This window comes from Lichenostomus cassidix, chromosome 17 (genome assembly GCF_008360975.1).
Source record: "Lichenostomus cassidix isolate B80296 chromosome 17, HeHo_3.0, whole genome shotgun sequence".
Lineage (NCBI taxonomy): Eukaryota > Metazoa > Chordata > Aves > Passeriformes > Meliphagidae > Lichenostomus > Lichenostomus cassidix.
Window position 1 is genome coordinate 6,645,610 of NC_139497.1, and position 143,621 is coordinate 6,789,230.

The 143,621-nt window shown below is 46.2% G+C and overlaps 1 protein-coding gene and 1 long non-coding RNA gene across 2 annotated transcripts; both read left to right on the forward strand.

Annotated features, from left to right (window-relative positions):
• Positions 1-689: 689 nt before the first annotated feature.
• LOC146429965 (uncharacterized) lies at positions 690-7,981 on the forward strand. Its single transcript, XR_014855508.1, has 3 exons — positions 690-785; positions 2,991-3,090; positions 5,350-7,981. It is a non-coding gene; the product is annotated as an uncharacterized LOC146429965 (long non-coding RNA).
• A 12,384-nt stretch (positions 7,982-20,365) lies between these two features.
• Positions 20,366-104,506, forward strand: BRINP1 (BMP/retinoic acid inducible neural specific 1). The gene is made up of 8 exons (XM_085077203.1): positions 20,366-20,763; positions 47,774-48,041; positions 78,820-79,010; positions 84,286-84,455; positions 85,714-85,819; positions 92,004-92,240; positions 97,495-97,717; positions 102,762-104,506. The coding sequence occupies exons 2-8, from the start codon at positions 47,824-47,826 to the stop codon at positions 103,900-103,902; spliced, it is 2,286 nt and encodes a 761-aa protein (XP_084933329.1). The 5' UTR covers positions 20,366-20,763; positions 47,774-47,823; the 3' UTR covers positions 103,903-104,506.
• The last annotated feature ends 39,115 nt before the right edge of the window (positions 104,507-143,621 follow it).

Sequence of the window (143,621 nt, forward strand, 5' to 3'; positions counted from 1 at the left end):
ATCAGACCTCTTTCTGGTCTCCCTGAGGCTGGAGAGAACACTTGGAGGAAGAGAGAGCACAGAACACCCTGGGAAGAGGACAGAAGGTAGGTAGGATGTCAAAATTGGTTGTTCTACTTTCTGTGAACCATCAGGGCTCTTTGGGAAGCAGAGACAAAACTGAATTGCTGCTTATAGCCCAGAGGTGAAGAAACATCCCTGGCTGCTCTAGACCACATAGCAAAGACATTTTCTGCTGCCTTATGGCCATTGCTGTCTTCCAATCCGTCCTCAGCCAGGCACAGGCAACCAAGACATGGCCTTGGCTTGCCATCAGGACACAGCTAAGGTTTGGAAGGTTCCCATCTCAGTGAGCAGCAGCCAGAAATTATCAGTGCTCAGAGAGAACAGAGACTTCTGTCACCCATCCATTCCCTGGGAGCCTCAGCCCCAAACCTCAGCCACCCCAGCAGCAGAGGCACCTCTGTGACCTCCCTCACCCTAAGCATGCTTGTCCCACCTCCCCAGCACAGGAGCTGAAGGACTTTCAGAGCCTGCTGCTAACGAGATCATTAAGGCAAACACATGAACCTTTCCAGTCAGAAGGATGAGGTGGGGTTTTAATTAAGGTAATTATACTCAGCTGGAAGGGCTATTTGCCGAGGCATTTAGAGTCTCTAGGAGGGTTTAAAGACAGTAATACTGATAGAGCACAGGAAGCTGCTGCCTGTGAGGACCACTGGCTTGGGGCTGGCAGCACTGCTGGTGTCTTGCTGGAGGAAGCTGAGGCTGCACTGAAGAGTCAGGTGAGGCTTTGCCAGGGGCAAAGTCAAGGATGTCCATCCTGGAGAGGACAAGGCTCTGCCAGGTCAGGGCAGGGAGTTTTTAGAGCATCAGCACCTTTTTCCTCTCAAAAGAGGACAGAAACTTTTAACTTCAGAAATGTGAGGGCAATAATTTGTGGGGAGTGGCTGGTATCTTTGTCAGGTCAGTGGGCATTTTGTGTTTGAAATGGAATGATTTGGGTTGGTTTTTTTGGTTTGTTTTTTTTTTTCCCTTTAAACTCTTCTAGTGCAGTGATTTACAATTTCTATATGAAAAATCATTACAACTTGAAATTGGGAACTTGGCACTTTGACAGTGTCACACTTCTGACTTATGAATTGTGGAAGATGGGTCAGAGTTGACCCTGACCTGCAAGAAGCTGGGACTTTGATAAACTAATGCTTTCCTCTACAGGCTTCTATAAGAATTTTAGAAACAGCCCTGATTGTGTCCACTTAATTTTTATATTTTTTTCATTCTTTCTGATTAAAAGTCCCACTTATCACCCCTTGCTGGAGGCCTGTCCTGCTCTTCCTTGGCAATGTTTTGGGAGCACTGTGGGTCCCCAGTGAGGACATCTCACTGTTTCCTTCTCCTCACTGAGACAGAGCAGATCAATGTGACTTCCACTTCACCCCTTCCCATTCGGTGCTGCCTCTCATTTTGTTCTCCTTTTAATATCATCTTTATTGCGAGGCTGTGCTAATGCTGCTGTTTATTTATGGCTATTACTGAGATGATGCTTTAATTGTCGGATCAGCGCCTCCAGTCCATCAGCCAAAGGAGCAGCTCTTTACAAACATCATTTTTTCCTTTAGCTCTGCCACATGCACTCACCACACACACACACACAATTAGGAACAACAATGGTGCTATTCCAAATGAACCTTTGTGCAGCTCTTTGTGATTTTACCCCGTCTCAGAAAGGACAGCCTTTGAGTCTGTTTACTGTTCTTTGTGCACTGAGCATTTTGCTTTGTAGATCTGGAAAGAGGAAATTCAATTAGAGTAGTATTCAGGATGGTTTTTATATATATTTTCTACCAATTAGCATTTCATTAAGGCAGTTAAATTGCATTTGCCAGAGACAGACACAACCCATTGCAGAGCATTATTTTAAGATCCCATTTCTTTTTTTTTTTTCATCTTGCAGGCTGAAAATGAAATCAGGGCGTGATTGATTAATTATTAATTCATTACTGGTGATTGGGTTGAAGCTGGTCAGAAGGGGAAAGTGCTAAGACACAATCTTGGTTTATGGCTTCAGACAACTCTGCAGGAGCTACCTGTGGTGGACAGATGTCCTCAGGCCGAGTGGAGATGCTGGGATGCCTTGCACCATCTGTTTTTGAGGATTTTAAAGATCATCCATCTCCAACCTCCCTGCCACAGGCAGGGGGAACCTTTCACTAACAACCTGTTTTAGTGGGAGGTGCCCCTGCCCATGGCAGGGCTTTGCAGTGAGCTGATCCCTAAGGTTCCTACCAACCCAGGCCATTCCATGATTCTCTGATTTCCTCATCCCAATCTCCCTGCAGAATGGAGACAGTGGCTAGGGAATAGTTATATCGATTAGTGCCACTCCAGAAATCTTTTGGGCAAGAACCATTCTGCTCCTTGGTCAATCTCCCTCCTCCTGGTGATGCAGCTGGTCAGGGGATGAACGACTGCAGCTCCTCCTGGCAGGCTGATGGCACAAAGCACGTGTGGCACAGGCTGCTGGCTGTCCCCAGCTGGCCAGGCTCTAGAAGAGGGTTAAGCCCAACTTTCCCTTTCATTCCCGCCTGTTCCAGAGGCTCCTCTCTATCCCTCCCCCTGTTTGCAGTGTGGCTTTGTCTCTTCATTGCTCTCAAGGTCACCATTGATCAGATTGTGAGCACTTTACATCTGCAGCCTTGGACGGGCAGAGAGAGGAATTGATTGCAGTCAATTCAGCTGCAGATTGAGCTGTATTGACTTGTCCCCTATTCATGCAGACGAGGAGCTTTGCTACCTTTTAATTACCACGGCCAGCCCTGCCCGGCATCAGTGGGATGGCTGGGGGTGTGAATGGGACTATGGGGGGATTGTAGGGCTTTGAGAGCCTTTGGGGTGGGATGTTGGGATTTTTTTGTCAGTCAGGACCATAGGAGGACCAGCGCTGAGGGAATCCCAGGGACAGAAACTCATCTTTCCTCTGCCCACAGTGTCTCTTCCTGAAGGATTGTGTTGGGAAGTGATTTATTTTCCATGCTGGAAGCCAACCATTTCCAAGAGAGGGTATTGCTGGAGGAACAGCAGCCCCAGGTGAGGTGAAGGTGCTGCTCCTTTGAGACAGACACCCTTGGCCAGGCTGGCAGAGGTGACCTTTTACCATTCCTGAGCACACAGAGAAGGAGGGTGCTGCTGTAAACTCCCCTTAATCCCTGGATGAGCTCCTCTCCTGATTAGCAAAGCCCTTTGCCCAAACCCTGAGTCCTCTCTTGGAGGAGGAAGAGCTGTTTTTGTGTTCCTTGCTCAAATCTCGGGATCAGGAGAGACTGGGATGTGCTCAGCTGGCCCTTGTGGACAACAAGAAGTCCATGATTGATTTCCATGGAGCAGCCCAGGCTCCCCAGCCTGGATTTTGCTGCTGACTCTGTCCATGGGCTCCAGGCTCTGCCTGCAGCAGCACAGCAATGCCCAGAAAGTGCAGTTGGCATTTCTGAAAGGTGTGGGGTTGACATCTCGAGAAGACTGAAATCCTCTGTTCATCTGCTGAATGGATGCCAGGAGAGCCAGCACTGGGAGTGAGGGAAGAGAAGCAATTCCAGCAGGGCTGGTGAATAACAGCTTTCTTAGCAAATTGCAAAGTTAAAAAAAAATGCAACCAGAACAACAAAATTACTTCCATTTAGGGTCGGGGAAACTGTTTTGAGTAAGACAACAACATTAAAGGAGATGTCAAAAGAAAGTAATTTTCAAACAACAGCTAAAATCAACATTTTAAAGAAAAATGGGGAACAACATTAAATTTTTTTATTATTTTTTTACCTCTTGCTCCCCTTTCCCAGTGTTTCTACACAAAGATCAGAAATTCTCTGCAATGTTCTGATGTGACCAAATACTTCATTTTACTCTTTCCCTGGGACTGATGTCCAACACACTTCTCCCATCTCCAGGATTAAAGCCTGGGCATGGCTATTTTTGCAAGGATGCTGAACCCAGGCTGGGTTTGTGCAATTCCTACCCAGTCCTGGGAAGCTAAGACAAGCAATTAATTTTTACATGAGCTATGAAAACACCATCAGCTGGTGGTAAACACAGGCCACAGCTTCCCTCAGAAGCCAGACTGATGATCTGCAGCACCCTTTTCTAGCCCTCTCCATGAAATGTGGAGGTTTTTTTTCACTAGATGGGGTAGGCAATGGTCTAGGTATCATACACTGACTGGCTCAGGTGAAATAGGGAAAGGGGCTTCACCTCTTCAATTATCTGACAAGAATAAAAGTCTACGGTTTTAAATTTTTGGAAATTTAAATTTTAAATTTTATTTATTTTATTTTGTGGCAGGCAAAGGTACTGAAATGAGATATTGAATGTGTATGAGTATGGTTTTAGTCACTGCTTTCCAAATGGCCTTTGTGTGGGAGCCATCCCTTAAAAAAAAATCCCAAATCCTCTGAGCTAAATATAAATAAAAAAGAAGATTTCCAACTTCCATGGGGCAGAGCTGGTGGTCATAGTCTTCAGACCAAGGATATCTCTTGACTATTGCAATCCAGATTTCAAGCTAACACAGACTTTCAACCATAAAGCCCTTGCTCCTGTCCTTGCAGAGAGACCCTTCCTCTCCTCCTTGCAGCATCCCAAAGGGGAGAAGTGAATTCCAGCAGTTTACAACTCCCAGGGAGAGAATGTGCTGTGCTAACCTCCCCCGGTCTCTTAGCTGTTAAAATAAATTCTTCCCATGTTAGTAAGGCTCCCCCGAGGCCTCGGCAGAACAGGTGCTCACTTGACCCGAGTGTCACCTGCACCTCATATATCACTGCAGCCCCAGGCGGGGAAAATGCAGCCAAGATCTCTCCCCACAGCCGCCTGGCTCAGCACAACCCCAGCTGGAGCCCTGGGTGTGTGCTGGGAGCTGCTGCTCTCTGGAGAGATGGGATTTGCTTTTTTTGGGCTGCCTCTCTGCAGTGATGGATGGCTCCAGGGGATGGCCAAGGCTCCTGCTTGTCCAGGGTGGTGTTTGAGGTACCAAATGTCCTTCTGCCAGGTGGCTGTGCGCTGATTTTTGGAGAAGACCTCTGGATTCTCATGGCCTAGGAGGCATGACTAATGCTGCTGGTCTTGGCCATGGGGATGAGCAGCTTCCTCTGGCTTTGGTAAATCAGTGTTTTCTTGTGGAGTTGTCTCAGAAGTGGAAGGAATTAAAAAATTGAACATTTCCACGCCTGGCAGTGTCCAAGGCCAGGTTGGACTGGCTTGGAGCAACCTGGGATAGTGGAAGGTGTCTCTGCCATGGCAGGGGTGGGATGGGATGAGATTTGGAGATCCCTTCCAACCCAAACAATTCTGTGATTCTAGATTCAAAACATTTTCTTCAGGGAAAGAAAATGCAGTTCCTTCCTGCAAAACTCCCTCTGCCTTGTCCCACAGGAGCTGTAAGGTCTAAAGTGTCACTGGAAGCAGCCTGAATGGTGATGCACTCAGAGAAAGACAACTCAGCCAGGGAAAGCTGGGATGTGATTCTGGAGGTGTGAGGGGCAATATTTGATGAAAACTATGGGGAATTTCTCCTGTCCATGTGGTCCTGGCTGTCTACCACTGGTTACTGGAGCTGGGTTTAAAGAAAAGTGAATCCTGCCTCTTGCACAGCAGTTCTTTGGGACAGAGGTGCCATAAGGAGTTAGAGGAGATTGCCCCAGTACTAATCAAAAGGGAAGGGTAGAAGTGACAGAGATGTGATTTTATCTGAATAGTATCGAGACCCACATTGCATCAGTCCAACAGTTTTCCCAAAGTCTCCCAGCCAGGCTGCGCCACGATGGCTGAAAGTTTAGTTGACATTCCAAGTTTGTTCACCATGACCCAAACTCCAGGAGAACACGTATTGGGCACGTTTTCGTCCATACCTAATTATGTGTGCTAATTATTTGGCAGGTTATTAATTATTTTGCTAATTATTTAGACTCTGCATGCCACTGGTCATTCCAAATGATGTACAACATGGGTTGATTTCACACTTCATGCCGTGTTTGTCCCAAAGTCAAAAGGGTTTTTATTCTTTTTTCATGATCAGAGAGGCAGTTGTGGAACTGTTGTTCAAAACAAGGATCCTGGGAACTTCAGCTGGAATTTTTAAGAATCCAGCTCTTTTTGTGTTCCCTTCCAGTCTTCATGAGGCTGAATGGCCCTGCTTTGCTGAATGCAATGTTGCATGAAGACTTGCATAAACTTTTTATGAGCCCCTAATTGCCAGCGTTTGTGAGCCATCATCTCACAATGAAAACAGGTTCAACTTATGGTTTAAGTGACCAATTCTGCCCAGTGATGATCAGCTCAGGAACATTCCCAAGGATCTGCTGGAATGGGAGGCTGGATTGTGATCCTGATGGATTCGCACAGCAGAGATGCTTCAGAAAATTAAAATCTATTCATGGAATACTCTGGCAGCAGCAAGAAGAGTTTATATATGGCTTGTAAATTCTTCACCAAGCTCTGAGAATAACTGAGTGATTGCAGGGAAAAGGAGTGGGGTTGGTCATGTAGGAACATGGGTGAAGAGGAATGGCTGCATTTATTTGGGATGAAATGAAAAAAATTACCATTAACTGCAGGAGAAGAGGAATTCAGAATTTTTTATTTGGGATGAAATGGTGAGCATAGGAAGCAGATAAGAAATACACCTAGAGTTTCAAAAGGCTTTAGGATGGCTTTTCTGAGTGGCTGTTGGCAATTTCCTTCTCTGCCTCACTTCCCATGTCTTGGCTAACATGGATACTTAATTCAAGGATGGATGTCCAGTGGGATGGGATGGGAAAAGAGGAAGGATAGAAAAGGGAAATAGATTTTTATCTGTGCCATGTCAGAGTGCACACCGAGGCACTGGAGAAGGGAGGACAGCCAGCTCGAGTATGGGTTAAAAAGGTATGGAAAAATGATTTTCCATGATTCTCATTTCACTCCCATTCCTAAGGCACAGAAAAAAAACACCTTCCTCTGTTGTGGCGCTAAAAACCTGTGTGGTTTTTTCCTCTTAGAGCAGCCTTGCAAACTTTTCCTGAGTGCCACCTGTCTCTGCAGCCACCGGGGGCAGCCTCAGTATTGATATTATTTATTTCTCCCTTTGCTGTAACCAATTAAACAAAAGCTTACTCAGACCATAAAGAGCAACAGCCTGGGGAGAGTGGGAGGGAGAGGCTTTGCAAACAGGCGTTTTATCTCTGACACACACTCCTGGGCAGGGGATTGAAGGTCAATGCATGCACATCATCCCAGGCTGATTGCAGTGCTGACAGCCACTCGCTTGGTTTTATGAAATTATCAATTGATCTGCGATTGCAGAATCTAATCAAGGCTTGGGAAACACGGCGGGTGGAGGAGCCAGTTGGGCTGGATTGTTCTCCTAGCCCTGGTTCCTTGGGAGGAGGATCTCCAGGAATCCTGGGACAGAGGTTAATGGACAACCTTTGCTATCAGCTGCCTTGTTTACAGGTCAGCCTGGCCTTTTGAGGTGGTTTTTTTGCTCACTTGCTACTGAAATGACATAAAATCATGACAATATTCATGTTGTGAAGACACCCACTGGGGTTTGGCTCTGGGTGAAAAGTTTGTATATCACAAAAGAAGTCTCTGGCAACATTTTGGAGTAATTAAAGCTCACTGGATATTGGTAATTCCTGTCCCCAAGAAAATAGTGTTTGCAGAGGCCTGGGAAGGGATTTAGAGAGGAGGACAGAACATCTGCAAGGGAAAACCTGAGGATTTGTATTACTCAAGAAAGGGATGAAAAGTGCAAGGTTTATTACGAGTCATCCTGACAAAATATGGAAAGAAGGACTTCATCAGTGATGTGCCCTGATATAATTTTGAGTTATTATAAATCTGATAAAATCAATTGCTTTCAGAAAGATGACGCAGATCCAGGTGCCATATTATAATTTGGGTAGTTCATCTTCTAGCTTCCAACCTTAAGAATCAAGTTTTCAGTTTTCATAGCAGGAAAAAAAAAAATTAGAAAATATCTTTTGTGATCATTCCAAGGGATCGGAAAATAGAAGTCAAAATATTCCTTTTTGTTGAATGTAATTTTATATTGTTTGTAAAATACCTTATACAGAATCTAGAGAAAAATGCTGTATTTTTTTAGTGCTTTAAGTTAGAAGAACTGAGCAACATGTGTGGTACAAATTCATGGATTTTCTTGTGGATCTTTCCCTTCTCAAGGCTGGACAGACCTGCTGTATTACCACCCTCATTTTAGCAGAATATAGTAATTTCTAGCTATCCATACTATTTTCTCTATACTATTTTCTAATCTAAGTACACAGAATTTTCCTTTTACCTCCTTTGCTCCACCCCTGAAAGTGCAGTGGTCAGAGAAATTAGGCAGAAAGTTGGTATCCAGCATTATTCAACCATGAATTAAAAGAATAACGGCAAGGATGTTATTTCTACATTTCTGTAAACATTCCTGCATGCCTCAGCCCTCCAGAGCTGGGGAGCTAAAAAGGACCCAGGACTCCAGGTGGGGAGATATTGATATTTTTTCCTGCTTTGAATAACCTTCAGAAGGCAGAAAGAACATCCATTAAAGCCTTAGGAACATTCTCCATGTTTCATGCAGCAACCAATGAAATTACTCAGGTGAAAAATCAGGAAAAAATTACCATTAACTGCTATAGAAGAGAAATTCAGAATTCTTGAAATGAACAGACATATAAGTAGAGATATTTCTGGTCTGAGGAGCTTCATGTCTGAAAGGCAGGAAGAGCTTTTGGAATCCAGAACGTCCTGAAATGAAGAGTCTGTTCTTAAAAGTATAAAGTGACAATAATGACTGAAGAGTACAGGGCTTTTACAGTCAATAACACAGGAATTTGGAGCAGTGGAGTGTGCTGTTCTCTCTCTTTTGCTAAATAACTTAGATTTTTTTTTTTTTTCTACTGGTGGAAGGAGCTCTGAATGGATTATTTCTCCTTTCCCCCCCTATTTTTTTTTCTTTTTTTTTTTTCCCTCCCCAAATGAAGGAAGCAAGAAACCAGCTGTACTGCTTAAATCCCACCACTTTGTTTCCAGCACCATGGATCTGCTCAGGAGGCAGCAGAGACATGGGAGAGGTGAGCCCTGATCTGGTTGAGGTGGCTCCAGCAAGCACATGCATTTCCTTCCCATGCTGCTTTTAAAATGCTTTACTGTTTAATAAAACAAAGTCAAACTGCAAGGGAACAAAATGATTTTCATAAACATTGCTGCGGGCAAAGGGGCCCTTTGGATAATAGAACTTTTATCTCTGTTTTTGAATCTTCAGGCTGCCCTAAATGCATGCAATAACAGTAAGTCATTCCCAACATGCACATTCTCCCAGAATTACTGTATTAAACAACTGTGTTAAACAGGTGGGGAGGGAAGGTATATCTTGTTTTATTATCCCTGCACACAGAGCTGACTGGGAGGAGCTGGCCTTGCTGCCAGGGATAGATAAGATCTGAGCCCATGGAGGTCACTTTGGACACTCATCATTTACACTCCAAGGCTTCATCCTGTGCTCACATAAAACTGCAGGTGCAGGGATGGGAATAAATGGGGATTTTTGGAAGGCATGGTGGGGGAAGGGGCTTTGGTTTTAATGGTGGGGATTTATTCTTATAGAGAACAAGTCAGACTGGGGAGTCATGGGGATGAGGTTTCACTCTTAATCAGAAGTGTTAAAAGAAATTCTCCATCAACAGTCTCTGCACAGCCCATGCTGTTAAAAACTAAGGGCAGGCTCTGGCTGAAGCTGAAATGGCTTTTTATCATCACAGCTGAGTCACAGAACTGGAGAGCACTGTGTGAGCTGGTGAGGATGGGGTGGGACAATTGTCCCCAGAGCCTCTCCTTGTCCTGTGTGAGTTACTTCTGTAATAAGTTGTGTGCCAAGGGAGGGGCTGTGCTTGGAGATGTGGGTGTGATCCAGAGGTGAAACACAGCCCTTCCTCAGTGCCAGCCCCCCTGGAGGGGACAGAAATGACACTGCAGTCCCATATCTGCACCAAACATCCCACGGGAATCACCCAAGAACTAAGGAAGACCCAAGTTGGAGTCCCAGCCTTTGATCTCCTGCACATCCCATGGGGCCCAGACTGAAAGTTTCATTCTCTTTGTTTTCAGTGTAAGCAGAATCCTGTGATTGAGAAATGTTGTTGAAACAAAAGCCTTTTCCACGCAAAGTTTGGTGTCAAAACATTGATATTTTTTAATAAAATTCCATTCCATCAGGGAATGTATGTCCATCCCTACCCTGTAGATGTTAGTCTGTGTGCTTATAAATACTCCTGAGAAGGAACATCACATGGTGGAAATACTTCCTGCCACACCGAGAACTCTTCAGTAAAATTTTGGTGGAAAATAATTTTCAATTCTTCCTTTTCCCTTCAACTGTAAAACCTTTGCTGTCAGACCCTCAAAAGAAACACTGGCAGAGCTGAGGTGAGAAAAACAGAACAAGCAGTTATCTCCAGGGCCTCCTCCAGACTCCCTTTATACACAAAGCCACGGTAGGTAATTCTTCACTTATTTCTGGTGATATGAACTCAGGGGGCTTGAGGCACTATGGGCTGCAAGCTTCCATTAGAAGAAGGTTGATCCAAGAAGGTTAGGAAGCAGGGTTGATATTTTGGAAGCAACACTTAAATTTGCTGTCTGGACACATCTTTTCTATGTTACATTACAGATAAGTGCCCTCAGTCTGTCAGGTTCTCATCTATAAAAACGATAAGAATATTTCCACCTTATCCTAAATGTGCTAGGAAGTAAATCTGGAAGATTGAGGCTTTCTGTCTCCCTGTGAGCACAGACATCTACCTGCAGTTCCTCCTCCCTTTCCATGGAGACATTACTTCATTCTTACAGCAGATTCCCAGATTACAAGAGGCAAAAGTGTTGGCTTTTCCCTGAACCTCCTTTTCACTTTGCTGTGCAAAGTAATGTTCTAAAGATGACACAAAATTCTGCCAGCAGACATCAATTTCGGGGTGCTCTCTCTGGCTGAGGCACTGCCTGGGTGAATCTGACTGTGAATAAGCTCAAAAGAGGAGTTTGTCTGTCCACATTGTTTGGATCAAGTGGTGCACAGTGTAGCATTGTGGCTCACACACCCTTTGACTGTATTTCCTAATTGTGGTTATATGTAATAATAATATATTTTATTTAATACATAATTTGATTAAAATTTGAGCATTATCTGTGTATTATTATCAATAGCAATTATAATCGGGTCTGAGAAACAATACTATATTTTGCCCTAAACACAGGTGCTTTCTTCTCTTCTTTTATTCTAGAGCAAGCTGATGTTTCTTTCTGCGTGGAGAACACAGAGCCTGAGATTGCAGAACTGGGGAAAGTTAAAATCTATTCCACTGGTCCATGGGGCAATTCTGATTAATTCTCTCACAGGTCTTGCTTGAGTTTCCCTACCTGCTGAAGCGATGTAGAAACCACGTCTCATTAGGGTGCAGCTAAATTTATGTTTAATTGCCTCCAGAGCAGAGGAGTTTGGAGGTGCACAAAGCAAGGTGTGCATCTCTGCACATCCTGGGAGCCTCGGGGAGGCTCTGATAGGATACTCTGCCCAGGCAGAGGATTCCAAACCATCTCACCTTCAGCATCAGGGGCAGAACAACCCCTTGTCCTACCTTGAGCTCTTGACCAAGGCTTGGGAGCATCTCAGCCTGGCACCCCAGGGACCCTCAGGGTGCTGTGGAGATAGCAGGATCAGACCATGTTTAGAGTTCTCTTGCTCACAGTTAACCCCTTCTCATGGTGAATTCTCAATTAGGAATTCTGTCTGTGATTAGAAACCCACTTGAGATCAATGGGAGTTTTTCCTTTCAGTGAGTGGGATTTGAATGGAGGAGTTTGTGAGGCTGCCCAGGCCTGGCTGGATGAAAGGAGCTGCACTGAAATGCGATACAAAAAAAAAAGTTCCTTCTTCCACACATTCCTATTCACAGGAATATAGGTGCCTCCACCTACTTCAGCACACTGAAAGGAATATCTCTGCCACAAGAATAAAGCTTATCAAAGCCTAAACACAGCACAATCAGCCTTCTGTGGAGATGCAAAACCTCACCGAGCGGCAGCAAAACGAATTAAACCCAGCAGAGGAAGACAGAGGCTCATTAAAGGGAGTTACAACAAATCGGTTCTCAAGCGTTTAAAGAATAAACTTGTTAGAATAAACCTGTTAAAGAAATCCTCAGCAAAGCTAATTAGGTCGGTGTTACAGTGGCACAATGGCTCCCTTCTTCCACACAAGACTTAATGGCAGCATAAGCCTGTTAAAGGCATACACTAAATATACAATAAGCCAGCTATTTAAAGGATGCCTCAGTCAGTTCATCCTCTAAACCTGACCTACCTACAAACTGCCCCTGGTGAGAGAGCTCTCCTGGGCTCCAAAGGCCTATTGAAAACCCAGGAGCAGCAGTGCCTTGTTGTTTGAGAAAGAGAGTCCATGGATGTGCCCCTCATCCCAAACAGAGGGAATGGTGATGGCTGTGGAAGAGTGACATGATTGAGGGGTTTTTGTTTTCCTTTCTCTCCGTGTTGTACTCAAGGCGCAGATTAACCAACAGAACCTATTCTCAGAGCTTTAATGACAATATTGATCGAGTATTGGTGAAGCAGCAAGGAAAGAAAGAGAATAAAAATAATTACTTTGCCCCTATAGAGTGGTTTTTGTCAACACATGTGTAGAGATGGATGATTTGGAGATTAAAGACATTTAACCGAGGTCTGGCACTGTGTTTTTTCCAAGTTCTGCCTCTGGTTTTGTGTAAAACAGGCTCCTTCTGCATCCCTCCCATGAACACCAGTACTGCCTCCTTTTCATTCCACCTGTTGCCATTGTGAGGTTTGTGAGGCAAACCTTGGAACTTCCCTCAGGATGATCTGCAGAGCCCAAAGAGGCTTTGGTGGAGTATTAAAATTAGAATTATTTAGATTTATTATTATGTATTATATATTATATATTGTATATTATATATTATATATTAATATTATATATTTTATATATTATATATTAATTAGAATTATTATTAAACCATTATAGATGGTTTAACCCTTCTAGTGTAGAAAACTGCAAACCATGGTGCTCTCAGTTGTCAAATTGCCCCTAAATACCTCAATATATGGCTGCATTTGTGTCTTTGTGTTCTGTAGAATAAAATTTTGTGGGAAACTGCAGTCAGCTCAGTTCTGGCATATAGGTGAAAGTTCTACAAACACAATAATCCTGACAAGAGGATGAGATCTGTGTTATCACTTGTGTTACGTGGTGCAAGGAGAAATGAGGAGGAGTAAAATGATCCCCTCAAGATTATGTGGCTGTCAGCACTGGCAGAGCTAAAAACAGATCCCAGGTGTCCGAGCTGGTCCTACACATTTCATACAATAGATCACTCCCTCCAGAGGTGAACTGGGTGATTTTCCTCAGGAAACACTGGAAGAGTTAAATGCTGAGTGGCTGGGAGGGAACTGATCTATAACTAACAGGGAAAGAAATGTTTATTCCTGGAGAAGGTGTCACCAGCGAAAGGAAAGCTTGAAAACAAGAATTGAGCATGACATAAAGAAACACTTGACAGCCACAGCCCTTTTGTTTGCCTTGAGTGTCTGTGTGCAGAATTCACTGCTGGCATCCAAAAAATAGTGTCAGCTCTGAAGATTGAGCTCAGGGGATGGATCTGCAGCAGCACTGGGACTCTGGGGATGGCAGGGCTCTAGAGGGGACACCTGGCTGGTGCAGAGCTGCCATGGGCAAACAGGGAAAACAGAGGAAATAAGAACCTCTAGGATTCCCCAGACTGAATTTCTGCCTAACCCACAGAGAATTAAATTATTGGTAAGGAAAACTGAAAGCTGCTGGTACCAGGGCAGCAGGAGGTGAGGGATGGAGGCAAAGTTCCTTGTTAGGAATATCCCCATTTCCGTGGAAAGGCAGCAGCTGAGCTCAGGAGTGCTCAGGGAGAGGTGTGCACACACTGGGTGAGGAGCAGTCTTTGCTTTGGGAAGCATCCAAATAAAATAAACAAAGTGGAGTTTTTATGCTCGCTCTTTAACATGCTACTTGGGAAATGGTGCCATAAAAGCTGCATCTAAACAGCTGTTTTTCACAAAGATCTTGGTCCTAGACGCTTGGGTAGAGTACACACACCACGGCTCCTTCTTGCTTCACCTGACCATGTTTCTGTGAATAGATTCCTGAATATTCTGATTTGTCCTTTCCTGCTCTGACCACTAACCAGAATAGCCCAAGAGGCTGCGTTTATGCAGAGAATTTTTGTGAAGCACTTCCAGCACAGTTCCTGAAAATCGATGGCATCACGTTTGTCCTACCGAGATAAAAAGTCCCTGTTGTAGGTGAGAAATAACATTGCTCAAGGCATGTGGTTACTGTGAGGTAACAACAGCTCCACTTCTCAGGGCTCTGGAATGCACCAGCCATCAACCTGGTGACTCACTGCATACCTGAGGCAAAGTGCAGTTATCTCAGAGTACAGCACACTCCAGAACATGGCATTCCTCACTGATTCAGATTTTCTCCCAAATAAATAATAAATAATACCCAACGGTGAAAAAAAAATATTTTTTATTCTTTCTCCTGTATTTGATACTTGCTGAGTATATTGATTTTGTCAAAAGATATGGTGATGGTCCACTCTGACCTGGACTTGACCTGATCTTTTTCTGTTGCTGAAAAAGCACATTTAGGTTGGAACATGCTGGACTCCCTGTCCTGGAGGTTTGGACCCTTAGGCTCCAGAAAACAGAGTTTCTCTGCTGTGCTGTGTGGCAGATAACCAGGTGGTTTGGCCATTATTTATAATCCAGGGAGAAAAAGAGAAAGCAACCCCTTCCAGAGGCTGGAGACAATGGCCCAGACAATTCCAGTGGATCAGCATCAACTGAACATTGATGCAGAGGGAATTGTGTGCATGGCATGGCTTGCTTTTCTGCAGGGAGTGATGACATTTTTCTGTGCTAACATCCAGTGCAGGACCTCAGCACAGCCCTGCTCCATGGCCTTTGGCTTCTCTAGGGTAAATAAGAACAGAATCACTGCCTCTGATCAGAATTAGCTTGGACTCTGGATGACAGTGGCTCTCCAGCAACTCTTCAAATCAAGCTAAGGCCTCTCTTTCTCATACCACAAATATCAGGGGATGTCCACACCTCTTCCTTAGCCATCTCTGCAGTGAATGCTTTGGGGGCTCTGTGAGATACGAAACAATTGCAAGAACATGGATATGTTGGAGTGAGGAATAAGGAAGGAAAAAAAAGCTTCACTGAACATCCTATGCATTTGGCTGCACATGGGTTTCATCTGCCAACATTTTTTTTTGAGTGGTCTGAAGTGCTGAGTGATTGCAGACAGAGGCAGAGTGAGGCTTGAAGCTGCCTGTGCAGCTCATGATGGGCTGGGAGTTACAAGTAGTTCCCTTTTGAAAGCCTCAGTCCAAGTTCAGAAGGAAACCAAACGGCAGGTGATGAATACTGATGACTTGAGCTTGGTCCCACACAATAGCAACAATGGGGAATATGAAAGACTGCTAATAAAGAGGATGGATTTGTGCCTAAATGGGAAAATCAGCAGATAGAGGTTCATTTGCTTGCTCTTCCATGCACCACAGCAAGCTCTAAAGGGAAGTATTCAAATCCTCTGGCTTCATCCTTCTAAAATTTAGGAATTCAAGTCTAAGCACTGATTTGGTTCCCTTTGGAGTCAATTTCAGGAGGAAATTCAAGCCATGTCAAAGACAGCGTGTAAGATAACAGGAAGATTACACCTGTAGAGTTAAAATTACCACTTTCTGTTAACTGCAGAGAATGGTTAGATGAATACCTGAAGCCAAATGTTTGGCCTGTTCTAATTCCCCATGAATCCAATGGATCAAATAATTAATTTGCATCAGCTAGGCTTGGCCAGGAACTGTCATATCAATGACAGTCAGGAAAAAATCTGAGCTGAGCAACCAATTCCCACTGTTCTTTCTGCCCACTACATTTTCCTAGATTTGACCTCAGAGTAGTCACTGCCTTGTTTTAAACTTCAATGAAAGACAAATCACTATTATTTCTTTCTCACAAGACATCTGTTAAGAAGCAGACCAGCAGGAAAAAAAAAATACTAAAAAAAGCTAATCAGAAAGCTGTATCTCAGGAAATTGAAAATCTCATTCTGCAGCCCCAGAAGCTCAGGGTGTTCAGAACAAGTGTCCTGACAGGTGGGTGCCCAGGTCAGCTAAAGTTCAATCCTGAAGTTATGGCATTTCTTCCTTTGCTAGTTTCAGGCTGGAAAGGGATTTATCTGAAATGATAAATCTGGGATATGTTAAATTAGGAACAATGCAAAGATGGGGAAGAACCTCTTTGGAAAGATTAGCGAGTTCAGGGTTTTTAAGGCATCTAAGAGCTGCACTGAGGATGATGATTCAGTTTAATGCAGGGGAACCAGATATCACAAACTCCTTTTAGGAAAAAAAAAAAAAAAGCCAAAAAAACCCCCAAACACTTCCCAGCTGCTTCTTTGCTTCTTCCCACTCTTTTGGGACCTGCCACCATTTTTTCTTGGCAAGGCATTCCTGTCTTCCCCCAACCACTGCTGAAGACTTGACTTAAACCTTTAATTCTGCATTTGGAGGTGACAAAACCAGGCTCTGCTTGCTCCTTGCCTCTTTCCCTGACCCTTGAGCTCAGTCTCAGCTCTTCTTGTCACCACCCACCAAAACAACCTGAACTTGTCTGGCCACAGAGCCCAAATGATAAACAAAACTGAGACACTCTCCAAGGTGTTCAGGGATACCAACAGCAGATGGATCTTGTTGTGCTTAGGATATCTCTGCAACCAGCACAGAGCCCAGTCAGTAAGATCACTGCTTGCTGTGATATTGTTTGCAGAGGAGAAAGAGGAAATATATTTCACAAGAGACTGGGAGAGCAGTGGAATATCAATACAATGCTCACAAAGCAAGTTTAATCCATTTTTAGCCCGTAATAAACAATGAAGTCTGCGAAACCTTGACTAGAATACATTGTGCATCCTCAAGGAGGACAACACAACAGGATATGCGGGAGAGAAAAGTTTGCTGGTAGCATGAGAAGAACTCAGAGTGGAGTGTGAATATCTTCACCAGCTCATGGGACTCTGGAGTGAGTTTTGCTGCAGAATCACAAATAGAGATGAACAATTCACGGTGTGCAGCTGGCACACACAGCTCCTTTTGCAGGAGATAATAATGGCACTTTGTGCTGGCCTGTTTGGGGTAGAGTGAATTTCCCTCCTAGCAGCTCATGGGATCCTGCTGTAGGTCTGTGACCAAAGCACTGCTGTTGCCTCACTGATGATTTAGATATAGAACATCATGCTCAGCAACAAAAAGGGGAAAAATAGGATTTTAGTTAGATTAGTCGTCTTTGGTTTGAGATCCAGCTGGGTATTGGTCTGCCTGTGGGACATGGTGACTGATTGCCTTTGTCTCATTTCTTTTGTTTTCTTTTAATCATCTTCTACTGCTTCAGTTCTGAAAAATTTTTCTATTGACCCCCAAGTTTTCTTGCTTTTATTTGCCCAAATTACTCTTTCCCCATCCTTGGCACCACAGTAATTTTTTGTTTGCCCAGTTCTTGCAAACTGGAGACTCTCTCTCTCTCTTCACCCTGTGTGTTGTGAATTTCTGTTCTCCTTGATATCCTCCCCTGATAGACTGGTTTCTATTTTCTTCATGGGAACAATATTATAGTTTAAAGAAATCTAAGCATTGCTTTAAAGACATCTGTGGAAAGAAGGGTGAAAAAAGTGAGGATTGGACGTGCTAAAATTGTCAAAAGCTCAAAAAAAACCTCCTTGCTGGAAGAAGAAATAGAAATCCTTGTTCAATGGAGCTTTGTTGATTTGGGGTGAAGATCCAGGCTTTTTTCATTGTAGGGAGAAGGTGAGTTGAAATATCGAAGACTAAAAAGAAGAGACCACTGAAAAGAGAAAGCTACTGAAGTGAAATAATTTTGTTTTTATAAATGGCATCCAGAAACCTTATCTTTGACACATAAGAACAGACACATAGCTAAATATGCTGTAACCTGCTTAGGTTTCCAAAGCAGCAAATTAAACCAGTGGACTATGCAGTGAGTGTCCATTCAGATGAGCAAAGCTCATTGAACACAACAATACTGTAAGAGAACATGTTGAATACTCAATGCACCAAATAATCCGCTTTTGATACAGAGACAGTCACAGCTTTGAGAAAAGAGGCAGCAACAGACTATGTGTGATTTGGGGGGGAACAAGGAAAATATTCTCAGACAGGAAAATGATAAGCAAAATTACCCTCTTTGTTTTGTTTCATGTTTTCTCCTAATCATATTTTTGTTATATTGACAGCAAATCTTATTTCCATTTCCAAATCTGTGCCCATTCCCTGGGGAGCCTGGGCAGTGCCCAGCACCCTCTGGGGGAAGAACCTTTCCTGACCTCCAGCCTGACCTGCCCTGGCCCAGCTCCATCCCTTGGGTGATGAGCTGTTCCCTCAGCCTGTGAGACCTTTGGGTGCCTAAAGAGTATCATCTCACCTGCTTTCTCTCTCTCCCTCCTCACAGGGATATGAAATATCATTCTGGGGGGTGCCAAATCCCACCAGCCTGTCCAGGTGCAGTGAGGAAACACACCCAGACTTGTTGCATTGGCTGTGTTGGCAAATCCCATGTGGCTGCTCTGCAGGTTCATGGAGCCTCTGGTTTAATCTCAAACAGCCTCATGTAGGACTCGAGGATTCCTCTCCTATTTCTGGTAAATGCCAAGAGCATCAAGGAAAGAACACACCAGTGATAACTCCAAACACCATTTATTTGTTTAAACAAGGGCTGTGCCCTTTTTTTAATGTTCAGTAGAAGACCTGATCCCTGGATTTTCCCTGCTGTGGAGTTTCCTCTGTTGCCTTGCACTAGGGGAGACTGTGAGAATCATTTCAGCCTTTCATTTGAGCCAGTGTGACAAAATGTGAGGTGGCTCACCAGGAAGTTGCTTTGTGGCTGAACAGCCACTTGGAGAAAGGCACAGCTCGGGAGCTTTGGGTGTCCTGTAACTGAGATAAGCTCAGCTTCAGCCCTGCTGGAGCAGCTTGGAGTTTAACGAAACAGCTTCTAATTCTGCTTAGGAAAGATTTGCTGAAGATTTAGCTTAAGACAATGTTCTGTAGCCACAGGGGATGGGTGAGAGAAGGACAGAGTGTCCTTGCAGGCCAGGGAAGGGCCTGTCCTTGCAGGAAGGAGGGCAGATCCCATCGCCCTCCTTGCCCCACATACCCTGCAAGAGGTGGCTGATTTTTTTCCCTCTGTCAGCCCAGCCCAGCCCAGCCCAGCAGCCACAGGCTTTTCTTAGGAATCCCTGTCTGGAAACCTCACATCACAGCGCTGTAAACGCTGTTCGTACACCAGGCTGCCTCTGCTGAGCTGCTGAATTTCGCTGGGTGGGTCATGCCCTTGAGTCATCCCCATCTCCATCCCTCATCCCAAGCCTTCCCCAAGCCCAGCGGCGGCACTTTCACCCGGGGGCACAGCCGGGCCGGGAGCGCAGCTGTGCCGCTGCCTCCGGGCTTGGCTCGGCTCCGTTCTGCTCGGCTCAGCTCAGCCTGGCTCAGCTCGGATCGGCTCAGCTCGGCTCAGCTCAGCCTGGCTCAGCTCGGCTCGGCTTAGCTCAGCTCAGCCCGGCTCAGTTCGGATCGGCTTAGCTCAGCCTGGCTCGGCTCAGCCCGGCTCAGCCCGGCTCGGCTCAGCTCCGCTCTCCCGGCGCTGTCCGCGGTGCTGAACGGCGGTGCTGAACGCGGCCGCCCGGCAGGGATGGGGAGCTGCTGCTCGCTTCCAGCTCCCCAAGGAGGGCTGGGATCCCCCAGTGCGGCTCCAGGCTGGGAGCATCCCTCTCTTCCATCAGCTCCCCGCTCGGCCGAACGAGCCCGGCGCTGCCCGGGTCCCGGAGGGGAGAATTGCAGGCGTGTGGGAGTAGGGAAAAAAAAATTAAAATTAAATGGATGGGGTCTGCGTGGAATGGCAACCGGCCCCGCTGCAGCCTCCTCCCCAAATCCCCTCGGCAGACAAGTTTCGATCCCCCCAGCCCCGTCCGGAGGCCCTCCGGGTCTCACCCTCCCTTCCCACGGCCCAGGCTCCGTCTGGCCGGAGCTTAAGTCCCTCCTTTCTGCCCCCGGCCCCTCCCCTTCTCTAATTATGTACAAAACACTTCTTAGAATAAAATGGCCAAGCTGGGGCTCCGCCCTGCTTTCCTCTTCCCCATTCATCCTCTCCAGCCCGCTCCAAGCTCCTCCCCCGGTGGAAAGCCCAGCCTCTCGCTTCCCTCCTGGAGCCCTTTTCATTTTTATTTCTAACCCCCTCTCCATTCTCCCTGCTGCCTCTGCTCCTTCCCCCGATGGCTACGAACTGAGCAGCAGATGAGAGGGGGGGCACAGGAAGGGGGAAAATAAAAAAGCAAGAAAAAGGAAAAGGAAGAAGGGGAGAAAAGGAATTTTTTTTTTTTGCCTCTGCCCTTAATGCCCGCGATCTGGATCAAGGAAGGGGATTTTCTGTCTGAGCATGAAAAGGACTGCTAGAGCCCCAGGATTTTCACGCCTGCAGCATCAGCCCTGCACCCAGTATGCGAGCTGGACAGAGAAGCTCTCCCACAAGTTCCTACCGAGCCGAATAAAACCCACGGGCGACCCGATCTCCGCCAGAGAGGGACATTAGCATCAGGTAAGGCGAGCGCTGCGCTGCGGCTGCGGCGCTGCCCGTGCCCGGGGCTGGCTCCCCGTCCTGCCGCGCGTTGTGTAACGCGCCCGCGGCCCCTCCGCCCGCTCCGCCACCCTGGGCACCGCCGAGCCTCGGGGGACACGGATGGCAAAGTCCCGCAGCCCCGCTAGCGGTTCTGCTGCGTGAGGGGCCGAGATGGGGGCGCTGGGAAGACTGGCGGCGCTGGTTTGTACTGGGGCGAGACGCAGCGCCCCGGAGGATGCTCGGCAATCGGGGTTCAGCCTCGGCGGGGGTGGGAGACAGCCAGGATCCATCTGTATTCCGGAGTATCGATACATCCCGGAGCGGGGGGGGACCGTCCCCAAGGAGATGGTGTCATCTCCACTTAATCCGCTGCTCCGCTTTCGCAAGTGACAAGCAAATCGCGGAGGAAAAGGAAAGTCTGTCGCCTCGAATCCCACACTGGGCTGATTGCCGCTACTTCCAGCGGGGATGGGAGACAGCGGCAGAGCCGGGGGAGGGCAGCGATGGCGGGGAGCTGCACCCCACCGTGCTGGAGATGGGTTTTCCCCGCTCGGCATTCAGTGCTGCCTGCCAGGCTGGTGTGGAGCATAACTTTGCCTTTTTCCAGTCCTTGGGGAATCGGGGGACGGAGGGCATCTGCACGCCATTGCATCATCCCCGAGGTCCAGCACAGGCTGGGTGTAAAGCCCCAGCGACGATCCGAAGCGGGGAGGGGGTTATAGGTGTGTTTTGGCTTTGGAGGGTCCCCCGTGCTGGTGTCTGGGAGCGGGGAAGGGAGGAGGTGTCAGTTTTGGATGCAGTCTCCTCTTCACGGAGAGAGCCCAGCAGCAGACGAAACGCTGGCAGAACTGGTGTTTGAATTTAGCCGTGTGATTGACATCTGCACCAGGCAGGACAGAAGGGTCCTTCGTGCTGAACTCTGGCTGCTCATCTGGCTGCAGCATAATAATTTGGTAATGGCAGGAAAGCTGCTTTCCCAGGAGTTGTAGAGAAGTATTTGGGGGCTAGCGAGAAGAGAAGGGAGCGAGTAAAGAGGAGATGTGGCTTTGCTGTAAGGAACGCGAAAGGTTTTTTTTAAAAAAAATCCCTTATAAAGGAAAAATATCGATCGGCTCTGCCGGCGAGTAGCAGCCAGCCAGCCCCGGACTGTCTCCCTCCCACACAGCACAGACAAGGCACCGTGGTCTCCCCGGAGCATGTACACACCAAGCACACCCAGCACACGCCGTGGAACTCCCAGCCCAGCCCGTGCTCACACACAGCACCTCGGGCTCCTCTCCCGTGGATGCAAACAGCGCTCTGATCCCTGCAGCCCCGCAGCTCCCGCACGCTCAGCCGAGCAGACGGGATCCACACACCCTGGAACGTGCAGAAATAGCTGCATTGATATTCTTATTATGTAAATCAAACCTTCAGACGTTCACATGAGCACACGCATGCTGTCTTCCTTGCAGGGCTCGCAGTAGGTGGTTTGTTCCTCCGGTGTAGTTTTCTCCCTTGCAGTTGGCTCCAGGCATTGATTTGGGGTTTGTCTGACTCCAAAGCCCTTTGCAACTCAGCAGAAAAGCCTGCTACATTTGGTGTGCCTATGCTTGTTTTACTGCTCTTTGCACGTTCTCCGGACTCGGGAATGATTTCACTGCTGGAAAGGCAGGCGAGCAGCAGGCAGGGAAGCAGCGAAATGGCTGGGGGAACGGTGGCAATTCCATACCCATCATGCCTTCTCTGATCAAGAGCTGGAGTCTGGGAGTGTGGGAAGAGCCGTGCTGGAGTTACGTTGCTTTTTAACGTGTGTGAGAGTGTGTGAGCAGAACCGCACACACATCTGAGGCTAAAACACACAATGCAAGGCTCCACTCCAGCCTTACCCTGCTTCAGAGCAAAACCCTCCCATGCTCCGAGTGTAGTACTCCCTTTGCAAGCCCCTTTGATCAGAAACGACAGAGTAGGCACCGGGGAGATGATGTCACTGGTGTTAGAGGTGTTTAACATCCCCCTCTGACCTTCCTCCTCTTCCTCTCTTTCCATAGGGCCTAGTGAGGAGGCTGTGCAAGCCTCCGAGAGCAGGAATATAACGAGGCTTACTAAAGTCTGTGTTAAAACTTTGGAGAGGAGGAACATTTGGTGAATTGGCTTGTTCTAGGTAAAAGGTGTCCCAAAAGGAGTGGTGGGGAACGTGTCTGTGTTCCCCCCTAACCTCCACTGTTTACTACATTGGAAGGATGTGTAAGGTGGACGCTAAACACTGTGTGGGAATGGGTCTGCCAGCAGACAATAATCATTGTTGTCTGTCTGACAGAAAGAGTTCAAAGCCAAATCCTCCCATCTTCGCTCAGGCAGGAGCCCCACCGCCTTCTCTGGGTGCATTCCTCAGGAGAGCACGGCAAGAACTCACTCCAGAGCCAGGGATCCGGGCACAGCTCCCTGCCCAGCTGCAGGAATGGATGGCGATTTCTAGACTTTATCCAGGGCTCACTGTCTACAGCTGATGCAGAGATGTCGAGAAAACAGGAAAAAATTAATGGGGGGGGGAATCGCTGAAGAAGAGAAATGAGGGTGAAGAGCCCCTCGAGCCCCGCAAGGCACGGCGTTCGGAGGTGGGAAATCAGGGAGGGACACCCCCGGGAAGGGAACACACCCTGCGCCCCGCGCAGCCCCGCGCACCCTGCGCCAGCGCGGCGGGCGGTGCCGCCGGGCCCCAGGAGGGGGCGCTGTGGCTCCACGCAGCGCCGGGCGCGGAGCAGCGCGGAGCGGAGCGGGGATCGTCTGCATCCCTGCCCGCATCCCTGCCCGCATCCCTGCCCGCATCCCTGCCCGCATCCCTGCCCGCATCCCTGCCCGCATTTCTGCCTGCATCCCTGCCAGCATCCCTGCCCGCATCCCTGCCCACATCCCTGCCCGCATTTCTGCCAGCATCCCTGCCTTCATCCCTGCCCGCATCCCAGCCCGTACCCCTGCCCGCATCCCTGCCCTCACCCCTTCCCGCACGCCTGCCCGCATCCCTGCTCTCCCATCCCTGCCCGCATCCCTTCCCTCATCCATTCCCGCATCCCTTCCCTCATCTCCTCCCTCATCCCTTCCCTCATCCCTTCCCTCATCCTCTCCCGCACCCTTTCCCGCATCCCCAGGCGCGGCTGAGGCGGAGGGCCGGGGATGAGGCGCTCGGTGCCGGCGGAGCTCCTCTCCCGGAGCCCAGGTGCGGCGGGGCGGTGCGGGCCGCGTCCTCCCGCTCCGGAGCGGCGGGGCGAGCGCAGCCTGCCGGTTCCCGGCCCGGTGCGCGCAGGGATCGCTCACCCGGTGATGAAATGCAGCTACTTCTGGGACAGAGCCCAGCAGCTTTTCCGTGCCAGCAAATACTACAGGGGAAGTGAAAAATCACTTCATGCATTGGAAGTGCAGAGATGAACTTAGTGAGGCAGAATATAAATTACCCGGAGCGAGGGAGCTTGTGCCCAGTGGTTTGATTTACACCATCCCGCCTGCAAAAGTATCATGAGATTTTTAACAACCGTAAGGACCTTGGCCCATTTCCTTGCAGGCCACACAGAGCAGCCTTTCAGACAGGGAGAATATCCACACAGACACAGAGATCTAGCCTCTAAACAGAACCATGGAGCAGGGTCTGGTCCTGTGGTTCTCCCTTTTCTTTGGAAGATGGCTGCTGGAGCAGGATGCTGAGTTACAGAACGGTGCTGAGCTGAGGCAGGGCAGAACATCTCCTCTGTGGTACCCCAGAGGGTTCTTGGGTGCCAGGGAAGGTTTTTCCCTGCTTGCTGGGCCTCTGCTGGGCCTGGAACACATCTAGCCAGGGCTGCAGTTGGTGTGGAAAAGGGAAATGTTATCAAGCAGAGAGACCTGGGGAAAGAAACTGGATATATCTGCTGGGTAGTTCTGTCTGGAGAGAGGATGGGCAGAGCTGGAACAGACAAATGAGGTGACATTCCCAGGGTTTGGAGTAGGCAATGACAGCTGTTGCTGGCTTGATGAGCTAAGCTGTGCAGTGCCAGGGAAGGAAAAGTCCTAGGAGTAGTGGGAGGGAGGAATGGGAGAAAGAGCAGAAATCAGAGGAGCAGCTGATTTAGGCTGAGCTGAAGGCTATTGAAGGAATCAAGTTTATTTCAGGAATGCTGAGTGGAGTGGAGGTGGCATAAACTGGGTGTGAAAATGTCATTTCAAAAAGCAACCAAGAGTCAGGCCCAGGATTCCCCTGAGCCTGGGCTGGGGAGTTTAACACCACGTTTGCAGCCCCTTGCTCAGGGAGCTGTTTTCCTGCAGCCTCGAGGCAGGGCCTGCAAGCAGCTTCACAGGAGAAAGATGCTTATTTATTTTTGCTATTTGTTCTTCTGAAGTCATGTGTTCTACATCCATTTTATTGTTGCCTGCACGGCGCAGCTGGCAGAGCTCAGCTCTGCACAGAGCTGCTGCTTTGTCCTCTGCAGCGCTGGGTGACAGTGGGACCCGGGGTGGCATCAATGGTGGTGGCATGCCTCTGGGTGTTGACACAGCATTCCTCAGTGCCTGGACTCTCCCTCACGAGATTCCTGGCTCCTGTTCCAGAAAAACAACCAGTTGCACTGCTGATGGATCACTTCTTCCAGGGGCAATGGGAATAACAGTAAGTCAGGGAGGAGTGAAGAATCTAAACCAGTTTCAGAGGGTGCTCTGCAGGGGAGGATGGAGGGAATTGCCTCTGCCAGACACGTGCTGTTTGTTGTTGTTCACTGTGCTGGGGATGGAAATGCTGGGCAGAGGTAGAAACTGAGGCGCCAGAGGCACCAGTGTAGCTTCAAGACAGTTCTGTGTGTGTTTTAACAATGGGCACCATTCAGTGGAGCATTTCCATCACAGAGACACTTCCCTCCCAGAGGGTCACGGATCACAGCTCTGATCTGACACAAACCAAGCTATGAGAGGTTCTCACACCTAAGAGAAGCTCCAGAAAACCAGCAAAACCCCCAACAATTTGCTCCAGGGCTTTTGGTTGGCCATCAAAGCAGAATATGGGAGCAGAGGGAGCTCTCACTCCCATTCGTTCTCCGTACTCCCAATTTCCAGTAGAGTAGCTCTGGATCTTGTGGTCTCCTTATGACTGAGAACTGTCTCATGGCTATCCTGATAGGAAGCACATCCTTTCCCCAGGTGTTCAGAGCAGATACATCCTGGAGCCTTGTGACAGCTCTTCTTCCAGCCTGGACTTTCGTATCTTTGCACATTACAGCAGGAATATGTTGTACAGTGAGCTCCTGCAAAAAGCTCGCAGCCTCTAGCTGTAAATCATCGCAGCCTGTCGAAGCCAGGGCTGTTAACTGGCTCCGTGGTGAGTGAGGATCTCTTTCTTAGGCTTTGATTTAGAGTGTGATTTAGAGCCTGGCCTGCGCTCTAGACTCCGCTGTGTCCATCACGGCCTTGGATGCAGTTTTGGCTAGAAGTCCTGAGTCGGCACAACCCATCCTGTTTAGCCATTTCTTTACCTTGCCCGAGCTGTGTGAGGCTGTCAGATGCATTGCTCACGCTGGAGACCTCGGAGGTAATTTATCCTTGCAGTTGTGGATGCTGACTTGCTAAGCAGGCTGGTGGACAGGGAGGATGAGCCTTAAAACCATCGCCTTGTGTAGGCAGAACATTCCAGGGGAGGCCGCAGGGCCAGAAAAATAAATAAAAGGGGTTAGTAGAAAATTACAAAGAAACTGAAACAAATCAGGGAAGAAGGAACAGAAATAGGAGAAGAACGAGTCTTAGGGAGGAGGCTGGGGATTCAGGGTGGGCAGGAGGACCAGGATGAGCAGGTGTGAGTCCTTAGCTGGACTTCTGGGATCAGTGGAGCAGGCAGCAGCGAGGCAGGGTGGGGGTGCTGGAGCAGCTCCTGGCGTGTGGCTGCTCTTCAGGCAGGTACAGATGGTGAGCGGGTAAGCAGAGCCCTCAGACATATGCTGGGGCACATATGTGGCTCTGGGTCCCTCCTGGCTCAGGCCACCTCCCTGCCTGGAACAGGAGAGTCATTCCAGCCATTCCCCACTCCGCTCCGTGCTGGGAGAGGTTTGCAGCCAGAATCAAAGGTGTGTTTTGAGCGAGCAGCGAGAGCTTAGGAGGTACAAGCTGAGACTGAAGAATGCCTGAGAAATACTGGGAAAGTCAAAGGAAAGAACTAACAAAGACAGCACAGTGTTTGTGGTAGAACTGTGAACAGAGAGAAGAAAGCAGCAACAAAGATCCCTGTAACATAGCCTTAAGACCAGCAGCTATTTCTAGAATTGCTTATTGTCATGTCGTCCAAATTCGGAGTTGCTTCTGCAAAACAACTCCAGGCTTTGCTGTTTTATGCTGGAGAATGCTGATAATGTGTTTATCTGCCATTTCCACTCTCCTAAAAGAGAACTGTAAAGTATTTGAAAATGATGGACTATGTTTTAGGACAGTGCATAGATAAATCTGGTCAACCAGGGAAAAGAGACCAATTAAGATTTTTCTACAATATTTACCTTAAGTAACCAAAGAACAGAAATTTGAGTTCTAGAAATATTTAGATAAAACCCTTTCTGTGCAATTAGAGATAAATGTGCATCAGTCCTTTTCGTTGCTGCTTGGGAGGGAAGAGTTAAGGTGAAAAGACTGATTGGAACTGGAAGCGTTGCTCAGGGAATTTGCTGGAGGATGAAGGATGAAGGAGGGATATGTTTTGCTGATGGAGCTGGATTTGGCCTTGTTAAGACTGGGAAAAACTGAGAAGTGTTCTAACCACAACAGCAGGACACTAAAGGGGTCAGAAAGACATGGATGAGTGCTGTCACTCCCGGGATAACCTTTCAGCTGTGTGGGGATGTGCAAAGTCAGTATTTGTCTGAGGACTGTCATCTGCAGTGCCACAAGGAATATCCTGTGTGTGACTATTTCTGTATTGATTCATGCTTTGGGTTTTCATAACATTTTTCATAACATTCTGCAGTAATGGAATAAGTTAGGAATCATCTGCAGAAGTACTTTTTGGGAGGGAAGATTTTAGATCTAGTACCGCATAATTCCTTGGGTGTCTCCCAGCTTTCTATGGGAAGGAGAAGCTTGAGTAACTGTGGCTCAGTTCTCTCCCCTCTTTGTGACTGGATAGGTGTCAAATCCCCCCTCTTGTATCAAAGGCCTTGCTGCTGCAGGATGTGTCCCTGAGTGCTCAGATGTTGCTCAAAGTTTATCAAACAGACTCATTTTCACACCCGGGCTCAAGTGCCACCAGCCCGCTGCCACCACGACCACAAAGACCTTGATCCTGCAATTGGAATCACACAGACAAATTTTTAATTACAGCCCCATGGACATAATGAAACTGATTTCCAGGATCAAAGCCTAAGCAACAGCAAATCCATACACACGCCGAGTGCAGAGTGAATCATGTTTATGATCCATCAGCGTTCAGCTTCTTTGTTCCAAAATGCTGGTCAGGAAGGCAGAAGAAATATTCCCCGGGATATTATAAAGACTAACATATCATCAGAGGGAGAATCAATGGAGATTGATGGCAAATTAGATGGACACTTGAGACATTAAAAGGAAGGATGGAAAATAGAAGCGATATTATAATTGAACCATATTAATACATTTTAAATTGCTTTACAAATATTAACAAGTTAAATAAGGGAAGCCTGGAAATAATAGTTTATCTCATCTGGGAAAGCTGGGAGTGAGGAGGGACATTCAGGTTCCAGCACAAAGGTATATGAAGGTTAAAATGAAAAGTGATCAGAAGCATTTTAACGCTTTGATGATACAAGAACAAGGGGGACACATCAAAATTAAAGGGCACAACTTTTAAAGCAAATTAAAAGGAAATAGTCCTTTCTTCAGTGTATAGTGAAGGCACACAATTCCCTGCTGCAGGATGTCGCTGAGATGAAAGTCCGGATGGATTTGAAGTGTAAAAGGCTACATAACTTTGTAGCAATTAATAGCATTTGCAGCCCCGCAATCTGGGACAATGGTAATCAGATCTCAGGCTTCAAAGCAAAGGCTGACCATCTTCTGGGGTCAGGAAGGACATTTTCTCTGTGCATAAAAAGAACATAATATGGTTGGCCAGGTAATGTGACTGGCTATGGTCGATCCTGCTGGAAGCTAAGTCAGCAAGAGATTAGCAAATTGCTTCTGTGGGTGCTGGATTAAGGTATTATAAAAAGGTTTTCATCAATGCCAGACAGAATATCAATCCAGCAATCTCTTCTTCTGTGTCAACTCCCACAAAAGTAATTTCAGTGATTACAGGAGATATTGAAGTAGGACATAAAACGGGTGGTTATAGGCGGCAGCAGTGACCCTGAGCTGCACAGCTCAGTTTCCTCTATCAGCACTGCTATCTGAGGGATGGTGCAGAGCTGGGATGAGCCTGGAGTCTCTCAGCACCAGGCTCTGTGTGGATACAAACTCCCTGTCCTCCCTGTGTGGACAGAGGAGAAGGAACAGAAACAGGGAATGTCATCACCTCTACTCAGTACCAGAGGAGATGCAGCACAAGGCTTGGCGATCAATTCAAATCCTGTAAGCAGAACCATTTCAGTTTGCAATTTTGCCTTGACAGATTCTGGAAGTGGTTTGTGGGTAGGTAGCTGAACGCTTTAGAAAACAGGACCTTAAATACTGCTGTGGGATGTGGGGAACATTTGGAAAATCAGCCTGCAAGGTGTTTGTAAGATGTCACCTGAAGGAATGTGCCCAAGCTGGTGCAGGGAGGCTGAGACACAGATAGGTGAGTGCACGAAACCTTGAGACTTAACCAGAGCAGCCTCTAGGAGTGGCAAGGTGGACAGAGATCAGCTATGGAGCTGTGTCCTCTCCCCACATTTTCTCCCCAGTGCCACAGTCCCATCCACCTGGGGGTCCCGAGGTGACTCCCCCTGTCTGCCTCGTGCTGGGCACAGTCTTGCCTCCTGCCCAGGCTCATCCACCATCACCACACTGGTGAGAGTGATGCCTAAAGCAGAGCTTACCTGAAACAGAGGCCAGGCAACGTTAGGAGAATAAAAAGCAGATCAATTTATGAAAGGCCTTTAGGTACATTTCGGGCACAAAAAGCCTGCTTGAGAGGCTACACCCAAAGTAGACAGTGAGTCACGAGTTCTTCACATTTTAGAAGTTCTCTCTATTAACACATTGAGCCTCAGTTCTCTAATTACACCTTCAGGTGATGATATCAATTACCCCAAGCTTGCTCCCCTCAATTCACTGTTGTTTACATATTTTGGGGCTCTGAGGCAGCAAAGTGTCCTTGGATTTTCCAACTGAGAGCAATAGTTTTGTCTAAAATGCTGGGAACAGAGGTTTTCAACACTTTATATGGAGCCTAGAGCTGCACACCAAAACTAGAGATACATGAAAAATAGAAGCTAAAAATCCTTAAGGCATCAGGAGGGATGAGGAATGTGCCTTTCTCCTTAACTTCCCTCTCCCATCAGCCATTCTTTCACTGCTGCTGACGAGAAAACAAAGCTGTTGTGTACAGACAGGAGAGTTCAGCTTCAACAGGTGACACCTGCTGAGGGCCACTTCTGCAGTGGCCACGAGCATCTCTAGGTGAGGCAATCAAGCAGTGCTTCCTTCAGAAAGGTGGGCAGGATGGACAGCTGATGGCTTGTGAGGAAAACACATCGATAGATGGGATAAAGTTCTGACAGAGTGTGACTGGGAGGAGGGAGGGAGAGCTGGCTGGTGGGAACTCAAAGTGCGCTGGGGAGGCAGCTGTGAATTCTCAGACAAATTGCCATATTGGACAAATCATTCCTGTGCTCCCTGGATTGCAAACAAGAGAGGGGTTTGAGCTGCAGGTGCAAATCTGCTGGCGAGGTGTTGTGTAGGTGTGATGATTACTGTGCTCCTGGCCTGGGCTGGGAAGGAGAAAGATGGACAAGGGAGTTTTTGTTCTGAAAAATGCACCAGAAAGATGTATGGAAAAAAACCCCAAAAACCAATTGCAGGTAGGACTGCAATTTACCTGCATTATTGGAAGATTGATTTCTGATGAAAGGAGCAGAGAAAGGAAGGGGAATAAAATTTTATGGATGGCAAGAATGGGGATCAGAGCTCTAAAATGGCAGCTGTGAGTTAGTATTCTTGAAGGATTGGCTCAAATGGGACTGCAGAGACCAGTGCTGGCTTCTGATTTCCAACCATCTGCATTTAGAAAAGAGAGGGAGACCAGCAGGCTGGCCTCGGTGCAATTCTGCTGGATTTCCCTTGAGAATCAGAATTGTCCCTGCATTTCAAGTGCCTGAAAGCCTTAAAACACTGACAAGGCTGAAAGGTGAGGTGAGGGTCGAAAGCGAGAGCGGCTGGCAGGAATAAGTAGATTGTAGCCTAGGCTGGATAATTCAGGGATCTGTAATAAAACTGCCCGGTGACAGATAGTGAATAAAAGACTACAGGTATATTATGGTTTACGGAGCGCAGGACAGATGTGTCTCCTAGGAGGATGAGATAAGGAGGGGAAGGCAGCAGTGGCTGTTTTGGGATGCAGCAGCACTGCGTGAATAAAGCAGCGCTGTGCGAGATAGTTCAATCATGGGGCTGTCACTGGCATGTTATATATGACCTTGGGCAGGTCACTTAGGCTGGGAGCTTTTCAGAAGAGCTTTTTAAATGCAGGTGTTTCCATGCACAGGAGCTGAAGGCCTTCAGTGCTGCGGCACGGCGGATGGGAACTACCCAGGGAACTCAGATCCAAGTTTGGTATAAAGGAAAATCTGGATTTTTAAAAGAATTTAGCAACTCCTGTCCTCAGGAAATATAAGCCCCCAAAGACTGGTAGTCAGCAGTGCTGACTCTTTGTATTTCCAGTGCTGGGCAAAAGCAGCACTGGTTTGCATCTGCCTCCTCTCCACCCCAGTAAAATGGCTCCATCTTCAGAAATCTGGCCTGAATTAATTTCTCTCCTCATTGCCTAAGATCACTGGCTTTCCTGGAATAGATGAGGGAAGAAGAACATGCTGAATGCATCTGTTCCCCTCCCTTGCACACAGCAGTGGGTATTTGACACACACAAAACACAAAATGAAGTTTGCAAGTGCACACACACTCACAGACACACACTCACTGTGCTTTAAGAACGCTGAATCAAGGCTGCTGCTTCATATTAATCTTTTTACCAACTTCAGCATTTGCAGTAAATAGCAATTAATGATAAAGCAGAATGCATTAAAGAGCAGAGCAAAAGAGGCTGATAAGTCCTTCCTACCAGCAGCTCCTCCTGCAGTGCTTCTCATGACTTCGTTAAATTTGAAGACACAGATTTTGTCTGTGGCTGCACTTTTTTTTTTCTCAGTGCTGCTCCTCTGGGGCAGCTCTTCTGTAAAGCCTTGACACCGGTGAAGTTTAGTCCCCAAACCCTCCGTGTCTCACAGAACAGGGACACTCCTGTGATGCTGGGGCACGACCCTCCCTCGGGTGCTGTGGCAGTGTGGATGGCAGGGCTGGGGACAAACACACTCTGCTGCCCTTGCTCTGCTCTCCAGACCTCCGTCGGTAAGATCTGGACTCTGGGAAATCAACAGGAGAAGCTGAGACACACTCTGGATTTTATTTTTAGGTGTGAGTTTAAAATTCCAGGCACTTGGAAGGATATGAGGACTGATTCCCAGCTCAATAACACAGTGTTTTTGTGTGAAGAGGCTCAGGGTGCATTTTCCATGCCCCACATGCAGAGTGTTCGAGCATGCAGGGTCTGCTGGGACAGTGCTGGAGGACTGTGGAAGATGGCAGTAAACCATTGGAGGATTTCTGTTTGCTCACATTGCCCAACACTGACGTTAATAAAGCAAAATATACCCAGAACTGGGTTACTTCTTAGAGGAAGCTTATTTCCTCCTGGAGAAACCCCAAGAGCAAACTAATAGAGGGAGCCAAGATCTTTGGCAATGTGGAAACACCCAGAGAGATTGAGAGGCTTAATTTCTATCCACATGCCTAATTTTCTTTAAATCCTCTGGATGCAGGAAGCTGAGCAGGTGATGTTTCCCTAAATACCTCTGGGGCCAAGACTGCTGTGAGCAGGGCCCTGTGCTGGAGAAACCTGCCACAAAAATGGGTGCAGACAGAGCCTAAGAGCACGATCCCTGGAACAGGCTGTGCCTCATTCTGAGTGCTCTTCAGGGCTTTGAGTCAGGGATGGCTGATGGAGGGAGCTCTGCTGTTAAATTATTTTTTTTTTTGGCTGAATGTCATAGGCACTTGGACATCACACGTTCCAATTTTCTGTAGGGACTTCGTGCCTGTTTGGTTCTGCGGTGCTTTAAAAAAAAAGAAAAAAAAAAGAAAAAGAAAGGAGAGCCAGGAGAAGTGAAAAGGAAGAATTCAGAGAAACAGAGGGTGAAAAAGGGATGGTGTCACTGTCTTAAAATAAACCAGCAGCATATGGCAATTTCTAATGGGAAAAGTAAATCCACTCTCAGATTATTTCCTGGGATCTTTTCACTCATTTTTGATACAAGGCTTTGCTCATTTATTTTGCTGTAAATCTAATTATTTCATTTTAAGTTCTCTGTTGAATGCAGATTTAGACTAGAAGAGAGCAAAGGACTCTGAAAGTCATCAGCTTAAGGAACTCAGAGAAAGTCAGCCTTGCTGAGATCCCTCATGTAGTTATGAAGATCTGACAGACAGTTATTGGAATTCCTGGTAGGAATAGGTGAATAATGACTTCTCTTTTTTTTTTCTTTTTTTCATCAGTTTAGCTCTGGAAGAAAAAATGAAGGGAAAAAATTACTTTTAGGTATTTAAATATAATTAGTGTGGCGGGGGAAGAATGAAAAGATTTTATATTTGAGACTAGAAGGAAAAGAGTAGAAAATCACTTCAAAACTTTAAATTCTGCATAAATGCATAACTTTTTTTCATAATCTTATTATTTCACTTTTGGTTGGGGTTTTTTTTATCATTCCTCTCTAGATCTACTTTATAAACATCTCATCATGCAGCATTTAAGTTGAGAAATAATGCAGTCATGTACTTTGATTCTTTTAATTTTTCCCCATCCCATTTTTTGACAGTAACTATCTAATGAATTCAATCTGAATTAATAAACATTGGCAGACAATCCCCAAGCACTTTTCTGAGCCTAATTTTAGGATGTGTTAAAAACAATGTCTCACATCCTCTAGTGCCTATGACTGCAGTTTCCTTTATGCTGCACACAGTTAAAGACAATTCCTACCTCAAATACCAGATACTCAAAGGGTCCACAGTGAAGGGAGATAAAAGGAGAAAGTAAAAAAGATCTGTCTGAAGTCAAAGTAAATCAGGAGCAGAAACATATAGAGAGGAGTACAGTCTTGACTTCATTCCCTGCTTTCTCACCAGCCTGGGGATTAATTATAAATCTCTTTCTCACCCATTAGATTTTTCTCATACTCCTTCTACTCCTGCACTTTCTCATTCACACCTTCAAGTCTTTGCTACTCCTCCTTTAATCTGACTTTCCTGACTCTCCATTTTTTGCACACTTTGCTCCTCCTGGGGAAGATTGCTAACAAAGTGGGAAGTGTTAATAACAAGGCTTGGCTGTGCCTGCTGGGATGGAGAAAGGAGGAGCAAGGTGGGTGAAGGAAAAGGTGCAAAGAGGGAGGGAAGAGATGATCTGAATGGATTTCAGACTCTGGACAAAGGTGCAGGAAGGCAGAGGAAGTCCCTGCTTGCTCAGAAACCTCTCTGCTATGGGAGCAGAGCCTGAACTGGATGTCTCAGGAGGAGAACATCAACATTTCTGCAAGGTGGGAGTTGTCTCCTCAGGGATACAGGGGCCAGCAAAGGCTTCCAGAACTGGGAGATGTGTGAGGGGAACCAGCAGATCCCTGTGCTGTGCTGTGACAGCAGGAGGGACAAAACAGAGGTGTGAATTAGAAGGAACTTTCCTTCCTGGTCTGAGAATATTATAGCAGGAATAAAATGTCCAAGAATAGCTGTCAGTCACTGCAAACAGTCACATTAGCCATGATAGATAACTTCAGGCTATGTCTTTGTGAACCCAGCAGACTCTAAATACCCTTCTTTGGAAACTCCTTCCAAACACCTTTGATTTCACAGGGATAAGCCAGCTGTATTCCTGTTCTGCATTTAATTTAACACTCATACAAAATTATTTATCTAGCCAGCTATTTATTATCTAATTCCACGTCTGCAGTTGAGGAAAGTCTGTTTATCCTTTCCCACAGCAGAGTATCTCTCTCTGGCAGCTCTGACTAGCTGCTAGGTGCCCTGGGGAATGTCGAGGCAGAATTAATTAATCATGACCAGCCATGGAGGTGTTTTTCAGATTTGGGTTTGGCCAGCTGATTGCCCAGGATCTTTCTGAGACTCAAATTGAAGACACAAATGTGACGCCTGCTCTGGGTTGCTTTCCAAATCACTTTGGGAAGCTGCAGAGGCGTGCAGGATCCATCCAGGGTGAGGAGTTCTAGCAGGAGGATGTGTGCAGGCTGGCAGAGGGGACTGTCACTCCCTTTGGCAGGACAGCACGCCAGGGAAGCTGTAAAGCACCACTCAGCATGTCCTGTCCTTCCCCCAGCCCACAGAGGTGTGAATCTCTCAGCATTCCCGTGAAAGTCTTGCAGGCACTCATTCTGCATGTCTCCCTTGGAGCAGGAGGAGCTGTGATGGCACCTGGCACTTGCCAAACTGGAAGTCACCCCTCGGCCTGCCCACGAGTGGTGGCAGTGCTGGCCAACTGCACAGGTTGTGCTGGAGCTGCAATGTTTGCTTTACACACAGCTCTGAATTCCTCCAGACCTTCTTGCCTCCCTCTGTAGAGCCTGCTGGAGCATGTGCTGCTCTTCCTGGTCAGTGATTTCCTCCTGGCGCTGGGGAAAGGTCAAGTGTCCACGCCAATCCTTTTGGATCTGTCAGCAGCCCTCTGTCCCTCTGGCCATGAAGGGCTAATGATTCGCAGAGCCTGGCATGGATGGGCAATCTCTCCCTGCAGGGGCATTCCTCCTTTCCAAAGACACTGCAATGTAACTTGGAGTAATGAAGCATTTTCCTCAAGGACTCTTCCAGGGGGTAAATCCATGCTCAGTTGTGCTGTTGCTGTCAGGGGGGTGGGGCTGCAGTATTACAGATGTGCTGGTGACAAGGGACGAGAGCAACTTTCGAGTAAATTATCCACAGTTTTCAAAACTGATCATCCTCAAACCCCCTTTCCTGCCTTCGACTTGTTCCATTGCTGCCTAACACAGAGACAAATTGAGGCACTTTGCTCCTTCCCCACCCCAGAGATGAGGCCACACGCTCAGAAACGTCGGCTGGGACGGCGTGGAGCCGTTTGTGGGGCAGGGAGGTGGAAATATCAGCTTTTAATGGAAGTCTGAGGCCCCAACAGTGCTCACTATTAGCCAGGAGCTGTAATCCGTAGTGACAGGCCAGCTGGAGCACGAGGACACATCCAGGCAGATCTGCATTCGGAGTTGCACTCCCAGCAGCTGCACGTGGGAATTCAGATTTCTGACCGCGGAGCCTGGCGCTGCAGCCGTGTCCTGTTAGGAGGGAAGGCAGACAGAACAACTCCTCTGCTGCTGGAAATCAACCTCCAAAAGTTGGGGATGGTGGTTTTTATTTGCACTGGACAAACACTGCTCGCCCTGGGAGAGGTGGTGAGGAGTGATCCCTCTCATCGATGGTGCTGAGCGTTCATGGGAAGGAGCAGCCCTGAAGGTGTGTTGGGATTTCCTTTAACGCTGAGAAAAGGGAGCAGAGGGAAGGACAATGGTCATGGCTGGCCATGCTCTGCCTCTCTGCAGGTTCAAATGAGCTCTGTGTCCTGCAGCCGCCCAGCCCTGCCTGTCTCTGATCGAAGCTGTGGCTGCACAGAGCCCTCGGGGATATTTTCCTCCCTGAAATGAGGAATCGATGGAGTTGCCTCACTCCAGGCTCAGCTCTGCTCTGCCGTTCTGCCCTCCCTTTTGCCACTTGCTTTGCCCTTCTTTTCAACCCACTTCTCCCACCACCTACACAGCCAACAGAACTTTGCAGGTAACGATTCCCCTGTGCTACGCATGGAGGAGCAGAAATGTGGCTTCAAACAGGAAAAAAACCTCAACAAATAAACCAGGTAGATTTCCAAGAAGGAGGTGGAATATATATTTTAAAAGTACGTAAGTGGTTTGGAAGCCAAGGGTCCCAGGAGGTCAATGGTATTCAGACTTTTAAATCCCTGATGTTCACGAAAACATTGCACGCAAATTCCACTGTGGGAAAATCTGCACTTTCTTGTTTTATATGTTTTTTTCTTTAACAAGTAGAGGAGTTGGTTTTCTGGTGTGCAGAGGGGAGAGGAGCTGTCATTGAGCTGACAGAGCTGCTTGGAAAACGGACAATTTCCTTGGGAAATTCCTGGCTTTTGTGCTTGGGTTTTTTTAAACTTCAGCATGAAGGAGAACCATGATCTCTTATGACCTAAAAATTTAAAAGCAATAATCATTTGAGATCATTGATATCTTCTGTTCCTGTGGTGCTGAAGCACTAAGATGGAAATATTTAGAATTGTATGATAACACAAATAATAAAATAAAAAGCATCAAATATTTTAAGCAATACAGGGTGTTTTCTAAACATATAAACACAATACACAATACACAAAAACGTCAAAACAAATTAATTGAAACAACACAAAAATAATGTGTTTATTTCCCTGAAATTAAACATTTCGATATGACTGAAATGAAGAGGGAAAATCAAAATGATTTGTTTTGACACTTCAAACGTGAAAAAGTTTGTCAAAATTGACATGTTCCCATGCAACGTTTCGATTTTGAGGGAACTGCGTTTTCCTGCGAAAAACTGTTCTGTCAAAATTTTTTGACCAGCTCTGCTTACAGTCTATCTAAACAGACAGGCAGCACAGCCAAGACTCTCGAACGCTCCAGGTGGTCAGGAGATGGATTTAGCACAGAGCAGAACAGTCTCTAAACAGAAGGAAATAAATAAAGCTCACAGCTAGAGGTGGCCTCAAATATGGGACCAAAGGGCTGCAGTGTTTGAGATGCTCAGACCTGAGTGGTGTTGGACTTTAATCCCAGCAAGGACTAAATTCCTTTAGATTTAATTTTTTTTTTTTAATCAAGAGTTGCAGATTTTTTAAAATCAGTGTTGCAGAGCTGGTGCGCTGATGGGAGAGGGTGTTTGTGATGCCAGTGCAGATCCTAAATATCCTCTGGGATTTTTTGTTTCTTGGCTTTGGTTGGAGTCTAGCAGCCCTCTGTTCTTGACAGATTAACACTGCTAAGGATGAGATGGCTTTATTTTCCACACATCCTTCTGTCCCAGTGGAAAATCCCAGGCTCAGGGCTCGGGGAATAGGTGGAGATGCAGTGCTGCAGGTGGATTGGCCCCAGGATCCAGGGCTGCTGAGAACAGCTTTGGGTAGGAGTTCTCCCACCTTCATGATACACAAATTTTAAATCTTCTCATTACATAAATGCAGTTCCAGGTTAATGCAAGCTTCTAATTTAATATGCTGCTCCAAATTAAGAGTTAATATGGTATTTGATTATCTTTTTGCAATGAGATCCAACCCAAGGCTCATTGACTCCAATAGACCTTCCAGGAGAACCTGCAATGGCAGAGCAGATTTCTGCCTTCTGCTGCAGAAACTGCCCATGAAATGTTGTTATTTGGGGCAAATACCCATCCTAGCTCACATTTCTGACCTGAATTGAAGCTCCTGTGCATGCATGTTCTCTCTGGGGTGGCAGTTCTGCAGAAGGAGCTGACCCTGGGTGTTTCCAGCCTCAGCTCACTGTCCTGTGCAGTGATTTGTGTAAATCACCTGTAAATCATCCCCCAGTAAGAGTGCAGGAACACAAAAACCCAGTCAAAGGCTAAGCTCCTTTTGGAGGGATGAGAAAAATGGGAAAATAAACCATTTGCAAGGATCATTAGGTAGCCTCAGCTTCTTCTACTGAGAGATGCAGTGGTAGTTTGCATTTCCAAAGTCCTATGGAGTGGGATCTCTCCATGTGGCTTTGGAATGAACTTCAGAACAGAAATATCACAAAGAGTGTCAGTGTGGGATAAAAGTTGCCTTTCTTGGCTTGAATATTACACTATTGCACTTCAGGACAGTTTTGGAATTTTTTTTGCCTTTCAGCTTCTCAGTTTACAGTTCTTGCAATGGAATATGTTAGCAAGGGAAGATGGCACAGGCTGGAATAGGCAAGAAAGCAAAAACTGGAATTTCTGGGCTCTGACGCAGGCCTCATTGAACTGAGCATTCACATTACTCTTTTTCCTAAATATGCAGTAAAAATTGCAGGGAATAGTATGATTTTTGTTCAGCTTATTGTGTCTGTTTTGCAGGTGTTTCTTTTTCCAAACTGCAAGAACAGTATTAAATGAATTTGGATATTTCTTCTTGTGCATAAATTACGAAATCTATTTCGGCTCAGTCAAAACACGCAGCTTAAGAAAACACTTCATTTCGATTTTGAATGTATATTACTCAACATGTAATGAAAAAACAAAACACAATCTTGAACCGATCCCTTCCAAAAGGAACACTCAACACATTCTGTTCCAAAGAAAAGCTGACTTTATCAAAATGCCTTTTTTCTCCCCCTTAAATCAACAAAATTCTGCAAAGTGTTTTGCCTCTGATGAATTGGCATTTTCCTGACATGAAATGAGCAATCAAAAAAAATTCTAAGCAGCTCTGTGGCAAGTCCCAGCTAATTCTGGAATAGTAGCGTGAAGGTGCGTAGGAAGGGTACTGCAAGGAGACGTAGCACTGAGCTGAGACGTAAGAGATTTGGGTTGAATTCCTGAAGCAGTTCTAAAATGATCTGGGACAAGCCATTAATCTACCCTGTGCCTCAATTCCCATCCTGCAGAATGGAAAAAAACCCAGTGTTTTGCTATCTCCTAAAGGTGCTGCAAGGGGAAAAATCTATTAACACTTGTGAGATTACCGGACTTTGATATGAAGTGTGTAAATACTGAGGAAGACACAAGACAGAGCTGCATTTTTGTGTAACTTAGAAAGAAATTATGGGGAAGTGGACCAGCTAGGACAATAATTTAATAATAGTAGGAATAATTTCAAGTTCAGGGCAGTGCTTAATAGAAATCACTGCTCAACACCCACCATAATTTTTTTTTTCTTTTTCTAATAAGCAGCTCTGAAAAGTGCAATTCATCATTATTATTATCATCTATACTCATCCTATCTCTTCCACTTCACAAATGAGAGGAGTTCCTCACAAACATCTACAAAAGCGAGCTCATTATCCATCCTCCCTATTTTTAACTCTCATTTGTGACAATAGCTATCAAACCCTTGCCAGCAGCCGGGCTGCTGGTGTGCTGACACCGCTGCTCCGCGCCCGCTGAGCGGGATTAGCTCACTGTTCCCTTGCGTTCCCCCATCTGTCCCCGGCCATCTGCTGTCCTTGCTCTCCTAATTAGATTGGGAGCTTTTTGGGGCATGGACCGCCTTGCTGGTGCTGGCTGTGCAGCACCCACTGTTCTGGTCTGGGATTGTCAGCAGGGCTGCTTCAGGATGGCAGGATTGTGGGATGTGTGGAGTGGGAAGGGATCCACAAGGATCATCCAGCCCAGCTCCTGTCCCTGCACAGACACCCAACAATGCCACCCCGTGCATCCCTGGCAGCATTGTCCAAACACTCCTGGAGCTCTGGCAGCCTCAGGCTGTGCCCATTCCCTGGGGAGTCTGGGCAGTGCCCAGCACCCTCTGGGGGAAGAACCTTTCCTGATCTCCAACCTAAATCCAGCTGACACAGCTCCAGCCATTCCCTCAGATGCCACCGCTGGTCACCAGAGAGAAGAGATCACTGCCTGCCCTTCCACCTCCCCTTGTGAGGGGCATGAATACCACAACAATTCCTCCCCTGAGTCTCCTCTCCTCCAGGCTGGACAAACCTCAGCAGCTCCTCGGATGGCTTCTCCAGACCCTTCACCATCTTCATAACCCTGTGACACTTCATCCCATATCTGGGTGCACAAGAAGAAGGTTTTTTCAATTCCATTCCCAACCTCTGGAGTGTTGTGAGAAGGTCTCCTTTCCAGGCAGAGCCCTGACCCAAGTGCCTGTGGAGCCTGGAATTCAGAGGTTTTGGAATTCAGGCTTTGGCACCTTGGCCAGTAGATTTATGATGAAGACTTGGGGTTTGACTCCCTCTGTCCAGCACCACCTGATTCTGGGATTTGGTGGAGGCACCTGCCACTCTTGTTTGGTTTGAAGCCACATCTCATCCTCCTCATCATCACACCAGGAATTTATAGTTAGCCGAAGTGTGGGACAAATGAGCTGAGAGCAGCTACAGAACTGTTACCACTGGGATTCTTGCCTCCTTATATGCAGGGAGTAATTAGAGTTTCTGCACAAAACCTGCTCCCTTTAGGCTGCTGACTGTACTGCATTAATAAAGGAGGGTTTGTGGGGTGGTTTTGGTTCACTGAATATTCTGACAAGTTGTAAGCAAAGTGTTGACAAATTGAAAAGAAAAAAACTCTTCTTTCCTCTAAGTCATTTGGGGTCAAAAGTGATATTTTTATCACTGTTCCGTCTTAAGAGGGTGGAAAGACAAATCAAAAGGAGAAAAAGCTCCAGTAGTTTCAAATAGAGATTTGGAAATGTTTCCCCTTGGAGCTCTCACAACCCAAACACTGACATCTCCCAATCATTATTTTTTTCAGCATGAGCAATTTGGCAAAAGTGAAGCGAATTTGTGGACTGTGTTGGTATTTTTGGAGAGGTACTTCTCATCTTCTCTCCTTGCCTTTCCTCACCCAAAAATATTTCAGCTGATGAATATCCCGCAGGTCTAACCACTCATGCATATTTAAAACTGGAGTGGTTAAAGAATAATGCAAATTTAGACACTGATCAGAGCAGAATTACTGAGATTTGGGGAGGGATTAGCCAATCACTGCCTGAAACAGTGAAATCCCACTTCCATAAGGAAATAGCTTTACAATCACTTGGGATTTTACAACATTGCATGCCACAGTCACCCAGAGAGTCAGAGCCAGTGCTGAGTTGCAGCTCCAGCCCTGACTCAGTCAGATATCAGCGTCTGCAGTCTGAGCTAGAGAGACATCTAGGTCAGAAGTGCCCAAATTCTGTTTTCCCAGGGCTCAGGTTTATCCACAGCAGTTCATATGACTTAAACTCTGACAGATTGGCTTCCCTTTCCATCCACATCTCCTGCTTTCCTCTGGCCCCAGCTTGGTTGGGTTGCTGGGCAGGGTTTCCAAAGGACAAGCAGAGCTGCCCCTGGGTGTTGTCTTTCCAATATTTCTGTGGGCCATCTCTCAGTTAGGGGCAGGATAGAAATATTTCTGCTCCACCAGTTAAATCCTAAAGGTGTGGGACAGTCCTTACCTTGTCCAGCAGGAATTTGAGTGCACAAAACTCAAAGCAGGGATGGCTGGATAAAATCTAGAGGAGTACATCCCATACTTAAAATTAAGGGTACATTTAAGCTGTTTGCTGAAATGAGGTCAGACATTCGTCACTTTACAGGGTCGAGCTCTAAACTAACATAAGCTGTTTCATCTCTCCCCTGACACTTCAGTCTCTTACTAATTTATCAGCATCCTAAAGCAGTGTGAAGTTGCTGCAGAGCAGAAGTGTTTCAGATACAAATAGCAATTGTTAGCCTCTTCCCTCTGGTAAATGGCAGCAGGCAGAAACCTCTCTCAACCTGCCAAGAACCAAATGTGGGACACAAGGAAGAATTATTGGTGCATGAAGCTTAAAGAGATAGGGGACTTATTCCTTTGCTGCAAATAATGTGTTCAGTAATTTCTCTTCCCTGACTCTGCATTTCTGATGGAAATAGTTCACAACAACGAGCACGGGGAAACAGAAGGGGTGTGTGCAAGGCCAATTTGGATCTAATAGAAGGGATAAATGAAAGGTACAGAGGTTAGGGGAAAGGTAGAAAATCCCAGGAGGCAGAGGAGGGTTCACAGTGAGTGGTGGAGAGTCAGAGCACCTCATCCTGTCTGCCTGTTTATGGCAGGGCTCTGGGGCTGCACAGCCTCCCTCGGATGAAACAGACCTTGCAATAGAATTTTGTGCAAAATCTATCACTCTGAGCTCTCCCACTGTATAAAAATTACCTTTTAAGTGGCTAAGTAGACACCCAGCTCTATTCTTTTCTTCTTATTTCAAGAAACAATGGGAGTAACAGCACTTGCCTGCCTTACTAGAGTGCTGAGAGCTTTAATTAATGTCTCTAATTCAATTTGAACTCCTTGGATAAAAGGCACTGCCTTGTGACAGCAAAGGTATTGCCGAAAATAGAATATAATTAACACACAGATATCAATCACAAAGAAATTAAGTGTACATTCAAATACAACTTGCACTTTACAGAAAGTACTTGCCTATTTTTCCTCCAAGAATCCTGAAGACTCATAAGATAAGGAACATTTAATGTTCCAGGCTGAATTTGTAATAGAAAAAAGGGCACCTTAAGCCACCTAGCAAACTCCAAGGGGCTGTAAGAGGGATCTCCACGTGCACTGGGGGATGTGGATGCATGCTGGACGGTGCTGGAAAATGACTGTACCATGACTCAGAGTCAGCACATCCAACATTTCCTTCTCCCACTGCTTGTTTGCTGGGAGCTGGAGCCATGTCCTGGCTCACCCACGGACCATGTTTATTAACAGATGTGATGATTGCATGATGGTGTTTGTTGACATGAGGCAGAAGGACACAGCTCGCTGCCTCGCTGCTCTGTTGTGCTTCTTTTTGTTACTGATGCAATGCAAAGCTTGCTGGGATGGTTGTCATTCAGTGCTTGGAGGACAGAAACACCTTTGGAGGCCTGTGGGCAGCAGGTTTGTGTTTTGGGAGGTGCTAAAACATGATTCTGGCCTTTCCAATGAGTTCGTGGTCCAGGTAATCACACAAACACTGTTGTGACTCTGTGTTGATAAAGGGAAAGTGAGGCAAAAAAACCACATGTGAAGGCACTGGCCAAGGTCATAGAGGGTGTTTCGGGCAGAGCTGAGCAAAACACTGAATTCTTGGATCAAAACCATTGTCTGGCTACCCAAACCTCCATTTAGTCCACAGATTGCTTCTGAGCCAGATCTGGCTTTTAGTTAGCTTTGGGTCTCCCACCCAAGGGTTCTGTACTTGGAGACATTCCCTCCCTGCTCCTTCCCTGGTCCCTTTTGCCAAATCCACAGAACATATTTCACATCAGTGGAGCCCCATGAAGGCACCTAGCAAATTAATTTCAGATTCAAGCTTGTTAGGAGGTAGATTGAATGCACCTCACAATATTGCCTCAGACACAAGATAATCCCACTTTAGTAAGCTTTATAGCTTCCATGGGGACCAGCCCTGTGGAGTGGATTAATCTTTAATGTGAAACAACATCTCTACAGCAGCTACAGGGGGGAAAAAGATACTACTAAAAAATTAAAGTTGATGGTGTGATAGTAGTCTGGACCCAGTTGTGCTCCACCATCCTCCATTGCCTGAGGCACCATTCCCTGCTCTCAGAAAGGATCCAGGCAGCTTCCAGGCTGGAGATGTGGCCATTTCTTCAGTGGTCTCAAGGCATGTTCTTCCCATATTCTTCCTCTTGGGTAAGAACCATCACACCCCTAATCATCCTGACTCTAATAGTGCCAGGAAAGGAAGGGAGGATGGAGAGTTGTGTGTGGGGAATTAGGGAATATCTCCTCTCTTTCACAAGCTGATCTTTCCCCAGTGTGTGATGTTCACATCTAGGAGGACACTGGGATATCTCTGAGACCCATTTTGTTTGGCTCTTCTCAGATTTCATTCTCCCTTGAGCTGAGCTGGAGGGATGCTGTCCCCCCACTTAGTGTGTAAGATTTTCCTTCCTCTCTCTGCAACAGAAATCCAACAGAAAGTGAAATATTTAAGGGAAAACTGATCCAGGCTGGCAGATGAGGGGAGGAGCTCTGGGTGAATTTAATGAACAGACAACCAGGGAAGCTGGGACAGCATGTTCAGAGCAGCTGATTGCTCTCTGCACTCCCAGCTAGTGGCAAATACGCTGCGTTTGCAGCTGCTCACCCTGATGGGACAAGAGCAGCCAGGCAGGGAAGGAGCCTGGGTGGAGAGGCAGTAGAAAACAAACTTCTGAACTGGAATCTGGTGATCCTGAGGGTGGGATGTAGCTGGAGCATCCCCAGGGACCACCTCAGGCTCATGAGTGAGTGGAAGCAGGGAATGGGAAGCACTGTACCCATTTGGAATGTGCTGTGTTCCCCTCAGTGTGGGGCAGAAACTCCCCTGTTTTACAAGGTAAAGTTGAACTAGTCCTTGTGTGGTGTGAGGGACTAAAGCACGGAGAACTGCCCTGTTTGGGGGTGAAATAGGACCCAGTGGTGAGGGCTGATGTTAAATACATGTCTCCAGAACAGGAACAACCTCCTCAGCTGGGAGCCGCAGGCACCATCAGATTTAATAACAGTAATATTCCACCTACAATTAGAAAGTACTTTATATGTGACCAACAGCAAAATCAAACATTGGCTGACTTTCCCACACTTTTTTCCCCCCATTTCTTCCTGTAATGCAACAGCTGAGTGTCATTTTTAACCAGACTTACACAACTCGGTTCTGTCAAGTGCTGCTGAGCTCACTGCAGCTCCTCGAACACATGCTGTGCACACGTGCAGCTCCCACACACTCCAGCACACTCTCAGGGCTCCCGAGCTCCCCGACACACCCAGGGCTCCAATCCACCTGCACAGCAGCCTCACACACTCCCTGCCAGGGGCTGCAGCTCTGCCATGCTCCAGGGATGGCTCCTGGAGCAGAGGGGTGCCCACAGTGACCACAAGCCTTATGGGCTCTGGTTTGTGCTCTCTGCTCACACCAGGTTCACACACAGTGGTGGCACCTCTAGCACGCCTCTCCGACACTCCTAGCAAAACCCTTTGGAATGACAAACTTTTGGAGTGCTTGTAGTGGACTCAGGCTCAAAACCAGGAGGTTTTCTGGAGATGCACAAAAGAAGACTGACGCTAAACCTCACTGTGGCAGAGCTCTGCGTAGCCTCATTTCTCCTGCTTTAAAAAGGAGCTGCAGTCTCTCTGCACTGTATTTTACAGAAACAGGTGGGTGTCACCTGTCCTGAGGACACCTTGTGCTCTCAGAGTGGGGGAAGCACCCACAGTGTTGGCACATCCTCCACAAAACCCAGAAGGCAGGAGGAGGAACCAGCCCTGAGCGTGGAAAGGACTTTTTCCAAGCAGCTCCCAGCAGGGAGAAGCACAAGCCAACCACGCTGTGCTTTGCAAGCAGGAGGAGACCACGCTGGGAGCAGGGTGACAGCCAAGCCAGCCCCTCACCTGGCACCAGGAGAGCACATGGCTGTGCTGGGAGAGGGCAGGGTGCCAGCAGCCTGGCTGCGGAGGCGGATGAGCTAAGGGCTGAGGCGCTGGGAATGGGAGTCAGGAGAGCAGGGCTCTCTTCCAGCTGTACCCCTGGCATGCTGTGTAACCTTTGTGAGGCACCTCGCCCCCGATTCCCTGCCCACTCATCAGATGTCCTGGCACACATGGGGACAGGAGCTGGCTCTGCAGGGCTGTCCCCAGCCTTGCCATGCTGGGGTGCAGTGGGAGAGCTGCTGTCCCACCATGGCAGGGACACCCCTGGAGCTCCCTGGGAAATCTCCCTGGCGGAATGTGAGTGTTCAGCATGTCACCCTGCAGAGCCTTGAGCTTGGGAAGAGACTCGAGGTCTGACTGTTGCCTTTTGGCTGGTAGAAATATGGCACAGACATGGTTAAAAGGGGTAAAAGGGTTTTACCATGGTATTTAATAGGATCCTATTAATAGGTGCACAGCTCTTCAAAGGTGGGACACGCCTAGATGCACACATGTACAATGCATATACGATTATATCAACTTCACAAATTAGCATATCTACCTAAAATCCCCCAATAAGAAATATAATAAATGAAGTAATTGCCCCCCCTATTCTAATCACTCCCCCCCTAAATGAGGCTAGAGCCCAGATTACAAAATATGTTCTTGAGAGAAGGCTTCAACCAAGGTTGAAGCCTCAAGTTTTGAGATAGTACAGAGCTCTCTTCCCTCTTGCTGTGAATGTTTGGTCTTTCCGCTTTGCAGGACCCCAAAACTAAGCAAGAATATCAAGCTACAAAAATTACAAGCATGTAGGCTAAGGGTACAAAGAGTGTATAAAGGGTACAGAAAATATACAAAAAGTATAAAAATGTATAAAAAGATATATAGGAAGAAAAGGCCAAAATCACCCGGCATCATGACCATAACTGAAATAGCAGCAGACCCCATTCCCTGCACCACACACACCTCCCCACCAGCCCGGCAGGAAAGCAGGGTGAGGACATTTTTCTCTGTCAGAGTTTGGCAGGATTTCACAGCTGTGTGTGTCTGTGTGTCCACATGTGCTCGTCGCCGAAGCCTGGGTAATTATTTTGGTTTATTTCTTTTTTTGGCAGCACTTGAAAGTAAGAGCTGGGTCTTTATAGATTGCTCAGGTTGCACGGAGTATGGATTACAGATCATCAGAGAGACATGAAAGCACAAGACACGTTTCTCTGGCACAGCATTAAAGGGACAATAAAGGGGTAATTGTAGCCTAGGGTGCAGCCACCTCCTGCTCTGGCCTTCACTCGCCTTTGCAGCACTGTGGAGAACTTCACGAGGGAAATGATGGAGAAGCTGGGGTGAGGATGTCTCAGGTCAGGACCTGGTTATTTCAAAGGTGATATATGCTCAGGAGGTTAAAGGCACCACTTAAATACATGAATAAAACACTGCCAAATACTCTAAGCTGTAACACAGGCAAACCGAAGTCTTTTAAAACTTGATTTTTCATGTCTGTTTTCCCCCTGAGATGATTGTCAAAGGATCAGAGCAATTCTCGTTTTTAAACTCTCTCTTTCTCTCCCTCCTCCCTCTCCTCCCCTCCATTTCTCTCTCTCTCTCCCCCCTTCCTCCTATCCCCTCTCTATTCCAACAGGACTCCACAGAATGGAGCAAGAATGAGAGGAAAAAGGCAGACAGAAAAGCATGAACTGGAGGCTTGTTGAGTTCCTCTACCTCCTGTTTATATGGGACCATATACTCGTACAGCCCTCCCACCAGGACCCAGCTGCTACCAACCAACATGTCTCCAAGGAGTTTGATTGGCTTATTTCAGACAGGGGGCCTTTCCACCACTCACGGAGCTACTTATCCTTTGTGGAAAGACATCGTCAAGGATTTACAACCAGATATAAAATATACAGGTACGTCGGGCTGCTGCGGCGTGGATGCGTTTTTAGGCGGTGGGAGCTCTGCTAGTTCTCATGGGCTGCAGGCTGGGAGTCGATGGGAGATGCATCCTTGTCCCCATTCCACCTGGAAACGCTGCTTTGGCTCCCCGTGGCCCTCAGCTGGCGATGCAAATCGCTTCAAAGGCTGGGGTGGAGCGCTCTGATAGCGGAGATGAAGGCGCCGCGGTGTCATGGCAATGTGCAGAGCACAGAGCCAGATGAAAAGGAACCGAGGGGGTGGGTGTTCTTCATTCGTGGTGACAGACAGTTCACAGGCAGCTTCCCAAGCAGCTTTTTCAAATCAATGGAGCTCTGGACAGCCCCAGCATCTGTACCAAACTGGTGCATGTGAACTGCCAATAGCTTCAGGTTCACATAAAGATGTCACCGCGCACGTCAGTGTGACAGTTCTCACACTGCTGTGCAGGAGCCTTAGCTGAGTGCTGCCTACCACAGACCTTTGAGGATTTATCTCCATGAATGAGCTGGGCTTGCCCCCAGAGCTGTGATCTTGGTTTAGAAAACTACAGAGAACTAAAAAAACCTACAGAGAATAGGCAGAATTTGGATTTTATTTTGCCTTCTAGGTTTTTAAGCCTTAGCTGTTGCTTGTTTCAAGCTCTTCTTGCCAGCTGTGCTATCCAGAAACACACTTTCTCCTCTTCATTTTAATCTGAAAAGCTGGGGTGCTCACATGAACCTCCTATTAAAGCAGCAAGTACTTTAGAGTGAAGGGGAATAAGCCAGCAAGTGTCAGGAGATTTGTGCTAAAACCCAGAGAGGCTTCAAAACTCTCCCAGCCATGTGTGCATTTACATAATTATATGGTCCTGTTATGCTTCAGAAAGACACTTGCAAACACAGCCATGCAAAGGCATGGGCAGGGAAGTGCTGGTGAACAGGCTCTGGCACATGGAGCCATGGACATGGGGATGGGGGAGGAGGGAATGACAGGGAATTGCAGGGAATCACAGGAAATCACCTCTTTGCAGGGAGTGTTGTCCCATGAGCACGGAGCCAGAGCAACAGGGATGTGTGAGGCATCAGCTCTGCATGGGGAAGAAAAATGAGTTGTACTTGTCCTGTGGCCCCCAGGGAGTGCAGCAAGGGCAGGTTAAGAATATTGTCCCCACTTGTCCTCTCCCAAAGAGCTCAAGGGGAAGACAGCCCCGAAAAGCAGGAATGATGCTGCCATTCTGCCCCTGCTGAGGTCTCAGTGTCTCTGCTTGCACTGAGCAGCAGACAAAGCGCCTTTTCCCAAACGCCTTTCTCCCTGCGCTCTGCCCAGCTCCCCTCCTGCCCTGCCTGCCAACACAACTGTGACCCAGCCTGCAGATCCCTGCCCTGCTCCTCGCCCCTGGCACCAGCTCTGCCCTTTGCTAAAGAGCTGTGCAGCCCGGGATGCTCCACAGAGTCTGCAGGGGCTGGGGGGAGAGCCAGGCGATGGATGTGTTCAGACACATCTCCCTGCTGTCACTGTGGGTCAGGCCACAGATCTATCAAGCCTGGGATCCTGTCTCTAAGCATCACAGGGAAACGGGTCTGGAAGGACCTTGAGAGGTCATTTAATCCGTGCCTCTTCCCCAAGGCGGGTTCAGACATACCTGTGTCATGTCTGGAGAGGTTTGTGGGGAAGCTGGAAGGTTTCCCGTGACGGAGGATTCACACCCCAAGCAGGCACTCTGTGCCATGGCTTTACCTCTACACTTTTATAAAGGAGCTGAAATCTTGTTTGCATGTGAAGCCTGTTATTTGTAGTTTTATCCGTTAGGGGGTGAGGACCAAATTCCCTTTTGATTTGTAGGAAACTCATATGAATTTGAAGTCTTATCTCAGTTCAGGATGAACTTTATGTACAGGAAGTGGAAAGGGGTCTGTTTTCTCCATTTCTGCTGGGTATTGCTGAAGCATTTAGGAAAGACACACAGAGCATGGGGAGAACACAGCACTCTCCTTCCAACAGGGGAGAAAACATCAGCATTCTGTGTGCACAGGAGGTGTCCAGAGGGGTCTTGCAGATGGTGACTGTGCTGGAGAAGTCACCATTCCCAAAAAAAACCAGAGATGAGACAAAGTCCAGTAGGGAGAGAGTTTAGAGAGGACTGCAAGGGCATCTCCTGGCCAAACAGCACACACTGAGCTGCAGGAGGGAGCTGAGTCCTGGGGGAACTCCAGCCATGTGTGTGGTGCTTGGAGCTGCTGGGACCTGAGCCCTTTGGAATACAAGTGTGGGACAAAGCTGCTCCCACTGTGGTCAGCTGATGAGGAGGGGAGAACCTCCTGTGCTTCAGCAGAGCAGATGGAGCCATCAGGTGGGAGGCTGGCTGGATGCTGGAGGGCTGTTTGTTTTTAATATCAGGCCCTGTTGGCAGAATTGGTCACTTAAAAACTGAGCCCATGCATTTTTGAAGGGATATCAGACTCAGCCTGGCTATGGAGAATTAGTGGAGCCACAGCCAATTCTCTCAGTTAAGAGCCAGACTGTGCACACACTCCCCCAGAACATTCCGTTTTACTGAAACCCACAGGGGTAAAATCTCATTTTGTGGGCTCCTTAAATTGACTCCGAGAATCTGTAAAGCTGTTGGGATTTTGTCAACTGTTTAATTCCAACATAGCAGCCTCTTTCCCACCAAATGATGTCTCGCAATTGCTCTTTGCACCAGACTAGCCCAAGGGAGGCACATATCCTGCATTAAGGATATCACTCCTTTCCTTAGAAAAGCAGCTGATATGGAGCATGGGAATTTTCTGTGCAGTCTTCTCCTTCAATGCCCCTTTCCTCCCATACTTTTTTAGGTTGGCTGGGTTTTAGTTTGTTGCTCTGTCAGGCAGTTCCTTGGGGCGCTTGGGATTTTTTGGAGCGAGGTTTGGCCTGAGCCCTGCTCTTCTCAAAGGGCTGATGGCAGATCTCACAGCCACAGTGATCAAGGATTTGGAGATGATGTGAAACCAGGCCAGAGGACTTTAGCCATCCTTAACTGAAACAGAGTTGGCTGTTTAGTGGTGATTTCCCTGTGTCCTGCTGTGTGGGAACATGGACACAGCACCTTAGGGCCATGCCATTTTCACTGGAAACCCACCAAGGCAAAGCCACTGGTGGGCCTAAGAGAATAAAAGCATAAAAAGCATTTTGCATAAAGCAAAATGCGGCATTTTCCCCTTTTCACAGGTGATGTTAAAAAGGAAGCAACATAAAGTCATGGAAGAGTGAAGACTTCCATCACTGCTGAAGGCCAGAAGCCTCACAGCAGCAAGCACAGAGCCTGTTGCAGTGGGCAGGGTTATTTTATATTCTGCATAAGCAGAATTGCTGTAGAACCTCCAAGCTGATGAAATCTTTCCTAGGAAGCCTGGATCCAAGTCTGCCATCCTGGCATGGAAAGGCAGCTCACTCTTACAGCCACTAAAGTCTCATTCCCTCCTTCCATGCATTTCATCTCACTGGATTTTAGGCCTCTTTCCTGTAAAACTTGGATCGCTGATTTTCCTGGTACCCTCAGCAAAGGCTTGCACCTTGCATGTGGCATTAGGAGGAAGGCAGGCAAAGGGGGAGATGTTTTCTATTAAATCATGAACAGTAGGAGTGGATACAATTGCATTAGGGAAGCACATTAATCAGCATCGATTCATACTAATAAGGGTGGTTGAGGGGGGCCTCTGGCAGGAAAATGCTGCTTTGATCATTATCTGTGCACACTGATGCTAACGCAGATAGGATGGCAGATGCTGAGAGTGGTTTGTGGGATGTCTGAATATTCATTATCACCATCCTTGTTGTTGTTCCTAGTCATGAGAGCCTTGGGTACGAGGTACTGCAGGAAGGCTGGAAAACAGATGAAGCTCAGCTTGGCTTTGGGACTGGGGTCCTGCTCAGACCAGAAAACATCCCCGTTGCCACAGAACACTTAACAGCTTCAGCCCACTGCTTTGAAGTATGTTGTCATGTTGTCCTTTTTTTTTTCTTCCCTTCTCCCAGAAGCTGATTATTTAGCTATGAGGCAAAGCAAAAAGTGGGCTGAGCACTGGAATGCTCCATGCAAATAGCCAGGCAGAGGCACTGACACGGGAATTTCCCTGACGATGCTGCTCAGCTGAAGCAAGTTCTAGAAAAAAACAATCATTTCTAGAAAAAAAAAAAAAAAAAAAAGGGAAAAAAAAATCTTTTTTAGAAAAAAAAAAGATGAGGCTTTGTTGTTCAATGTCTGAGGTGGGAGGCAAAGAGGGATGAGGTGAGAGGGGCTCATCCAGCCAGCTAGAGAGGCTGCCACTGCCAGCTCCGTGGCAAAACAGGGACAGGACACAGCTCCTTGGAAAGAGGAGCCCCCAGGCAGAGTGGCAGAGAGATGTGACACACACAGGATCTGGATTTTTGCCCCAGGATGAAGGTGGGGCTGTGGGTGAGCTCATTTCTGAGAGCCTCAATCCCCTCCCCACCCTCTGAGAAGGGGACATGAGGAGATGACAGCACTCTGCATTGCTGGGCAGACTTAATTAAAAGCTGCAAGACGTTTGGACATGAGGGACAGCAGCAATATAAAATGGATGATCACACGGGGCTGCAAGTGCAGCGTGCATGTGCAAGGAGAAATGCGGATTTTCCATGTGTGGGAGTTTAATTCCATTTTCTGAAATGACAGTGGGGACAGGGAAATCTGGCTCTCAGTGTAAGAGAGCAGGGAAACCCTGGGGTATAAAAAGGAGATCTGCTCGCCTTGCAACTTCTCCTGCAGTGGGACCAGTCAGAGGCTGCCTAATTCCATGAAACCTGCAGATACAGAATCCTTCTGAGACCTCTGTCAGGCCTGCTTCAAATACACCAGCAGATTGCAAACTTGGCAGGGGAGGTGACACCAAAGCAGCCAGTCCTGCCCCATCCCTCCCTCTGCAGGGTGACAGGACAGGACTGATTGCTTACATTCACTTGGTACTGCAAGGGCTTGGATAGATAAAAAATGAAAGGCTCTCCTGAGACAGGAAAGGTTGGGAGTACCTGGCTGCACAAGCTGGCTAGAAATTGGTTGGTATGCTGCCTGGGGAAAAAACCTGATATTTTTTCCCCTCAAATATTGTTTCATCAGGAGGACAGTGCAGGTCTAGGAGAGGTGAGAGGTGTCTCCATCCTGGGTGGCTTTCAAGGCTTGGCTGGACCAAGATGTGCTCCAGAGCTGGTCCTGCTTCAAGTGGGAGGTTGGATTAGGGACCCCCAGGGTGCCATCTCACCAACATTTCTGTTATTTCCCTGTTTCTCCAATTCAGAGTGGACACTAAACCGTGTGCTCGTAAAGGGATTTGCACTGCTGAATGCATTCAGCCACACTAGAGATTTTTATTCAGTCCTAGAAAACCCACAAATCTGAGCAGCTATGTGCTCTCTAAACATGTCACTCCCTTGGTGGAGAGGAAGACAAGAATCCTGAAGCAGGATCTTTGCTGTGCACATAGCATGAGCTACAATAGACTTAGGAATGCATATGCTGTTCTGCTGCTTGAATTTTCCCTTAGAGGGGGAAAAAAATATAAAGGAAGGAGAAAAAGAATTGGTGCCACAAAACTGTCTCACAAAACTTTCAAAGTTTTATGGCACCACAAATTAAAAACAATGAGCCAGATTCTCTGGGACATAAATATGTGAAACTGTTGACTTGGAGGAAAACTCACCAGTTTATTGGCTGGAGAATGTGTTCCAGCACATCCAGCACTACAGAAGTTTGGCCTTTCCTGACCAGACCTTCCAGGAAAGTTTCATGCAAACCTGAGATTTCCACAGCTGAGGAACTGATCTGGCAGGAAAACAGTCAGGAGGAAAAAAAAAAATTAAAAAAAGTTAATTTTTAACTAGATCACTTTTCTGGTCTCATTCATTCTGTGGTCAGTGGCAGCAAAGGGACAGGACTGTGTGTATGGAGGCAGGAGAGTGACAAAGGGCACTGGTGAGGCTCCTCTTCCCAGCAGCAAAGTGCATTAAAATTCTTTTAAAATGGTTGTGAAGTTGTTTTGGTTGTGCTAAGTTCTGGCAGAGACAAAATCTATTAGAGCTGCTTCCATCATCTTTTCAGGCCGTTCTTCTCCCATCTCTCCACTCCTCATTGACTCTTCCTGCTGTCTCTCTATTGCGTTGAATTTAATCTACTGGTCACTAGAGCTGTACAAATAATTGATTTTGTGGTTCACTGGTTGTACAGAACAAAAATAACATTAAAAATGGGTTGATATGAAATGGATGTTTGTTCAACTTTTCAGTAAAATGAAAAAACGAAAACATTTCATTTCAGGCTCAGTGAAAGGTCTAAGCCTTGCTGTTTGTTTTCATTTTATTAATCCAGTGAAAATTTTATTTGTTTTTTTAGAAGTTTCAAGGCACAAAAGTTCATCTCAAGACACAAAGTCAAGTAGTGCTGCTTCAAAAATGTCGAAGGAGAAACATTTTGATTTTGAGTGTGTTGTGTTTAGCTGTTTGTTCTTCAATTTGAATTTGCAAGGAGTTTTTCTATCCTTGAGTTAGGGAAGGACTGAAAAAAAAAAGACTGATTGTCCTTGTTGTTCACTAGGTGACTTTGAAATATTAAAATTCCTGAGGGTCCAGCTTTGATCTCCCCTGGGTTCAGCATCTTAGGATAAAGCAAAAAAAAACCAACAATAATTTCCCCAGCATGGCTGGGCAAGGCAGTGAGAGCCAGGATGAGCAGCAGGAATTCAGCTCTGCCTGGTGGTGCTTCCCTAAACCAGGCTGGGTATTGGGATTGTGATGAACTCTCCAGATCCTCCCTCCCTGGCAAGTTCTCAGTCCTGTTCCACTCGTTTGGATGCCTGCAGCATCCAAGAAAGCACCGTGAACGTTCTCCTCAAACAGCATTAAGGTGATGCTTAGCTCTGGTATGAATTGATAGGCACTGTTAGGCTTTTTAATCTTTGCTTGCGCTTTTTTAGTCGAGCTGAAGTTCTGCTGACAAGGTTTTCCTGTTAGGGTTTTATGCTATCTGTTTAAAGGGGACATCAACTTTTATGTTTTCCAGTCAGAGGCAAGGCTTTTTTAGGAGAGACAGCGCAGCCATTGAAGGACAGAGGGAGCTGAGATGAAAGGAGGCTCTTTCCTCCGTGTGGAATGAGCAATGGGAATCCATGCAGGCGAAAATACAGAATCTCCCTAGTTTACATTGTGCCTGTAAACGAGTGATGTACATTGGTTTTGTAATCAGTAAATGCCGTGTAAATAAATGTGCGTAAACCAAAACCTGAAATCCATTTCCATAGTGCATGTAAACAATGAAGCCTTCTAGTGTTGTCTTCAATGTAAATGTTCATCTGAAAATGACATTACTACACGTTTATGCAACTTTACGAGAGCCACAATTTACATTCCTGTCTCGGCGGCTCTAAAAGCAGTTTGGCAAACAGGAGCCATTCAGTGATGGGCATAAAGCAGACAATTCCATCGCACAGCATCTCCTCCAGCCCCAACCTTCATTCCTCATGCAGTGCAGGGACTGCTGTGGTTACATCCCCTGCATAATGCAACTCCCTGCCTATGTGCAGCTTTTCCGTGGATTTGCAGGAGCAGAACAAAGGCAGGAGCAGGGAATGGCTGGGGCTGAGCTGTGCAGAGCTTGGGGTGAGCAGGCACAGAGCTTGGCCCTGCTCAGGCTGGAGGAGCAGCTGCTCTGGCTGCCTTTGGATTCAGCTGGGATTCAGCTTGGGAGCATCCCTGGCAGCTACAGGACTTGACAGAAGGACACACCTCTCCTCCTCTTTGATATTCCTGAGAACACAGGGCAGGAGGAAGGAGCAGTGGCACCAGCCTTTGATATGCTTGGAGCTGCTGAGAGGTGGGAGCAGAACATCTGCCAGGCTCGGGGAAGGGCAGCCCTGCACCTGAAGGCAGCAGTGCACGGGGAGGTGAAGCAGTTGATAAATTCACATTCTGATAAGGCTGCTGTGGTTAGGACACTCCAGTTCCTCTGGAGAAAAGCACTCCTGTGGGCTGTGTGCCTGGAAGGGCAGATCAGTGCCTGCCTGTCCTGCCTGCTGAGCTAGGGAAGCTCTGGCTGGATCAGCTGAGCTCTGCACAGATCTGCAGAGTTGCATCTTTTAGCATGAAAATTCCCATTCTCAATCCAGAACGAAATATTCTGATCCTCCTCCTGGTGAATCCCAAAAGCAGCACAGAAACATTTCAGTCACTGGACCTTTCCAAAGAGATCTGCATCCTGCTGGGCTTGGACAAGGGTGTCCACATCTTGACCCCTCTGGGAGCTCTTGCATGGTGGGGAGTTTTCCCCTCCACATGCCAAGCGGAGGTTGTGCCCAGCAGGGCTGCTCCCAGCATGCTGCAACAGCAATGACTCTGCACGTTCATCTCAGATTCCTCCAGAGCAGCAGACTATGGTCCAGTGGCTTGGGAACATATTTTAAAGGCTTACAAGGCAAAGAGCTTTCATTCTCGACCTTAAAAAAAATATTTTAGGGTTGTTGTTTTGGGGCTTTTTTAATGAGCAGATTATTAATTATGTTTTCAAATCAGGCACATGCTTATTTCAGCAGAGAAGCTGTTACATTAAAATAAAAAAGTCTTCCTGTTGGATGGACAGAATAATTTTGTTCTGGCACAAGTAGCACTGGGAGAATGCATGATAGGGTTTATTTTATTTCTGGATCCCTCCAATGATTCCCTTGGGTTCCAGAAAGTATATTTTTTCCCTTTCTTTTTTGCTGACTGCCACCCACCAGCCTCTGTAAATGGAACAAGACGTGTCCCACCGGGACAGCCAGAGCCATGCAGGCGACTCTCCTGTGCTGAGCTGCTCAGAGCAGGTACAGAACCCAAGGACACAGAGAAAGCCTGGACTCAGCTTTGCCTGCAGCAGGGTTTGGGTCAGCCCTCTGTGCCAGGATGAAATCAGATATTCTGTGCAGAGCCAGCGCTTCCTTTGTGTCGCTGCCCACGCGTGCCTGGGGAAGGAGCTGACGCAGCAGCCAGGTGTCCTGGCACAGCCCAGCTCCCCTCAGAAGAACCCTGGGCAGGTGAGATCTGCTCTGCTGCTGGGGACAGGCTGGGTGGAGGTGGCATTGGGCTGCCAGGGCTCTGTTTGCTGGTGGCTCTTGTGCTCACACCCATTTCACACCCGCAGCTCTTCCATCACTGGCATGGTGACCACCAGGTATTTGCAGGAAGCTGCCATGAGGTTCCCTTCAGCACGGAATTATCTTTTTCCTGCTTAAATACATCCCATCAAGTGAAAAAGACCGAGAGGGAGGGGAGGAGGGGGTCAGTGATGGTGTTTACACCCAGCCAGCTCTCCGGGCTGAGGCACTGCAGTGCAGGCTGCTGGCAGCTGCTGCCTCCTCCTCCTCCTCTTCCTCCTCCTCCTCCTCCCTCTCCCTCCCTGCCAGCCTCCTCACAGCTGCCTGGCTCTGGAACCACTGTTCCAAGAGGACAGAGATCCTCTCCATCCCCACTCTCTGTGGCGTGGGAAAGCCTCTGCCCTGAGAGGGACACCCGAGGTCTGGCAGTGGCAGCTGCCAGCAGGGCCAGGCTGGGGCTTCCAGAGGGATGGGATCCTCTAAAGGATCTGTGATGCTTCTAAATCAAAGTCCCGCTGACAACACAGAGCACTAAATGCCTGCCTGGGGCTCTGCTCCTACAGTCATGTGACGACATCAGAATTTAAGCTTTAATTAAGAAATGAGTGCAGGGAGGGAGGGAAGAGTCTCCAGTCCTTATGGCTGCAAAAGAAAGCTGGGGAACATGACCCGAGTGCAGCCAGCATCTGCTTTAATGTGCAGACAGCTCCCAGCAGAGGGGTGAGCAGCCGGGAGACAAAGCCATTCCATCAAATTCCCCATCAGGTCAAAGCCAGCGTGTGCTCCTGCTTGCAAGGGAAGAGCTTATTTGGAGGGAGATCCCAGAAAAGCTGTGCAACGGCAGAATTAAACAGGATCATGGAATCCTGGAAAGGCTTGGGTTGGGAGGGACCTTAAAGATCATCTAGTCCAGACCTCCTGCCATGAAACCAAGTTGCTTAGGGCTGTCCTGCAGCCTTGCAGGGCCAGGTTTCACACTGACCTAGCCCCTGCTCATGGACAAATGTTGCCTGGAGGTGTGAGAGCTGCCTGACTGAACCTGCCAGTGCTGCACAGCACTTTTTAGGCAGCAACACTGAAATTGTCCTCTCTGGGATGGAGGCAGGAGGTGTTTTGCCTCCTGAAGTTCTGTAGCCCAAACTGAAGGGGTTCCTTTGATACACCCATCAACTCTTGCTGACCCCAAAACCCCACACTGTGCTTTGTCCTGCCATCAGTTTCAGCAAGGAGAGGGAACAACCAGGCATTTTAGAGGCCAGCTAGGGAAAAGCCTCTGGATGCTCTCCATCTCCCAGGGATAAACAAGGCTGGTTGAAGGGGAACCCTGTTTGATGGCTGTGCTCTCTCCAAGGTCTGGGAGCTCAAAAATGCCTGATATTGCAAAAACCTCTCATTCCCCTGAGTGAGTATCATGAAAAAGCCACTGGATGAGCTCCCATGTAACTCAGAGCTGGGACCTGTCTCCAGTGAAGCATCCTGGCAGTGAGCTTGTCCTTTCTGCAGTAAAAGTGCCTCTTTGCAAGCTGCAAACAGAGGTTTCATGGGCTGGCAGTGACTGGCAGCTCTGCTGGAGCTTGGGCTGGCTTTGAGCACTGATTTGAGATGTGAGCAGCACTGAGCACTCAGGGCATTCAGGCTGGATGAGGATGCACTGACCAGTGAGGGACACTTCCACCCCACGGCGACCTGGAGGTGGAAGAAGCTGTGTTGTGTCAGGAGAACAAAGGTGTTTTATTGTCTGTGCCCCCCTGAAAATATGTTTTCATAGCCCATGCACTCCTGAAAGTTGTTTTCATAGTCCATCCATCCCTGCCCAGCCTCACTTTGCCTTCCCTCCCCTTCCTCTCATCCTGGTTATTGCCTTTTCAGCAAAGGCAAACCTGCCCATCGAGTATTCAGCATTAAATATTTCAGTGTTAGCTTCCAGCTCTTGAGCGAAAAACCAAGCAAGAATATTACTTTTAACTCCCCTCCAAGTGTCTGGGGCTGTCCCTGGGGAGTGCAGGTGCACAGCCAGGGTGAGGCTAATCAGAGAGCTTGGCACACAGGGAAAAGTGTGTCTTGCATGGCTAAGAGCAAGCAGGAAAAATGGGAATAAGACAAGAAGTTTTTCAGCTCCATCTCTGATTAAAGCCAAATAGTCCTCACCACACGGATAAATTCTCCTTGTTTTCCTTCCCCTGCTTTCCTCCCCTTCTCCCCCATTCATGTGCAGACTGTGAAAGTGTCAGATTCCCCCCTCCCACCCATAAAAGACTCCTCTCTGTTCCTTGGGAGTGTTTGATATCTGGAGTCTGTGCTGTACTGTTCAGCAGGTGAGTGTTGCCAAGTCACATGATGAACTGTATCTCAAGACTATTTAATGTCTCTTCAAAGCCCACACTTCCAGAGTCCTGTGATTATGTAAATGTCTCAACTCAATTTTTAAAGTAAGTTTACGGCCCTCATAATTGCAGAGGAAAACTTGATAATAAGGACTCCTACATACTCAAAAAGCAGAAGGAAAAAAAAAAGAAAAAAAAAAGAAGAAAAAAAAACTCCTGAAGTTTATCAGATTTTAAAAGTCTCATGAATTTTAAAACCAATCTCTTAATTCTTTTTTTGAGCCTGACTCATGATTTTCAAACAGTCACCAGTGTGGCTGTAGGGATTGTAAGGCTGGGTTGTTATCTTATTAGATAACTTAGATAAAATATCCAAGCCCATGGAGACTCAGAGATGGAGCATTGCACCTCACTGCCCATCTGGAGACAACGGTGTCTTTTCTTCTGTGGAGATGTTGAGGATCTCCTCTTAATCCAGGTCTCCAGTCACTACTGCAGCACAAATATTTCCCCAAATTATATTGGTGTTAATCATATGAATGAGAATAGCCATAATATTGATCTTCATAATACTTAGGTTATTAAATTTGAGTTTGGAGGTAGTTTTGTGGTGCGATTCATAACGGCAAATCTCCTCAGCATGCATAAGCAGGGAGAGCAGGCAACAGAGCAGTAGCACTGCAAACCCAGAGAGAAATGTATTCCAGAATCTTCCATCCTATCACAGGATTGCACAGGGAACAGGCTGTTTTGGCTGAGTTAGCAATGCCTCAGCTGAGGTTTTGCTAATTGTTTGATGATCTCAGAAGAACTGAATTGATCTGAAAGGAGAGAAAAGCCTTTGGGTGTTGAAAGTAATTGTTCCAATGTTTCTGTGGGTATAAGCACCATGCTCTTTATTCATCAGAGTCACCAAACAATGATTTGGGTTGGAAGGGATCTTGAAAAAAGCCCAGTTCCAACCCCTTGCCATGGGCAGGGACATTTGCCATCAGACCAGGTGCTCCAACCTGGCCATGAATAATTCCAGGGGTGTGGCACCCACAACGATATTCCTGGAATGTTTACACCCCAAATCCAGGGGTGCTGGTGTGAAAAGATGGTAAAGGATCATCACTGCCACTTGCCTTCCCCATGCAGGTTTCCTCAGGCTGTGCCATTCCCTTTGGGAGCCACACATGCTGAAGGGTGGGGAGGTGACAGAGCAAGCAGGGCTCTGCTGGTCACTCAGGAGTGACCCCTTGCCCTCAGAACCATTGGGGTTTGGTGTGCACAGCTCTCGAGGTGTCTGCAGCATCTTGCACAGCCTACAGGGGATTAAACGAAATCTGAGAATGCTTCCCTGTGAAATGACTCTGTAATAAGGGACAGAAATTACCAGCTCTTCCAGCACGCAACAAAAGAGGAACCAAGAGTGTGTGAGAGGCTGAATGCTACTGTATAATAAGCTTACAGGATAATTGCCAACTGTACTTGGACTTAATTTTCTCCTGCGGAAGAGTCATAAAAGTAAGTTTATTGTTTTCACTCTGGGGAACTGGGATATTTGGATCAGGTCTTTAGAAAAGGCAGTATTTTATCTCTCTGTTGAACACATCAGCTCCGCTGGTGACCATCTCCTGCGTGATTGTGGGTGAACATCCCAAGGAAAATATTTTCTGTGCACAGCTGCTGTCTGTGAGTTGGCACTGAACCATCTCAGCTCTCTGTCAAGGTCTTGCAAGTGTTTGTAGCACTGAAGTAGGATTTTCACTCACAGTGGTAGGGATTGTGCACTGAAAGGGGAGCGGAACTGGTGAAATTCTGCAGGGATGGAGGAAAACAAACGGCAGGATGGCAAAGCCTTTGTATTTTAGGTGCAATAAAATTGTCTCCGTGAGGTCGAAAAACATTTTCTCCCAAGTAAGGTTTTGTCAAAATGCTTTATTTTGTTAGCAGTAGAGTGTTTCAGGCTGATGAATTGCATTCAACACATTTTTGATATCCTGGCCTCTCCGGTCACCGGTGACTACAGTGAGAGCGAGAGATCTAAGAAACGAGCTATTTTGACAAAATTTTGTCTAGTGAAAACATTACAAGCTGTTCCAGATTCTTCCAGCATGGAACAAAGCCAGCTCCTGCACGCCTGAAAGTAGCTGCTAAAAGGAATCCTCTCCTGGGCAGCTCCAGCCACAGCTGAAGCTGGAGCTCTCCCAAACGTGAGCGATTTAAGCTTTGTCTGGAGACACAGAGCTGGAGCTCTTACCAATTACAGATGAGTTATCCTCAGGTGCCACGGGGACACTGCACAGGGACTGAGGAGTAAAGGATTAGCCAGCACACACAGAAATATTGAGCAACTCACTACTACCTCCTATTGTGCTCGTGCCAGTGGAAATCCTTCTCAGAATGGCATATTTTATTCAATTTTTAAGAGCTCTCAATTTTTCATTTAGGAAGGGAAGCTGGAGCAGCCTTGGATCTGTAATCAATCAGCCCTCCCTCGCAGGAGAGCTCTGAGGAAGAGCTCTTGCTCTTTGGTCCTTTATCTTCTCGGGGAACTCACAGAAATTGTGTTTCTGAATGGGATTGAGAGGGAAGGAGAGGGAAAAGCACAGTCAGGGCAATCCTCAGCTAAATCTTACAGACCTCCATCCTGTAGTAAATATCCTGCAGTGACTAACTCTAGGGACAATGTCCCAAACAACATTTTTCCAGTCAGAATGTTTTAGATAAGCTTGGTCCAGACTTAAAATAGGTTTTTAAGCACATTGTGTGGGTAAATAACTACCTAAGTACCAAATTCCTGTAGATTTTTAGGCATTACAAAATCAAGAATTTTTTAACAGAATCTCCTACAATCTGAAATGAGGCCATCCATAACATAAGCCATGAATTTATTCTCCCTGGTAATAAATCACTAGAAATGCACAACGATAAAAGGAGGAATAACAGACACAGCTCATCGAGGGATCTCACAGCTCTTTGCAGCCATTAGAGTTCTTTAGGATAGTGGAAGAGAAGGCTGGGCTTTGTTTGTTTGTTTCGAATGAATAAATTAATCATTAGTAAAATATTATGCAGTTCATCAGATATATTATTCACCAGCTATTTGTCAAAATAACAGCTCAGTCATATATTATCAGAACTAAACATTTATAATGTGTGTATATCTAGTCCTGAGATGACTTGTTCAGGCTTTTGGTATTTTTGTTATTGACCAGTCAAAGCTCTGCTCCCTTGGGGGGAAGAGATGTGGGAGGTTGGGAGCTCTGGGTGAACTTGGACCATCTCTTTTTGCTGTGGTTTTGTTCAGCACCTGATACACAAGCAGAATCCTGTGTCTGGTTTTCCTCTTGGCACATAGATCAGCCATAATTCTGATTACCTCTGGCCAATGCTAGGTCTACCTCAGGTAGGAAAATTCAAAATCAACCTCTGATCTGAGTTCTCTGTGTTTTTGCAGCACCCCAACACCAAGGTCCTCATCCCTTCTCGCTTATCTCAACTGCTTAGTGTTTCCCCACCTCACAGCTGCTGCACAGGAGGGTTTGGGGATCCCAGCTCGCTGCTCCAAGTGATAAATCACACAATTTCTGAGCTGCTGGGAGAGAACAAAGTAGTCTTTTACCAGGTCCTTCCCAGCTCCCTCTCTCGTGCCAGTGAGCTGGACTCCTTCCAAAAGTGCCTCAGCAGAGCGAAGCTACGTGACTGACACTCCCCAACTCCCCTTGTCATTCGTGACCAGCATCCCAGAAGGTTGCAGCTCCTTCCAGGCCTTTATTGGAGTCAAACATCACAGCCTCTCCCCTGGGTTTTATTAGGGAAGCTGGTGCCAAATCACCCAGCTCCCTCCTACTCGATAAAAAATGTTTATAACCCAGTAAATTCTAACATATCAGCAGCTTGTTATGGAGGGAAAAGGTCACTTGGAGAGAAAGGGGAAAAAAAGTTACCCTCCCATCAGAAATGCTGGCTGGGTACAGACGAAGGAGTCAGCGCCAGGAAAATATCTTTTGATATGATAAAGTCTCATAATAGAAAATGTTGCTGCAATACAGGCCTCGTTTCTTCAGATAAATATTTAATATAGATCACTAAAGATTAATCGAGTACAGAAAAGTGTCTCTCCTATGGTTGGTGTAAAGAAAACATCTTCTCGTTAATTTATTATGGAGCTTGAAATGAGAAAAATCCTATGGAGAGAAATGCAGGGTACGGTTTCCATAGAGAAGCAGAGCACCACACCAGAATTTATTTAGTGTGTGGGCAGAAGACTTCCCAGAACCAGCTGCAGCGTGGCGTTCGTGTGATAAAAAATCCCAGTGTAGGAAGAAGCCTCGCAGAGACGCTAGTGGTGTCTTCTGCTCTGACTTCTGCACATCTCAGGGGTTCCTGGGATGGGGAGAGCAGAGAACCTATGGACTCTCCAGAGCCTGGATGGAGACTGTGCAATGGCAGGGGTAACATCCCAGCTGCTCCCTCAGGAAAGAGCATCCAGTCCTTTGGGAGTAAGGTGATGCCCCTGATGCCTTGATGGGCTTGCCTAAAACAGAGGCTGGATGAAGTTAAGAGAATAAAAGCAATTCTATTTACTGAAGGCCTTCAGGTGCATTCAGGGCACTCACAGCCCACCCATGGGCTACACCCAAAATGAACAACAGGTCACAAGTTTTTCATACTTTATAAGTTCTGTCCATTTGCATATTGGGGGTTAATCCTCCAATTACAGCTTCAGGTAATGAAATCAATTATTCCAAATTTGCTCCCCCAGTTCACTGCTGTTTACATATCTTGGGGTCTGAGACAGTAATGTGTCCATGAGTTTCAGGCTTAGAGAAGAATTGTTTTGTCTCAAAATGAGAGAACAGCAGCTTAGCACCCTAGATGGAGTCCAGAGATATACACTAAAGAATTACAGCATTACAGATATACAGAAGCTAAAATTCTAAGGCATCACCCCGAGATCACTACGAGAGGAGCCCCAGGTCCTGGAGTCTCTTTGGTTTATCCAGGATTCCCTGTAATCATCTCCCTGATGGTGTCTCCAAGGCACTGGGGCATTTCACACCTTTGTATTGGGCAGGAAGGAATCCAGGGTGCTGCTGTGGGATTCCATCTCCCACAGCACTGGGCCGTGTTCAGTCAGCTCCACTGTGATGGGTGAAGGACAGGATCCCTTCCACCTTTCTTCCACCATCCCCACAAGCCATCATCCCAACCATTTTGCAGCATTAAATAGGACAGCGACAAGAGAATAAATCATAAATAGCAGCAGAGACAGTATGAGGGGGAAAATAAGAGTCACAGGCAAGGGAGGAGAGATAAAAGATCCAATTTCAGCTGAGACTGAAATGGAACAAAGAGTCAATGAGATGGAGAGATACACGGGGGTTGTTCCAGATGGCCAACTGCACTGACGTGGAGCCTCTGGCAGCAGCAGCATCTCGTGATGGACTTGTGAACGAGGGGTACCTCTTGTTTTTAGATGCAGTGGGCAGGAAAATCCAGCAGATCTGTCTGTGCTCAGGGATGGGGGAAATAGAGGAGCCCCCTCCTGAAATGTATATTCTAGAGAGCAGAAACAACTCTGGAGAGAAGGCGGCTGGAACATTTTTCCAGCTTTCCAAGAAGCCTAGTCATCTAGTGTCTAATTGTTTCTCCAGAGGCAAAACTTTCTTTTCCTCCTTGACCTTTCCCTGTGACCTTTCTTTATCACAGGCTGCTGGACTCCATACAGGTGCAAATGAGCAGCAGTTCCAAGCTGGGACTATCTAAAGGAAAGACCAACAGATTTTTAACAGCAGCAGGGACTGTTGCAGTCATTTAATATGAAACTATTCTGTGTTTAGGACAGAATTTCTGCGTTTAGAACATTTATTTGCAGCATGTGGCGTGGATCTGGCCAGGAGAATTGCAACAGCTAATTTTTAACAGTGTTCCCACCCATCCCATCCCCAGGATAACCCGAGGCTGACCAGGGGACTCTTGTTTTGTCCCCTGCCAGCCCCACGACTGCACTTCAGCTCAGTCCCTGTCACCTTGGCCCCCAGCTCCGCCTGCCACACTCTGCAGTGAGCCACAGATATAATCTATGGAACACAAACATGATTTTATAATAAGTTTTCTATGCAGCCAGGATAAAATGCCAAACAGAATCAGAAAACAATCAGTCAGTGAAACTCGGCCCCGGCGATGAGTGCGCTGCTGGGCACGGTCCAGTGCCCAGGAAGATTGAGGCTCTAAATACAGGCACCACCTGCCCTTCCAGAGACAGGGATAAGTGGGGCAGAGACAGGCAGGCAGGAGGAGGGGGATGAGGCTTGGGGAAATGGGAATACCCAGAGCATCTCCTGTTGGGAAGAGGTTAAACCAGGAGCAACATCAGAGCTGCACAAAGACACCTCAGTGTGCTGCTCCTGATAGCTGGGATGGGATTTGGTGGCACAAGTGGAAGGAGTAGGGACAGGCAGAGCTGGTCAGGGACAGATCTGAGCGAGATAAACGTGCACTTGTTGTGGAGGCCTCTGGGTGCTGCTCTTGCACAGAGCCGGATAATTCATTCCTCCCACAGATTTAGGAGCCTCCCCGCCCTCTGCCAGGTTTGCAAGTTGGGATGAGTTTACAGCAGGGTCTGTGTCCTGCCACGGAATGTGATGTGTGGGACCCTAAATATCTGCACACTGCAGGAGCCTGGGGAGAGAAAAATAGAAAGAAAGCTGGGAAGCATGAGGAGGGGAAATAACTGCACCAAAAAGCAGGAGAAAGGAGAAAACTGGGTGATTTGGTGTGGAGGGAAGTGCTGAAACACATCCCACTAGTGGGACACCATCACTCAGAGCTGTGTTAACAACCTGTTAACACAGGGTTAACCTGTGTTAACAGGGATAACAACCCAGCTCAGGGCAAGGAGGCAGCCCTTCTCCTGTCCCCCTTCCTCCTGGCCCTTGCTCAGGCACTGGGAATTGTGAGGTTTCCAATCCACAGCGGAAAAGATCAGGACCCGCTCTCTACCAGACTGCAAAGATACTGCATTTTATTTTCTGCTCCTCCTGTATTTGTAAGAGTTGGGGGATTCACATTAGCTTTTATTCCCGTCTTCTTTAAGCACTCCAGGCTTGAGTCATATAATTGTATAACTCACAACTTCCATTTAAAAAATAAGAATAGGCTGTCTTTTAGGATTGCGGAGGAAAGCCAGAAAATACAAGTCTTTAAATCTCCAAACCCAGAAGGCAAATAAAAAGCATTGCAGATATTGTTGTTTTGCTCAGTAGATAAATATATACATATGCATGTGCTTCTAAATTCTGGGGTCCAGCTCATTCTTTGGGAGCAGAGGCTCAGATGTGCAATAGCACACAATCCCCAACTCAGGCGTGTGTGGATCTTGAATTAGAATAGGAACTGATAATTTAACTTTGCCCAGTCCTGAAATAGCCATGAGGGGAGGTTTTTGATGGAATCCCAGAATGGTTTGGGTTGGAAGGGATCTTAAAGATGACCCAGTTCCAATCATCTGCCACAGGCAGGGACACCTTGGGGTCTCTCCTCAGCTTTTCTGATCCCCAGCAGACTGAATTTTCTGCCTCATAGAGATCCTGACTTTCAAGTCAACACAAACCAAACAGTCTGCCATGAAAGAGAGCAGCACAGGGGAAGAACAAACCCTGCTGGATTTTCCCCCAGACTCAGCAAGGGACTCCCACACCACTGCCTGGTGGATGATAAATGCCAGGTAGGGATAGGGTGATAGGGGATAATTGGGATAATAGGGATGGGGAGATAGGGATAGTTGAGAGGGATAAATGCATTTGATCCCTCACTTTTGGTGTCAGTCAGGTCCAACACCCTCCCTGAGGCACAACTCCAGCTCACTCCACTGCTTGCACATGGCTTTAGTGTCCTCCACAAAGGGCTGGGATTAGGAAATCTGTGCAGTGGTGATTTTTAATAGGTATATTTCTGACAGGACATGAGGAAATGGCCTCAAGCTGCACCAGGAGAGGTTTTGGGAATTAGGAATTGCAAAAGAGCAGGCACTGGAGGGGCTGCCCAGGGAAGTGGTGGAGTCACCACCCCTGGAAAGGTTCAAAAACTGTGTGGATATTGCTCTGAAGGACATGGTTTGATGGTGAACGTGGGGCTGATTGATTGTTGGACTGGATTATTTTGGAAGTCTTTACCAACTCTAGGGATTCAGTGATTGTGGGCCCTGTTTCTGTTCCCCACATCATCAGCAGCCTGAATGAAGGGTTAGGGCAGAGCAGTGCTGAGCTCTGGGCAAGCAAAACAGGGCAGCAGCTTTGGCCACAACCCCATCATCTACTGCAGTCCTTGCTGGTGAAATACTTTGGCCTTTCTCTACATCTGTGTGAATTTTCTCCATGGCTGTGCCGAATTCTGGATCTCTTCCTTGGAAAAGTTGTTCCTCTCCCGCTGCTTTAGCTTCTCCATCTACAGTGACACATTTGTTTAAAGGTGCTTTGAGATCCACATATCAAAGTCACAAATAACAGCTAAAGAAAACATGACTCATGATGGGGAAATTGCCAAGCATGTGCCTGAATAACCAAGTGCCTCAGAGCTTCACAAACAGATCCCAGGAAACAAAAGCATTTGCATTCACTAGTCCCTGTTCACTGGCTAGGACAGGACAAAAATAAAGCTTTTTCTTTATGAAGTGTTGCATAAAAAGCATGGTTATCTTTTCATTGCAGGCCACTTTGCAGCATGCAAAGAGATTGCCTTTCTTCATGAGTTTGTGAATTTTTATTTTATTGCAGTCTTTTTATTTCCTCCATCAAAACATGCCTGAGTTTGAAATGGCATGACTAGGAATGAAAATTAAATACATCAAAACTGATTTTTGTAGAAATGAGATTTTGGAGCAACCAGGGAATGTTCAAGGCTTTCTCACAGCTTGTGTTCAGTTTTTTTGCTAAAGAGGGATGTAGTCTGAGGAAATGGGTCACCTTTTTCCTAGAGAAAATTTCTTCAGTTTTACTGTAATTCTGAAATGTCATAGGCTTTTGGGGGACCTTTTTTTTTTTTTTAATCTTGAACAAAGCACAAATGTCTCTGATTATGGATGACTCGAATTTTGCTGCAGCTATACTCTGCAGCCTAATTTTTTTTTTTAGCCCTTAACCTCTTATCTTATGCTACTTGCCGGTAATTTCAGACTTTAGCACCATCTGAATCCTACACTGAGAGGGGACATCCTCTGTGGATGTCCTGTGGATATTCCTGCTTGCTGGGTGCTGCTGCTTGGAAAGCAACCCTTGGCCAGGGGTCTGAGTGGAACAGCACAGCTTGGAAACCAAAGGGATGTGGAGCTCCAGCTCTGAGGCTGAAGGCACAGAATTGAGGAAGCATGAGGAGAAACCACTGTTTTCTCCTAAACCAACCTGGAAAATAATGCCCCAACACAATGGGAATGGCAAGGATCAAAGTGGGAGGGAAGTGTGGCTTTGTTTTACTATTCTAAAGCAGTTTTTGTTCACTTGCTCTCTCTACCTCTGCCACATAACCACAGAAGCTTTCTGCAAGACCCCTTGCCATGGGTGGTGAAGGATGGGACTCATCTCATGACCCATGCCATTCCAAGGCTGGTGGCCATCTGCTGGCTCTGTCCCATGTCCCATGGGGTTGATGGCCATCTGCTGGCTCTGGCAGTGCCTTTGGGAGCAGGCAGGGCTCACTCTGCCTGTCCTGTTGCATCCCTGCAAGTTGTTTTCCCTGCATTTCTCCTCCATGCAGCCTGGAGCTGCATCTGAAGGATGCTCTGAGCTCTCCTCACTCCACTGAACCAGCCAAGGAGTCCTGGTGGGCACAGGTGGCTTTGCCAACTGGCTGCCTTTGGGCATCCCTGCCACCCCCAGCTCTGCCTGCAGAGCTCAGTGGTGTCACCATCAGCTGAGGGTGACTCAGGCTGGGTGACAGGGGACAGCTTGCCATCCCTGCCTGCTCTGCCCACCAGCCTGCCAGCTGTGCCCAGGTGACTCTGCCAGAGCCACCTGGAGGGCTCAGCTGGATAGAGGAAGCAGCTTTGTATTTAAACATCACTTTTTGGTTTTTTTTTCCTCCTCCTAAATCAGAGAGTTTGAGCCTTTGCCAAGTGAGGAGCACAACTGACCGGAGGGGGATGATGGCTCCATTTTCTAACAACAGTTTGAGTTTTGAAACACGGTTCCATGCTGTGTTGGGGAAAATTTTGTGCTTTTTTTTTTTTTCTGAGAAAAAAGGGCAATCAAGGCTAAATTTCCGATATTACTTTGCCAGTATTGACAAATGCTGTGCTTAAGCTGCTGGCGGTGCAGCAGCCAGGTACCCTCGCCTGCAACGTGAGGAATTAAGGTTCAAGGCGACATTTCTCAGGTTTTTTCATCTGAGCAAACTGTGAATCACGATAAGTAAAGAGCAAAGTTTGGGGCTGCGGTGTCACAGGCTGAGGTTATCAGCTTGCTACAGCTAAAATTAGGAAAAAAAAAAGCCTGTGGTCCACACATCCATCTATCTTCAGGAAATGAAGCAAGTGCAATTTAATGAAACGGTTTGTTCCAAACTGTGTTTTTGTTCCAGCCTTTGATTGGTGTCATTGTGCTCCTGGGAACACTGGTAGGCTCTGAATCCACATGGTGAATTTTGGGGCAGGACAGGCACAGCTTGCTGAGGGGTCCAAGGGACAGCAAGGACTTCACATGGGCCATGTGAAACACCCTCTGGGTGATTTTTTATTTGCTCTATAAATTAAACTCTCCGTGCCTGTCTTCCATTGCAAACTTGCCCTAAAAGGTAGCAGATTTAAATATTCTCATTGACTACTTAGCCACAAGAGGAGGGACTTCATCAAGGGTGTAATCCTCTAATCTACCAGAGTCCAAAGAAACACATCAGTGTATAAAGGTCTGGGTTGTGGAGTGTTTTTTCATGGTTTTATTTTTTTGGTTTTTTGGGTTTGGGTTTTTTTGTTGGGTTATTTATCTGTGTGTTGTGTTTGGTTCTTTGTGTTGCTGTGTTTGTTTTGTTTGGCTTTTTGTTTGGCTTTTTGTTTGTTTTGCTGGGGTTCTTTGTAGTTTTTTCTTGTTTTTCCCCCAAACCAATTCCTACAGCAGAAGACTGAATGATTTTGGGCTTTTTCCTGTCTATGCCCCATTTGTCTCACCCTCCTGTGTCTTGGCTTCCCTTCCAACCTGTTGTTGGCTGATTTCTGCCCTCATCCACCTGGATTTAAGACTGTGTGCTGAGCAAAGGAATGTCCAGGGAGAGAACCTAAAATCATGCCAACTCTCCCAGGTTTCCTCAAGAATACCTAAAATCCCTTTAATGACTCAGATGTTTCCATCCACTGCTTCAAAAGCACTGTTCTTTGAAAGCTTCTTCTCCACAGCTCCTTGACATTCCAGGATCAGCTTGATTGAGAATTCTGGGTCAAACTCATAGAAACAGAAATCCAGGAGACCATGCTATGAAAAATAATATCTGTGTCGTTGTGCTCCTAAGCAAAAACTCAAAATGCCTGATCCACAGATGAGTTCCTCTAAGCTCTGTCAGGTATTTCAGGTGGACAACTGTTCCAGCTGCATTTCCTGTGATTTTTATCCTAATTCCCACTGTTTTCCATCCCATTCTCAGTGCTCAGGACCCTGCAGCCTGCTGGAACAGCTTCCTCAGCAGCTTAATAACCCATGTCTGGTCTGGGGGAGCAACCAGCAGCAGAGCAGAATGTTTCCCATTGTTGATAATGTTGGTTAGCTGCAGCGGCGCTGACAACGCTGGGAGCTCTTGGAGAGATGTCATTCCTGCTTCCAGCAGCTCCCATCAACCCTGATGTGAGCTGGAGTGGCTTAGAAGTGCCATCAGCCCAGCGTGGAGGCAGCTGAGATGGTGGGAACAGGCATGGGAAGCACTCACCAGCAGCTCTGCTGGGGTGGCTGGTGTTGGGAAGGGTCTCTCCAGTGCCTGAGGTGTGGGATTTTTCCCAAGGAAATCTGCACAGAGAACATTACAGGGAGAGCTGGGTGGGATAAATGTCCCACAGGCTGTGTTTGCACTGGAACTGATGGGGGAGAGGGGAGGGATTGCAGCTGGCTTGGGTGGGATATGGGAGCAGATCCCTGGAGGACAGGTGAAGGCAGCTGGTGGGATTCTGTGTTGGAGAAGCTCAGAAGTTGCTGTGTTTTATTGACAATGAGAAACCCATGACTTGCAGGTGATCCCAAGCAGCTGAAAGGGTAGGAATCTACTCTGCCATGTTTTCTTGGGATTGATTGCAGTGGCAGCTCTGTTTGGATTTGAAGTCAGGGTTAGCAACCACAGCCACATCCTGGCCTTGATCACATTTAATAAAAAGAAAACTTAATAATGATCAAATTTGATGACCTATCTTTTAAATTCTTCTTATCTATGCTGAATCACTCTGCCTTGAGTCTCTAATAATAAATATATTCCAGTTTTCTTCTAAATAAATGGACCTTTTGGGCACCCACCATGTTGCTTCCTAAGAGACCCAAATGGAGTCTTATCCTCAGAGAGAACACAAGACTTTGGGTTGGAATCATGTTTGTCTGATTGGATTTTAATTCAGTGCTGGAACTTGGAGCTTTCAAGGTTGCATGAAATCCCTCTAACTTTGAAGGAATTTTCTTTCTTTTTGATTCTAGCAAGCTTCATGTTTTTATGGACCTATTTTATACCTCCCTCTCTTGCTACAAAAAAATAACCCCTCAGAGTTTTTAACTCTGGAAAAATTTAATACCTTTAAGAAAATTATTAGAGAGATGAAAACAGAACTGTGGAACAGGCAGAACTGATTGCCCAGAAAAGAGGAAGAGCTGAGGTTTCAGACCCCTCAGCCAACAGTGAGCACATGGCCAAAGGACAGAGCAAGGGGAAAAGCAACAGGACATTCCTCCATTGTCCTTTGGAGCCAGGTGGAGGAGGAAGGAGTCCAAGAGCATTGCTTAATTTCTGCCATAGGACACTGCTGAATGACTCAAACACTGATTGTCCTCTCCTTGCTTCAGTCCCATCCAGGTAAATGCCCTTAGACAATAAATCTGCAGCACAGCATTTATCAATAGATCAATAGTCAATTTATTTATCTCATTCACCTGCCAGCTGTCATAACAGAGCCTGTCTGCTTACTGGTTGGTATGCAAAATGCTGTTGGACTTTCAGCTTAAGTGATTTCTTTTTCATATTTCTCTGGAATTAAATTTTTAGGTTTTTTTTTTTTTCCTCTCTTTCATGGCAGAGTTTCAGCCTCTGTCTAATTTGGAACTAGTTTGAATCTACAGACTGGAGGTTTTTTAAATAGATTAGGGGGGATGAGTGCCAAACCCTCACAGGAAACTAATTCTTGTAGGTCCTTTGAAAAGCTCAGCTTTGAAGAGTGACTTCTTCATGCTGGCCTAGATAGGGAAGAGGCCAAGCTGTGGAGGGAAGTGCTAAAGGAATATTGCACTGCTCAGCCTGGGGTTGTCTGGCATTTTGAGGGCACAGACTGGAAATGAAACATTGCTGACCCCACAGATAGCCTGACAGAGTGGTGTTAAGCCTGATCTGGCAGAAGAAGATAAGCATTATAGTGCTGTTGTCATGCTCAGACCCTGTCCTGTGGCATTGTTTGCAGAATCCAGGAACCTGGAAGAGCCATTGCCCTGAGGAGTGGAGATAACCAGCACTTTGTTCAGCCCCTGGCTGGGACAATTGGGCTGAAAAAAGGGAAAGGCAAAGCTAAACAAAGCCCCCAAACCAACAGCTCTGTTGTAGGAGCATCTGGAAGGATTCTGGAAGATTTAGGGCTAACACAGAACTTGTTTCTTACCCACATGAGGCCTAAAATCTGTCTGGTTTGGTTCACACCCATTCTGACAGCTACTAAGAGCTGTCTGCAGCATACACAGACATGCCCAAAAATGCCTGTCTTAATGATGGCAAGGTGCTTGAAGGAAAACAGGGACAGAGACACCAAAATCCAGGGAACATGAAGGCTCTGTGCCATCAGGGAGTTCTGATGACATCACAGTCAATGATGTGTGCAATATGCCAAGGAGAGGGTGTGAAAAAACATTTGTGTTGTAATGTTACTGAAGAGGGTGTTACCTGAGCAAGGCTCATCACCTTTGGGAGCAGCTGATGACTGTCAAGAGAAATTTTATGAAAAAAAAATTCAGAACCACTGAGCAGCAAGGAGCTGGTGCCTTGTTCTTGTGCAGTTCCTGGGAAGTTCCAGTGTGCCCTGGCTGGGATGCACTGGCTGCCCTGGAGGAAATACATCCAGCACCAGGAGGGGTTGGGGTGTTCCTTAGGCTTTGTTCAGTGCCTTCCTCCTCTGCTATTTCTTTCCTTTTTCAAACAGATTCTGTCTTGATCACTATTTAATTTCTCTTTTGTTTCAAGCACCAGCCCCTGAGGTCTGTGCTGAACTTGTTTCCTCACTTACCAGCTTGGGTTGCCTTGGCCATTTGAAGATGGGGAATTTAATCTGCTCCCATGGCCTCTCTCTCTCAGACTTCTCTCCCTGGGTAGAAATTCTCCTGCCCTCAATCCTGCTGTCCTTTCTGATGGTGCACTGTGGGGTCTGCATGATGAGCCTCTTCCAGGCTCTTGACTTTTCCTCCCTCTTCAGTACTTTTTTCCCCTGTTTTGCTGTTTCCCTGGAAGGGTCATAGTGCTAATGAGCACTGAGACATTCCTAGTGGCTCTTTGTGCCCCTGACATGCTGGCCTTGATGGAAGCTCATTAATGCAGGCTTGAAGGGGCACTGTTTTCACAGCTACAGCTGTATTCAAATAAAATGTGTCCTCTTCTTCCTACAGGACAGAAAGCCTTCAATATGTGCATGTGGCTCCCTGAGGCTGCACTTCACCCCTCATCCCTCATCCCTCTCACCTCCCTTCCCTCTGCAGCACCTCCTGCTTCTTCCCCAGGAAAATGAGTGAGGAACAGGGCAATATTTCTCCTTTTAAAATGCCTCAGGACCTGTAGAGGCCTCACCTCTGGGTCCCCAGGGGTGGCACAGAGCCTGTGGTGCTGCTGGTGGCTCTGAGATGAGGGAAAAGCAGCCCAGAATGGTTGGTGAGGAAAACTTGCACTGCCCTTTGGCATCCATGAGTCCAAAGCTTTGGTAAATCTTCCCAGGAATCACAGATGGAAGGATTCAGTGGTGACAAACAGACAAGAGAATTGCTTACCTAACACAGCACCCTGAATTCAGTTTTGGTTGATTTTTAGCTTCTGCAGAAAATGCAATTAAATCTAGAGTTGAAAGCTGATAGAAAACATGTTCTTGGAGGTGTTTCTTCGCAGACTTCAGGAGTCTTAGGCTGGAACATTCCCTAAGGTCGGCTCTATGCTGCTCCCTGCAAATACAATTTTTTTAATGACCTGAATAATTCTAAATGATTTCACTAGCCACATCTATTAATGTTAAGCCAGTTTCCCAAAATTGTACCATAATCTTGGCCTCAGGTGCATCCTGCAGCACAGGGTTCTGCAGGTTGCATGGCAGGTTGCTGGAATTAAAGGTTTGCTTTCCATGTAAAATATTGGAATTGAGTGAGCCAGGTTTAAAATGTATTTTTTGGACATTAAACAGGAAGCTTAACAAGGCCATATCATTGCTTGACCACTGAGGTTGGAGGAGATGACCCTGCTGGTGTTCCCTTCCAAATTTAACCCTTCTTGATTCCAATCCCAACCCATCAGCAGCACATGAAGGAATAAACCAGCCAAATTCTCTGCAAAACCTATAAAAAAAGCTTGAAAAATATCACTAAGTAAATTCAAATAATGCATAACTTAGAGGGAATTGCAACTGGTTCATGGATATTCTATGAGCAGAAGATAAACATCTAAGTTAGTTGCATAAATTATTCATCATAACATATTTGCTCAGCTTTTCTCATCAGCTGGGAGAACCACACATCCAAGCATAGTGAGAGTGCAGCAGGACTGGGCTTTCACCTTCCTGGTGTGCCCTGGGAGCAGGAAGCCCTGGGGAGGGATGGAATCCACAAGAACTGGGTGGGGAAAATCTCCTTCACTGTGAAGGAATAGATTCTGCTCAGGGCTCATCTGCTGCATGAATGGGGATTGGGATTGTCAGGAAAGGCTGAAGATATGACAGTGATTCCTGTCAAACTCCTGCTTTTGCCTCCTGCCAGGGGTGCCATGAGGTGATGTGGGACCTGATGTAAAAAATGGTCCCATTTTGCACACGTTGTTTACCAAATTTTCATTCTCCTTTCCTGCCTTCTCCCACGTCCATTACCCACCTCTTCCCCATCCATGGTCCCAGTTTGCCCTGTCCATCTGCTCACCCTGAATGGAGACACTCCCAGGGCTTGGGTGTCGATAAATCACAGAACTCCAGAATGGTTTGGGGTGGAAAGGACCCTAAAAATCATCTCATCCCACCCCATGCCATGGGCAGGGACACATTCCACCATCCCAGGCTGCTCCCAGCCCTGTCCAACCTGGCCTTGGACACTGCCAGGGATCCAGGGGCAACCACAGCTTCCCTGAAGGAGAATAAGGATCAATACCTGACCACCTGCATGTTTCAACTCAATGGTCTTTGCTGCTAAATTATCCATTCCAAAGCAGCAAAACCAAACCCTCTGTACTTTATTGGGAACATGAAACATTCCCTCAGCCCATTCTGAAGCCGTGCTGGCTCTGGAGTGCTCTGGTCCCTCCTGGCTTTATGGATACTGCAGGAAACAGGAATCTGAATGTGTGCTTGAGTTTTACAGGAAGCAATAATCGTCTCTTTGGAGAGGAAGCACAGATGGCATTTTTCCTGTGCTCACGAGTTATGATCTTTCTGATGGGAACATGGGCATCTCTGTTTATTACACAACCTTGCCTGTCTTGGAGCATCCAGCTCTGCCTCTTCCCATGCAGGGCAACTGCTGAAGGGACTATTCCTTCTTCCAAGGGGATTTCCTTGTACAGCAAGCTGTGGGATTGAAGCTCTAATCTGGAATGATTACAGCAACCTCTCTGTAGTGACAGAGAGCAACTATTTGTCTTTACTTTCAGGGTTTTATCTATCATTAAAATCAACTTTTACACAAATCTGGGACAGCAGAGGAAACACTCTGCTCCATGCAGGGAGTACATTGGTGATGTACTTGTTATCTACAGACAACTTTGGAGGCAATGGTCTGTTTCAGTCACTCCTGGTGTTGAGATGCTGGTGTATGGGGGTTTTTTTGGCCTTTTGACTGAGGTTTCTCTGGGAAAGATGGATGTTTCTGCAGATCTCAAGGATTGACACTAATGACTCTTGTAACATAATAAGAGGTGTGTTTTGTTTTGGCATTTTGACTTGGCTTGTGGAAGCAAGGAGCTGCAGAGAGGGCATTAGCTCAGGTGTAAGGGGATATTTTGAGGTAAATAGCTGGCACTTCACTATTTTGATGAATGCAACTGCTGTTAGGCAGCCTGGGGTGTTGTGAAGGGCCCAATCAAAACAAATACCTGCATAATTACATTAATTCAAATAACCTAACACACACAGAGTGGACTGAATGGAGAATCAACCCAGGTGGAAAAGACCTAGTTTGTGATCCTGGCTTTGCAACTGAGGCTCCTAAATCTGCCTGTGTGTCAAGGTCTCTGCCAGCCAGGTGGGGTTGTCACACTGGGTGACACACAGTGATGGGCAGTGATGTCTCAGTGCCAGGTGTTGACATTCCTGCTTTGCACTGGGTGTTGTGGATTACTCCACAGATTTGACCCCAGGATCCTGCTGAGAATGCCAAGTCTATCTGAAGAAATATTCTTTTATTAGTTCTTGGGTTATAGCTTGAGCTGGGAGGCTCCAGAGAGGTACCCCTGCCCCACTTAATACCTTGCAATGATAGCTGCACCATCCAAACACCCAATCCTCAAATCAAACCCCAAATCCTTAATTCTGATCAAGTGGTCTGATCAGAACTCCCCACACCACTGGGCATCATGCTCAGCTTATAGAGCTGAGGAAGAAGGAGGAAGGGAGGATATGCAGAGTGAGGGATTTTCTTCCTCAGTCACTGTGAAGGAGTCCTGGGGATGGCAGAACTCCAGACTGGGATGGGGAGTGGGGAAAGAATTCCTTGGTTTGGTTTGCTTTACTTTGCTTTCCTGTGTAGTTCTTTATCTGCTAAACTGTTTATCTCAGCTCAGGAGTTCTCTCATTTTCACCCTTCTGACTCTCTCCCCTCCCTGGGAGCAGTGAGTGGCTGCATGGATGAGTTGCCAGCTGGGCAACCACACCACCTATAATCTAAATAAAATGTTTGTGCTAAACCCAAGTTACAGGAAAAAGGGAATGAAAAGTGACAGAGAAGCCTGTGAGTTGATGGTCTGGGAGATAGCTTAAGATAGAGCAGGTGCATTGTAGGAGAATGGGTATAAATAATATCCTTTCCTTTAAGGAAGGCCTTGCTCAATATTTTTCAAAGGACATTAATAGGTTTCTCATTTTTCAGGTGCTCAGCTGGTGATGTTTCAGAGGCCTGATTTTTAGATTGCAGGTGTGCAAGCTTTTCTCTCGGCATTTCCCTCTGCATCGTTTCAAAATGGATACCTGCAATAAAGAGCTGCTTTTGCAAACATTAACTTTATTTTTTTCCCCAGCTGCTCTCAGTTTAAAAGCATGGATTTGAGAACCACTTGGTTGGTTGTTTTTTGTTGTTGTGGTGTTGTGGTTTTTTTTAAACACAAACAAAAAGCAAACCCTCTGCTTTCACCTTGACCTCTGCTTATAACTGAATCCATCTTTTTACATGGTTTATCTCAAAAATTGTTTTCTACAATGATCTTTTGCCATACTCCTGGTGCTGAAAGATGAAGATGTTTGGAGAAAATGTGTCTCCTTCAGCTTTGTTTTGCAAAAGGTGGTAGGAAGGCTTGTGGGCAGCAGGGATGGAACAGTTTGGGCTAGAGCTGTGCTCGAACTGAGCAGCTCACCTGCTGACAGAGACCAGAATGAAACTCTGCTTTCATGGAGGTTTCATGGCTTCATTTTCTGGTTTCATGCTGCTTCATGGAGAAGTGTAAGACCCTAACGTGTGGGAGGGTGAAGGGACCAGCCTGCTTTTGTTTTAGGGAAGTCCAGCTCTCTGCCAGACACCTCTGATGGCTCCAAGGCCACCTCCTCACCAGTGTATGGTTATTGTGCAGTAATGTCTCACTTTTCCTCTTCTCCTCCCCTTTCCCTCTGTCCAGCCCTGTGGCCTCACATGTGTATCCATGTGGGGTTGTCCAACAGGATTTTCCCCTTCTCCACCCTCCTTCCCCACCCCAGTGCCTCTCCCTGCCCCTCCAGACTGGGAGCCTGACCCCTGTTGTGTTCCTGTGTTGTGGCACAGGGAGTTTGCCCGTTGGAAGGTGAGGAACACAGCCATTGAGAGGAGGGACCTGCTCCACAACCCACTGCCCCTGATGCCTGAGTTCCAGAGGAGCATCCGCCTGCTGGGCAGGAGACCCACCACGCAGCAGTTCATCGACACCATCATCAAAAAGTACGGCACCCACATCCTCATCTCTGCCACCCTGGGAGGTAGGTGACAACCAGGGCTGCTCTCTGGCAGGGGTGGTGCTGGTGGGGTGGTGGAGGTACTGGGCAGGGCTGGAGATGTGCCCAGTTTGGTGGGGAGGTCCTGGAGCGAGGCCAGCAGAGCTTGGATGATGATGGGGGGAGTGGAGAATCTCTTGAGAGGGAAAACTGAGGGATTGGGGCTGTTGGGAAGTGATGACTGAGGGGAGACCTTGTTAATGAGTGTAAATATCTAAAGGCGGTGCCAGGAGCATGGCCCAGGCTCATCTTGGTGGTGCCAACCACAAGGACAAGAGGAACAGGCAGTTAGCAATGCTCAGGAAGTTCCACCTGGACATGAGGAAGAATTTTCCTGGCAGCATTGGAACAGATTGCCCAGAGAGGGTGTGGAGTTTCCCTCACTGAAGATATTCCAGAACCATCTAGATGCAATCCTGTGCCCTGTGCTCTGGGATGGCCCAGCCTGAGCAGGGAGGTTGGACCAAAAATCCCACTGGGCTCTCTTCCAATCTGAGCCACCCTATTTCTGTGAGAACATGGTGATGCAGTGAGGGATGAAAACAAACGCAGGAGGAAAAACATCCTTTCTTGCTGGAACTGGAGGAATTTTAAAGAGCTCCAGGAAAAGGGAGTTGAAGGAGTTGGGCAGGGAGTGTGAGGGGAGGGGAAGAGATGGCCAGAAGGCCTGTGCTGAATGCATTAACATGGAGCAGACTTTTGGAAAAACAGCAGTTCAGTAAAATACAAAATGTATTGTGTATGCAAGGGCTGCAGAGAGGTCTGTGTGAGCACAGGATGTGTCAGGGACAACATCAGAGAGAGCCCTGTAGGGCCATGAACTGCTGGGCAGGCACTGCTGGGGTGCTGCAGGAACATTTGGAATAGTGGCTATTGAACACTGGAGGGGTGAAAATCAGCAGCTCCTATTGATATTTGCTCCTGGCTCTTTTTCCCCACACTCTGCATTATTTTCACTGTTCTTTTCCCCCTTTGGGGTGTGCCTTTCTTTCATGTAAATGCTTTTCTTCCAAGAACTATGTGTGAGAAGGATTCTGCAGCAATAAAGGCTCAATTTTACTTCAGAATTTGTTTTTGTAGCTCCTTCTGATGCACCTCACCTCCAGCCTTGCCACATTGCTGCATTTGTGGTGAACTTTGAGGAATTTCTGGCCATCTGTGTGTTCCCAGAGCATTCTGCAGACACTGGGATGAGATGAGATGAGATGTGTGCATATGATTCATGCACAAATCGGGTGGTAGGTGAATTGGACCAGCTCCCCTGAAGTCAAATGGCCTCTGCTGTGGCAATGTCCTTCAAAGGTCCTCGGGCTGCTCTTCCAGTCCAGGCTCCCAAACCAGTCCATTCCATCAGCAAGAAATGTGAGAAAAAGGTTTCCAAGCATTGAAGAGCACAAATGACTGCTTTCATCAGGCCTTAATGAAGTCTGGGTAAAGATAAACTGCTTTTTATTGAGGAATTCACTTTTCAGGACCATGTTTTACAGAGCCCAAGACAGCCAAGTAAAGTGAGATTATTTTTTCTTTGTGAGTTTACTTTTTTTCCCATCGACATTCCTCTTTTTCTTGCCACTCACATCCGTGGAAATTTGAAATAAGAAAGATCTTTGATGGTAAAATATATTTTTAATTTTGCCTGGGTGAGGTTGTAAATTATTCACAGGGGCTTGTTTCTCCTCCTGATTTTACAACACAACAACTTTAAATATGCAGAGACTTGTAATGAGAACTGGTGTTGGAGGGGAGAGCTAAATGCTCCACCAGCCCCGAGCATGGTGAGCAATGGCAGGGAGGAAAAAAGGATTTATCTTGGCAATGGGAAAACGTAGCTGGAGCTGGGCATGCATTATGCACGGAGGACACGCTCTAATCACAGTCTGTGGGCTAAACAAGCTCTCTGGGACAGAAAACCAGACATTTCCTGGCCCAGAAGCTCTCCCAGGACCTGCTGTGTCCTCAGCAGAGCTCCAAGTGCTCCTGCCCCGGGTTGCAGTGGTTTGTAGCTCAGCCTGGTGTCTGGGGGTGGCAGACGAGTGACAAACACGCAGGAATTGCCTGGCTTTGAAACGCCAGCTGCTGCTTGGCCCCCGGAGGGTGGGAGGTGGAGCTGCACCTGAGCACAGCAGCGATTTTCACACCTGGCCACGGGAGGGACAGATCTGCTGCCTTTCAACCCCCCCAGAGCCCAGTAAAACCCAGCTCTGCTCCAGTCTGGCTCTGCCAAGGCACTGGGGAAGGGTCACTTTGAGGGCAGCCACCCTCTGGGATGGAGCACACAGAGCTCAGAGGCAATTTTCAGGAAAAGCCCTCAAGGAAAAACAACTTTGAACATGGCATCTGCTTAATAAAGGGGAAATTAGGACTTAATAATGCAGCAGAAGTCTGTTAACCTCTCCTGATCCAAGAGTTGCTTTCCCATGTGCCCCCTCCGTGGGGATGCTCTGCTTTTCCAGCTACACAAAATAGATTTCCAGCAGCAGTGTTCCTGGTCAGCTCCCCCAAATCCTTCAGGAATAGCATCAGAGCTCTCTGTTTTCTTCCTTTGGAGGAAAAAAATGACAGCTTTTGTGGGGAAAACACTGATCCCACTGCCCCAGAACACAGATCTTCTCTTCTCTTCTCTTCTCTTCTCTTCTCTTCTCTTCTCTTCTCTTCTCTTCTCTTTCTCTTTCTCTTTCTCTTTCTCTTTCTCTTTCTCTCTTCTCTCTTCTCTCTTCTCTCTTCTCTCTCCTCTCTTCTCTCTTCTCTCCTCTCAGTGCCTGGTTTGTGTTCTGTGGGACCAAAGCCAGCAGGACATCTCCTGGTGATGTGACACCAAAACCTGATGTGATTCCACCTTCCTGCCTGCCCTCTGGCCAAGGCATCTCCAGCCTCAGCATTCCTCTAGGGAAAACGAGCCAGTCTGGAATGAAAAAGTCCTGATTTTTGTGCCTTGGCTATTAATACAAGGCATGATATTTTTCCAGAAAAAGCTGGTTTTTTTCCAGTTGTTGGTGGGATTGATGAACAGTTGATGGCTGTGAATTGTAGCTAAGGGGAGAATTATCCCAGGTTTTCCTTCTCCTGCCACAGCCTCACAAAATGGTGGCAAAGCCTCATTTCTCATTTCTCTCTGCTGCAACTCCTTGCAGTTAAATTCTTCTGTTACATGAGAGATCCAGAACTTCTGGTTCAAAATACACTTTCACCCTCATCCAGCCTCATCAGGGCAAATGAGTTAACTCACGAAAACTGACAAATTTCCTTCAAATCCCCCTGAAAATCACAAAGAGATGAAACCTTAAAATGCATTGGGAGTGGTCAGTGCAGTGCCCACTGCTCCTCACACCAATCACAGTTATTTTATTTATTTTATTTTTATTATTATGCCTTGCTGGCTGTTTGTTGCATTCACCTGTTGTGTCCCAGCAGATAGAGGGGGTTAAATCCTCTGGAATTTGGGTTAACTTTGTTTGTGTGGACAGAGACTGATGTGGCAGAGCCTTGATCCCTGCCAAGGTCTCCCCACAAGCTCAACACAGAGTAATGTTAATGGTGATAAAGGAAATCAAAGTTGGTCATTTCCCAGGGAAAGTGTGTGAGAGGTGACAACGATGATATTGTTACTAGCACAGCTTTGATTGTGGTCAAAGGCTACTGTTATTTTAAAGAAAATATTAAAGACAAAGTTTTACATGCCAAACCTTTCCACCTAGCTCCCCGGAAGCCAATTTAAAGATTTCAGCTGATCAGTTCTTCTGATGAAAAGTACTTTCTTACCACCAAAAAAAAAAAAAAGAAAAAAAAAAGAGGAAAAAAAAGTCCGTTTTTCAACTCAAAGCCAAAGGCTGAATCCTCAATATAACTATTGCTTGAAAAACTGAAATCTAATAAAAATATTTTGATTTTCAGCCAGAATATTTTTGGTTTGTTTTCAGGCACTTGGCTTCCAGATAAAAGCTGGAAAATTTCCAGGGAAAGAGAGGGGGAGGGCTTGCTGGGATTTTGGGTTATTTTTTTCATGTTTGCAATAAAAGAAATAATTTGGACGAATCAAACAACTTCAGCTAATAAGAATTTTAAAGAAAAATAAGTCCTTGTTCTCTTAAAAAAATCATGCAAAGATGATGAAGAGCAAAATATTTTTTGGCCTTGCAAGTGATGGTACATTTTTTTTGACCATGCCAGAGGCAGTGTGTTCATCAGTGGTTCATCTTTCCAATCAGAACAAGCACCATTCTTCTCACTAAGAGAGTTATGTAGGAATGGCACATTCCTGCCATAGTTATGTCTTCTCTTCGTTTGTTAAAATCCAAGTTTGGTGTGTTAAGGGTGCAGGATGGAATTCCACCTTTTCAGACCTCTGACAGTGCCAGCCTTATGTTAAGAATGAACTGGATTTTAATGTGCCTTGTCCAGCATAAATTGAATTCTAGGTAAATATTCCTTCTCAGCTTCATGTGCTTTTCAGATATATTTTGTTCCATTCAGGTTTCTGGATGTTTATCAGCTCTTAACTGTTTCACTCCCAAAATCTCTGTGGTTGCCAGTTCAAAATCACCTGCTTTTGTCTCTTTTTTTTGTACAATATTCTTCACTCTCTGCCTAAATTCCCTGAATGAGACTCTGGGAGAGGAAAGAAGGGTGATTAGTTTACATTAACTTTCCTATTTGCTCTTCCCTGTGATTACTTCTATTCACTCAGCCCCTTTCCCTCCTCCTTTTGCAAGTCCACTGGAAGCTGAAGAGACCCAACTAACATTTCTTTGTCCACTCTACCCACCTACACAATTATTTTCTATTTGCAATCACCATTTATTCCTTCCAGAAACCAGGTCAGACAGAGACTTGCATGAAGTGGGATCTGCCTGTCAGGTGTGCATCATTCTGGAGGCACAGAGAGAATGCTCCTCCAGTGGGACAGATGGGGTCAGTCCTCTCTGGAAGTTGTGGCAAAGATCTGCTGGCTAAAAAATGCCAAAAATGTTGTCCCCTCAATTCAGTGGAGCTGCTTTGCTTGTCTGGTGGACTTGGCAAAGATCTGCTGGCTAAAAAATGTCCAAAATGCTGTCCCCTCAATTCAGTGGAACTTCTTGACTTAGCTGGTGGACTTGGGCTTTCTCTCTGAGCAGAGGAGATTCCTGTACATCCCCTGGTGCTGGTGAGGAAGGGCTGATTCCTCCAAGAGTGCTTCAGACTTTTCTTTCTTCAGGTGCAGCAGATGCCACACTTGCTCCTGTTAAGCCTGGCAGCCTGAAATCTCCTTTTCTCTCTGCTGCAGGAGAGGAGGCCTTGACCATGTACATGGACAAAAGCCGCCTGGACAGAAAGTCAGGAAACGCCACCCAGAGCGTTGAAGCTTTGCACCAGCTCGCCTCCTCCTACTTTGTAGACCGTGATGGCACCATGAGGAGACTCCATGAGATCCAGATCTCTACCGGAGCAATCAAGGTACCACATCTTGCCTTGGGAAGAGGAGAAACACTGTGTGCCCAAATGGGTTCTCTAGGGATTTGAGGCAGGGCTGTGCTGGTCTGATGTCTTCTTTGATCACAAGTTGTTTCGTTCCCAGGGTTAGTTTTTCTCTTGTTCAGTTGAAGAATTGATTTCCCCAGGGCCACTAATATCTGGAAAAAGGTGGGCATTCAGTGGTTATGTAGGGTAGGAGGATTCCACTAAATGTGACAGTGACTTCTGGAAGGGAGAGAGGGAGCAGAGGACCCAGATCAGTGATGGAGGCTGGAAGGGAAAGGCAGGTCTGTGAAATGAGCAGCCCTGTGCCACCTAGGAGTGTTTGTCTCCTGTGGGTGTAAGGCTGCAAAACATCTCTCAGCTGAATTTGCTACAAGAAAAGGTGAAAAACTCAGTGTGGCATTACTGAGGCATCTGGACTGAAACGGACTGAGAGACAGCTTGGGGGTTGCAGCAGGAAGGAAGGGAAGCTGCTCAGAGAATACAAAATAAGGAAAATGGCTCTGCAGACAAAGGCTGCCTTCTCTGAAAGCAATCATCCTCCACTGGGCAGGGATTTTATTGTTGCTGAGTTCACTCCAGGGAAGGTGATGTGGATGGAGTCGTCATTGTTAGCCATTTCTGAAAGGTTTCAGCTCTCGTTATTGTTCTGTGCAGTCTCATGGCTGAGTCTGTTCCCTTCTGGATGGGAAATTGTATTGAGATATTGAAACAGTGACAGCAGATAATCACCCGTGGTGAATTCCGGAAGGGCAGCTCTCCTCCATGGCTGGAAACCAACAGCAGCAGCACTGCAGGTCATCTGTGCCTCCATCTATCCTCAGCACAGGGCTGATGTTCACAGCTGCTCTGGGAGCACCAGCCACCACTGAGGGCTGGCAATCCATCTCTGCTTCTTGCTTTCCAGCAAGAGAAGCCAGGGAATAATTCCTCTACGGGCTTCTGATGTTCTCCAGTGGAGATCCTCTATGAGAAGCATCAATCTGCAGGATCCTGTTGCCAAGCCCAGAATAACCTGCAGCTCCCTGAAGGGAGCAGGCACAATTCATTCTGATTTTTCAGCTTGCAACAGCACCGAACATTAGCTGTGTCTCTGCAGGGTGGGGCATTTTTTCCCAATTAGGGAAGATGTGTTTGGGGCGACAAGGAGTCCTTGAATTAAAGGATTTAAAAAGCATGGGGAAGGTGGGGTGCTGCAGTCAGAGGAAACATTCTCTCTTTTCTGCCCCCTCTGTAGGTAACAGAAACTCGGACTGGCCCCCTGGGCTGTAACAGCTACGACAATCTGGACTCTGTGAGTTCTGTCCTTCTGCAAAGCACTGAGAGCAAACTCCACCTGCAAGGTAGGGCTCAGGAGCCAGGGAGGGGGTTGGAAATGGGAGAGGGGTGCCCTTTTTCTGAGCCTTTCCCCCTCTTCTCTTTGCTGGGATTCTGCCTTGGCTGGAAGCTCCCTGAAGCTCCTGGCTGCTTCACATGATGCTCAGCTGAGCAGAGCCAGGGCTGACCTGGTGAAGTGTCTGAGTGCCCTCTGACACTGAATTTTGATGGACTTCTGTGCATGATACACACACCAACATTAAAAAATAAACGTGCCCTCTTCCATCAATGCTGAAGGAGAATTCTGCCCACGTCTCGCCGTCCCTCCCGAATTGCTGATTTGTCTAAGAGGTTTGCAGATCAGCTTTCGGGACTCTCTAATGACCATAATCTTTGGAAAAAGTCACAGAGGTTTTATTTGGATGCTAGAAGCCATGGCTTCAGTCCCAGCTGGGGAGCTAGTCCAGAAGTCAACAGATAGAGGTCATGGCTGAATTAATAAATAAATACATGCTGGTTAGCAAGAAGTCAACTTCAGTAGAAGGAGCAAATTCACTGGGCATGTAATTTACGAAGGTTATTCCCAAGTTTTTGACAAAATAAGGAAATGTGGGATTTAATTGCTCATTTGCCCAGATGGTTTTATTTCTGGAATCCTTGTACTTGCACAAATTTTAATTTTTCAGATGAATGGGCTACATTACATCTTCCGCTTTGAGTATAATTTGGCAAGTGCTGTTTTAATCTTTGGTTTCACAGAAACTGGGTTTCATTTACCAAGTAATGTTGTGGATATAATATTATTGTTGTTATTATTTGCCTTTAAAAATAATAGGCAGGTTGTTTTCACTGTGCTGGTGATTATCCAAATCACTGAGTTCTGGTTCTTACCTAATTAACAATGAGCAGTTTGAGGGTTTTTGTTTTACACTGTGATGATGGCTGCTGGTAACGAAAACCCAAGGATGACACGTGAGATAATGGGGGAAGCAGCTAAATCAGCAGGCAGCTCAGGTTATAGGCAGACAAGTGGGTAAATCAATAGACCTCTATTGGTTATCTGATCCTACAAGAGAGGAGATAAACCAAGGGAGGGGGAAGGAGGTGGAGGAAGAGGGAAAAGTTGGGAGAGAGAGGGGATTTGAAGATGATGAGGCTGTGATTTCTGATGGGGTCAACAATATGTGGATTTCATGAAGCTCCATGGCTGAACATGTGGAGAGAACACAGCCAAGCCAGGGAGACAGAGAGGGAAGAGAGGAAGGCATGAGCTCTTCCTGATAGAACAAAGTGACCTTTAAAGCTCCACCTGAGTTTTGTACCTAATCTGGAGTGCAGTTCTTGGGATAATTACCCAAGATCCTTCCTCTGCTCTGAGAGGCCTCATTAGGAATTAGTCACAGGGCTGCAGCAGGTAATGGATCGTGACCAACTCTCCTCTGATCTGATTAGCAGCCGAGCATGAGCTGCTGACAGAAATCCATGTTGCTGCCTTCGTGTCCCTCCAGCTCCCAGCCTGGCTCAATAAAAGAGCAGCTCCTTCGTGCCAGGGAGAATTTCTCTCTCTGAGCTTGCTGCCCCCCAGCCCTGGGAGCTGGGGTTTCACAGCTGGGAGAGACAACAGGTGGAAGGTGGCACTGAGTGACAAGGGTGGCACTGAGTGACAAGGGTGGCACTGGGTGACAAGGTGGTGATCAGCCAAAGGCTGGGCTGGATGGTCTGGGTGGTCTTTTCCAACCTAAATGATTCCATTTGGACAGGTTCTCCATCCTGAGATTTCAGGGGAGGACAGCACAGAATGTCTGGTGCTGCACTTGTGGTTGCTGGGGCAGAAAAAATCCACTAATTTATAAACCAGGATCCTCATGGGCTTAGCATGCATGACATGCACTGGGGTAAATATATAAATATAAATATATGTACAATATTTGTCACAGAGAGCAGAAGGTCTCCCTTTCCCCAGCACTCCCTGGAGCAGGATCCCTGTGGTGATGCAGGGCAGGACGCCAGCAGCTCTACAGCAGTGTGGTGATAAATGGGAATTTTTGATCCCTGGACAAGTGTCCTGGGCTGAAATTGGAAAATTTAACTGAAAAAAAGCAACACTTTGAAAAATTTCAGGAAATCCACATTTCAGAGTCATGTCCTCTTGTATCAATGCTTTTATTGATAGTGTATTTCAATATGGGAGCATAGCACTATTTCAGTGAGGTAAAATCCTTCTGTGATGTTCTAAACATTGCAAAACAGGAAATGTTGCATATCAGGTAGTTTGTTACATCAAATATGCTCATATATTACAATACCATACATAACACATAATGTTATATACAATACGAATAAAATATTAAATATATTATATTACTATATTTAATATTATGTTGTCATATATGGGTAGATACATTTATATATTATATATATATAACTACAAAGGGAGATATATTATAGACCTAAATAATAGGTATGGTAGCATAACATTAGAATTTACATTACAATTACTATTAAAGCTCTTTTCGAGATGGGCAGAACAGTAATGACCAAAATGGGCAGAACAGTAATGACAACACAAAACATTTCAGCTTTTCAGTGCAGTGAAATGAGGGAGTAGGAAAAAATACATTTAGAAAGTCAAAAGTGCTTTTGGAGTCAACATGCTCTCACAAAATGCTTCAATGAACCTGCATTTTCAACAGAGAACTCTTCTGTGGAAAATGTTTCAAATAGCTCTAATTTAGAGCTGGGGAAATTTACCTCTTTTAATGCAGGAAGCCTTTTATATACAGTCTAAAGCCAAACATCTCTCTCTAATAGTTTTTCTAGGTGAATTAAGGACATGTTCCCTTGTCAGACACTTCATATTCTGCCTGTAGTTGTCTAAGATAAACCTATACCAAATCTGTGCTGCTCTTCATTTTTAAAGAGGAAATTTATGCTTTAGCAAGTGATGGAATTCCTCCTCTGATCAATAAGTAACCTTCAAAACTAAGATATTCAAGTCAGCAGCAAACTTACCTTGGGCAATCTATTATCAGCTCCTGAGGCTGCTGTTGGGAATGAACCCATTTCTTGTGCCCCTGCCTTGGACTGAGGGATACTCCTCATGAAAATCATTCAATATCTCCATTTTTAAGACCAGCTTGCTCCTCTTCTTGGCTGCTGACATGAGATTGCTTCATTTAATAGAAAACAGTGAAAAAATGAATATATATATATATATATATATATATAATGTTTGAAATACCCAAATAAATTTCTTAGAGAACAAAACAGCATTTGGGATATTTTATCAGGGTTGTAGCTGGCAGCAGGGCTTTCCCAGCTAGCACAAGCAGCTCTGGGGCTGTTATATTCCTTGGGATTTCAGCTTTCCTGCTTCACAGGTAGCCACTGAAGCACCCAGAGCAGTGGTCTCAAAAGATTGGTGCCACCTGTGCTTTGCTGACAACCATAATCCACTGAATTCCAGCAAAATTTGGTCCCTGGGCTTGGGATAGGACTGCACATGAAGGGGAGGATGCCAGGACTGGGTGAGATGCTGCTGGCACAGTGCTTGTAAGATCTCTTGCTGAGATCTGATCACAGAGATGCTCAAAACTAAACCAAAACCATGGATATGGATCTGCCCTTGTCTGGGTATGATGAGGAATCGCTGAATATTTATGTGTATATATATATATATCTATAAAGGTACTTCTGTGAAAGCAGAATACAGCTGAATTTCAGTAACACTGATTTCTTCCACGAGGAAATTCCTAGCTGGAAGATGTGAGTTGCATGTAATCCCTACAGCATTTTTGAAACTCAGGGGGTTGTGTTTGGAGTGAGCAAAATCGTGGCTGGATTAGGGTGTTGCTTGTGCAAACCCAGCTCTGAGTGTGTGCTTCTTGAGAAATGCTGCAGGTAACTGATGGATTCCAGCAAAACTGCTTTCCTGATGGAGTTAAGGATTTATATAAGTGCATTGTTGAGTTGGTGCTCAGTGTACAGAGACATCTGATTGCCCCTTAAACATGATATTCTTTCTTACAAGAGGAGATTACCTTGGAAATGTTATTTTTTTTTTCTCAGAAACCATGAGTTTTATGGCCAAAAAACAAGTATGCATGTGGAGCACTGCAGAGTTAAAATATGTTGTGTTTTGGGGATTACAGGATATTCATGTTTCTGCATCTGCTGGGATGCACAGTGGATGTCCCCTGCAATGGGAAGTCCTTTCCCTGAAACCTCAGTTGCTTTTTTCACCCCTATTCCTTCCAGAAAAAAAACAAAATCAAAATCTCCAAAGGATCATTTGTAGCTGGGACCAAACAGCTTGTTGTGCTTTATCCAAGTTAAAATTCAGAGAAACCATGGAGAACTGAAGAGCCTGAGGTCATTTGATCATATTCAAAGAGCCAGAGCAGGTTGCTCCTCCATGAAGCAGAGTGGAAAAATGTGTTCATGGGACTTGGACCATGAATGAGGAGTCAATGCACATCGAGAAGTCCAGCTCTGCTCTCATGTGTGCTTGAAAGCTCACTGAGTACAGCTGCCCTTGGGCTCTTCAGACCCATTTGTGGAACAGTTCTCCAATAGCACTGCACTTTCATTCCATCCTGAAGGAAAGTCTTGGATCCTGGCAGGTGGCACCAGCCCTGATGTCATCAGTGTGAGGGTTTGACAAGGGACCATCCCTCTCTGGTTGTGGTTTCAGATAAATAGTGGAATTTCAGAATGGTTTGAGTTGAAAGGGACCTTAGACATCTTCTCTTTCCACCCCCTGCCATGGGCAGGGACAGCTTCCACCATCCCAGGGTGCTCCAAGCCCTGTCCAACCTGGCCTTGGACACTTCCAAGTGTCTTTCACAGCCTCCTGAGCCCCCAGACCTGCTCTTCCATGGGACCTCTTGAAGGCTGAGGTCTCTCTCTGGATCCAGAAGCAAAAGGGCAGTGGGGCTCCCAGAGTCACCACCCGCTGTTTTTCTCTTATCTGAGGTGCACACAACCCATCAGAGATGGGCCTGCCCTCCTGAAAGGGGTCACAGCCCTTTCTGCCATTCCTGCCCACTCTCATCCTCTGAATTATTGTCTGATTTCCATTCCACTCCAGCGAGCTGTCAGGCAGGGCTGCGGTAATTCAGCGCAGCAGAAACACAAACAGATGGGTAATTGACCCGCGTGCCTTCATTACACCGGGGTTCATCGTGGCTCTGCAGGCCATAAACTCCTTTCCCTGCCACTCCAAACTCCCTGGGCTGTTCCAAATGGGCTCCCTGAAAGGCTTGCTCAGAGTCCTTGTCCTCCTGCAGCACAGACACTGACAGGGGCTGACAGGCTGGGCTTGCCAGGTAGCAGCAAACAGCTGTGAATCCTCAGGGAGATCCACAGGGAGCCTGGAGGAGGATGGGATGGAAAACCATGCACAGGGCAAACACTGAAACTGTTCTGGTGTCCTCTGGTGCCTGAGTGAGGGTGCCTCACACTGATGGCTGCACAGATGGATGGAAACATGAACACTCACCACGGAGAAAGGGACGAGGGGAGAGATCTCCCAGCTCATGGAAATCTGCCAAGCACCACTGGAATCATTGGCACTAAATCCATTTGCACTTTCGTAGGATTTGGCAAGTGGCCTTCCTAGCAGGGAGTGAGCTGTGGAGGCTCAGGTGCCCAGCTCCTGGATTTATGCTGTGGGATCTGGGCACTTAACTCTGCAAGGGTCTTTTATAAATCCCCTCCCGTGTTTTTTTCCTTTCTTCTGTTTTCTGTTCTTTCTCTTTTTCCCCTTCAGTGTGTATTTTCCTTGTTTCTGTGGTACCAAACCCATTTAGTCACTCTCAAAACAGGTCAGAACAGCATAATTCTTGTTGTTTCTGAACTAGCACTTGGTTTCAGGGGACAAAAAACCCCACAGCTGGGAATAAGGGAGGCTTTGCATTCAGGGGATTTGTACCTTGCTGGGATCTGGGAATGGGATGAAGGGATTTTGGGGAGGGGTAAGCTACTTGTCACCCTTCTCCCACAGAGGAGATGGGCTCTGCTCTCAGCCAAATCACTGCTTGCACTGGAGGGATGCAATTTGTACCTTCCTTATTCATGAAAGCTTTTAATTCTCCATCACAACTTTCCCAAACTGATGATGACACAGGTCTTGAAAAGAGGAACAAACACCTGAAATGACTTATTGATTTACTTTTTTTCCCCGCCACAACCTTCTTCTTCCCTCTCCAGGTCTCCAGATCATCTTCCCTCAGTATTTACAAGAGAAGTTTGTCCAGTCTGCCTTGAGTTACATCATGTGCAACGGGGAGGGTGAATACATCTGCCGGGACAGCCAGTGCGGCTGCCAGTGCTCCGAGGAGTTCCCGCAGTGCAACTGCCCCATCACCGACATCCAGATCATGGAGTACACCCTGGCAAACATGGCCAAGACCTGGACAGAAGCCTATAAAGATCTGGAGAATTCAGGTAATTGAGCGAAACTCACTTTTTCCGTTCACGGCAGGTTGTGCAGGATAAAAATCTTCCCTCGGTGTAATGCTCTGGTTTGGGTAAAAAAATAGAGGCTGTTGGACACAAACCCAGGATCTTAGTCTTGAGGGAGTAACCTTTTTTTCCTCTATGAAACACACAGACAACAGCACAACCACACATGGAATTACATGTACAGGGATATTTTACATGGAAGTATTTTTTGGGTGAAAAATCTATTATTTCATACCAAACAAGCCCCAAATAATAGTTCCAAAAGTTTATAGAGAAACTTTCACAATATGAATGATACATAAACTGCTTTTCAGATTTGCATGAATGATTTATTCTGCTTTGGTGAAAGATAATTCTGACGGAGAGCACACAGGCCAGATGACACCTCCTTTGAGGCAGGGAGGAGAAGGGAAATGACTCCTCTCTCCTGCAGGGCAGTGTCTGCTGCTGGGAACATTTCTCTTCTCCCCTTTCTCCCCAGGTGAGGCTGGAGGTGTCAGCAGCTTGTTCCACGCTGATGCTGGCAGTGGTAGTGGTTTCCCCGTAGTAGGTGTGTTGTACTCACAGGATACACACTCTCAAGAGCCTGAGATTGGAAAGAATCAGTGAATTATATCCTTTAGCAAGGATCTGCCTGCCCTGAAGCCACACAGGCACCAAGCAGAATTTCATCAAGGACTTGTCCTCATCTCTTTCCATCTTAACCACCTCCTTTCCGACACATTTTCTCCAATGGTTATTGTCACAACTGCCCAGCTCTCCGTGTCAGGAAAGAAAACTGTGAGGAAAGGACCACCTAACTCGATTAAGGCAGAATTCTTCATTAGTTTTCTTTCTTTCTTCATGTTGAAGGTCACCTTAGCCCTTTTAAAGGCTGAGATTCAGCAGCCTGTGATTTCCTAGAAGAGCTGTTGAGGATTTGCTTCAGACATGTGGCTCCTGCTGGTGTTTCTGCTGCTGCACAGAGCCTTCTGTCCCACTCAGGCTGTCACCTTGGTGCTCAGCTGAGCAGTCAGAGGGTGGCTAATGGCCCAAGGCTAATGACCATCTTGCCCAGATCCCCCCATGTGCTCTGGGGCAGCTCCAGGAGCAGGGCACCAGCTGATGGGGTCAGGTGTGTTCTGTGAGTTTCTGTGGGTTCACAGAGGGCTGGGAAACACCAGGGCAAACCAGAAATGTGGATTTTCTGCCAGCTCAGGAGTACACAAGTGTACAAGGATTCCTGGCAGTGGCTGTCAGCAGAGCTGTGCCACTGGATATGTGTCACCAGTGAGTTCTGTCACAGGATCTTCACACATCCCACAAGTTGGGCACCACTCATCAACCCCTTCCCATCCCAGGGAATCTAACCCAGGCCCTGAGGAGGTGTGAACCCTGTGGAGAGGAGAGTTCCAGCCCCACAGTCTGTGTCCCTGTCCCACTCTGTCCTTGCTGCACTCCATCCAAGCACAGGCCGGGGTGGATAATTAAATTCAGGCTCCCTCCCCTTGAGATTTGAATGGGGGAAGGTGTTTTTCATTTGCCATGTTAAAGTGACACATTGCAGTGCAATTTCTGCCATATTCCACCCAGGGCTGGAGGCTTTTCAGGGCTAGATGGAGTGATTATCTTTATGTCTAAAGCTGCTGCATCTGATTCATCACTTTGTTGCATCATGCGTGAACTTATCCTTTGAGATGAAAGTTGCTATCACAAAAGACTGTAGTATTGGTGTTTTGCTTCTTTGTTTTAATAAATATTCCCAATAACTAGAGGATTTTCTTCATTATGAACAGCAGAGGAGAAATCTCTGATGACATCTGAAGGCTTTTCCAATAAAGTGGACTGAAAGGCACAGGAGTGCTCTGAAAGCAAATACAATTTTGCACAGGAAGCTACTGAGAGCCCAAAACATTTGTATTCTGCTTCTGGCCTGTGCTGGATCCTCTGTTAATTCGAAAAAATCGTGCTGGGTGAATCAGGAGTTGGTGTGATTGGGATAGTGTCTTCAAAGTCAAGGAGGCTGCAGTGAACTGAAGCTGCTTTGAATCAGCTCAGGAGTTTTTTTAGCCCTGTGCTTCACTGCTCATATGTAAATTGAGAAAAATAAAACTGCCTTATTCTTGGCATTTTAGAATGACTGGCCAAGAAAATCTGTGATTGTGGATTAAAACCCCACTGACTTTTAATTAAGTTGTTGGGTGGGGTTTCATTCGTTTGTTTGTTTTTCCAGACTATTGCTTTCTGACATAAATGGGATTTTTACAAAAAATCTTTTTAACACTAGCAAGAGGGAAGTTTCATCTGTGAGAGAGATGTCTGACCTGTCAATTCCCTGTGGTGCCACCTGTGCTGCTGAGTCATTGCCATGGGACTGCCTGAGGGATGGGGTGACTCTGCAGAAAGAGGGGCCAAGCTGCAGCATGTAGGTGTAATCCCAGCCATCAGCAAGGCTTTCTCTGCAGAGGAATAAAATAACCACAAATGCAAACAGACTTGTTAATTAATTGGAAATTCTCAGGGCTAAGAATGAACTGTTCCCAGAAATAAAGAATATCGCCATCCATACCGTTGGTTTCCAGGCAGTGTTATAAATAAATATAAAAAATGAAAAAACCATGTTGGTTTGAAAGTACTTTTTTTTTTCATCACCTTCATTTTAAACCACCCCATCCAGCTTTGATTTTGCCAGATTTGCTGCTCATTTGTTTTTCCCCCAACGTTGCACTGCGGTAGCAAAATGTGCACACTGCACCGAAATTCCTGCCTTGCCCGTCTCGATGAAAAATGTAGCACATTCATCATCAGAGGGAAAAGAGCCTGGGCTCCTGCACAAACAGGCTTTTGAGGAAATTGATTTATAAGGGGCGGGAAGCAAATGCAAGGCTTTTACTGCTGAAAGGTACCCGGAGTAATCAGCATGGTCAACAGAAGCAATTAGACGTGGTGATGGTTTCAGAGAACCAGGAACAGCACAGAGTGGGCTTTGGGGAGGAGAAGGGCACTGGAAGCAGCATTAAAACCAGAGTGAAAACCTGAGAGGTGATTTAGAACAAAAATCTTTGTTATCTTTGGGGGAGAAAGGAGACAAGCAGATGTCCCAGGGATGTTGGTAGTGCAGTCAGTGATGCTGATTATTTTTATGAGGAGCTTGGTTACAGCATGTGATGAGTAGGATGGGAACATCCATTTACCATCCATGTCAGGATGGGGCTGACTAATGCACAGATATCCTTTGTGAGGCAGTTAAGCATGAGCTGCAGGTTGATGAATAATAGGAAATCTGTTATGCAAATATCTTTAACTTTGTACTATAGGATGTAAATTATCTGGTCTGATTTTCTCCAGTAATTCTATGGATTATTTCTTTTTATTTGAAAAGATGTCAGCCTTTACAAGCTCTCCTTTTCTGACTTTTTTTTCCCCTTTGCTATTTTCTTCTTTTCCTTCTGAAAATAGGATAAAGGAATTAAAAAAAAAAAAAAAAAAGGATTGGGAAAGGATAAGAAATAATGTAGATAATATACAGGAAAAATGGCTGTACTTCTTGTTGTCTTGTTTGGGAAGTTTATGGCAGGGTTCCAGTCCAGCCTCCCTCTAGAAGCAGGACCACAGCCAGCACTAGGTCAGGTCAGCCGTGGTTTTGTCTAGCAGAGTCTAAAAGGAGAGATTTTTATCCATCTCTGATCATGTTCCAGGGCTGCATTACCTCCAAGTGACGGCGTTTTTCAGTAAATCATTTTAATTTCTCAAGCTGCAAACTGTGCATTGCTCCTTGTTATAGCAACCGTCTCTGAAAAGAGGATTTTGTTCCTATCTCGGAGTACCTTTGGAGCAGTTGCAGCTGTAATTAATTATCCCTTGGCCTCCTCTTTACCCAATTAAAGCAGTGCAGCTCCCACATCTGACTTTGTGCAGAACTTGCGCTAAGGCTTTGGAAAATCTCAGTGTCCCTCAGTTCTTCCCATCCCAGTCCCTCCCTCCCCTTCCCTCATCACTTTCAGATCATGGATGCCCCAGGTGTAGCCTCAGTTTCTCCAAGAAAAGGGGAATATCAGCTTCCCCAGCCAGCTGTATTCAGCCCAGAATGGAGTTTTTTTCCAGAGTGTTGACCCAGCTCAGCCCCCAGGACCTTCCTCAGCTGGTTGTGTCCCACCCTGTGGTTGTTCTCAGAGAACACCTGGGGTTGTTCTCTGCTGGTACAAAACATTGCTCTTGTCGTTATTGCACTTTATGGAGTTCTTGTTGGCCAACTCATGGCATTTCTCAAGGTCTCAGTGTGTCAAACGTGGTTTTCTAGCAGCAGAAATTGAGTTATTTTCCCCTGGGAAAGCTGGAGCCATCTGGTTTTTTCCCACCTGAGGATGTCCCAGCTGGGTAATCAGAGTCTGAGCAAAGCACCCTTAGGTAGGAAGGAAGGGGTGATCAGAAACAGAAAAAGCATCAGAATTTCTGATTTGTGATGAAAAAAAATCCTCAAACAAACCCTGCATAATGGTTGTTCTTTTTCATTATCAAGCAAAATAAAATGGAAATAAAGTGATCAAAAAAACCCAACAAACAGCAACACTGAACAATATATTTTTCGATCAATTAGATTTGTTCCCTTTGGCTAAAATTGACACCTTTTGTTCTCACCTGAGCCCTGCAAACTACTTTATTTCATTTTCCTTGTTACAAAATGCAACACATTTAACTTCAAATGGAGTTAAATGAGAGGAAAGAATCAGTATACTTGTTTTAAAAAATGCGAAAGCAGGACATTTTAACAGCATCCAAACCTTTCCTCTGGGGAATATTTAAAGCTTGCTTTTTTTCCTTTTTTTTTTTTTTTAATGACACAACCAAATGCTTTGCCTTCAACAACAAACAGCATTCCAGGAGCAGCTGAAAAACAATGTAAATGAGAACTCTTTAACTGACAATGATTACAACTCCCAGCTTTTTGTTTATAACCCTTAGACTATAATCTCATGCTCCAGGGAATTTCTCCTTTTTTTTTTTCCCCTCTACCCTGTACACTTTAACTGTGTTGTTTCACCTTGATACTCACTATAGGGTTTTTTTCCCTCTATGGGAGCAACAACAGCCATGGAATTAGTGGCTTCCTGGGGCAGAGGGACAGAATTAATGGTCATCACCTTCCCCTGGCAGAGCTGATGACCTCCATCCCCACCCCGCTAATAAAAAGCTCTGTAACTTCATTACAGCTCCAAAACCTCCGTATTTCACCCCATTTCTTCCATGTGTGTTCCAGATGAGTTTAAATCCTTCATGAAAAGGCTACCTAGCAACCACTTCCTGACCATTGGGAGCATCCACCAGCACTGGGGGAACGACTGGGACCTGCAGAACCGCTACAAGCTGCTGCAGAGCTCGCTGGAAGCCCAGCGCCAGAAGATCCAGCGCACTGCCCGCAAACTCTTTGGCCTCAGTGTCCGCTGCCGGCACAATCCTAACCACCAGCTGCCTAGGGAAAGGTATCTCCATCCTGCCTGGGCCGTGGGGGGCTGGGTTGGGGGGGGTTTGGGTTTGGATCTAACCCCAAATATTCATCATCTTTGGGTGGTATGGTGGTTTGGGGGGAAATGGTGAAATCTGGGAGTGGGGTGAAGTTCCCGGAGGTGTAGGTAGCTTTTGTCATGTTCCTGACTGTACTAACTGACAATGGTTACAACTCCCAGCTTTTTGTTTATAACCCTTAGACTGTAATCTCATGCTCCAGGGAATTTCTCCCTTTTCTTTTCCTCCACCCTGTACTCTTTTAACTGAGTTGTTTCACCTTGATACTCACTATAACATCCCTTCCATGTGGTTTTACCCACCCAGGGGAAGGGCATCACTTATTCCTTAAGTTCTGCAAGAATATGGTTGGTCTGTTCTGCACACTAAGCCACTTTTTGGTGGTTTTCCCTCACGATCCACAGCTGAGATTTCAGCCTTCCCTTCCTGCTAAAGGGAACTTGTGGAGCACCAGATGCTTCAGCTCCTTTTGGGGTTGTTTGTGCTCCTCAATATTTCCAGAGTGAAAGAGCTTTAGTTTCACTTGGAATACATCCCATTTCTTCTGTGAGATGCAGAGAGAACCTGCAAAACCTCACTGAGCAGAAGCCTTGCAAGGTTATTACAGGTACAGAGAGCAGATTTTCCATTACTGCTACAGCAACTATTGATATCTAATAATCCTCTCCTGCTGGCTCCTTTCAGCCCTGGCCTGCAGCTGAGTTGGCTTCAAGTCGTTTTTGGGACTTGCATTCATGGGTTTTAATAAACATCTCTTGCTGTGTCTTTCTACATTGTCTGGAGCGAAGCAATATTGAATATCTTGGGGAGAAAAAAATTAGTCTGAGTGCTTTTATTTCATGCTTCTCTTGGAAGGGTCAGGCCAAGTTAATATTTGTAGAGAGACTGTTTGTCCGCTTCCTTCATTACCTAAATATTCAGTTTCAAGAGAAAATTGACAGATTGACTGCTGTCTACTGCCCTCATCCACCTCCCTGGCTCCTGAACACACTGACTTTTCATTTCATCTCTGTGCAGCTCAGAAAACTCTTCCAGGGCTTAACACCTCTTTAATTACCAAGAAATCTCATGTTTCTAGACAAAGATTTGATGGACTTACTAGGGATGAGGAGAAATATCTATTAAGTGTAAGAGATTATGAAATAAAGTCTTTGGAGAGCTTCCTAAACCTGGCCCATCCCTGCCAACTGAGCTGAGCTGAACTTTTGGCTGAGCTGCTCTGCCCAGGGTGAGAGCTGGAGGAGCCACAGCCATGTCCAAGGTGGAGTTTTTAGTTGTGCCACAATAAAAACAACAACAGAGCGAAGCAGCAGCGAGGAAATCTCCAGCCAACCACGTTGCTCCAAAACATTCAGACAAATATGTCTTCAGCATTTCTCGTCTATTTTAAAAACCCAGCCAAGCAGAAAGGGAGACTCCAACTACTACAATGAAATCTGGGGGAAGGAGGATGGAATGGATGATGGCAGCTGGGTTTTTAACTGACTGATGTGCTTGATTTGTTTAAGTCAACATCAGCAGGCATATTATCATTTCTTTTCTTATTTGTCATTCTGCATCTGCAGCTAGGCAGGGGAGCAGCGTGGTTGGAGCTCTGTAGTGGAAGAAGAGCAACCCATCGTGCTCCTCACAGAGCTGGGAAATACTCTCATTTTCTAATTGTTACTGTACAGAGTGACAGAGGCTTATCAAGCATGCCAGTGGCTTTGAAAGGATGGCAAGGTTCTATTAAGAGCAAACCTCTCTCTCTTTAATACACATAATTGTAAGCCTGAATTATACATTCAAAGGCAATGGGGAAAAAAAAAAGAAATGAGATTGCTGTTGATTGTCCTCGGGGAAGGGAAGAGGTGGTGATTCCAAAAGGAAGATAAGAAAGGGAGAGTAGGGATTCTAGCAATTAGCCTGATTCTCCATGACCCTTTGCAATGGCTATGGAGACAGAGATATATAAATATAGATAAACATATGGATCTATAGATATAAAGATATATAGATATATCTATATATAGATAAATCAATATATAGATATTTCAATGTAGAGATATATAGATGCAGATATATTTGGTCTGCACTGCTTTTGTCATAAACCAGTAAAGTTCACAGGTTTAAAAGAGAGGCAAGTGTGTTGGTTTTAAAAGGAGACCTCAGCTCCTCAGTTGATAACGCTTTGATGTTGAGTGATCACCTGTAGTTTCATTTTAAAACACTGGATGTAAAATAGAAATAACATCCAGTGGAAAGGGGAGTTATACATGTTCTGGGCTCCAGCCAAATTGCCATTAGCTAAGAACACACCTCACAGCTGCTGAGAATAAAAATAGGATTTTTATTCACTGTTCTGTACCCAAAAGTACCCCCAGAGCAGCTAGTGCTGGTTGGAAAGTGAAAGGTGAGTTTGCAAAGGAAATCTTGTTAAATCTCTACCGTTTTTTCTTGCAATTAAAAAAACAAAAATCTGTCTGGCTCCCTGTTGCCAGCATTGCCAGGGAACCACATGTCCAGTGGGAACAGCCGCAAAACACTGCAAAGTAATTCTCACTCACAGCTTGGCCTGCATGCCATATTTATTTTCACTTTAGAACCATGGAATCGTTTGAGTTGGAAAAGACCTAAATGATCATTGAGTCCAACCTGTTACCAATCCCCACCTTGTCCCCAGCCCAGAGCACTGAGTGCCACTTCCAGACCTTCCTTGGACGCCTCTGGGGTGGGGACTCCCAACAACTCCCTGGGAATATTTAAAATGGAAATTAGAGGTTATTCTGCTACTGCCTTTCAGCTTGTAAGCAGTGGCTCTTTCCAGCACCCTCCTGCTCAAACACCTCTTGGGTACAGATGGGTTTTAAAAACCCTGTCAGCTCTAACTAGTCCTGTGCATATTCTTAATCTTTCTTAGTGCAAGAAAAAATGGGGTAATTTACACCACTTTTCACACTTCCCATTGTTGTGTTTGTAGTTGATGCCCAGCTTTGCCCTGGATTCTGCATTTTCATTTAATTACATCCTTTATTGCTGCCATCAGCAGATGGTGGGTAGTCTCCTGTTTCATTTTCTTCTTGGTTTTTTTTAGTCCTACTTGTGTCTACAAGTGCCTACTTTTTTTTAGTGCCTACTTGAAAGCTAAGACACACACACACACAAACAAAACAAAAACCAACCTCCCATCTTCCCTCCACAAAAAGGACAGGATTATCTGGTGATTTTTTCCTGAGACAGAACACACCCAAAATGGATAGAATGTGTTCATCTGACTCTAATTTGTATTGTGTCCCATGCTGGAGCCTGGCAGTCCTTGGCCCAGGAAGTCAGGAGCATTATCAACACCTAAAACCTGTGTAAAGCATCATTCCAGCCCTGCACAAATCCAAGTGCATTTGACTGCCTTTCCAAACAGGAAGCTCAAGGCTTTAGCTGGAGTAAAACATCTTTGTATGACTGAAAAGGGAGCAGAAATTCACCTCCTCTTGGCTGGGAACAGGGGAAGGAGACCCTGGCAGCCCTGTGCCACAGGAGGAATGTGAAAATTATCTGTTCCCACATTCAACACTTCAGAATTTTCCATCTAATGCCCTTTCTTTTTCCTCACCCTGTCTTTTTCCCCTTCTTTCCCCTCCTTTTCTTCCTGCTTTTCATTCCTGTCTGTTCTCTTTCAGCTGTTGCTGTTGCAATGTTCCCCTTTCCCCATCCCCATTACTCCTGCCCACTGCGTTTCTCTCATTTTTCCTTTTACCTACACATTTTCCTCTCTTTCCTTCCCCAACCTTTCCGCTTCTGCTCCTTGACTATTTCTTCCCTTCCAGTGCTTTCCTCTCTTTTACACTCTCATCCCTCCACTCTCTCCCTCCCCCTAATCATCTTGCTGTTCTTTGCTGCTGTATCATTTAATGCCTTCTTTGATACAGCCTACAGCTTAATGATTATTCGGAGGTCAGGCGATGCAGGTGCCATGAATTTCACTAATCCAGCTCTGAGAGCCTCTGTCCATAATCACTCCTCCCGTTCTACAGGGGCTGAATCCTAATTTGTCATTAGCCAGTCCTCTCACTGCAGCACTACCAAGAACTTTTTGCCCAGAGGAGACAATGAAGTATTCATTAGCCAGGGGGAAGGCGGAGGGGAGGGAGCAGTGGCTGCACAGAGGGTTCTGCTGAGAAAGGAGTCGCTGTGCCCAGCTTTCCTGGGGCTCTGGGAAAGGGGGGAAAGGGGGAAACAAGGCAACGTGGCAAGTGGGTTGTGCAAAAAGCGAATGTGGGTTGCAGTGTCATTCTCTAGGAGTTGTTCCAGGGCTGCAGGACATGGGGGGGAAGGTGCTGATACAGCAGCTGTGGGAGTGGTGGGCGAGTGGGGCTGATTTGAAGGGGAGAGGTGGTTAATTAGCAGCAGTTTTTGGGTTTTCTTTTAAGGAGGAACAGTTTTAGCAGCTTTGTCTCTGTGCATTCTGGCTTCCACCCTCTTTTCTGCTGCTCTGAGCTCTGCACCATGAGCAGAGGTTGCTGCTTGCTTTGCCTTTATCCTGTTATGGGCCTATTTTTTGGAGAGTGGGGCCAATTGCCAACGACCTGAAGAGCAGTTTTCTCCTGCTAGCCTGGGAGTTCTGCTGCCCTTGTGATGTCTGATAGCACCTCAGCCTCTGGCATGGCTTTGTCAGCTCCATTCCCATGTCACTGTGGTGCTGCTGGCATCCTGGGTAGGACACTGTGCCTGTCTCAGCTCCTAAAGCAGAGTGAAGAGAGAGAAATCAGATGAGCAACTCTCACTGGTAGCTATTTCTTAGAAGGCTTTTGCTCATCACCAAAGGAGTAAACAGCAGATGAAAGATTCAGAAAGATTCAGTCTAGAAATAGACTGGAATAGCTCCCAGATGCCACGGCAGGGCATTGATGTTCCGAGAGCTCTGCCTCAGATCCATCCCTGAAAATGCTGTAGCTCCAGCAAAATGCCAACCCCAAGTCCCTGTGAGGCCCTGCACTGCTAATGTTTCCTTCTCCCCACCTGCAGGACGATACAGGAATGGCTAACCCGAGTCCAGTCCCTCCTCTACTGCAACGAGAACGGGTTCTGGGGGACCTTTCTGGAAAGCCAGCGGAGCTGCGTTTGCCACGGCGGCACCAGCCTGTGCCAGCGCCCCATCCCCTGCATCATCGGGGGCAACAACAGCTGTGCCATGTGCAGCCTGGCCAACATCTCCCTCTGCGGCTCGTGCAACAAGGGCTACAAGCTTTACCGGGGCCGCTGCGAGCCCCAGAACGTGGACTCGGAGCGGAGTGAGCAGTTCATCAGCTTCGAGACGGACTTGGACTTCCAGGACCTGGAGCTGAAGTACCTGCTGCAGAAGATGGACTCTCGCCTGTACGTGCACACCACCTTCATCAGCAACGAGATCCGCCTGGACACCTTCTTCGACCCGCGGTGGCGCAAGCGCATGTCCCTCACCTTGAAGAGCAACAAGAACCGGATGGACTTCATCCACATGGTGATCGGGATCTCCATGCGCATCTGCCAGATGCGCAACAGCAGCCTGGACCCCATGTTCTTTGTCTACGTCAACCCGTTCAGCGGGAGCCACTCGGAGGGCTGGAACATGCCCTTCGGGGAGTACGGCTACCCGCGCTGGGAGAAAATCCGCCTCCAAAACAGCCAGTGCTACAACTGGACCCTGCTGCTGGGCAACCGGTGGAAAACCTTTTTTGAGACCGTCCACATCTACCTACGCAGCCGGACTCGGCTGCCCTCCCTCCTGCGCAACGAGACTGGCCAAGGGCCCGTGGACCTTTCCGACCCCACCAAGCGCCAGTTCTACATCAAGATCTCGGACGTGCAGGTCTACGGCTACAGCCTGCGCTTCAACGGCGACCTCCTGCGCAGCGCGGTGCAGCAGGTCAACCAGTCCTACACGCAGGGCGGGCAGTTCTACTCCTCCTCCTCCGTCATGCTCTTGCTGCTGGATATTCGGGACCGAATCAACCGCCTGGCGCCTCCGGTGGCCCCGGGGAAGCCGCAGCTGGATCTGTTCTCTTGTATGCTCAAGCACCGCCTGAAGCTCACCAACAGCGAGATCATCCGAGTGAACCACGCGCTGGACCTGTACAACACCGAGATCCTCAAACAGTCCGACCAGATGACAGCCAAACTCTGCTAACCCTGGACTTAGCAATGGACACCTTGGTGATCGAGCCTTTTGCTGTAAAAAAAAAAAAAACAAAAACAAAAAATAAAATGGAAAAAAAAAACCACAGGAAAAAAAAAAGAGGAAAAAAATAAGTAAAAAGGAAGAAGGAAAAGCGGGGGGAATGGAAGGAGAAGAGAAGGGGAAAAATAAGATTTGTAAAATGTAATTAATATACAAAAGAGGAAAAACAAAGAGGAAATTCTTCATTTGTTGAAAACTAAACCCGTTCTAGCAGCTGTATAAAACTGTCAGGCATGTTTGTTATTTCTATAATCTGTCATAAAAGGGTAACACCGTACTCTCTCTTGACCTTGGGGGTGTTGCTTGCGAGTCCTCAGGGGCAGCAGAGGAAATAAAGGGAGGAGCAGAGAGAGGGGCAAACTTCTGTACTGAACTGTAAAGTTTTCTGCTATGCAGGTGCCAAGACAAAGAGACATAAAAAAAAAAAAAAAGAGGGAAAAAATCAAAGCAAACAAACAAACAAGAGTTATATGTAAATGTAAAAGAGCTACCATTATTCCTATAGTGGGAGTAAATGGTTAAAGATAAAAGATATTTCTTCTGTTGAGATTTACACCAGCTTTATGTTGAGTTATTCCTGCAGCCTGTGCTGAGCTTTGCTGGAGGACAGGAGGGGGTGGCAGCCCTTGGGGTGTAAAACTGACCCCTCCTTGGTGAGAACACACAGAAGAGGCAGAGGGTGGGCTCAGGTGTCCTCATTTTGGGAATTCCATCGTGGAAAACTTTTCAGCAGAGCTGGAGGCTCAGCACAAGCTGGAGAATGGGATGTGTTGGGTTGTTTTTGCTGACCTGCAGTCCATGCCCTGCCCGGGGCTGGTGTTGCCTTCAGCGGTGCCAGAGGAGGAGCAGCACCTGTAAATCTTCACTCACTCATCTTTCAGGCCCTTCCACAGAGTCCCTAAAGCAGAGAAAGCCAAAATCATAAACGCAAAGCTGAGTTTGGCTTTCTGCCTCAGGTGCTGGGTTTGCCAGTAGCGCTGGGGAACCCCCATCACCACAAAAACCAAAGCACAATGCAAGGGAATACATTTCCAAGGAAATCTGGAGACACTGAAGGGTGCATAGGTCATTTTTGTTCGTTGGGAAAGGGGAAAAAATCCCTTTTACTTTCTTATGTTTCTGTGGCTGTGAATAATATCCTTGTCTCACTTACACTTTGTCCACAAAAAAAAAAATACAGCATATATATGAGAAAATTTGATTAAAATATATGCAAAATTAGTGAAAGGGAGGGGTGGGAGGGAAGAGCACAACAACCAAACCTACCCTGAGTTTGCAAGGATAAAGCCAAATTAAAAACAATTGAGTTATCAAAAAAAAATACTAAAATAACTAAAAGGTGGGTAACATTTTTTGGAATGTGTGTGCACATGTGTTTGGATTTAAAAAACAAAACAGAATGTTGAATGGAGTGTGTGAATGTAGGATCAGCTGAGCTGGGTGATGAAGCCTGTACACTGTGGGAGGTGAGTAGTGAGGTGTTTCTCTTAATTCTACTGGCTTTTTTTAGTTGAAGTTGATTGAGAAGTGCTAGTGAGAGACTGGAATTCCTGCCCTCCAGACAGGGAGAAATAAATCTCTGATCCTGGTGGATCAGAGGGGGAAACAGGCCTGAGCAAGGGGCACAGTCCTTATCCAAAGTCCAAGATTCAGGTTTGGCTCAAGATTTAACATTTTGATTCCTCTGAGCTCAAAACAGTCTTGTAGAACCTTGTTTGAAGCTTTTGGCTGAGCTTCTGAGAACAACATCAGTTCTCCTGGAAAGACCTGTCTGGATTGTGGTGTTGTTCATGTGACACCAGGGACTTGGGCAATTAAGGCTGGTTTCAGAGGTTTTCTTTAATTTATATGATTTATGTTGATTCTTATCTTGAGAAGGAATTGGATACTGCGAGGAAAATATCCATTCACTGGACTCTCCTGCTAAGGGCACAAAAGAAGCCATCTGGGTAGTCAGTAAAACCCCAAAAAAAGGGATTAGTCACAGAAGTCTCTGTCTGTCTATCCAAGAATGGCTGCCAGAAGAAGAGCTGGGTGAATTTAACAGCAAAGATGTTTTTAGGGACATTTCCTTTAGCAGCAGCTCTTTTTCCCTACCTTGTATCAAGATCTCTCTCTCCCCTGATCAGTCCACACCAGAGGCCTCAGGATGCCCACTTTTCCCAGTGTTTGTTTTTCATTTGCTTGGTCTTTGCTTTGTGTAGTGAAGGTTCCTATTAGACCCCACCATTCCAAGAGTGTTCTTTATAGATGTGACATTTCTGCCTCAGCTTTCTGATAAGAGAACATTCAGCAGCAATCGTATGCATGGAGGTGAGTTTTAAGCAAATAGTAGAGAGTATTCATGGGAAATGAATGTCAAATTTGTAATTATCAGTAGAAATAATGTTCCTGACAGTTACATCCATCTAAGCAGGGAATAGAAATGTACTGTTTAAATTACATGTATGACCCAAAGAGCTGACACTGGGAAGAACTATGGTTATAGCTCTAAAAAATACTGAGTGCTGCCTCTGAGCAGCCTGAGCTGCAGCCTGCATGCAATGATGGGATTTGCTCGTGGCTGGGAATAGTGACCGTGCCAACACAAAGTGAAATTAATTCGATAAATTCCTTTCCTCTGAGATAAGAACCCAGCTCTAGCGACCAGAAGCCAAAGAAGCTGCAATTAAATCTCAGATCTCGTGGGTAACTCGCAGCACATTACCTAAATCTCGCCTGGCGTTTTTGGGGCTGGTAGGGATCAAGTCAATTGCCCTCATGTATCTTTAATGATGCCTGGGGATGAGCAGCTCCCAGCATTTACTGCCTTCAGCAGTGGGGGCAACCCCATAAACCTTTAAACAGATTTTGGGTGCCAACACAACATTAAATCCTGGCTGGACCATCCAGAACCAAGCAGTGGTGGACAGGGTGGAGTTGAGGTAGTATTTTCACTATGTCTGGGATTGGGAAGTTGGAGTGTAGGGAAACAGTGCAGGGAGATGGAAGGAATTTTGGCATGGAGATGCTGTCAGCGTGTGGAACTCACCTTGGGAGTACCTGAGGGTGCACCTGGATGGGATATCACAGCAGCACCACAGCCTGGAGCCACATCCCAACATGGCTGGATGGAATTTTGTGAAGGAATGAAGCAAAAATGTCAAGAATAAACTCCCATGTCCTTCAAGGTAGGGAAAATGAAGCTATTTGGCAGCTCAACCACCATTTCGGGCTCAAAGCTTATATCAGTGAGAAAATAGAAAAAAAAAAATCCAAACAAGCCAACCAAATGTGGCCTGGGTGATGCCTGTGCCAGGAAATAAATTAAACAGGGCACAGGCTCTGGTTCCACTGCTCCCAGAGTCCCAAAAGCCCTTCGCTAGGTAAGGGATCAGTTGGTGACAGCCACATCCAGAAACATCCCCCAGGTTTGGTTTAGGGCATTTGTTCTGCAGGCTGTAGGAGATGTGGAGGCATCTGGCTCCTGTCTCAGCAAGAGAAAGCAGTTCAGATGCCCCAGAGAGGCCACAGCAGTGCTGCAGTGGGGTTAGTGGTGTCCCAAGGAAATGATGGTCAGAAAAATGTGTTTGACAAGACAATGACTGGAATGGAAGCTAATTCACAGAGCAGGATTAGGTAGGACCCAGAGAACACTTTCACCCTAAAACTTAACTCACTAACCTGCAGGATCAGTGGGTGTTGTTGTGGAGTTTAATGATAAAAGGGATATTCATGCTCTCAAATCAGAGTATCCAATCTGTGACTGGATGAGAACAAAGCCCAGCTTCCCGCCTTGGCACAAGGATTTTGGGAGAAATCCATCAGATTGTCCAGCTCAGCTAATAGAGATGTTCCTACCAATTCAGGGCAGATACTTGTCCCTTGCTGTCATTAAATTAGGGACTGCAGGAAAGCTGGAGCTTCCAAATAACTCAGAGAAAAAAAAACAAAAGCCAATGCCAGGGGTCCCAAAGCCAAAGCATGGAAAAAGCAGCAGGTAGGGCAGAATCCTCCTTCCCTTCAGATGCAGAAGACTTCTGGGACCAATTTCCTCAAGTCACATGGCAGAAATGAACTGGGAGCTTCCTAAGAAATCTGCTCCTTTTAAATTATTCAAATTTAGACTCACCAGCCGGTGTGGCAGAAAGGGAAAGACGTCAGCAAGTCTTATTAACATGCTGATGCTATGGCTTCGGGAGTGTGCAGAATGTCCATTTGGATCAGGGCTAAGAGCACAGCATGGAGTTGCCATGGAAACGTGGGGAGGCCATTAATTAGCTATCACATGGAGTCATCAGGAGGAATCTGGACCTCAGCAGCTTTGGCCTCCTCAGAGGCAAAGGGCACAACCCCAGTGACCCCCAGTCAGCCCCAGTGACCCCAGCACAGCTCCAACCACATCCTGGAGCAGAGCTGTCCTCTTGGAGAGATGAGAAGTGGGTGGACAAGAAAGGGGAGGGGGTGGCAAAGGCAGAAGGCAGAGAAATAAATAAAAGATGGAGACAATTTCCCCTTTTTCTTCCCCCTTCCCAGGAAGTCTGGCTGCTCTTGCACAAAAGAACACAAGAGATCTGCTGCTTTTTGAGCTGACAAGGCTTATGCCACTGACCTCAAAGAAATTAAGACCAGCCCCGAGGCCCTGGCAAATCCCATAAATTGAATTTGCATCTCCTGGGGTGGGTTGGACCTGGGATGAGGGAACTCCAGTGCTCCCTGGTGCTGTCCTGCTCCCCAAAGCCATCTCAGGCCACGCTAAACCAACAATCCCTTTCCCCGAAGAGAAACATGGGCAAGCAAGAGAGCCTTCTTGGCCACTTGCCCAGCCTCCCTTCAGAGCCAGAATCCTGTAAGCAAGCTGTGATGGACTTCAGCTGCCACGGTTGGGATGCTCTTTTTACCTCTCTAGCCCACTTGCTAACACGCGGCTCGGGAGGACATTTGGCAGATGGTGCCTCCTGCACAAGGGTGTAGCAGGATCCCCAGCCTGGCTGCTCAGTCCCAGTGCTGCAGGAGACATGCTGGGTGCCAATCCCAGCTCCCTGCTTCTGCTCCCCAAAGCTCTTTCCTGGAGGAATTTACCCTGGGGCTCATTGAAAGAGAAATATGGCTCAAGGGTTTGGTGCTGCTGGTCCTGGTCTGAAAACAGAGGCAGAAGATGGTCTGGGGTGTGTGGTGGGGAGAGGCTGAAGGGAGACACTTCCATGTTCTTTCCACCTTGGAAAATCTGAAATCATACATTAGCCCTGTTGGACCCCATCAGATCATGGACTTCTTGTCCAAGAAGCCACACATCAATTGTCTCACCCTCACTATATCTTTGCAGCTAACATTTTTATGCCATAATCTAAAACTGCCTTCTCTTAATGTCACCAGGATTATTCTTCTTCTGTGAATTAAATATACCTGGAAAACAGTGAGGTCTAAAACACTATATAAAAACCTTGCTGGACATTTCAGTCCTTCCTCCTGAATTTTCAACTGACACAAGATGGGTTCTTTGTACAAATACATTGTTCAAGCAAACCTTACTTCAGTGTAACAAGAAAAAAAAGGCAGATTATCCAAGTCTGTCCCTTGGATATTGAAGACATCCCCAGGAACAGCCCCAAGTACCACTACCCATCTTTGTATCCCCATCCTGAGTGTTTATCTGTAGAGCAGTGCAATCTCCAGGTGGTTCCTGTTGACCTCCAGCATTTGCTTTTCAGCCAAGAAGGAAATTTGACCTTATGTAGAGACCTGAAAAAACCAGGCCATGGGTTCCTCCCCAGGAGAACTCCAAAAAGTATTGCTGGAAAAAATCACCAGGGCAGCAGAATCTGTGGAGGAGAGAGATGAGGTGAGGTGACCCTGAAGAGATACAGGCAGGCACAACAGAAATTGGATTAGTGACCTCGGTGCTCAGGGAGGACTCCTTCCACTCCCTCAGCACATCCTGTCCCTCATCACCTCCTCTTTTCAGTTTTGCCTCAGTGTTTAACAAAGCAAGCCCATTAGACTGGCTAATATATAACACACATCATGCAAGCACAGCTTAAAATAATATTTTAATGCTGAAAAAAGTCAACTAAATCAAACTGAGCAAAAAAAATCAAAATGAAATGGGAAAAGCACAACAGCTCATTTTGTTTATTAGGGATGTTTTTGCCAGTGATAAATTGCTGTGAGGTACCTTCATTTTTAACTACATTAAAACCTTTAACTGTCCAACTGAATAATTTTGGCTGAAATTTTAGGTATAAAAAAATAATTGAAAGTGGAGATTTCTTGACTGACAAACGTGGGATGGATATTACTTTTTAAAAATCTGAGTTAGCCCTGTGTTTTAATACTGTCAGTCATGGTGTCTAGAACATAGACATTTCTAAACAGGAAAGAGAAGTTCAGCTGGGGTGATTTTCCAAGATGATCCCAGATCTCCTCAAACAGGGTGTGCCAAGGGCAGCTGAAGGTCAGGAGTTCTCAAAGCTGCTGCCAGGAATGGAGGAAAGAGCACCTGGATGATGGTGCTGCTGAATGCAAGGGAGGGAGCCAAGAGGCTAAATGTGACATCAGGAGCACAGAAACACAATTGCACCTTTTGGGTTTGTATATGAAGGTTTTTGTTGTGATACATGTAAATTATCAATCTTTTCACTTATTAATAGAGATCTATTCATTTATCTATTAATCTATATTTTGAGGTCTCAATTACCATCCAATTCTCACTGTGTTTGCTCCTGGGCATACACTGAATTAATACAAACTTGCCACCTATGCATATATGGTCAGTTTAGGACTACTCTGATTTTTAGAGGTGGGCAAAGGAAGCCTAAGATGGACAGGGAGTGACTTGCTATGGCAAATCCTGCACAGAACTGTGACCAGAGCCTATCTGGAGTCTCAGCCCTATGCCTGACCTTTGCATGGAGATGAGGAGAAAGGCCAGGGCAGGAATTCCAGGTTATTCCAGGTGTGCTTTATTTCCACAGCCAGCCCTGGAGTCTCACTGTCCCCTCACACAGGCAGTGACAGTGACATTGAGAAAGATGCACAGCACTGTCCTGCCACGATGTGGGCTCTGCTTCAGGTTTCTGACATCCCAAATGCTCAGGTCAAGCCTGAAAGAACTGCCTTTACCTGATTTTGGGGTAAAGTGAACCCCATAACAGAAATTTCCTGGAGATAAAGCAATCCTGTTCTGTGGAGCAGGCTCCTTGACCTCATTCAGCCTCTCCCTCTTTGTGGGGCTGTGCAGTGTTTCAGAGCTGAATCTTGCTCTGCCATGTGGTGACAGGATCATTTTCTACAAATGTCAGGCATCTAACGGCTGAGATCTGGCTTTCAAACTTCCCTAAGACATTTACACTCAGGCTTCTGTTAAGATTCATGCCAGGATGAGAAAGAAAAACCTGGATATTGCCTGAGTTGGATTTAGACACTAATTCTGATCTTTTGTGTTTTTACAAGCTACTCGATTAAGGTAGATCACTCCTGCCTCGCTCCAGGATACTTGTGAACTATCTCCAGACTTTCATTCTCTCTTGATATGAAAATCTAATCATGTTCATTGCTCAAAATCAACTCTGGTTGAAGACTAATGCAAAAAGGCTCAGCTTAAGCAAGCAGCTTGTTCAGGAAATGTAGATAAGAAACCCTGGCGGGTTGCTTTGAAAGTCAATAGAGTTGGGTTTAGGAGGATTAGGGAAGGGCTCAGTCCTGCAGGGTGCTGAGCACAGTGGGTTCTGAATGTGTGTGGCAGATGCAGGAAAGTCAGAGGGGCTGTTCAAACCCCTTGGAGCTCAGATAATGCCCATACATTATTCTGGAATTCAGAGTTCTCAATAACTGGAAAGGTGCAGGGAGAATCCCAGGGCTGTAAAGGAGCCCCAAGATCAAAACCCCAACTTGCCAGCCTGAATTATTTTGTCCATCCCAGCAGCTGGCTGGGTGAGGAGAGTCTGGGCAGCTGTGATGGGAGATGCACAGAGCATTCCTGATGCCTTATGGGCTTACCTAAAAGAGAGGTCAGACAAAGTTAGGAGAATAAAAAGCAGTTAGATTTATTGAAGGCCTTCAAGGTGCATTTAGGGCAGACAGAGCCTACTTGAGAGGCTACACCCAAAATGGACAGTGAGTCACAAGTTTTTCATATTTTATAAGTTCTGGTTATTTACATATCGAGCTTTAATGCTCCAACTACAGCTTTGGGTGATGATGTCAATTATTCCAAGTTTGCTCCCCCCAATTCACTGTTGTTTACATATTTTAGGGCTCTGAGGTAGCAAAGTATCCTTGGGTTTCCAGCTTAGAGGAATTTTTTTGTCTAAAATATGCTGGGAATAAGAGTTTTAGCACCCTATATGGAGTCCAGAGCCACACACTAAAACTACAGATACACAAAAAATAGAGAAGCTAAAACCCTGAGGCATCATTCCAGCCCCAGATGAACAATCACAGTGCACCCAGCAGCCAGCAAGGGGCACAGCACGTGCCAAAACGAGCACTGATTGCGTCATTTCCTAATGAGAATTAATATCTCTGATGTAGCACTGAGGGACCTCAGCCACACACCGAGACCCCGGAGGAGCTGGCATTTTACTGAGACGTAAGAAAAAGGAGATGTGGTGTCACAAAGCCTCTCAGAAGAGCACTAATTAAGAGGAAGATGCATGTGGCACCGTCTGAAGTTCCCAGCGGGTTTTCAAGGGTCAGTCCTGGAAAGGTGGACCAGTCCTTCATCTGTTTTTTGGGGTGGTTTTTGCTGCCCCTGGAAGTGTTGGACAGGAGCCACTGTTTTTACCATTTCAGTATAATTCTATTCAGAAAGAGTTTTTATACCTCTGATGTCTTTATAGAGTGAGCAGCATGTCCTTCATGTTGGCATTACTCGTACATTTATTACCGGATCCAGTTAATAAAAATAAATGCCAACGAATTCAGAATGAGAAATAACATAAAAGCCAGCTAGATGACACAGACAGGACAAATTCACGCTCTAAAAAGGATTTGTTTAAAACAAGAAAGAGGGCAGGAGGAGATGTTGAAAGAGTCACCCATGGTCACAGAGTTGGGCAGTGGCAGAAGGAAAAAAAGGAAAGAAGGAAAGGAAGGAAAATTAAAATGATCTCTTGCAGCACAGCTCTGGTTGTACCCATCCCATGTCTGTGGTTTTCAAGGTCTGTACCCACAGGAACAGGAGTTAAACAGGAAATTTAGGGTTTGTTGCCAGGGTGAAGGGAGCTAAGGAGCCAAAACCACAACTACTGTGTGACTACTTTATTCACCAGTTGTGGAATAGCTCCAATTTATCTGCAATATCAGGCCTTGGCCAGAGGCAAGGTATTTCAGACCAGGGCACCCAGCTGTTCTCTTGGCACTGGCACATCCTACCTTTCTGTGCTCTCCTGTAAAACAATAATGCCATTTCTCCCATCGTTATGCATCACAAATCAATCTGGCTGCTCATGAACAGCTCTGACCTGAATCTGTCACTTTACAACAAACTCCTGTAGGATTCCAGGTTTACTGCCATATAAGTGCTTTATTAGACATGGAAGGCTGTAATAAGCGGATTTAAAAAAACCCTCCCTTTTCTTCCTTTTTTTTTTAAAGACTTAATATATACTTTTCTGTCATCAGATAAGTACAAAATAAACCTGAAGCTTCACCCAAAATACATTATGCAAAGAAATCTGTCACTATAAAAAGCCTGAACCACGCAGGACTCCCTGTACCAACTCCTCTCTGCACCGCCTTGGCTGCATAAGAGGGAGTCCTGTTGTGGCAACTGTTAATTCTTTAAAAGCCTTGAGTCAAACCATCCTTTCTGTGATTCAGCTGCTGCAAGACACTTTTTTCTCCCTAGAAATGCAGCTTTCTGGAACAATAGTTTCACTCCGAGCAGGAAAGTTCTGAAGTTAAATAGAAAGCAGTGTTCTCGAAGTTTAGGGTGAGAGGCAACATCCCATCATATTTCATCTCAGGGATCTCAGGACAGGCTTCCTGAAGGGGAACTTTGGTGAATGATTTAAGAGGCAAGGGCTTCTCTGCTGGGTTTTGATTACTTCACACCAGATGAGACAGAACCGGCCGAACGCTAAACTGGAAATGAAGTGTTTCAATAATTTCCCATTACAAATGTCAACAAAAATGATATTTTGCTGAATTTGCATTTCTGTAAGTGAAAACTGTTCAGCTGGGGAGAAATGAATTGGTCAGCTCTGTCAGCAGAGCTGGTTATGAGAAGTGAAGTTCATCCCATCTGGGCTAATGGGGTGTGAAAATCTGGCCTCGCTGAGTGCATGTAGACCTTTATGAGTGCTCCTGAGAGGTTTTGGGGAAGGAGTGCTCCTGACTGCTCTGTGTCCTGTCTGCACAGCTGGAATGTGCTGCCTCACAGGGCTGGGGGGTGAAAATCCCCTGGGGCTGCTCTGTGTATTTCCAGCTCCCTCCCTGACACTCAGCCCACTCTACAAAAGTTGGTCTCCCTCACTTTTTTCTGTGGCTAATGCTCCAGAGAGGGTATTAGCCACAAGGGCAACACTTCACACCACACCTGAGTTGGCTCCTGCCCTCCTTGTGGGGCTTCCACTGCTGTAGAAAATTATTTTGTGTGTATATTTTGCCCCCTCAGAGCCGTGGAGGCAGCAGGGTTCTGCCCCAGCCCAGAGGACATGTCTGGGTTGTGGTGGGAAGCAAGGAAGGAAGGAAGGAAGGAAGGAAGGAAGGAAGGAAGGAAGGAAGGAAGGAAGGAAGGAAGGAAGGAAGGAGCAGAATCTGTGCTGATACTGGGGAAGAACTGCCCTGGATAGAGAGAACCAAACCTGGCAGACAGATGGAAATCCAAAATAGACCTAGGAGCAAAATTTCCTGTAAGTTACAGCAGGGTGGAGCCTGGAGGGAGCAAGGTGCCTGCTCCAAAAGGAGCTGGCTACTGCGTGGGATGTGATGGCTCTGCATATAGGACCTGGGGGCAGGCTGGTGGCACATATGGCCAAGCAGAACAGTGCTTTTGCAGGGCAGAACGGTGAGGATCACCTACAATATCAAACAAAGCACGACTCGACGAGCTGGAGCCCAGCTTGAAAGGTAGGGAAGGTATTTTGAGTGTCACATCCGAGCCATTGATGGTGGCAGGGCTTTGCTGCGCGCGCTCTGCAATCAGGGAACAAAAGCTGCAGATATTTCTGGTAATCAAAGCCCATCTTTTAAATCAGTTATTGAGTTTTTTTCCCCTTGTTGCAATCACTGCCCAGCACAAGCTGAATTGCAGTGTTCTTTATTAACCAGCACTGCTTGCTCCACCTTAATTAGTGCAGACCAGTGGAGTTGAGGTGAATGAGGTGAACATTAGATGCAATTTTATCATTGATGTTGAAAAGGCAACCAAACCTCAACTCTTCTGTCTGTGAGTACCTTGCCTTCCCTTTGTGAGATGATCAATAGCCCTTCCACTGGAGGGGGTGGGCACAGCACCTTTCAGAGCTGATAATTGTGCAGGATCCAAGTGTTTTCTAATAAAATCTTTCAAAACCTTCACGAAATTTCTACTGAAGGCCAGATTTCCTGGGAGACCTATAATTATTCAGAGCATAAGAGAGAAGAGATGAGAGTTATCAGCCTGCTTCACATAAATAGGCCCAATTCAAACACGGGACCAGAAAGGCCAGGACATGGATAATCAAACGAGAGCAAAAAAAAAGAAATAATAATAATAAATAATAATAAAAGAACAAGGATCGATATCTCAAAGGAGAAAAAAAAGCATTTAATTTTATACAAACCATAAAGTGTACACACATTCTGTGATTTCCCAGAGGTCTCCTGACTGATTCTCTTTTCTTGTAAAACCCACATCTTTACACACCACATCCCCAGCTCCTATCTTTGCAATACAAATGTACATCCAGACTGCAGGACACCCCGAGAGATTTATTCCCTTGCTGCTGCTCTTCCTCTTCTTTTTTCACATTTCAAAGTCAGATATTTATCTTTTGGCACCTTCTGTGTTTTTCTTGGATCCTTGAGAGGGAGAAAAGTCCTTTTCCTTGCCCTCTCTGTGGAAAACCAGGAAGGCAGAGGCACCATGGCTCTCAGTGAAGTGGCCAGCAGGATGCAGGAAGACAATCAAATTCACACAGCAGATGGGAAGATGGCTCCAAGACAATTGTTTTCCCCAAAATATGGCAACATGTCAACATATTGACACATTCAAAAGCTTGGCATGAGACAGGAAAATGCTAATTCCTGTTGAGGAAGACACTGGGACATCTTCCCTTACCTTTGGAAATACCTGTTTTTAATTCACAGCTTACACATTATGGCACAGCCTGGCTTATGCTGAATTATTTTGAAGATCTGGCCCTTTTTTAGAAGAGCAGAGATCCAAAAAAAGTGTTTTCTGCACTGTGTAGTCAGTGCATCCCATGCTTCCCTCTGCAGCATTAGAGGGTAATGTCTGTGTGAGGCTTGCCCTGAGTTTATCCTGATCCAGAGGTGTTTTCCTTCACCTAAATTTGCCTGGGCTGTCATCCAGACTATGAAAAATGATGGTATTGATCCCATCTCCTTGCTGACAAGGTGTGACATGGATAATTGGTGAAGCTGTGTAGGAGAGTGTGCAAAAAGAAAATTAAAAATCCAGTGGTGTTCTTCTCTCCCACCATGGACAAACACGCCCAGGGCCCTCAGGCACCTCTGCCTGGGTCTGCTGCCTCCAGAGCAGCTGATGGAGTCACTTCTCCTGCTCCACATGTGACATCTCTCCATGATGTTTCAGCCAAAGGTGTCCTCCTGGCCCCAGGGAAATCAGCCTCTGGATTCTTTTCCAACATGTTGGCCTGGGAAAGCTCAACTCATCATCTCTTCCACCTCCTGTGAAGGAGAGAAGAGACCAAAAAAGAAAAAAGAAAAGGATGAAAAGCAAATCAAAGAGGGGGAAATATATCCACTTAGCAACTACTGGAGATCTCCTCCAATGGTCACATGAGCACCAGACTTTCTGAGGTGCCTCAGTGAGAGCAGGAAGAGCTGGAGGTGGGAGAAAAAGGGGAAGAAAAAAGTCATTACACTGAAAACACACTTGAAATACAGCAGGGAAGGTGGGTCTGAGGCTGCAGCTGCCGAGTTGAGCTGTGCTTATCACTCGCTGTAGTTCAGGGAGCTTTCAGGTGATTGCTCTAAAAATACTTTATCTGCAACGGTTAAAAATAATTTCCTCCTTTCTATTTATTGACCTCCCTCTTTACTTTTATGACCTCCCATTCCCACACATCTTCCAAGGATTTAAAAATAACAAACTGTCTTTCTTCCTCCCCACCTAATTTGATTAATGTACACAGCTCTGTTTAATTGGCTGCGTGTGGAAAATGAAAACCTGGGAGAGGAGCTTTGCGGCTGCTGTTTGGTTTGTCACTGGTCTGACCTCCCAGAGGAATGAACAGCTCTCAGTGCCTGCTGTCCCTGGATGTGTTTTGGGTGATTCAGATGTGAACTGCTGTCCTTTGAGCTTCTGCTTTGCTGGTCTGAGGAAAGGGAGATACTCTGGATGGAGGGGAGAGAAGCAAACCACAATCACTTGCTCTGTACATGGATTAACAGCTGCACTATATTCCAGGTGCCTTGACAGGCTTACCTAAAACAGAGGCTAGACAAAGTTAGGAGAATAAAAAGCAGTTACATTTATTGAAGACCTTCAAGGTGCATTTAGGGCAGACAAAGTCCACCTGAGGGGCTACACCCAAAATGGGCAGTGAGTCATGAGTTTTTCATACTTTATAAGTTCTGTCCATTTGCATATCGAGCTTTAATCCTCAAATTACAGCCTCGGGTGATTATGTCAATTACTCCAAGTTTGCTCCCCAAAATTAACTGTTGTTTACATGTCTTGGGGCCCTGAGGTAACAAAGTGTTCTTGGATCCTGAGCTTTAGAGGAATTGTTTTGTCTAAAGATGCTGGGAACAGGAGCTTTAGCACCCTATATGGAGTCCAGAGTCACACACTAAAACTACAGATACATGAAAATACAGAAGCTAAATCCCTAAGGCATCAGTACAGCTTTCCCTGCTGTGCCTTCCCTTGCTGTATGCATGGCTGAAGTCCCCCCAGAATGGGTCAGGCTGGAAGGGATCAAAGTGGAGTCAGCTGGCCCAACCTCCCTGCTCCAGCAGGGTCATCCTGGAGGTCTCCTCAGACCATATTTAATTGCTGCTTCACGCTGTGAAGTGGCATTTTCTTCTTCACGTTGATCTTCTGACAGCAACAGCAAGCAATCCTGAGCTCCTCAGAGAGGGTGAATTCCACAACGCTGCCACTTCAGATGGAATTGTCTCTTTAAGGGTCCAGAGAGTTTCTTTAGGCACTGAATTACATAACGGGGGAGAGGCTGTGCTGTGGGAGCCCTCAGGTGCCGGCAGGGAAGGCAGGGCTGTGCAGGATGTCCGTCCTGGTTTGGCTTGGAAGGACAATTCAGAATTACATTGTTCATCCCCTGCTAGAGACAGAGTATTATTTAGCAAGAAATAATATCAAATGCAGGGGGAGAAAAGTCCAGCAGAATGGATACAGATGCACTTCATTTAATTTAGTACTTTCCTGCTCCTCACTCTGTGATTGGGGACGCAGAGAATAGCAGCCACTTGGTGCTGCAAGCACAGCTTTTTATAAGGACTTTGCAGTACCTTCTGCCCTATTAACACTTGCTGCATTCTACTCCCTGGCTTAATTATTCATCTTATACCCAAAAGTGCAGCAATGATTAAGCTGAAGAGCAGTTAGGCATTTTCAAATTGAAGTGATGCTGCAGCGCTGGAGAGACGTGCCTTTCAAGGGTATGAGTCTGTCCCTCTCTCCGTGCCCAGATCTCCTCTCCACTGAGCTCTCCCTCTGTGTTCCTCCTCTGCTCAGGCTGTAAAGCACCTCTCTTTGCTCCCCTTTCTCCCCTCATCTCACAATTACGTCTTGTAGCTCTCTCATGCCGTTACCTCTCCCCTCTGTTGATTTGCCTCTGCAGCTGAATTTTCTCTATTGCTCTCTCCGCAGGCTTGGATCAAAGCCCATTGAAAACAACTGAAATTTTCTTACTGGCTGTAGGAAGGTACTGTTGAAAGAAGGAAACATTAAGAATAACAAAACTGAGCCGCAGTTTTCTGCCTGTGGATTGGGGATGGGTCAAGTGACTTTGTGTTTCCCACAGTCTTTAATTTCTCTGACTCCATGAAACTTGAGCAAACCATTTCAGCACCATTTTTGAAGGGCAAAGATGCACAGATCCCAGGAGAAAGCACAAAATGGTCCTTTGAAGTGCCATCAGCTGAGAAGGAAGTCTCACCTCACTCTAAATTGAGGAAATAACTTGAGACAAATGCTGGTGACACTGAAGATGGCTAATTTCTGCCACCGTGGAGTCAGGCTTTCAGTTGTAACCAGTCATTTAAGCCAGAAAGAGACTGTTACCTTTGGAGAATGACTCATCCCACCCACTTTAGGCTCTGTACATTAGAAGAGGTGACTCATGCTCTGGAGATGCCTCCCTTTCTCCTCACAGCTTAGAGATCACTTACTTAGACATTTAAACTTTCACAGGACTGAAACTGGGTGAAATTAATCTTCCCTTTGCTGAAGAAGACCCAGATACTTCTGAGATACTTCTGTGCTTCCCAACAAGCACTGTGATGGTCACTGCTGCTCTGTGACCCTGCATGTGGAGCTGCAGGATAGACCTCCTGTCTTGTCCTGACCAGGTCTGAGCTGATCGATGCCCAACAGGGAGACAGATTCCAGCTGAATCCTCCTGGGAGACAGCAGGAATTCCTTCTATGCTCCCTCCTACAATGTAGGAGGTGGGTACCGAGTGTCCAGCTTGATTTCAAACATGTCCTCCCTCTCTTTTGCTGCTCTGCTTGGACACTGCACCCCTTGATGCCTTCATTGCATTGAGCTTCTCATCCTTTGTCACCTCATTCCATGTTGGTGGCTCTAACTCATGTCCCTAACTGAGCTGGGATATCTTGAGGTGCTGGGGCAGGTGGGAACAGGGTGCAAGACCTAGTTTTGTTTTCCAAACCTCCCTCCAGCTGGGCTGTGGCCACACTCGCTGTCTCCCAGTGGAAGGATCTATCCCAGAACTTCACACAAATAGTGGAGCACAACCAGTCCTCTGGAGAGAGAGCAGGACAGCACTGTTCAGGTTTTTCACTTCCAGAGAACCGCACGATGGGAACAAAGTTAGGACTTTGCTCTTGCTCTCTCTTGCTCAGAGCTTCTCCCTTGCATTTTTGTTGAGGGCTGCATCAGTACACTCATTTATAAAACTGACCTGAAGACAAATGCACACAAGCCTTCCTCGCCTTCCCACCGCTATCTTGGAGGCAAGGCTCCAGTTTTTAACCATATGACACAGCAAGATAAGCCTTATAATAAAAAGCAAACAATGCAAGGCCAGCCCTGGGCACCCGAGCCGCGATCTCTGTTTGTTCAGCGCTTTCCCAGGAGGTTGTGGGAGATACCTGGGAGTTGGGCTGAATGCAGAGAGTCAGCTTGGCTGAAGCAAAGAGCACAGCATTCTGGGTTATTAAACCATTTGTCTTCCAGCCCTGGGGAAAAGGAGTTTGCCTCAGAAAGTCACAAGTGGGCTGAGTTTTGTATCCCAAGCCTGGTTCTCCCTGTTCTGCTGCATCCCCAGAGTGGCACTATTTTGTAGTTGAGCACCAACTTCTGGTGAGAAAGGCAAAAAAGGGATGTAAAGCTATTTTTGAAACTGTCTCTGCCTCTTGTCTGCCTTATCTCCAGATCACCCCTCAATGGTGGTTTTCTTAGTTGTTCATGATAGGTTGAGGGGTGGTTTTTTCAACACAGACTTATAAGAAGAGTTAATACTGTCAAAAAATTCACTCTTTGAGTAAACTATATTCTCCATGGCATGGTAATACAATATGCTGTTAAATTCTTTCACTCAGGAGGGAATAAAGGATATTTGAGCATAAATGCATTATCCACAATCCACAATAGCACAGCCTATACCCCTGCGGATAATGCTATTAGTGCTACATTTCAAATTAAAAAGCATATGCTCTTCTTCTTTCAAAAACAAGGGAGTGCTGCCCACTGCCTTCACTTGACTAAAAACAAAAGCTTTTCAAGTGATAAAACAGCGTTCATTTGATAAAAACAACCATCTGTATCTGATTTAGATAAGTGTTCATATTTAAAGACAAATTGCTGTTTTGGGAAAATTAAATACAAGTGGGAAGGTTGACTTGGTCTGACCACAAATTGGTGTCTGCTGTCCCCAGCAGCACTAACCCAAATTCTGACACTAAACCCTGACCTTGAGCAGCAAGTCTTGTGCAAGGGCTCTTTAAATCATTTTCTTACAACCCTTCAGATAAATACATTCCCAAACTCACCCTCTGCCTTCCCAACTTATTAGTCTGTATTAGTTAAAGTGGGTTGCTTATTAAGTTTTTTTTTTTATATCTTCAGAATAATTTGGAAAGACACCAAGCTCTTAATGTACCAGATTTTCATAATGCAACGTGATATTAACAAACATCAAACTCCATCAGTGATCTGTGCAGCAGGCACCCTTAAAGCATGCAATTAAGATAACAGGAGATAACATCAGCCATGGAAAAAAAAGAGAGCGGAGGAGGGAACACAAATGGAGTTTTTCTGAGGAGGCTGCACTGAGCTCGACCCGACCCACTGAGGTCAGGACAGAGCAGCAACATGGGAACGCTGAAAATGGTGTTGTGATGATGCACCAAGCTGGGATGGGCACTGGGATCATCCTCAGAACCACAGCAAGAAGCCCAGCCAGGGTAGAGAATGAATATTCACATATGCACTTGTCCTCTTGGAAATGGCTGTGCAGGCTCTTGAGGAGAAGTCCTCAAGTGTTATAACCTTTCCTTGATTTTCACATCAGCGATGAGTACAATAAAGGCAGCAGCACCCACCTCTTAGTGCTTTTATCAGCAGACCTTGCAGGCTGTGCAGAGAGGCTCAGGATTTTGAATTCTGCACAAGTTATCTGCTGTAGCTCCCCTGTGCTGGGAACTCCCAGAGGTGGATGTGCCCATGGAGGGGCTGAGCTGGAGGGCAGGGCTGGCAAAACAGTGAAACCAAACTCAATGCTATTATCACTCTGTGCTGCCAAGAATCACCCAGAATCCCCCATCTGCTGGGCTATTTCTGCTCGCTTTAGGAGGAGAGAAGTGGGAACAGTACTTTCTTTCCAAAATGTTCCCATAGGCTTGGAGACATGTTTGTGGCTGTGCACACCTCCTAATCTCTTTTCTCTGCTAAATGGCTGGATATTTTTGTGCTGGAAAGTGTGGATGTATGTGCTGTTCCTTTCCCTAACATAGCTGAATACATCCATACACAACTGAACATTTATATTTAGATGTTCAATGGAAAAAAAAAATTAAAAAAATCCCAGCATATCGTGATAACAAGTTTATTTCCAGCCAGAAGGTTCCATCCATTTGGGCACAACTCACTGCGTTTCAAGGCAGTAAAAGACAAGCCCAAATAGATATATTTTAAATAACAGCAGAGAGTTTACACAGCATATTTCAGATGCATAAATCCAGGCTAATAAACCCCCTTTCCCTACTCAGAACCCCCAGTGTCAGGCAGGAAAGTAAACCAATTTGTCACTGCTGCTGCCTGGTGCCAGGATAAAAGTGTGTGCTATTCCCATCCCTTTGCCAGAGGTCACTGGATGCGCTGTCTGACGGAAAACAAATGAGTGCAAACGGTACCAATTGAATGGAAGGAGCTCTGTGGGGACTGGGGGGAAGGCAGGGGGATGATGCTTTAGTGGGGAGCAGGAGGAACAGAGCTGTGCATGGTTCATGTGGCACCAGAGTGCTGTAATGGCTGTGCAGGGGGATGGCTGCTCCCAAGGACAAATGGATAATACGTGTTGTGCTGGGGCGGTGGTGAGATACTGAGGAGCTTGGAATGCTCTGATGCAGCAATTAAGCAAACTCCTGTCCTTGGGCAGCTGCTGAGGTGTCTTAAAAGTGCAGTTTTAGACAGCACTTCAAGTCTTTCCTAGCAGCAGTGGGGATGCACACAAAATGTGCTCCTGTGTGCTGGCAAGAGCAGGATGTCTGTCCAGGGACATCACTCCCTCCTTCTGGGAGATATTTAGGGACCACAGAGCCTTGACCTGGCACATTTCCTATTCTAATCCATCCCTTCAGAGGGTTAGGTTGAATATCAGGAAGAAATTCCTTCCCTGTGAGGGTGGGCAGGCCCTGGCACAGGGTGCCCAGAGAAGCTGTGGCTGCCCCTGGATCCCTGGCAGTGTCCAAGGCCAGGCTGGACAGGAATTGGAGCAACCTGGGGTAGTGGAAGGTGTCCCTGCCATGGCAGGGGTGGGGTGGGATGATCTTTAAGGTCCCTTCCAACCCAAACCATTCTGTGATTCTGGGATTCTCAGGGGAAGATGAAGGGACATTTCAATGCCAATCCCATGTCAAATGCAGAGGTGTCTTTCAGTGTTATGGGGTACAAGAGAAACCATGAATATTTGTACCCTTGAGCTGTTGCTTGCAGGATAAATTAATCCAAAAACTCTGCCACTTGGCTTGCTTTCCTGTGCAGCTTGGATAAATTTGTTTTATGGCATTATTGAGCCATATCCTTCTTTTTATATCCCAAAATGCACAGGGATGAGTCCAGCACTGCCTGTTTCAACCAGCAATACGTGCACAGCAGATCTCTGACAGTCTCCAGAGGATCAACAGCACAACTGATGCCATTTTGGCTGAGCACAGAGACTGGGAAAGGAGCCCTGCAAAGCTGGAAGTGTCACACAGCTCAGTAGCAGGTCCTACAGAGCCAGAGTGGCTCTCCCACCAGGAATGGGTGACACACACATGGACACAGCTGGGCTCGGGTGAGCAGTGGGCTGGGAGAGCTTTTTGTCCAGACTGGTGCATCCCTGTGCTCAGCATCACCCTGAGGGAAGTGACACTGAACCTGAGCACTGCACTCATTAACTTTTAGCCACAGGTTTATCAGGCTAATTTTGCTTTAGAAATTCTTTCTAATTTACTCGGCTCGTTTTGCCTTAGTTATCCTCCTACAAGGGATTAATTCTTTGCATTTATTTGCCAAACATTTCTTCGTGGAATTATTTTGTTCTGTGCCGTAACTTGGTTGAATTGTGAGATTCTGCAGGTTGCCTTTTTTGTTCTGTGTTTGTAGTCCATCCAGCACTTTGACTGGGGGCACACTGTCCCTCTGTGAGATAGATAGATATATATAGATATATATATAAAAAATAGGCATTACATTGTTAGTACTCTGCATCCCATGTTCATGTTGTGCTGGTTGGCTCTGACACAACCCAGAGTTCACATGCTGAGTCTCAGCCACCTGATTCCATACACATTTCTCCATCAAAGCAGGTTGTTAGGGCTAAAGCTCAGAAACAAAGTCAAGTTCCTTCTAATATTCCCCAGCAGTCATTTCCAAGCACAGGAAAAGGAGGTTCAGCCACTGAGCAAACAAAAGCTGCATTAATTAGGCTGCTATTTCTGGAAAGTGTTTTGAGGTATTTTCTCATTGTTATTTTGCTCCCTTTTGTGGAATGCCTGTGCCTCGTGACCCCACCTGACACTCTCACCACCATCCTTGCTCTTTCAAGGTATCTTTTATTGCCAGACAAAGGGAGAAATATCTATTTGAATGTGGCACCAGATAGGCCATTGCTAACATCTCTACAATAGAAAAAGGCCACGCAGGATAAAGGCAGCCCTGGTATTATGAGGAAGCTGGGTGAGGGCTGAGAGGACTCAGGTGTTGTCACACTTGGCAAGGATTAAAGGTTGACTTTGGCCACACTGGGGCAGATCCTCAGCTGCTGTAAACTCAAGTACCTTCTACAAAATGAAAATATTGAGCTATGCCTGTCGTACCCCGTGATTTTGTTGGAATTTCAGGGAACACGTGATGAAAGATCCCTCAAAGGTCATCACATCCAGTCCCTGCTATCTCGGGCAGCTGCTCCACCAAACCCACTCGAAATCTGATCAAACTCCATCACCAACCCATCAGGCTGCTGCCTGCCACCCCCTCCTCCTGCTGAAGGCTGTCCCAGAGCTTCCCTCCTCTGCTGCCTGCAAACCTCCCAGCTTTCAAACAGAATTCAGTACATGGATTCCATCCCAGCTCGCTTTCCCAATGCACAGTTTTAATCCAGCTGGGGGAGGAGGCAGAGGATGGTGGGGCTCCTCTGCATTCCTTTTGTGGCACCAATCTGGGAGAACATTCCCCTGGCGTGGGGAGCCCACAGCATGGATGAAAGGAAGGGCTCAGCTTTCAGTTCCTGCCTCTCCTCCTCCCTTTGCAGGTAACTCACTGCACTGCTGAGCTCTCTGCTCTTGCATTGCAGCCTTTCCTTCAAAGATATTTTTTTTTTTTCCATAGGCAGAGCTATTTCTTTATGACAAGACTTGTCCCAGGACAATTAGTAGCAAGGAGACAATATCTATGCCAGTGTGTCCAAAATCCCAGGCTCACCACAGGCAGTTCACTCACCAGGGGTGAACAAAATCACCAGGCCAAAATTGAATGGAATTAAATCCTGTGAGCTTCAAAGAGAGTAGAAAGGTTGATTCTTTCTTCCTCCCGTTATGACAGTTTAACATGCAGAAAAAAAAATCACACTTTTTCCATTCAGATTCATATAATGATGATATTTCACACCGGGAGCACCATCATTTTGGCCAGCTGGGAAGATGGGACAACTTTAACACCATCAGGAGCATGAAAGTCCTCTCAGCCTTAGCAGGGTAGAGCCTGATGCATCAGCACACAGCCTGAGCTCCTCCTGAGAACATTGTGGTCATGTTTAGTCAAGAAGGCTTCAAAGCCTGTGCACACATTGTTTTTCTCTCTTCATAGAAATGAACCATTTTTTACCAGCGTTTTCACCTTGCTGAATGTGAAAAATATCAAAGGAAATGTGTTTTCTATTAAAAAAAAAAAAATCTGCCCAAAAGGAAAGATTTCTCAAGAGGGATGTGATCAGAACGGAAAATTCACTCTTGGACTTCCATTTGTCCGCAGAAATTACACCATTGTTTTTGCCAGTTTTTTAGGACTAAAATGACTGTGATTAAGGGATTCATTTAGTAAGCTCATGTTTCTTCTTTTCAGGCACACTCTCCCTGGAGGAATTAAATTGGAAATCCAAGGAGGCTTCTGAGGGTGGGGAGCTCAGAGGAGGTGTGGAGAACATATTTCAGCAGTTCCTGGGGTGGCAGGTAGTGATTCCAAGGGAGGAAGCAGGAGAAGGTTGGAGTCTCTGACCAACCCTGGCTGCCTTGCAGCTCTCAGGGCCCAGGAATGGGTGTAACATGGACCTAAACCTGCTAAAAGAAGAAATTCCTCCCTGTGAGGATGGATCTGCCCTGGCACAGGGTGCCCAGAGAAGCTGTGGCTGTCCCTGGATCCCTGAAAGTGTCCAGGTTGGTTGGACAGGGCTTGGAGCAACCTGGGACAGTGGAAGGTGAAAAGGAAAAACCTCTAAATCACAGATTGTTAAGTCACAGACTGGACCCAGCAGCTATAGGAGGAAGGACAAACCCTTTTTGCTATACTTTTCTTTGCTTCTTTGCCTTCCTCAGACTAATTTTTCTTTTCTTTTCTTTTTCTATCTTCTTGCCTCCTCGATTTTCCCTTTCCCATAAGCATTTGTTCTTCCAGCTCTACCTCCCTCAGCACCCTTTTAATATCAACACCATCTTATCCTGCTTTTCTCCAGTCTTTCTCTTTTCTGTCCAGATCTAACATGGACACACTCTCCTGCTGTACTCTTACTTTCACCCTTTTTTCCTAAGCCAGTTCCCCTCCTTCCCCCTTCTTTTTGCCTCTCACAGCTTTTCCCTGCCTGGCTCTGAGGCTGTCCCACTCCTGGACTCCGGGGAGGAGAGATCCAGCAGGAGTTTCAGCCCTGGACTTAGGTGATGCTGCTTGGGAGCCCTGAGAAGTGAGACCTTTTAACCAGGACAGGAGAGCAGCCCTGCCCCTAACAAGCTCTGAAAATTCACTTCAGATGCATGAAATGGGTCAATAAAAACAAGAAATGAGACTGATGTCAGAGGTTGTATAAATTTGACAACAAATTGACTCCCGTGCTGGGATTTTTCTCCCTCTTGGCCAAGGGAAAGTGTGTCCTGCAGCAGAGAGAAATGAGGAGACACACTCAGAGCAGGGGACAGGAGCAAACAGAGCCACCAGCTGCTTCTGCCTTGCAGGTGACATTGCCCAAGATGTCCATCATGAAGCCAGGCAGAGCAGTAATGATATATTTGTATTTAATTATTTCATTACTGTGAGGAGGTATTTTAGATTATAAAATAATGTCAGAGCAGGGGGTGTACATAATAACTCGCAGCAAAAAGAAAAAAACTGCTGGAAGATTTCTCCTTATAGGTTTATTTTGTCAAGTATTGTTCCACATTTACTTTTTTCCCCTCTTAAACTAAGAAATAGATCCTCCCTCTGCATTGTGAGCAGCACCTTTTGAAGGCGAGAAAGAAAGTGTGGGAATAAAATCGTAAAACATAAAATAAACCCTGGAGCCCATCCTCTGCTGCCGTGTGATGGGGGCTCAAAGGGAAGAATTTGTAATTTAGATTTCTGAGCAGCAGAGCAGAGCAGAGCAGCCCCAGCACTGCCTCCTTCCTGCTGGAGATGCTGAGGCTGTGCTCCTCTTGCTGGTGCTGATGGAAGATTTGGGAATAAGCCAGAGATTTGGGAATAAGCTCCCCAGCCAGCTGCACCCATGGCATGTGACACTGATGCCTGATGATTTTTGGCTTTTCTTTTTGATACACCCTTTCATATATTCTCTGTACCCTTTATACACTCTTTGTACCCTCAGCCTACATGCTTGTAGTTTTTGTAGTCTGATATTCTAGCTTAGATTTGGGGTTCTGCAAGGCAGAAAAACCAAACATTCCCAGTAAAAAGCCAGAGAATCCTACACTATCTCAAAACTCGAGGTTTTAACCTTGGTTGAAACCTTCTCTTTCAAACATATTTTGTAAACTTGGCTCTAATCTCATTTGGGGAGGGGGTGATTCTTTAGAACAGGAGGATATTACTTCATTTATTAAGTTCCTTATTGGAGGATTTTAGACAGATCTGCTAACTTGCAAGGTCCATAAAATGGTATACATGATATACAGTGTGTGCATCTCGGTGTGTTCCACCTTTGCAGAGCTGTACACCTAAAATGCTATGAAAATATTGAGGTAAAACCCTTTTCCCCCCTTTAACTGTGTCTGCCTCACAATTCCAAGACCAGCTGAAAGGCAACAACATGGCACCAGGGCTTTGTCCTGCTGCAGGTGGCACTTGCTCTGTCACACCCTCACAGGATCTGAAGGCTTTCCTGTTGTTCCCAAGCTTGACTGTGGAATTCTGTGGGGGAATTTGGGCAAATTTTAATTTTGCCACAGCTCAGTGATCCTTTATCTTCTCAGACAATGAGTCTCCACCTCCCAGCTTTGTCACTGCCAAGGACCACTGGCCTTACTCTGCTCCACAGAAAACACTCAGACAGCACAGCAAGGTGAACCCAACGCTCTGATTTTAATTTGGATGAGAAATGAATTGCAATAAGATCCCCATCACCACCAGCAACCCCCCACAGCTTGGAGATATTTGAGAGGAGAGGAACTGGACAAGGAGAAAATACAATAACAGGGGTCTGGCTGGATGCTCTCCACCCCACAAGTGTTTATTAAAGGTGAATTCCTGAGGGTGTTTGGAATCTGCCTCGGACTGGCAGAGAAAATAACATTGAGAGCTTTGACGAGACCGGCCTGAGCTCCCAAATTTCTGAATCTATATGAGTTTTTGAACTCCTGAGGGGTTAATATATCCAGGTGAGAGAGTGGACGAGTAACCTGTGTGTGTGAAACACCCACAGCAGCACAGCTGGGCTGCAGGAGAGGATGTGCATCATCCCTCAGCCCAAATCCAGCCCCACTTCCAAGGTGGAGACAGCAGCAGCACAGCTGGCTGTGCTCTGGGATGGATTTTGGGGGAGCAGGGCTGCTGCCTCTCACACTGCCCAGCACTCAGTATTTTGGAAAACAGATGATTTCTGCAGTGCCAGGGCAGGGATTTGACCCACAGCATCAGTGCCAAGCTTAAAGACACATCATTTGAAACTGGGGACCACTGAAAGAAGATTTGCCTCACCAAAGGAGCCTCCTGGGGCTGCTTCCTTCTCAATCAGTGAATCACCCTAATCCAAATCTCTTAATGCAGGATATTACCATATCCATTCTTTTCCTGGACTTTTGCAGTCCTATTTCTGCTCCTTTTGCTTGAACACTCCTCACTCACCTTGTGAAGGTGGTGTGCTGTCACAAGATTTGTCATTTTCCTTTGTGCACAGCACCTTCAGGAAAGAGGTTTTTTTCACAGGGGGTGAATGCAAACCTTTGCTCTTATACAATGAGATCCAGGCTGTATTTGAAGTCTTCACCAAACTTTATATAAATATCAAAAAACCCAGGGAGTTATATCTGAAATAATCTGTGTAAACATCATCTGAAATGGAACTCTCCAGTCACAAATATGCCACAGCCTAACAAATATAATCTCCCTTGGATCTGAGGAAGTGACAAAAGTTCTGTATCTTAAACTTCAGAATTTTTTTCCATTCTGAGTCAAGTAATTCCAAGAGTGTAAAGGGTAAAAATCTTCACCTATGGGCAACAGGGAGGATGAAGGTTTGGAGCAGAGAGATCAGAAATTAACTGGCTGAGGAATGCAAGGGCCCTGAAAGCATCCAAGCTTTCCCCCTCTGCCTTGCTTTGTCATCCTTTACGGTCTGAGATGAAAAGAAATTGCAAAATTGTTTCACAGTTTAATTGAATATTGGGAAGTTACATAACCAGAGCCATGACAAGAATTGCACACACAAGGACAAGAAGCTCCTGGGTCTGCCATGCAGAGAACACAAGGAGGCAGCTGATGCAGAAGCAGGACAGAGGGAGGGACCTGGCCAGCTGTTCCCCACACCAACCTGGTGTAATTAACAGATGCTGTAAATGAAGCAAAGCCAACATGACAGTCACAGCTGCCTTGGCCTCCTTGCTGAGCTCTGACTGCTCCTGACCAGTGCAGACATCAGCATCCCTTGCCTTTCTGGGCAGCTCTGAGAGCTCCTGAGCAGCCCAGCTCAGCCCTGGCCTCTTTTGCCAACCAGCAAAACTCACAGCTCTGCCCATTTGGGGTGACCTTTGCTGAGCCACCCTGGCAGCAGCAGACAACAGCTTCTGCTGACCCTGGGAGATGAATTCGCCTTTCCAATCCTGATTTTGCTCTCTGTTGCTGCACAGTTCCCTTAATGTCAAGCAGAAAAAGAATGGATCAGGTGGAAATGCAGGGAAATGAACTCGCAGGTTATTATGATGGGAATAGTTTAATTTCAGTCAATGTTATCATTCAGCCTGTTTCAGAATCTGTGGTGTTGGGCTCCTCCTCACAGAGAGCTGGTGTCTCTGCTCACCCTCTGCTCCTGGGACAGCTCCCAGGTTCACCCAGGGAAAAGCAGGGGGAGTGGGAAAGCCAAGCTTTGCCTGCTGAGTTCTCCTCCCTGGATGGACACAGAGCACTATCAACCTTTCTGATGGTAAGATGCACCTCCTCCTTGTTCCTACCTCTTCTCCAAACCCCTTCCATTGTCTCCTGCACACAGCTCTCTGTTCTCTGCCAAAATTCTCCTCCTTGTACAGAAGCTTCAGACCATTCCCTGCAAGAAATCACTCCACTGAGCAGGAAATCACTCCTTCCTTCCAGCTGCTGACATGGTTGTCCCAGGATATCAGTGGTCCTTCTAATTAAATGTAAAAGGTTTTGCTCCTGCATCCTCTGTTCAGTCTGCTCTATCCTGTAATCTCCAATGTCCTCCAATCGAATTATCTCCTCCCAGACCAACTTCCCCCAGGATACCTCAAAAAAATTCTGGTTGAACACCTCCTTTCTCAAGCAGGCTGTTGCAGGGAAGATCAATACTTTTCCTCTCCTCCTGCACTAGAAAGAAGATAAATCCATATATCATTGATCCCATACCTTATAAACTCCCAGCCTTGAGATGTCTATCTCAACATGCTCATGTGTGACCTCATACAATAGGATAGGTGTGATAAAGGAATAATGTGGATAGTAATGCAGAGAACTGCCAACATCTCCTTCCATCACTCATATGCAGATGATGCCCTTTAAAACAAGGCCACCTCCCCTCCCTTTATTTATAGAGTTGGGTACCAAGTGGCTTCTGCATGTTCTCATAATGCAAACAGGACAAGGAGGAGAGACAGGAGAAGGAGGGATGGTGTTAAACTGGCAGAGAGGAGGTTTAGATTGGATATTGGGAAAAAATTCCTCCCTGTGAGGGTGGGGAGGCACAGGCACACAGGGTGCCCAGAGAAGCTATGGCTGCCCCTGGATCCCTGGCAGTGTCCAAGGCCAGGCTGGACAGGGCTTGGAGCAGCCTGGGATAGTGGAAGGTGTCCCTGCCCATGGGACTTTGAAATCCCTTTCAACTAAATTTTGCCATGATTCGATGAAATAAAAGATGTCTTGAAACTCAGATTTCCATCCATCTCTAAAATTAGGAAGGGGTTTCATATATCTTAACATCTTTCTGTGTTTCTGTCCTTTGTAATACCATTGGAGATGCTGGGTGAGTGCATCTGATTTCCCAGCCCCAGAGCTCCTTCTCAGAGAAGACAACTCCAACCATTAAAGTCTCCCTTATCCCAGCCAAGGAAGATCCTGCTGTGCCTCCAACACTTCAGAGATTCTTCCCCCTCTCAGCTAAAGTGGGATATTCATCACCTCAGAGCCAAAATCCCTCTCCAGCTGAGTGGGCTGTGGCAGAGAGGTGTCTCAAGCCCTGTGAGAGAGGCATTTGTCCAGCTGGCAACCAGAGTGACCAAAATACATTTTATTCTTCCCCCGCCGAAGCGCAGAGCTTTTGGATGAATCTGAGCTTAACTATTTATAATTGACCTTTGCACAAAAGAACATGAAATTTTTATAGCCTAAAGCCTCATTTATTAACTTTACTGGAGTGTAAAATATTGCTGTTTGCTATAAATTTGTACCAGGACAAACAATATATATGCTAATTAGTGGCTGTGCAGCCTTTTGGGGTGTCTGTGCTCACCACTCCTTTCCACCAGGCAACACAGAAGAATGGAGCAGACAAATGACAATTGAGAGGTTTGATGCTCTCTGCTCAAACAGTGGAGTCTGAAGAGGTGAATTAATGGTGTTCATTACAACGAGTCCGTTTCCTTTTCATTTCCTTTATAAATTAGCCCAGGTACCACGCTGTGTCCCTGAGAGAGCCCATCAGAGGCAACCTGCTGGCTGCACCTGCAAACACATCACTCTGGAGTTCTCTCATCACTCCTGACTCAGCTTTCCCCTTCCTCTGCCTTCCTTCAGCTCACCCATTCATCTTCTCCATCTTCACTTTCTCCTATCTTTTTCCTTATTTTAATTTTTGCATTACTTTATTTTTTTTTCATGTCCCTCTTATTTCCTTTTCTCCACTTTATATTGTCTCCTGCTTGATTTTCCTCACCAAACATTATCCTGCTAATACTTTGAGGATCTCATTGCTATTTTATCAACTTTGAATCATCCAAGGGCACAAATCCATCCCTAAGGCTCATCAAAACTCAACGTGAAATAGAACCACGGAGGGAGGGAAATAGAGAGTGAGATGTGTTCAGTTTCCTGTGGCTGAAGCAGCTATTTCATGGTTAGTTGGCTTTTGGTGCCAAAGAAATACAGTGGTTGGGGATGAGAAAAGGAACCTGTTGGGAACATCTCTGATTTTCCAGGATCTGCAGCTGCATCTGATCTCCCACTTCTGTTTGCCACAGGAATATCAGCAAATCCAGGCTGGAAAGAGGAGTGGCAACCTGCTAGGAATGAATGTGGATGCTCACAGCTCGTGTCCAGGGATGGGGAAATGGGAGGCAAAAGCCTATTTAGGGCTGGGTGGTCGCAGGATTCTGACATGGATCTGCAATGATGCTCCTCAGAATCCATCCTTCCTCTTCTCCTGTTCCCCTGCACCTCTGCAGGTCTGCAGGACACCCAAAGAGGAGCATCCAAAACTGTTAGAGGGCAGAAATCAGAGGGGGTGTGACCAAGGGAGATCCAAACATAATAAACTCAACAAAAATGTGTGCCTATTTCCCCTGGAGACAGATTGGGGATGCTGCTTTTCACGGAATTTAGACCGTGCAAGGAATCTAATTGAGCTCATTGGATTGTGGGAAATTGCTAGGGATTTTCCATCAAAATATTTGCAAAGTGGTTGTTGGTTTCTATCAAAATAATAATTAAAAAAAATCAGCTGAAAAATATCAGTGTTGCAGAAATTGCTTCAGCATTTCCTTTGAAGTAGACAGGTAGAAGCCCTCCTCTGAAGACTGTGGGAGAGGATAATGTGCCTCAAAATATCATTATCTGGAGGATTTTAACCTAAAATAATTTTTTTAGCATTTTCAAACTATCCTGTAATAAAATTGCATTCCTGTTGAACTTTTTTTCTGCTATCAGTCTTACGGACACATTGAAATGTCTTAGTGGGGCAAAATTCTGCATGGGAATCAGGTCTGTAGTCTGGTATAAATGTTAAATAAAAATATTTCCCTGGACCCACAAGCCTTCTGCTTCCTAGGGAGTAATAGAAACCCTGCTGTGAAGCTGTTCTTGAGTATTTGTAAAGATAAATAAACAACAAAATACTTCATTAAGGGAATGTTTGTGTAGAAAAAGAACAAAATCAGTTAATCAATCTCTTTGAGTTTATACATATTGAAATAAAAATCTTCCTGCCATGATTTTTGTTTTCTTATTTTCCCCCATTAATTTTAACAAACTTTAAATGAAGCCAATAATGCTCCAGGGTTTACAATTCTAACAGAAACACTTTGCTGAAACCACAGGTTTTGCTCCCTTCTCATTTAAGGACAGACTTTCACCAAAAGGGTAAGGTTGGGTCTGAGGAGAAAATTATTTCAATGAGCAGGATATGGGGTTTGGGGTTGAAATCTCAATTTTTATGACAGATATTTTTATGTAGAAGCATCACCTCCATAGCACAGAGGGAGGATGTGGCATTGCTGTGACACAGCTGAGGCAGAGACAACTCAGAGTGGATTTTCTTTCAATGTGAGCTGTTTGGGGAAGGGAGAGGACAGGCTGAGAGGGATTTATTCCTGAGGTGGCCTGGTTGAGTAGGAGTGTGGTCTGGCTGAGGGACAATCCATCCCCAGGGCTGCATTGCCAAGGGAGCAGAGGGAACAGTGGTCAAACCCCCACTGCCGTCAGAGATTATGCTCCAAATTGCTGGTCGTGACAAAAATGATGGGCCAAATTGTCTGCTGATGTAGCTCATCTCAGCTCCAGCAGAGTTCTAGCAGGAGAGATGTCAGCTGTAGCCAGAGTGTGCCCAGCTCTCCGTGTTCAAACAGCATGAGAATGGCTAAAAAATGCATTAGGTTTTTACAAGCGTGTTTTGAATTCTCATTTATGTGTCTTGTCTATTTAAAATCTTTAAGATATGCTGGGATCATGGTGGTGGGGAGCTGTGGGTTTGGGGTTTTTTTCCCAGCTTCATATACAGAAAATAAAAAGCAGTGTATGTTTTCTGACCAAAAAGAGGGGGGGGAAAAGTATTCTTTAATATACATCTCTAAGAACTGGGGATTTATCTGAAAGATAGGAGCAAGCTGGGACCATTGGACAGTGGGATGAAGGAGGAGATGTCTGGGGTTGCAGGGCAGTGATATGGAAGTATATTCCTATTAATCTCAGGGTCTGGGATGCTCTCTCCAGGTTATTCTTGTTGGAAGCAGAATCCTTTCTCCTTTGGAAGAAGAATTCCATGCTTTACATGGAAGCAACCCGATCTCTCTGTGATCACAGAACAGTTTGGGTCAGCAGGGACCTTAAACATCATCCAATTCCAGCCCCTCTGCCATGGGTGATCTTCTTGGCACTTCTTTTCACAGCCTCAGCAGGGAGATGAATATTTAACGACCCAAATTATCACCCTCAGGCTTTGGACTGGCCTAAATCACAGATGTGGACCTGGCAACCTCAGTCCCTTCATTGTGTCATCGACTTGGTATTAGCTGCTACATTAAATTCATCAATAAAGAATTTAGAAGATCTTCCTTCCATCCTTTTTATTGTCATATAGGAACTGCATTATTCACATGTCTGGACGCCTAAGCATAACCTGAGTTTTATGATCACTTTCATGCCATTTTTTTAAGGCAAACAGTATATCAGTGAAGGCATCATCATAAAAATATTGACCCAGTTCATACCTGGCATAAAATGCCATTGATTTCAGTGGGGTTGTGGGATTTGCCTCACTGCTATAAACATTTCCCCCCAAGTCCTATTCCACAAAGTCCCTGCAAGCCCTCCTTACCTGTGCCTTACATAACCATGGTGCAGCAGCAAAGCCAGCAGGACATTATCCTGTGGTGGGCAAGCTGCTGATTCAAACCTTTCCCCAGCCTTGTGCAACTCTCCTGCTTCACCTCATCCTGGGATGGCTCTCTGGAGCCAGGGGAGAGCTGGATGCAGTGGACATGTGGATTGGGAAGGTTCCTTCAGCCCAAATCCCTCATTCCTGCTCCCACTCAGCTCTGCCTTGCTCACTCCCCACACCTGAGGCAGCTGAGCTTCATGCCAAATGCTTCCTCACTCGCTTTCACTTGCAGAAAGTGGCTTTTAAATGTAATTCTATCCTCAGTCAAATTAATAATGGCCAAGGTTGGAGCAGCTCAGGCAGCCTCAGAGCTGGACAGCGTTTTTGGATCCCATTCAGCACCTGACAGGCCTGGCAACAGCGTTGTGAGCAAAGGCACTGCTGCCTTGATTGTCCCACACAATGGCTTTGCTGCCACTGCTAATATTGGAACAATGTGTTTGCCAATTTCGTTAATAGGAACAAGTCCCCTGGAGCCCCAGGAAAGGCTGAGTGAGCCCAAAGTGAAAGACATCCTGCTGCTCTGGCTGCTCTGCACATTCCTGCTGCAAGGCACGGGTGAGGCAGAGTTTTCTGTAAATCCCCATCTCTGTGGGCAAGAGCAGCAGGAATGATGCTCCTCTTTTCAAAGGTTGTGTTTCCAGCTCCCTCTCACTTCAGGTCGGACCTAGAACTTCCTCTGCCTGGGAAAGCAGGAAATCTTTGGAGCACTGCAGCCCTTCAGAGCACACCCAAATGTGTCCACATGCACATCCTGACACTGAAATTGGGACAGACCTTGCCACTGCTGTTCTTGTGGAACACAAAACACTGCACAGCTGGTTTAGTGGCATTTTAAAGTCCCATTTGGAGATGTCCAGGAGCTCAGCCTCACCATTACAGATGTGCTCATGAAGCTGCCACCTCCAACTGCCACCCAGTGCCACCACAGTGCCCAGGTCACATCTCCAGGGAGGGGAAAGCCACTTCCACCTGGGCTCCACCCCACACCTGGGGGTGTGGTTAAAATCCCTCTTTATCCCCACAGCAGCACCCTTGGCTCCTTCAAAGTAGCAGAAAATCCTCCTGCTGCCCCAAAGTTCATGGTCTCCCTGTTCTTGTTTCAGGTCCAAATGCACATCCATCTCCAGCCATTTCCTAAATTATGCCCCAGCAGCTTCCATTTGTTTCCTTCTGAAGCTCCTCCAATGTTGTGGGCTTGAAAGTTCACCTCCAATCTGACCATGATTGGCTTTGCTTCCACTTAGGAGCAACTGTGAAAAACAGGAGCAGAGAGAGCTGAGTGAGAGTCCAGAGCAGGAGTAAACAAATTAAATGCCAGCAGAGCTCTGAAAGGTATTTTCAAGCCCAAATAAAACACACATCTTGCCCTTTCATTTTAGATGAGAAATAGGTGGTTATTGTTTGGGTTTTATTTCTTTTTTTCCATTTCCCCCATTTTAATGAGTCATCCTTAGATAGCTCAGTCAGGTGGTTGTGGAAGGCACAGATGGAGGTGAAATTACAGCAAAGTGACAAACTCAAAAGAAGAAAGTACCAAGATCTGGCAGGCTGTCTCTGTCCATGGCAATACTCCTCCCTCAGATGAATTCTTCTTGCCAGTGTTTCCCTTTGGCTGTTCTCCTCTTCCAGGCTCTCCTCTCTCCATAAATCAATCTTGCATCTCTGTGCTTCGGTCCTACATCCTTTATCCTTCTTCTCTGCCTCAGGCCAATGCTTCTGGTTTTCACAACCATCTCTGTGCAGCTTTTTCTCCTTCAAAATCCTCAGTTCCAGTCCTTCTCTCAGTTCCCGAAATGCCCCACTCCTTCCCTGCACTATTCGTATTTATCAGCAACCTCATGGATTTGGCAGTTTTGCCTTTGCATTAAGGCCTTTCAGAGATTCCCTCTGACTGCTCGTTTCATCCCATAATTCTATTTTCTGTCATTATATGGTTTCTTCTGTGCTGTCATCTCACCCAGGCTGCCCTTCACCTCCAGCCCATGCTCCTCCCTCCATGAGCTGCCCCTGCCACAGCTTTTCCCCTTTCAGCCATTCAGACTCAATCTTTTCTATATTCCAGACTAACACCAGCTTGGAGACTCTTCTGCTTCAGGGTCCACTGGTTTGCTGGTATTACATGCACCATCACGCCACGCTTTTCTCTCTGGAGCTCACTGAAGGCATCTCCTGGGTGACCTCAGGCTCAGCTCTGCTCTCCAGCGCTGTGTTTTGAAATCCCAGCACATGCATAAGGGAATTTCTCCCCTCACGTGAGCTCTCCCCCACTGGCTGGCTCCTGAAGCATGAGATTAGGGGAAATGGAAGAGATAAAACCTCACTGGGAAGGGAAATGTGAACAAATCCCAGCCCCAGCCAGGGCTGGAATTCCCTGGGGAGCAGCAAGACCAGCTGGACAAGGAGGGTGAGCAAAGGGCAGGAGTCACACTACACTCCAGAGGAGGATTGCAAGGAAACACTTGGCTAGATATCCAGGCAGATATATACAGATGTGTAGATGTATTGATAGATACAGATCTATAAAAAATATTTATAGATTCTCTTCCTTTCTCCCACTGAATTACATCAATACCAGTTTTAGCTGGGCTCCAAGAACAGCAGCACATCTGCAGCCACATCTGTAACCAGATCTCAGCTGCCCAAGTGACAGTGGGCTTGGGGACTTAAAAGTCTATGTATGCCTCAGGAGCCCTGATTTCCAGCCTCATTTCCTACATGTCCCTGATCTCCTGAGTGCAAAGGGCTGCTGTGCACAAGGGTGTTCCTACAGACCACACCCTAAATGCCAGTTAAAAAAAACCCATGAAGGTCTGCAGTGAGAGCAATTCAGATCAGTGTCTCACTGGGGGCAGCTTGTTTGAGAGCAGGGGAAATTGAAGGACATCAGGGTTTTCTACAGGAAATATTCTGAATAAACCATGATTTGTGCTTCATCAGGGCATTTCATCCAGGGGTAAACAACTTGTTGTGACTTCCTTACTTTGAATTCACAGCCATTTGCAATCCGGGGAAGGAAGGGTTATATCCTCTCTCCCTCCTCGTGGCTTGAGACCAGGGAAAGGAATTAAACAATGAAATGAGCTGGTTACCACCTCCTGCTCTGCAGCCACAGGACACTTTGCATTCTCCTGCTGCTGGGAGCAGCTGGCCAGTGCTGTGAATGAGCAGACTCATCACTGCATCCTCCAGAGCCTTGCAGATGTCTGAACCTCCTCAAGGGTCTGGTGGAACATTTAAAAGAGAAGCTGCAGCGTTTTCTTTTAAAAAGCTGCTGTTCTGCCTCCAGTCACTCGTGGCAGGGAGAAGCTCCTTTCAGGCTGGAGTCCTCGGGGAGTCTTCAAAAACTTGTTTGTGGCACCACTAACAGGACACAGCCCACCCTGTCCCACTGACTGTCCCAAGGAGTGGTCACTCCACACCTGCCCTGTGGGAGCTCCCTGGACTGGACACCAGCAGGAATTTCTCTTCCCACAAGGCATCCCATTCCTGAGCACTTGAGCAGAGGTAGTTTACAGATATTTTCCACTCCAGGAGCTTCTGAAGAGGCTCCTGTCACTTTGGCCTCTCAGCTTTTCATTCCTTCCCCACCACAGACCCCTCTGCCCACCTCCTCCTCAGCAATGACTCCTCCAGCTCTCAGCGCCAGAGAGGTCTGAAAAAGCAGACTGAGTGTCTCACCAGACATTTGAGATGCCTGCCATTAAAAACACCCACTAATTAAATTTCCCTCTGGATTTATTATCTACTACTGCATGACAGTCATATTCCAGAGCCCCTTCCTGACCTCCTCCCAGTCACCAACCACAACAGATGCCTTTCTCACAAGGACTGGAATCTTGGGTTTCCCTTTGCACAGGGACAGAAAGGGAGGGGGAGAAAGGGGGGAAAAAGTTTTAATTAAAAGAAATATAAATCCTGAAGTCTTACACACTACTAACCATAGCAACAACATCTCAGCGCTGCAATCTCCATCCTCCCTGAGCTTCTCTCTGGGGAACAGATCCCTCATTGTGTGTCAGCTCAGAGACCAAGGATGTGCCCACTCATTATTGTGGCTGCTTCAAACTTTATAGGGACTTCCATGATGTTCTTTGGTATTCTGAAAAATCCCAGCCCTTGGAGTCATGTTACTTTGTACCAATTAAATCGAGTTTTCCCATTCTGTCTTTTAAATACATTCATATTTTGTTGCTTGTGAAGATAATTCTTACAGGTCTGCAATTCTCGGTGATTAATAAGGGAATTTAAACAGAGAGACAGAGTACAAATTTATGGAAACTCTCCTATTTACTAATCTTTTGCATAAAATATCATTACCCTTATCATGAACTCTTAATTTTTGGTGAATTTGCCACCTTTTGGGGCAGGAAGTGTTACTACCTATTGTGACCAGTTCAGCTTACTCCCCACAGTGAATACTAGCTGTAGTAACAAAGATTAATTATGCTATTAATTATATCTGGGAATGAACCTGAGGGCCAGGGGAGCACTGAGCACTTTCTCAAGAGCATCACCTGCAGACAGGGCAGGTGGGATTGAGGCTGGCAATTCCAGCAGTGGAATTCCATGATTTCCAGGCACCTTTCACTCTCAGATAATGATTAATTATCCCCTTAAAAGTAGGTTTCACCTCCTGGCTTTGTGTCCCCAGGAAGCTGCTGTGTGAGTCCTGTTCCTGTGCTTGTTGTCACACTCTAATCCTAAACAAACCTTCAGGTCAGTGATAACATCCATCAAATGACCACACAATGGGAAAATCCATTGCAGGGTGTATTTTTTTTCAGCACTGCTGTTGAATAAATTAACCAGGTAGCACAGCAGTAACCTTGGGATAAATGATTAGGTGGTTTTATTTTTTATTTGGGGAGAAAAAAAAAAAAAGAAAAAAGATGACACAGTTTTATCATATTTATAATAAAAGTCATTGACATAATAAAACACTCCCATCACATCAGTATTCATTTCTGCAAATAGAGCTCTGACGTTTTATAATATTAACATGTGCTATAAATGTCACTGATATATTAAGATTTTCAGTCTCTCTAACCAAAAATATAGAGAGATGACTGAGGAAGAGATGACTAATTCTAAAAGATTAAAGAGAACATTTTCCCATGCAATTAAATCATCTGCTGGTGATTGTGAGCTGAGGGTAACACACAAAAATCTGATTCTGTGATTGTAATTTTTACCACCAGCACAGAGTGCTGGGATTTTGGGAAAACTTGGGAATGTTGGGAAGGATGGGAGTGGATGGGATATTGAGAAAACTTGGGAATGTTGGGAAGGATGGGAGTGGACGAGGTGGGCAGGCTGTGTGTCACAACAGTGAGCAAGGAGCAAAGCAGTCCCTCAACACCATGGCTGATTCTTTTGAAGGAAATTTTCCTAAAGTTCCTGAGTTTCATCAAGCTTTTGTGGAATTTTCAGATCGTCCCAGGCCTTGGGCTTACAGCAAAGCTCTGTGCTAACTAACAACTAAGCTTATGTTTCAAACCCAGCAGATTCTGGGAGGAAATTCAGAATAAATTAACATCTAATAGTAATAATTTAATCAATAATTATGAACTCGCTAGGTCCTCTAGTTTGAACTTCCTGCATAATCCAGTCTGAGAATTTCATCCCATGATTTTTGCATTACATCTGGAATTTTTGTCCTACTGTTTTTACCAGAAGGAACTATCTGTGTTTGGTACAAGGTCAATACAGAATTTTTACACCAGCACAATCTGTGGCTCAGTGATGGGGACTTTTCCTCTTTTAACCAACAGTTAAAGCAGTGCAGCACCTGAAATACATTCTCTGGCAGCTGACACATCAGTATTAATTATTTTTCCTCCTCCATGGAAATTACATATATTTATACAATACGTGATTTCCCTAAAAAGCGTACTGCAAAAGGGTGGGAGAAGGGAAGGAAACTGTAAATCATTTTTATACATCTATATCTATGGATTTATCTGCATACCCATATCTAGCTGCCCATCAATCTTTCTTAACTTTCTCTTTTCCATTGAGATGCTGACATCTTCAAAATGTTTTTATCAACTCCCCAAATGAATATCACAGACATCGCCAAATTTCAGTTCGCAGGAGAGAAAACGTGTGTACTTTTTATTATTCATTTATATTCAAGGAAACAGTGCTGGTGTAATTATGCCTGCATAGCTAGAGGGGTAGGGAAGGCCTAAATAAATGTGTTCCTAGACAATTGGAGTAACGAGTTTTAATTAGTTTTGCAGCTTCTTCCAGTTCTGTTTTGCCAGTGCTGCAGCTCCTGCTCTTTGACTGGGAGCAGGCAACGGGAACTAAACCCAATAATCAAGTTCCACAAGCACCTTGTTGACCTTCAGCAGTGACATCCTTAGTTACTGCAGGCTGGAGCATTTGTTTAAGGGTAATTTGATCATGGGAGTCCTCCTGGAGCTCCTGCTGCTGCAAGCCTTGAGAAGGGTCTGGCAGGGGCTGTTTGTGTCACTTGTCAGGGTCTCCTCTCCCAGGAGTCCCAATTACAGCCATGGCAGGGAGGGATCAATTTAAATCTCCAGGCTCCACGTTCTCTGCAGATGAACTCATTGGTGGCCACAAGAACCATTCCCATTATAAAACATCACCTGAAACGACAGAGACCTTGGATGGCTGAGAGCAGGAAAAAACAATAAACATCCCACAGAGAGGAAATGAATTTCTTCTCCCCCTCCTGCCTATCCTTTTTGCTCCAACATGTAATAATGGGGAGTGTTTGGATTGCAGGGGCTGCCAGGGCCATGGGCAGCAGGAGGAGGGAAGGAGAAGCGGAGGCAGCAGAAATGGAGATTTTGTACTTACCAAAGCAAGTTATTTTTCAACCTGCACACAGCTCGAAAGTTCACCACTGAATTATTAAGTGTGGCAGGCTTAGAATCTGCTTCAGCAAATAACAGCTATATTTCTTTGGGAAGGCAGGGGAGCCCAAAACTTGGGACTGTGGGAAAGCAGAGCAGCTCCAGTGTATGGAATGGAGCCAGCACCTTGACATCATCCCCAGGAGGAGGTTTGTGGTCCAGAGAGCTTCACTTTGTCACTGTCCTTCCCCCACTGAGGGCTGCTTGTCTCCTGCCTCAGCCTGGGGGAAGAAGGGATCACCTTGGAGCTGGCAGCAGGAGAAGCAGACAGAGCAGAGAAGAGGAGCTGGACTCTGTGAAAACTCCTCCCTAAAGCAAAGATTGGGATTAATGGACTGATGGGGAGAGAGAAAAAAGGTGATGGAGCTAATCTTGCACTTATCTAGGTGTCGCCAAAAAATCTCATTTTGCAAACAGTTAGAAAACACCCAAACATGCACATTCCTGTCCAAATAACCAAGGGGCAGAAATACCATCTCCTCACTCTTACCCCCACTCTGCACCTGCTTAAACCAGCCACTGCACCAGAACAGACCCTGCTGATCCCTACCGACATCCCCCTGCTCATACTTCCCCTGCAGGTGCAGTTCCTGACCTGGAAGCAAAGCATCCCGAGGTTCCAGTGTGGTTACACCACTGGAATGAGAAGAAAGCTCCGAGCTGCAGGCTCAGGCCAGCATCGCTGAACAGACAGCGTTTGATTCACACTGTGAAGATTCCTCTCGCTCCTGAAGTGCTGAAGACTTAATTAGGTTTTCAGATGATAGCTCAGATGCAGGAGCACAAGCTGTATTGTACAAACAAGGCAGCTGACTCAAGCAGACACCCGAGGCAGCCCAGCCCAGCCCCCTGGCAGAGATGATTGCTTTCCCTGCGAGATTAAAAAGTGAAGCAACATGAAGGGTTAGTGTGTTTCGCAATGAATTCTGATTTATCAAACATGATTAGTGGATTATGAATATGGATGTGATTTCTAAAACCAAAGGAAAGTTCGTGTGGTTCATCCTTCTTTAAAAGATTAATTTAAACTCGAGAAGCTGTAACAGCCATGCAAGCAGATTGTGTGAAAGTTGGCAAATACAGGAGAGAAGTGAGGGAGGAGAAGATTTGGAAAAATCAGGTGAGGTCTAGCAGATTAACAGTGTCCAGGGATTTACTGGAGTCTTGTACAATTAAATACAGTTTTAGAAGAGAACAGAGTTGTCTAAAATCTGTTTTGACATTTGATATTAACCCTTGT

Coding starts and splice junctions, on each gene's coding strand:
- BRINP1 (XM_085077203.1), top strand. CDS start 47,824: ATGAACTGGAGGCTTGTTGAGTTCCTCTACCTCCTGTTTATATGGGAC. Junction 48,042..78,819: donor ACCAGATATAAAATATACAG/GTACGTCGGGCT, acceptor GTTGTGGCACAG/GGAGTTTGCCCGTTGGAAGG. Junction 84,456..85,713: donor TCTCTACCGGAGCAATCAAG/GTACCACATCTT, acceptor CCCCCTCTGTAG/GTAACAGAAACTCGGACTGG.